Source organism: Nicotiana tabacum, chromosome 20 (assembly GCF_000715075.1).
Source record: "Nicotiana tabacum cultivar K326 chromosome 20, ASM71507v2, whole genome shotgun sequence".
NCBI classification, from domain to species: Eukaryota; Viridiplantae; Streptophyta; class Magnoliopsida; order Solanales; family Solanaceae; genus Nicotiana; species Nicotiana tabacum.
Window position 1 is genome coordinate 161,146,738 of NC_134099.1, and position 134,629 is coordinate 161,281,366.

At 38.7% G+C, this 134,629-nt stretch overlaps 3 protein-coding genes across 5 annotated transcripts; 1 reads left to right on the forward strand and 2 right to left on the reverse strand.

Annotated features, from left to right (window-relative positions):
* The first annotated feature begins 24,189 nt into the window (after nucleotides 1–24,189).
* LOC107792094 (transcription factor bHLH62-like) lies at nucleotides 24,190–28,303 on the forward strand. Its single transcript, XM_016614282.2, has 8 exons — nucleotides 24,190–25,128; nucleotides 25,630–25,821; nucleotides 26,144–26,209; nucleotides 26,311–26,379; nucleotides 26,749–26,820; nucleotides 26,907–27,074; nucleotides 27,167–27,245; nucleotides 27,852–28,303. The coding sequence occupies exons 1-8, from the start codon at nucleotides 24,487–24,489 to the stop codon at nucleotides 27,887–27,889; spliced, it is 1,326 nt and encodes a 441-aa protein (XP_016469768.1). The 5' UTR covers nucleotides 24,190–24,486; the 3' UTR covers nucleotides 27,890–28,303.
* A 6,578-nt stretch (nucleotides 28,304–34,881) lies between these two features.
* Nucleotides 34,882–46,282, reverse strand: LOC107802647 (kinesin-like protein KIN-12B). 2 transcript variants are annotated; one of them, XM_075241021.1, is made up of 17 exons: nucleotides 45,716–46,282; nucleotides 44,090–44,227; nucleotides 43,823–43,906; nucleotides 43,583–43,708; nucleotides 43,428–43,487; nucleotides 43,288–43,341; nucleotides 43,091–43,183; nucleotides 42,090–42,185; nucleotides 41,693–41,838; nucleotides 40,658–40,807; nucleotides 40,433–40,562; nucleotides 39,071–40,327; nucleotides 38,883–38,981; nucleotides 38,647–38,799; nucleotides 37,768–38,568; nucleotides 35,884–36,140; nucleotides 34,882–35,029 (listed from the first exon to the last, which is right to left on the reverse strand). In XM_075241021.1, exons 1-17 carry the CDS (start codon nucleotides 46,061–46,063, stop codon nucleotides 34,957–34,959), a joined length of 4,065 nt encoding a protein of 1,354 aa, XP_075097122.1. In that variant the 5' UTR covers nucleotides 46,064–46,282; the 3' UTR covers nucleotides 34,882–34,956. The 2 variants fall into 2 exon arrangements, with proteins under 2 accessions (XP_075097122.1, XP_075097123.1); XM_075241022.1 differs by lacking the exon at nucleotides 34,882–35,029 and having other exon boundaries at nucleotides 35,641–36,140.
* A 3,215-nt stretch (nucleotides 46,283–49,497) lies between these two features.
* LOC107802648 (cycloeucalenol cycloisomerase) lies at nucleotides 49,498–55,388 on the reverse strand. 2 transcript variants are annotated; one of them, XM_016626178.2, is made up of 9 exons: nucleotides 55,245–55,388; nucleotides 54,530–54,692; nucleotides 54,282–54,424; nucleotides 52,774–52,857; nucleotides 52,214–52,255; nucleotides 51,701–51,811; nucleotides 51,426–51,617; nucleotides 51,204–51,301; nucleotides 49,498–49,914 (listed from the first exon to the last, which is right to left on the reverse strand). In XM_016626178.2, exons 2-9 carry the CDS (start codon nucleotides 54,534–54,536, stop codon nucleotides 49,731–49,733), a joined length of 861 nt encoding a protein of 286 aa, XP_016481664.1. In that variant the 5' UTR covers nucleotides 54,537–54,692; nucleotides 55,245–55,388; the 3' UTR covers nucleotides 49,498–49,730. The 2 variants fall into 2 exon arrangements, with proteins under 2 accessions (XP_016481664.1, XP_016481666.1); XM_016626180.2 differs by having other exon boundaries at nucleotides 54,530–54,641; nucleotides 55,245–55,382.
* Nucleotides 55,389–134,629: the final 79,241 nt, after the last annotated feature.

Genomic DNA, 134,629 nt, shown 5'->3' on the forward strand with positions numbered 1-134,629 from the left:
AAAATATGTCGCATTTGCACTTAGGATTTAATTCCATAATTAGAAGTAATTAAGTTTGTTTTACAAGAAAGAAAAAAATCATAAAAATAACGTACGTTGCATTTTTAGCATTTAATGTCCAAATTGTGTGATTTTATCGTAATTATTATTTAATTGTGTGTTAATTGTTATTGGGAGTTAATTTGCGCTTTTATAAATTAATTTAGTTCTATATGATAATTTAAGGATTTTTAGAATTTAGTTTCAGTTTAAGAAAAATAAAAGAAGAAAAGAGAGCAAAAAATATAAAGAAAATCGGAATTGGGCCTCTTCTCCAATTTTGAACCTAGGCCCAAAACACCTATACACAACCTTCCCCTACGACCCGGTCCATTTCAAACCGGGTCGACCCAGTCCATAACCCAAAGACCCAACACCCCTATCTCCCTATCTTACATTTCACCAAAAAAAAAAACATAAACCTAAAACTAATCCCATCTGCCCCCTCTCTCTCGTCCTCACTCCATCGTCCCAAACACCCCAAACCTCAGCCAACCATGGCTGCCCCCCCCCACACCTCCATCACCTTCGACACAACCACCACCACCCCAGTCCAACGACGCCTCACCCTCACGCTACACACACAGAGCTTCATCCAAGCTCCTACAATGGCAAACCCTTCACCATCTTCTTCGAGCTCGAGTGCGAGCTCTCATGGCCGTTGCTTCTTCTTCGTCGTCGCCAAACGACCAGTAGCTCCCTCATCGCCGACCACCATAGCCCAGCAACCACCCCCGTCGTCGTCACGTTAGCTTCCTCCTGTAGCTTCCTCGTCTTCACGCGTCGTCGACCACTCGCCTCCAGCTCCATCGCATGCCGCCATTGCTGCATACCCAGCGACGCCAGGCCCAGCTTCAACCACCAACGACCCTCCCCGTCTGCCATTGACGAGCAACCATTGTTGCTGCGTTAACTATGGTTGCTGCCCTCGTCGAGCGTCCATGGCTGCTGCACCTTCTACTGCTTCGTCTGCTACGTCCGGTCAGCTCCACCAGTTCATTGACAAGCAGCGTTGCTACTGTCCCTTTCTTCTTCTTCGTCGACTGAACTCCATCACCACCGGAAAATGGCAACGGAAGTTTGTTTCATCAAGGGAGTTTGTTTAAAGCTCGAGGAGAGTTCGTTTGAGTTTGTCGACTGACTTTCAAGTTTATCGTTCCATTTGGTGTAACGTTCCTGTTGAGTCGAGATCCGTTAGGTCGTTGATAGTCTTGGTTCGAGTTTTTCCATTGCCGTTCGAGTTCGTCGCTGTGCATTTCCGGTTAGTTGGTTTAAGTTTCATTTTTGTCCGTATTTTGTTTGATATTCTCAGATTTGAAATCAGTATATGTTTGATTCTTTTCTTGTTCATTGTTTATCATTTCTTGATTATTTCTTTAGTTTGTTTTTATTCATTGTTCTTGTTTAGTTTTAATATAGGAATGTGTTAGATTTAATTTGGGTTCATTGTTTGTTTGAAGTTTGTTAGTTTTTCATCAAGTGATTTAATGTGAGTGTTTATGTGTTGGTCCTTTAGTTTTTGATTTAGTTTGAATCATTCTTTGTTATGATGTTGTTTGATTTAGTTTGAGTTCAACTGATATTGAGTTTAGTGATTTGAATCTGTTTAGTTATTCCATTTAAGTTTAATTCGAATTTGAATAAATTTGTTTGTTCTTGTTGTTGAATCTGAAAGTAGGTTTGTTGTTAAAAAGTATTGTTCAGTCAAAATAATTCCAGTTTTCTTTGTTGTTCATCATTTAGTTTGAATTTGTTCATAAAATTTTATTAGGAATTGGTTATAGCTGCTATATTTTGGTTAGAATTGATTAGGTGAATTGGTTATAGCTGACGGGGTAGATTGGTAAATTGCAGTATTTTCAGGGTTAAAATGATAATTTCAGTAAGGTCAGAGGGGTATTTTTGAATTAAAAATCTGAACAATTATTTATTTTGAGTGTTCTGTCCATTAAGATTAAATAATTTTTAATAATATTAAAATAGTACATGGTGGGGGAGAAGACATAATGTAGTGGGGGAATAATAATTGTTTAATGTAGGCATGGGGGACAAGATATAATGGAGGGGATAATGTATTTGTTTAATGTAGTGGGGGACAAAACATTAAGTAGCGGGATTAAAAGGATGATGGGTGGAAGATAGTGAGATTTAATTTTAAAAATGCTGAAAGTTGGTAATAAATAGAGGGGACTTGGACAGAATTTAAAAAAAAGGAAGAACTGAAAATAGAAAGAGAAAAATTCGAAAATATTAAAGGATTTTTAGGGATTCAAATTTGAAGAGAGTTTAAAAGAAAGAATTTTCTGAACATTAAGAGAGAATTAAGGGTTAAACATTAATTGGTCTTCAATTAAAAAAAAGTTCACTTTGTTATTGCCCATTGATTATTATTGGTGCTTTTTTGGATTTTCATGTGGTTTATTTCTCGAGTTTAATTGGTTATTTGCTACTACTTCACTGGTTATTGCTGGATTTTGTTCGGTTTTCAAATATGTCACTGGGTGTTCCGTTTGTTGGATATTGCTGGTTATTTGCTGATGTTGCTGTGTTACATACTATTTTGCTGATCCTATTCTTCCTTTCCCTGTATTCCAACACCATGTACACTACTCTGAATCATTTTGACATATGCATTGAAGCTGAAATGAAATGGCCAGAAGATTTATGCTTCTAATTATAGAATATTTGTATTTTTAGTTAGATATACATTATGTGTTGCATGTTATATGAATGGTAGAACTATGTATAATGTGAAGCGTTAAATTGCGAAACTATTGGATGGGTGTCGGTATGAACACCATAAGTATTTTTTAGCTTTTTGTTAATTTTTTAGTTTGAGATCGCATTCAAATCAAAATTGGTAAATAGTCAATATGGGAAACTGATTTAATTTTGGAGGGGGAAGGGTTAGTAAAAATCTAGATTTTAATTTGCAAAATTTGGAATAAAAGCAATTTGAGTTTTTTTAATCTTTGAATCTTGTTAATAACTAAGATCCGCAAATATTAGGCCAATAATTTCGTAGAATCAGCAGGCTTGATGCTTTTAATGTGTGACTCAACGTAGCAAGGTTAAGAACATTAATCCATTAGATGCGAGCTTGAGCAAGATGAATCAACGTTTAAGTTTAATAAACTATCTAATAAGCTTTAGTAATTATGGTTAAATCTAGTTTCAGATGGTTGTGAATAATTAATTCCAATAGTTTTTTTTATTTATAACAAAGCGAGCTTTTAATCTAGCTATAATTGATTTCTTTTGAATATTAGTTGGCGAATTTAGTATTTTATTCACAATTTTGATTTTTGTTTTTTTTAATAAAATTCCTTTCCATTAATATTTGTCTTAATCTGGCAAGTAGTATGTTACGTTTTTTCTTCTTTTTTTTTAAGCTCGTAATTAATTAGGATTTTCTTTCTTTATTTTAGAAGACTAATTTTAATAGAAAAAATGTAGTCATTTTAGGATTGTCCATTTAAAAAAAAAATGAGATGAGCTTCGCCTAGTAAAACGTATAGATTGTGGGGCCCTCACAAATGTATGTATTAATTACTTAGAACTCGGAATCGGTTGCTTAGCGAAATTCACGGTTTTTCTTTTCAAAAATAACCATGCGCTAGTCGTTTTAGGCACGCATTTTAATAATCATACCTTCTTAAACCCGGGTGTGCATTTCATGTGACCCAAATCCAAATCCCAAAACATTGAATAAAAATGTGTTCCGGATTGCGAGTGCATTTCATGTGACGCAACCCAAAGACATGTTTTTGAACGATGTTCACATTCTTAAAAAAAAATAATAATAAATAAAAATAAAAATAAAAAAAAATTAATAAAAATAAAAGCGGCTAAAAGTTAAAATTTGCACATAAGTTCATAATCGTATAAAAAACCCAGATATTTAAGCTAAATATGACAGTGGAGCGACCGTGCTAGAACCACGGAACTTGGGAATGCCTAACACCTTCTCCCAGGTTAACAGAATTCCTTATCCGGATTTCTGGTTCGCGGACTGTTAACAGAGTCATTCTTTTCCTCGATTCGGGATTAAATCGGTGACTTGGGACACCATAAATCTCTCAAGTGGCGACTCTGAATTAAATAAATAAATCCAGTTTCGATTGTCCTTTAATTGGAAAAATCCCCTCTGCGCCCTTGCGGCGCGGGCGAAAAAGGAGGTGTGACAATGATTGCCTTGCATTTGATATCATCTCCCTGATATTTTACAGCTTCAAGTTTCTAAAAGTGCTGGATTTGGAGTTTACTACTATTGCTTCTTTCCCAACTAATCTAGTTTACATGAGCTATTTTGCTGCACGAACTCAGAAGCCGTCAATTATATCATTCGTAACCAATTGTTGGAATCTTAAAACTCTGATTTTACACAGTTATGGAGCCTATATGATTTGAAAACTCTTTCGCTCCATTTTTTCTTGCGTCCAGGATGTTGATTTTGAGAAAAACACCTAATCTTCGGGAACTGAGATGCACATTCCAGGGTGAGGGTGAACTGAGATGCACATTCCAGGGTGAGGGTGAACTGAGATGCACATTCCAGGGTGAGGATGGGGGTGCTGGCAAATTTCAGTACTATGTATTGAATTTTCCAACAGACATTGAAACCCTGAAGATTTGCTGTCAGTTCACGTTTCTCACTGTAACCATCCCCTTTTGCATCTACGCACCAAATCGCGAAAACTTGACACTAAAATGGTTTTACCTGCGTCCTCAGCACTTATCAGTGATTGCTTTGCTTCAGAACCTTCAAGTACTCAAACTGAAAAGCATTAAATTTAGCAATAAGGAATAGGAAGTGAGCAATGGCGAGTTCCTTCAGCTCAAAATCTTGAAACTACAAGAAATAATTTGCTTTGAAGAATGGGTTGTCGCCGAAGATGCCTTTCCTAACCTTGAATGCTTGGTTTTGCATAATTGCGGATATCTTAAGGAGATCCCTTCTTGTTTCGGGGACATCTCTTCTCTAAAATCCATTGAGGTAGAGCATTGCGACAAATCTATTTTCGAATCAGCTAGGGAAGATTTATCAGAATTATGGCTTGGAGCTCTTCATTCACTAGAGAGAAGGATAACAATTCAGATTCAGGTACACTACTTAGAAAATTCAAGTCTTATTAAAACTCTGTTAAATCAATTCTCCATTTGTCTTGATGTGCCTTTTACTAAGTATTAAAGGTACAGGTTCTTAAACTAGAAGTGCTATCAATTAAAAATATGAACTTTGGCAATAAACTAAGGGCCCGTTTTGCCATAAAAAAGATTCCTTTTTTCCGAAATCTTTTTCACTTTTTTTCGAAATCAGTGTTTGGCCATGAAATTTTCGATTTTCACTTGAAGATGAATTTCAGAATATTTCGAAAATTTAAGTGGGCGTTTGGACATAAGAACCGTAAAATTGCAAAAAAAGTGAAAAAAAATTTCAAGTGAAAATGGTATTTGAAAATTAGAGTTGTGTTTGGACATGAATATAATTTTGGATTACTTTTGAAGTTTTGTGAGTGATCTGAGTGAAAATTTGGAAAAACGGCTTTTTGGAGTTTTTCAAATTTTCGAAAAATTCCAAAATTCATCTTCAAGTGAGAATTGAAAATTTTATGGCCAAACACTGATTTCGAAAAAAAAGTGAAAATTTTTCGGAAAAAAAAAGTGACAAAAATTCTTATGTCCAAACGGGCTCTAAAAACTCCAAAAAGATATTTTTCAAAATTTTCACTTCAGATCACTCACAAAAATTCAAAAACAACTCAAAATTATATTCATGTCCAAATACTACTTTAATTTTCAAATACCGTTGCATTTGGGGAAAAAGTTCATTTTTTCCCGAAATTTTACAATTCTTATGCCCAAACGCCCGCTAAAGATGGATAAATGCAAGAAAGCCTATAGTTTCTATCAATGTAAACAATTAATTAGTCAAACACCCTTATATCAAAATGAGATGGAGGGATTACTACTTTTCGAGCTATTAACTCATTGGAACTTCTTTTTACAGGGTTTGAAGAACTGAATCAGGAGCAATTTAGAAGATCAGTATCTATTTCTTTAATTAGCTTAACAAATTCTGTAAAGTTGTCCAATTAATTGTTGCTTTCATTGTAAAATACTTTTCATAGTTTAACTTTCAACAAATTGTTAATTCAATAATCACAATATATTTGTGAGTAATTTTTTTACTGCTATACAGCAACAACAACAACCTAGTATAATCCCACTAGTGGGGTCTGGAGAGGATAGTGTGTACGCAGACCTTACCCCTACCATGGGGTAGAGAGGTTGTTTCCAAATAGACCCTCGGCATCCTTCCCTCCAAGAACTCCCCACCTTGCTCTTGGAGTGACTCGAACTCACAACTTCTTGGTTGGAAGTGGAGGTTGCTTACCATCAGAGGACATATAGTGAAGTATTATTATAGAGGTGTTATTATAGAGGACATATATTATAATTTAACATAAAATCGATTCTGAAAAAAACTTGATTTTTATAGTGAACGATTGTTATATAGAGGTTTGATTGTACTAGTATATATCAAGTGCAAGTCATTAGATTTTGAGTTGTGTGAAGAATGGGGCAAAGCCCAACGTGGTGTCATTTCTACCTGCGGGGCAAGTGCACAGATAGCTATTTTCATGGATGCCATTTAGATATTAGCCATCGCGTATTTTGTCCTGAAATTTTAAACTAAAAATTTTAACTTCAGGGCAATTTAGGACATTTTTGTCCCGAAATTTAGAACTAAAAAACTTAAATTTAGGACGCACTAGCTAATTCTTAAATAGCTACATGTTAGATTGGCTACCTTGTGTCATTTCTACGTGCTACGTGCCATATAAGAGTCTCTCAAACAGAGTTGACAGAGTTGAATAATTCTCAAGCTGTATTACGTAAAAATTGCACGCGGCACCCTATTTGGTCGCCCCCATTTAACTTATACCCATTTTTTAAAAAGTTTTAACTTGTACCCACTTTTTAAACAATTTCAGCCCCCTTTCTCCTACTCCTTCTCCTCCTCAAAGTTATATCCGCCCTCAATCCTAATTCAAAGTTGAGAGATTTTTCATTGATTCAGGAATCACCCCTCCAAAGTTATTATCATTCAAACCTAATTCTTTAAGATTAGTGGCATTTGTTAAGGACGAGATATCCTCCGCTTAGGTCATCATATCCTCCGCTTCCTAGGAGGTTGTTGGATATGCTTAAATGATTAAGCTTATACAATTTCTCCAAATTAGGAACTTGACCTGTAAGGCTGTTGTTATCAACGAAAAGATACTCAAGATTTGATAAATTTGATAATGAAATAGGAAGTGGTCCTGAAAAAGAATTTTCAGATATGGCTATGTAGCACAAATTAGGAAGAGTGGTTCCCAAATATAGTGGAAGAGTCCCTTTGAATTTGTTCAGTTACAAACAAAAACTTCAGCTCTAGAGCTGAAGTTCGACAGTTACAAAACAAAAACTTCAGCTCTAAAGCTGAAGTTCGCCAGTTACAAAATAAAAACTTCAGCTCTAGAGCTGAAGTTCGCCAGTTACAAAAACAAAAACTTCAGCTCTAGAGCTGAAGTTCACCAGTTACAAAAACAAAAACATCAGCAATTACAAACAAAAACTTCAGCAAATAGAGAACAAAACTTTAGCTACTATGCTTAAGTTCAGCAATTACAAACAAAAACTTCAGCACACTTGCTACTTCAGTCCCGTCTACTAGAATGCTGAAGTTTTGTGTGATTGTCTTTGCTACTTCAGCCCCGTATGCTGAAGTTACGCGAAAAAGTGAGTATGCTTGCAATTTTTTTGCAAAACGGGCACAAGTTAAAACGTGACCCCAAAAGCGGATATAGATACAAATGCCCCTGTATTACATGTTTACTCTGGTTCTCAAAATTAGTGGCCAGAAAATTATACAAGGGGATTTAAAAAGAAGTAGAATGTCATAATTGAAATTTGAGCTAATGAGTTAAAGCAATTTTTGAATCCTGTTTACCACTTCACCAGAGTTTTTTTAGTAAAATAGAGTGGTACTAAATAACTAAATGCATACATCCAAAGATATCTAACACTATTTTCATTCAAAGTATAATTGAATTAAATGTCTTTTATTAGCATTAATATTATTGGATATTGGTTTAGGATTTATTTGAGTTACTAATATTTATGAACTATAAACCTTATTGGAGCATCTAAAAATTATTAGTCCAAGCTTGAAATAATACGTGAAAAGATAAAACTATGAAAAAACTTAAGAAATATTTATAAACTACACTATAATAAATATTTTTATGTATTAAATATATTTAAAACTTCTATACATATAATGTCGGGTTGGTTTGGTTTCGGTTTGACTTTTTTTAGTTAAAATCACACCAAACCAAATATGGTCGGGTTTTTTTCCAACATCAAACCAAATCAAACCAAACCATAGTCGGATTTTTTTTCTCGATTTGACTCTGATTATCGGGTTGGTGCGGTTTATCGGTTTCATTTGTACAGCCCTAAGTTTTGTTATACAAAATTGAAGGGGAAAAAATTAAAATTAACACTTAAAACAAACTTTGTCGATTTAATTTGTAGAACACAATTAATATAGTTTCGTAACATCAAATTTGGTTCGAGGAATTAATACCACTCATAAATAATACTATAGTTTAAGATAGCATTTGGACATAGATTTAATTGAAACTTGAAAAAAGAGTTTTTGAAGTTGTGTTGAAAAATATTTTTTGAAAGTTGAAGTTGTGTTTGGACATGTAAATTATTTGAAGAAAAGTTGATGTTTTGTGAGTGGAAGAAATATTTTCACCCAATCAGTTTTTGGGAATACGAAAATTTTTGAAATTTTTTTTTCCCAAAATATGATCATATTTCATAAACAAACAATATTTTTTTATTTTTTATTTTTAAATCTAAAGCCAAAATCTATGGTCAAACGGGAGCTAAACTTTAAGTTATCTTCATATCCTTTTCTTTTATTTTCTTACTTTTCCTGTTCTCTATTTAGGTTGCTTTTCTTAGGTAATAATTGATGCACGGGTTTGATTAAAATAAAAAACAATTTCAAGCGTAAAGTTGGGATGTTTGCCAGTTACTAAACCTAAATTTTTGAAAAAATCTCACTTTATACCCATTAATTTTAAACTATTTATCCTTTAATACTCAAGCTCAAACTATTTACTACTCCTACTCATGCGCCCCAAACTATTTACCCGCCTTTATTATGTTCCTCTTCTTCTTCCTCCTCATTTTACCTTCCTCCAATTATTTGCTCAACTCCCCAACCGTGTCAAAACCCCATTCCGAAAACATTAGTTCAACTTCTCGCCCACTTTCAACCCCCCTATGTCTCTATCTCTTTTTTCAATAGTATTTACTTTCAATTTATATGTTACAGTAAAGTTTTAAGGAAGAAAATAGTTTTTTTGAAGAGTTATTGTTTGATTCAATGTGGTGCTCTAAAATATTGCTTATAGTATCATCGAGTAAGCTTTCCAGATCTAAATTTTTGTGTGTATTTGAATATCCATCATTGTTGGACTTGAAGCTCAATTTTATTTTAGAAGATTTCTTGTTTGATTCAAAGTGGGTGCTGTTAAATATTGTTTATAGTATCTTCTGGAAGTTCATACTAAAATTTGATAGCATTTGGAGCTGATTTGAGGTGATTGAGATTGAAATTTTCAGTTGAAAATCGAAGAAGAACACAGCTACAGTATACCGCTATACTGCAAACACAGTTACCTAACAGTATATCGCTACAGTATACAACATACTGTAGGAGTATATAGTTATATTGCAACAGTATACTATTATAGTATACAATATATTGTTATAGCATACTATAATAATATGCAATATACTGTAACAATATGCTGTAATAATATACAATATACTATAATAGTATACTTATTACCCGTAAATTCACTTGCCTTTTTCCTTTTAATTTGCTTTAAGCTTTTACCCAGCGTGAGAGGCAAATTAAAAATGCAAAAGAAATAAAATAAAAATATTATAGTATGTTATATAAAAAAAAATAATAATATTATAGTATGATATATAATGTAACGGTATACTCTTACAATTAGATCCTTTTAGAATTTTTTGAAATTTTTATTGACAACTGATATTATTTCAGTTTAATAACTGAATTAATTTTTTTAACTCTTTGCGTACAATTGTATATCCGGTTGGTATAGCTATATACTATATTGGTATCATATGTTAGTTAATATTTTTTTGGTTGTATTAGCTACATTTAATTGGTACACAATTTATTTATTTTTTAATAATAATATAAAAAATAGAATAATAAAAAATAGTGAAAATAGTAAATAAAATTAGATTATGAAGAGAAAAGGAATATTAAAAAAAAAGTTAAATGAAATTAGAATAGGAAAAAAGAAAAAAATAAGAAGAAAACGAGAATAAAGAAAAGGAGGAAAAAAGAAGAAGCATAGAAATAAAAAAAGAATTGGAGAATAAAGAAAAAATTCCCTACAAAACCTAGCATGGATAGGAAATGTAATTAGTTTATGGGTAGAAAAACAAATGGGTAAACAAGGGTAAATAGTTTTGTTCTTGTGGGTAACTGTGTCAAAACTCCTAAATTTTCCATGTATTCGTATCAACTTGCTTAAAGTTAAACTCCCATGAATATTCACTATATACTGGAGCGTATGCAGAATTTTTTGTAAGCGATGTTGTATTTAAATAAATAATAAATAAGTATTATCTAATACTCCTATCATTTTCCCATAAGTTGAAAGTCTTGGCCCAATAATTTAATTGAATATTATTATAAAGGGAAGTGTATGTTCAAATTTCTTTTGCCTCAAATTTTTAACAAAAATACTCGTTGAAAGATAAAAATAAATAGAATGTTGAGGTCCAACCTTGAACCAAGGCCTTACAAGCCTAAATATGAGCTTGACCAATGGACCAAGAAGTACTCTTTGCAAGGAATAACCAGTATCATTATTAGATATTGCTTTATTTTACAGAATATTAGTATAAACATTTAATATTTTTGCGGGCGAAGCGGTGTCATGCATCCGCCCCTAACTACGTAGGTGTTTTTTTTTTCAAAAAGTTGTCTGTATAAATTTACTCACATTATGTGTCCCGAGTCAATATATAGATGAAAGGTTATATAGTAATGAGGACAGTATAAAACTAACTAATTTATGATGAATTTTACAATATTTAACTTAAAATTAAAGCGTAATCACCATTTGATTTTTTTTGGGGTCACTTTTTTTACCTAATCACTGCACCAAAAAATGAATCGAGTCAACGTAAAAAAGCAGCTCAGTGCACTAAGTTTTCGCTATACGTAGGGTCCGGGGAAGCCATGCATATAAAAAGCCATTAAATTGAAATTTTTTGAATTCTTTGTCATGCATGTTTGACTCAAACGATATTGGAACCTTTTTGAATAAATCAATTAAAGAGAATGAAGGGGTAAATCTTAGTTAAACATAATAAATTCTAGATCTGTAAACTAATTGGAAAAATAATGCATAAGATGAGATGAAGGTAACCAATCTTATTGATACTTTTCATTATGGCTCCTCTTAATCAATGGAGGAGAGACTTTTACATATTTTCTTGGAGATTGCCCTCTTTCTTCAACCCCCAGCCCCCTATATATAGTTATGGAATCTATGCTACTTATTTGGTTTGATACTCTTTCATACTACGTCCGCCTTTGTCTTCTCCTAGACGTCGTCTTTTCTGACTTGACGGGTATTATGAGTACGAGATTTAGAATAAAACATGTCGTCTTTCGCTGCCTCGCCGCTTGGACGGGATGTCGATCAGATCGACCGTAGCGGTCAGATTTCGATCAATATAGTTAGTCCCTCCTTCTGTCGGGGTCGTCCCCTATCGGGCCAGGCGGACGGATTATGATTACTACATATCTGAGAAATATGACTACCTACCCCTTGGGTATGATCCTTAGACTCGAACGAGGTGACAACACTCTTTTGATATCCTTGGACCGTTGCGGCTATTTCGGAATCGAAATGTCGTTTGAATTGAAACGTTGTTCGTGGCTGCCGCCATTATGACATATGTTCCCAGGAAATTGAAACGTTCGGTGCCCTATCAAATTCGGTTAGCGACTCTTGGGTTTCGTGTGCGGGGGATTTATGTCTCTTATAAATATAAGGAATATACATCATTCGATTGATACACTTCCTTACCCTTTGCTTGAAAGAACTTTGTGAATATACTTTCTTCCCGATATTTCAAATTTTTACTTGTCCCCAATTAACTGAAAACTTTCATCCTTCCTTTTCTTTATCTTTTTGCTTTACCAAATTGACACAATGGCTGGTGATTCTTCTCGCGCTGACCTCCCTGTCATAATTTCGGCGCCGGAAAATGATGTTCTAGCCACCAGAGGAGTAAAAGTGGTAGAGGATGAAGATGTACCGTCGATCGTCTAGATCTTTCCTCATCTCGGGAAAGCATGGACCGACTTCTGCAGTCCCGCCGGGGAGGAGCCGGAACCTGTTCCCTCTGTTATAAAAGAGGAGAAAATCGCAGAATTGAAAGTTAGGTGGGGAATTCCCTGTTACGATGAAATGCGGCCGGCGGTAAGGGACGACATAGTCCATTTTGACCACCCCGGGTACTGCGTGCTCTACGCCTACCCCTTTCTTATTGGGTACACGCTTCCTCTTCTTCTCCTGGTGGTACATTTCTGCCGCTTTTATGAGGTATGCCCCGCTCAACTTTTGTCGTACCTGTATAAATTGTTCCTTATGTTGATCAAGCTTGCGGAGCTCGCCGGTCGTGAGATCACTTTGGAGCACATACTCAATATCTTCTCCCCTCAGCTTATTCGCGGCACGAGCGGGGATCGAAGAGTCTGGTGTTGAAGATGGATGATAGGGCTAACCGTTGCTTCTACGAGAATTACTTTTATGTGCGGATCGAGCACCTTGTGACGGATCTTATGGGGTTCCCTGAGAAGTGAAACTTTGCGCGTAAGTTTTTATGTTTTTAGTCGGAGAGATGCCCGACCGTTTTTTGTTGTAGTATTAAACCCTATTATGTTTCCGTAGCTGCGAAACTGCCCCCTCCATCTGTCGAAGGTATCCGTGAGTGGGTGAGTTCCATCCTTCCTCAAATGGTAGGGGTCCGCACATGGTCGGTTTTTTATGAAAAATATGGACGTATGCCCTTATAGGTGAGATGTCGTTTCTGTTTGTTATTTTCCTCTCTTTTTACTTGGTTTCTTATGTGATGTTTGTCGATGTCAGGGAGAGTGCGGAGAGCGAGGGCTCCTCCATTAGCTTTTCATCAGCCTGCATCGCCCTGCTGCAGTGTTTGCTGACGATCTTCGTCGACGGCTACTTCAGTTGAGTCTACAGTTGTGGTTATACCTCCGGAGGCCACTCCTCAAACTCAGGCTCCGACCCGTGCCACTCATCTGACGGGTGAATCTCCCCATTCTAAAGAAGGAGAGGGGTCGTCCAAGAGGCGGCAAGTGGAGTTCGGGACAACACCTCCGACCGTAATACATCTGGAAGAAGACTCTCCCTTGACGGGATCTAGGGCGGGGGTTGATACCACTCCGCCTGTAGAGACGGAGCCATCCGTTGTATCTGCCCCATCGATGAAGATTCCTACCACTGTAGTTGATCAGCAGCCTGCCGTGATGGGGGGCCAGATTTTTTAGGCCGCCGCTGTGGTTTCGGACGGGCCTTCATCCTCCATACCTGGTCGTGCTTCCTCCTCGGCTGCTGAAAGAGGAAAGGGCGTCGTGGTCGATGACTATGAATCCGAGTCGGACCTCGATCCTGATGATGTTAGGATGTTTGAAGAGGGTCTTACCCACTCGGTGGTTCATGCGGGAGGCCCCGTATTCTTGAGATCTCATCGGATATTAATCTCCTGGGGGACACGGAGGATTTGATGCCGCAGTTCGATATTTTGTGCTCCGCTGCCGAGAACGAGGCTCTTCGAAATGTTCCTGATATCGACTTGATGCATAAAGTGGCCGCTATGGGCTTGAGCGTACATTTCACCTTTCTTTCATGTTTCTTTTATTTTTCGAGATAATATGATCTTGACGCGTCTTTTCGTTTTTCAGACGTACATGTTGGAGATTGAGAGCGCTCGTAGGGCTGACATTCAGCCTAAGATTTTCCTGAAGGCATTGGAGAAATATCGGCGCTATTGCAATAAGTGCCGTGAGATGCACGAGCGGTTGAGGGAGAATCCTTGTGCTCGATCCCTTGAAGAGGAATTCGAGAAGAGAGACCAGCAATTGATGGAAGCCATTCGCAAAAATAGTATGCTCGAGGAGCAACTTCGTGCGAAGGATGAAGAGCTTGAGTTAGGTAAGGGGGTAGTCGTAGAGTGTGACTATCTTCAGGGGAGACTGAGGTCAATGCAGTTCGAGATGGATCAGAACCTTATCCGAGTCGAGGCGATGAGCGCGGAGTCGATGGAAAAATTGGCTGAGTTAGAGAGAAAGGTTGTCAGGTTGGAGAGTATCGAAAGTGCCTGGTCTTCGGCAAGGGCGGCGGCCTTGGAAAACAATATATGCGTCCTCCAATCTGAGCAGGAATCGGAGAAGGCAACGACCACGCTAATGGAGGCGAGGCTTGAGGAACACATTGGTGAGATCGACCGAGAAGCATCGATCTTGGGAGATCGGGTTGCCGCTCTGGAGGCCGAAAATGTGTTGGCTCAAATTGAGTCTTCTTCCGCCGTTGTTCCCCGCCACTTGCACGAGCTTTGGGTTTATGCTGAAGCCCAGCAGGATATATATAAGAGTTTGTGGGAGGCAGGCAATATTACCGAGGTTGCATATGAAGGAGCACGAGCGAAGGCACGAGAGGCTCGTGTTAATAGTGGATATGACTCCGCGACGCCGGAAGCTGATGAGGGCGCGGATGGTGAGGGAAGACTTCCTAGAGATGGTGGTGAAGAGGGTGGCGATGATGGCGTCGAGTGAAAGAATTGTTGTTTTTGTCCATTTTCTGTCCCCTTTTTTGTTTGTTGTCGTTGTTTCTCTTCCTTTTTTTTGTTTGTTGTCGTTGTTTATCTTCTCTTTTTTTAGACTGTTGGTTCAAGCCGTATGTAATCTGCGACTGTTTGCGCAGTGACTTAGTATAAAGAGGAATTTTTTGTTGTTATATGCCCTATGTACTTTTTCTCCGTTTCTCTTTTCACGACTTCGATGTGAAGTAGATTGCCGCATGGCGAGTTCCCTACTCTTTGGGAATCTAGTGCCATTCGAATTGAATGGGGTCTTGATGTCGGCTTTCGCTGGTGGGACGGTATTTTCGAACGTGTGTCGAGATGCCATCCCATCATGGTCCGAATAATATCGAACTCTTTTTTTTTAACGACCTTAGTCGTAGGGATGTTACTTTCGGACTATCGAAGCATTATCCCGTCGTGAGTCCCAGTCTTTCTTTTCACTTTCTCTTTTATGATGGCCCTTGGCCTTAGGAATGTTTCGAATTTCCTCTTCGGGGATGGCTTTTGGCCTTAAGGGTGTGATTTCGAACATTTGTCAAAGTATTAGCACGTTGTTGTTCGATCGAGGTCGAACTCATCTCTTTTGGCGATGGCCCTTGGCCTTTTGGGTGTTATTTTGAACTTGTCGAAATATTAACCGTCGTCGTTCGATTGAGGTCGAACTCTTTTCTTTGGCGAAGGCCCTTGGCCTTTAGGGTGTTATTTCGAACTTGTCAAAATATTAACTATCGACGTTCGATTGAGGTCGAACTCTTTTCTTTGACGAAGGCCCTTGGCCTTTAGGGTGTTATTTCGAACTTGTCGAAATGTTAACCGTCGTTGTCCGATTGAGGTAGAACTCTTCTCTTTGGCGAAGGCCTTTGGCCTTTAAGGTGTTATTTCGAACTTGTCGAAATGTTAACCGTCGTCGTTCGATTGAGGTCGAACTCTTCTCTTTGGAGAAGGCCCTTGGCCTTAAAGGTGTTATTTCAAACTTTCGTCGAAATATTAACCCGTCGTTGTTCGAACGAGGTCGAACTCTTCTTTTTGGCGACGACCCTTGGCCTTTAGGGTGTTATTTCGAACTTGTCGAAATATTAACCGTCGTCATTCCCAGTTTTTTGGAGAATCAGGTATCCTCTAGGGGAGTCTTGGTTCGCTTAATTTTGTTCGCATTGGAGAGTGTAATATCAGAGAGTATGAAACGTTGTTGTTTTGCTCATGTCCGTTTCATGTATACATTGGAGTTTCCTTGTCTAATCTTTTCGCTTTCCGGTCTGGAGATGTCATTGGTGGGCGATATTTCGGCTGTTTTGTAGTAGTTTCACATTCTCCGGTTGAGGTATTTCTTTGCTCGCTCGCCTGCGCAGCGCTTCTGTTCCTATTTGAGCAAAGAGCAGAAGGTGAGTCAAAATGATATTTTCCTTACCCCGATCCGATGAGCCGCTGAATGAGGGTGGATTTATAACGTTGCTCGTTTTGCCTGGCGTTCAATGGTTGATAGGGCTATGGTTTCTAAATTCGGTGACCGTATTCATCTCTCTTTCTCCTTCTATGTTGTGCGTTTGCCCTGCGTGGGTTGGGCTTTGCCTTAGCGCTCTTTTCGGTGGGTAATCGTGTTTCCGATTCTTGATCTGGAATAGACTAGGAAATTTCACTAAGAAATCCCCACAGACGGCGCCAAATTGTTTGACTCAAAAGAAATTGGAACCTTTTTGAATAAATCAATTAAAGAGAATGAAGGGGTAAATCTTAGTTAAACATAATAAATTCCAGATCTGTAAACTAATTGAAAAAATAATGCATAAGATGAGATAAAGATAACCAATCTTATTGATACTTTTCATTGTGGCTCTTCTTAATCAATGGAGGAGAGACTTTTACATATTTTCTTGGAGATTGCCCTCTTCTTCTACCCCAGCCCCCCTATATAAAGTTATGGAATATTTGCTATGTACTTGGTTTGATGCTCTTTTATACTACGTCCGCATTTGTCGTCCCCTAAACGTCGTCTTTTCTGACTTGACGAGTATTATGAGTACGAGATTTAGAATAAAACATGTCTTCTTTCGCTGTCTTGCCGCTTGGACGGGATGTCGATCAGATCGACAGTAACGGTCAGATTTTGACCAATACAATGCATGTAAGGTGACATTATTATGTTAAGGAAAGTGACTATGACTTCAAAATTAAGATTTGTTTTAGTAATATTAATTTTTTATAATAACATATTGAAACTTATGAAAGTTTTGCTTTTTCCGATGTGTACTGCGAATATACGATCCTTTTAAAAGAATCTGCTTAAAATCCACAAAAGAGAAACTTTTCTGTCAAGTTTACTGCGTTCGAAGTAAACTGTTTTCTGGTCATATAATCTGAGTACTATTTATGTTTGTTTGTTTTTTAAAAAAAAAATTGACTTTAAGGTTTTTCATTAATTTGTTTATTTCCCTCTTGGTGTAGAAGCAAAAGAAGTCGGCAATTGATTACTGAAATGATATGCCTTAAAATAAATTTATTGCAATAAAAAATCTAATAACTTCTGACAGTCCTGTCTGAATTTGAATTAATTAAATCATTTAAACAAATCTATCTTCCTTTAATCATTAATTTATATTCAAAATGATTCCTTCCAAGCTTTGATTGAAGGTGACATCCTGGATGTTTAGTGGAAATTTTGTATATTGTCTTCGCTTTTATTGAATTATTTCAAAAGATTTTATCTTAGTTATCTTGTAGTATATTTTTTCTAAATTTTGTATTTTATATCGTATAGTAATTCCCAATTCTTCAAATTTAATTTACAGAGTTTGTACAAAATTGCATGAAATAAAACTTAAAATAACTAAATCATTTTCATACATTTATACGGCAAGGAAAAAAGAAAAAGAAAAACATAAAGGAAGAATTATACCTCAGGCATGTGGCCATTACTCTGTACAATTTCAAAATGAATAATTAAGAAAAATATATGCATATTTAATATAGCAATAATTGAGATAGAACGAGAAAAGGATCGATCGAGACATAACGACTCTATTGTTGTCTTCTACTCATATATTCTACAATTTTGTCTCCCCTTAGTAATTTCTTTTTCATTCAACAAAACACAACTAATTTTTCAAACTAAAAGATATGTTATTCAATTTAGTCCTTTTACTGCTTGGCGAACCAACTTTGAATAATGATTAACTACTCTCTGACACTATCATTTCATTGAGTATAGAGTGAGATGCAAAACTGAAAATATGGTAGTCCGGTGTACGAAGAATTCTATATTTATGCAGGGTTTGGGAAGGGTTGTATCCCAAGCAGTGGCGGAGCTATATTCATTAAGGGATGTCAATCGACACCCCTTCGCCAGAAAATTACATTGTATTGCTAGATAATTTTTTCTATTTTATGTATATATATTGTACGTTGAGGCCCCTAAACTTTTCAGTGTATCTATTTTTTAATATTTTGATATCCCTTAGTGAAAATTCAGGCTCCCCACTGATCCCAAGGGGTATGATGTAGGTAGCATATCTTAATGCAAGCATCAATTGCTGATTTTACGGTTCGAACCCGTGAGTCAAGAAAATAATTTTCCTGTTGTCCTAAAGCTCCCTACAGTGGAGCAGCAAAACTCAATTACGAAAATCCTGAATTATCAATTTATGTATATGCTTTTACTTCTTACAGTATAAATTTTGAAAACCAAGTAACAATTAATGACTACAAAATGGTGAGGAAAATGTATAATTATCTAAGGAGTTTTTGTTTATTTGTGATCTCCACTTTTCTCCATGTTACACTTGATTATTTAAATTAAACCACGCCGTTGTTTCTCCCTTTCTTTAATTAATTAAATAGATCCTTTTTAAAAGAAATAACCAGGAAAAATAGTTCCTTTTTTAACCTTTTAATCTGGCCATTAATCATTGATGGTATCCACCATAGACAAAACAGTGCCAGTGTAACAGGGTTGTTTGCCAGTATGTACTAACCACCACAATCCTATTTCGCAGAAACTCCACACCCAAAAGGAGTCCGGAACCCAATTGTGATTTTTATGGACAAGTGTGACATAAATATATGTAAAAAAAGTTACCATTCTATATATAACGCGGTATTATACCGCGCTATACTTTATAGTGCAATTTTAAAGCGCTATGCATGAAAATGCTAACATCAACTATAGCGCGGTTATTTACGGCGCTATACTTTAACGGCTAAAACACCATTAAAGTATAGCGCGGTATAAAGTACGTTATATATAGAATGATCACTCTTTTTTTACACATATTTATGTTATACTTGTCCAAAAAGACCATAATTAGGTTCGGGACTCCACCCAAAAGATCTCTTTTTATTTTTTATTGTTTCGCCTAGTAGTCAATAAAGTCAGACAAAATCATGGTGAAAATGGCACGAGTTAGCCAGTTTTCGATCTGGTAATTAAAAAATAGTCAGTGTGTGCAAAGTCATTGACAAATAGCCATTATTTTGTTGAAACATGGAAAGTGTCAGCATAATGTGCCAGATTATACAGCTCCTGCTTATAAACTTACAGTATAATATGTTGAACTCTAGCACATTATGAAATTTCAGCATATTATACTGAAATCTCATATGTAAAAAATTCGAACTCCTGCATATTATGCTGGAATTTTTCCGGATTCTTAAGGGTATTTTTGTTCAGATTATATCTTTACATGAAAAAGTTGCTAAATTTTAATTACTTTTGAAGCTATGACTATTTTTCAATTATCAGCTTTAAATATGACTACTTCTGATTTTTTCCCTTTTGAGGTTTCCGGTCAAATTTCAGTGACGTAAAAAATACTAGGCAATATTTACTCATTTATCCAAGCATTAATAGGCAGAGTTACCTGATAACTGTATTACTGAGAAATAACAAATATCTAATGACATTAACTGAAATACACACAAGCTAGTTCGAACATTACTGTCGTAAAGAAATAAAAAATAAAAAGGATGTTAACTCTGAGAATTAAAGAAGGCCTACTGCGAAGGAGTAAGGTGGGAATATCTACCTTAATCTTAGGTCTCGAGTTCGTCTAAAAATATAAAATATCTTATCATATTAGGGAGTGTTTCCCCTTTTTACTGGCCTTACTTATTGTGAATTTGAATTAACCAGTAAATTTCAAATACCAAAGGATTATATAAAATTAAAAAGAAGGGCCTAACATAGTATTGTTATTCTTATTAGTCAAATTATATGAACTTTTTTTTTTTGTCATCACTTCTAACAAACGAGACATCAACTAGTTTGACATTAAAGTTCCGACAATCTAAAGACACACCACCCTGCCACCCATAACCCCCGCACCGCCACCGGTTTTTACGGTGTTTTCTGGCTGAGATATTGTAGTATATATAGGCACGTTACATATGTATGTATATTTGCAAAACAATGAAGAAAAAAAATTAGAAATGTGTGGTCCACAAATAAATAAAGGCCGTTCCAGTTTATATGAATCTATTTCCTTTTTGGTCTGTTTCAAAAAGAATGACCACTTTCTAAATTTGGTAATAATTGAGCTTAAACTTACAATTCTACCCTTAATGAGAAGCTTTTATAACCGCAAAAATACTCTGAGCCCCTTTTTGTGACGACCCGGCCAGTCGTCTTAAGATTTACGCCCTGATCTCTTATTAACTGCTTTTTCCGGGTTTATTTCTGCTATTTGATTACCGAGATGTTCGATTTTGAGTTTCGGAGAGTTTTGAGACACTTAGTCCTTAAATGAGAGCTTAAGTGTTGGAAAGTTAGTTGTAGTTGGAACAGTATGAAGACGGCCTCGGAATGGAAATCTGATAGTTCTGTTAGCTCCGTTGGGTGATTTCGGTCTTAGGAGCGCGATCGGATTATGTTTTGGAGGTCCGTAGCTAATTTAGGCTTGGAATGCCAAAAGTTGAATTTTTAAAGTTTCCGGTCTGATAGTGAGATTTTGATCTGAGGGTCGGAATGGAATTCCGGAAGTTGGAGTAGCTTCGTAGTTTTGAGTGTGACGTGTGTGCAAAATTTTAGGTCATTCGGACGAGGTTTGGTAGACTTTTTGATCAAAAGTGTATTTTGAGAATTTTGGAGTTCTTAGGCTTAAATCCATGGTTAATTCGAGGTTTCGATGTTGTTTTAAGAGTTTTAAGGATTGGTACAAGTTTGGGTAGCGATTTGTGACTTGTTGGTGCCTTTGGTTGAGGTCCCGGAGGCCTCGGGATGCTTTCGGATGGTTGACAGAAAGATTTTGGAATTTAAGTTTCAGCTTCAGCTGCTGGTTCTGTCATAACCACACCTGCGGTTTGGGTTTCGCAGGTGCGGCACCGCAAAAGTGGTTAACAGACCGCAGAAGCGAAATTGAGGGAGGTCAACAGGTTCCGCAGATGTGGGAGATTTTTTGCAAAAGCGGAACCGCATCTACGAGTTGGAGACCGTAGAAGCGGTATTTGCTCATCTCTTCAGGAACCGTAGATGCGGGTAGTTCACCGCAGAAGCGGTACCGCACCTACGGAAGGGTAACCCCAGATGCGGAAATGGGTCTTTAAGTGAAAGTCGCAGATGCGACCTAGGCTCCGCAGAAGCGGGACCGCAGGACCGCAACTGCGAAAATTGCTGGGCAGAACATATAAATTTTTGCCTTCGCGAAATTTAGCCATTTTTCATCTTTTCAAAACGGGAAGAAGCTTGAGGAGCACTTTTCAAGAGGATTTTCAGAGGAGTTCATTGGGGGTAAGGTCTTTGGTCCCTAAACTCGTTATTGGAGTGATTTTTATCAATTTAAGCATGAAAAAAAATTAAGAAAAATCAGTGGTAATTGGGGGATTAGGGCTTGTATAATTGGAGACTTTTGAGTGATGATTTGAGGGACAAATTGAGGTTCAATTTTGGTACTCTTGATATGATTGAAACTCGTGAGAGTGCGAGGTTTCTGAAAATATAAATTTTACCCGATTCTGAGACGTGGGCCCGAGGGACGTTTTGGTCATTTTACATAATTTCGCGTATTAGCTTAGAACTTAATTGTAGAATCAGTTACTTGAAGTGTTATTTATATTATGCAATTAAATTGAATAGATTTGGGCCATTTGGAGTCGAGTACTCGTGGCAAGAGTGTGGTTTCGGGTTGATTTTTGAGCCGGTTCGAGGTAAGTGACTTGTCTAATCTTGTGTGAGGGATCCCCTTAAGATATGATATATTTGATAATTGAAATGCCTTGTACGTGAGGTGACGAGCGCGTACTTGAGCTAATTGTTGAAAATCCGATTTTTCCTTAAGTATTTCAATTGAGTTCTTTTTCCTGTTTTATTCTACTTGTGAATTTAGCATGTTGCTAGTTTAGAAAAGCATGTTTAGTTGACTTAATTGCCTATTTACTTAAACTGCCTTAATTGCATTACGTGAAGCATGTTAGACTAGAATTAACTATTTACTTGGTACGAAATTTAGTTTAATGGGTATTCTTGTATTGCTGCTGTGTGTTTTTACTTTGGGACTACGGGACGACATCCTGGGAGATCCCCTGTACGTATTTATGATCTGAACTGAGGTGCGGGATACCAAGAGATCCCTGACACGTATATTGAGGATACCAAGAGATCCTCGGGATACCAAGAGATCCTCGGGATACCAAGAGATCCTCGGGATACCGAGAGATCCCTAGCATATATTGAGGATACCAAGAGATCCTCGGGATACCAAGAAATCCCTAGCATATATTGAGGATACTAAGAGATCCCTGGTTATCATCCTTGTTATAAGTGGTACTTCCTTGTGGTTTGCCTTCATCTCTGTTACCGTTATTGTACTCTTATTATCCTGTGTAGATTCTTACTGTAGATTCTCAATTGTACTGATTATCTTATCCTGTCATCTTTATATTTATTTAATCTCAGTAGGGCTCTAACCTTCCTCGTCACTACTCAACTAAGGTTAGGCTTGGCACTTACTGGGTACCGTTGTGATGTACTCATGTCTCTTATGCACATGTTTTTCATGTGCAGATCCAGGTACCGCTACTCAGACCTATCATCCTTGAGGAGGCGACTGCTCTAGAGACTTCGAGGTACATCTGCCGCGTTCGCAGACCAAGAAGTCCCTTTCTATTCCTACTTTTAGTATTTAGCCCTTCTGTATTTTTTCGTTCTTATTAGACATTCTGAAGTTAGAGCTATGTAGTATTGATCATAGCTTGTGATTCGTGGGTTTTTGGGTCTTGGATTTATGTATTGGTATTGAAAGTTAAATATGGTGTGAGCCGAGCGGCACATTTAAACACTGTTACTACTTTATTTCTGTTTTAAATTATTTTATTTCCGCAAATTTTGATTTTTCTTCCGCGGATTAGGCTTACCTAGTCGTAGAGACTAGCTGGCGTCACAATGGTTCACGGAGGGCGAACCAGGGTCGTGACACTTTTTGACTTGTTTAGCACAAATTCCAAAAGTCTTTATTTTTTCTTAAATTCTGTGCCCAATCAAACAGGTTCAGATAAATTGGAACGGAGGAAGTAATGTTTATCATGGAGTTTCACATTATTTACATTCTAAGGTCACTACAATTATATTACACTCAGTGTGATCCCACGAGCAGAGTTTGGGCATGGTGGGAGTATATAAAGGTTTTACCCCTACCTCGTTTAAGATGGAAAGAATATTTCCGATAGACCCTTGGCTTAAGTAAAGTGTTGTCATAACATGTTTAAAAAATAAAATAAAAAGTAAAAAGACTAAGATTAAAATACTAACGAAAAGAAAAGTATCGACGGAAAAAATAATAAAGATAACCATAGCTAGAGAAACAACCTTCATAAAATTATAAAGTATTTTTACATGTCATTATATTTTTTTAAATAATGATTGTACAACTATTTTTACATGTCAATAGATAGAAGCTTAACTCATATAAAAGGACTGTTCGGTGCACTAAATTTTTGACATGCACAGGGTTCGGGGAAAGGCCGGGACATAAAGTTTTATTGTATGCGATGTTACCCTACATTTCTATAATATATTGTTTTCACGACTAGAACTCATGACCTCCCGAATACTTTTACCAATTACCTCGGCTACCCTTCCCGAGGTTAAACTCATAATTTCAAGAAATCATTCTTAATTAAAAAAAGGTCAAACAGACATTTCACTTTCTTTATCTTCTCATCTTGCTTCCTTTCCAGTTTCCTACATTTTTCTCTCTGCTTTCCTTTCCTTTCCCCTGATCATAACCATCTCAATTCCTCTTTATTTCAGTGAATTCAAATAGCAAAGTCATAATCACCTTTCTTTTTTGGTTCTGATTTCAGCCTCTCTTCTTTCCTTTTCTTCTTACCTTATTTCTTCCAAATTTAGTACTACACTAAATTCTTTCGTAGTCTTCATTTTCCCATTACGTTTTCTGGGGTTCTGTTTTCTTGGTTTTTCACTGAATTTTAGTATCTCACATGTATTAAATGGACGAGAAAAACATGTTCTTGAATAATGTCAACACAATGAATGAGTTGAATTCTTTTTACAATCCCAGTTGGGAAAATGATCCTTTTGAATCTACATTAAGTTCAATTGTGTCTTCTCCTGTTACATCTAATATCATGCCTAGTAATAGTAGTGGTAACAATTTTGTGTTGAGAGAGTTAATTGGTAAACTGGGAAATATTTGTAATTCTGGTGAAATTTCACCAAACTCTTATGTTAATAGTACTAATAATTCTTGTTATACTACTCCATTGAATTCTCCTCCAAGACTCAATCTTTCCAATTTTGATCATCAAATCAATGGGAATTTGCAACTTCTTGGTGTAAATCATATGTCAAATAGTACTAATTTGGCACATTTTTCTGTTGATTCTGAGTTTGTTAATAGAAATGTTCCAAATTTGGAAAGTGGGAAACTTTCAAGAGTTTCAAGTAGTAAGTGTATTAATGTTTCTGGATCTCAATTGGGTGTTCAAGAATTCAAAGAATCTGAATTTGGAGAGTCAATGGAGAATTCTTCAGTATCTGAACAAATCCCACTTGGAAATGATGCCAATTCCAAGAAGAGGAAATCAGTTCCAAAGAAGAAAGCTAAAGAAACCAATGCCAAGAATGTCAATGTGATTAACTCTATCTTTTTCTCTAAGTTCTTGGATTTGCAATTCCTAATTTAATTTGATTTAAGTTATATGCATTGACATTGACAGTTTAAAATTTTTTTACACTATCACTGAATTTTAACTTGTGATAGCGGATTAATTATCATTTTTATCGAGTTACTGATTAATGCTTGTCGTAGAGATTTACCTGTAATTATAGGTTACGTGATTATATATAAACATTTTTCTGAACGGTTAGTGCATAGAACTTAAACTCTTTGTGATCTATAATTGGGCAGTCCGGTGCAGTAAGCTCCCGCTATGTGCGGGGTCCAGGGAAGTGCCGGACCACAAGGGTCTATCGTACACGGCCTTACCTTGCATTTCTGCAAGAGGTTTTTTCCACGGCTCAAGCCCGTAACCTCCTGGTCACATAGCAGGAACTTTACCAGTTACGCCAAAGCTCCTTCTTTGTGATACATAATTGAAAAACTGAAATAGATGTTACTTAATTCTATGCAGGTTTCAACAGAAATATTGGAATCAAGTGCCAAAAGAAGCAAGTCTGATGAAAAAAATGGAAGTGATACCGATGTTGCAGAAGCAAAAGAACAAAATAAAGACAATCAAAAGACTACAGAGCCACCAAAGGATTATATTCATGTTAGAGCCAGAAGGGGTCAGGCCACAGATGCACATAGTCTAGCTGAAAGGGTATTTTAAATTTCTTAATTTCTTAGTTTATTTTATTGTATTAAGCTGAGGATCTTTCGGAAATAGCATCTCTACCTTCACAGGGTAAGGGTAAGGACTGCGTACATGCTACCCTCCCCAGATCCCACTTGTGGGAATATACTGGGTATGTTGTTGTTTTTGTTTCAAATAACAAAAACAGCAAATCCTGTGGGGTCTGGGTAGGGTAAGATGTACGCAACCTTAACCCTATCCTGTGAAAGACCCTCGGCTTCAATTGTTTGTGTATTTCTAGTTAGAATGTTTCTTCTTCTTTTTTTAACTCATTTTTCTGATTGGACAGGTGAGAAGAGAGAAAATTGGTGAAAGAATGAAGTTTCTACAAGATCTTGTACCTGGCTGCAACAAAGTAATTGCTTATGAGAATACTTCTTTACTTGTTTTAATAATTTTAAGAGAAAAATATGCAGAATCCTAATATGGAAAGTTTATTGTTTTTTCTCTTAATAGGTGACTGGAAAAGCTGTGATGCTTGATGAGATCATTAACTATGTGCAATCCCTTCAGTGTCAAGTTGAGGTAATTTTCTTAAGTGGCCTTTGTTTTAGAGTTTTCAAAAACCGATTTCGCAAGCTCAGAATTGTTTGAATTATTTCTTGAGCCAAGAGCCTATCGGAAACAGTCTTTCTACTTTCATAAGGTTGGGATAAAGTCTGCGTACACACTACCGTCCCCAGACCCTACTTGTGAAACTATATTGGGATTGTTGTTGTTGTTGTTGTTTTTTCGACCAAAAAAATTAACTTTTTGCAAAGATTTTCAAGCTTAATTTTTCAAATCTTTCAAAAATTAGTCATAAATTGCAATACATATATTCCAAATGATGGGGAGTAAAACATTAGCATTTAGCAAGATGGCTGAATTGTATATTTGTATATTTTGATGTAGTTCCTCTCAATGAAGTTATCTAATATGAATCCAAGAATGGACTTCAACGCGGAATCTCTTCTCTCCAAGAATGTAAGTCATTCAAATTACTCATAGTATTGTTCATGAGTTTTTGACCTCTTAGGTATAATTGTTCATATATTTTGTGTCAACTTCAGATGTTTCAATCCGCTGAATCGTTACATCATAACATGCATCCATCAGAAAACTCAGCAGCATTTCCATATGAATTCCAATCTCAGCAATGTTCAAATGGCTATATGGCTAGAAATGTAAACATCATGCAATTGCCTCATATGGAAGAGTTTGTTGAACAAACTCCTCAGGTAATCAAGAATTGGGGCTAGGAACTGTAATAATGTTGTAGAATTTATTATTCCAGTTTTTCACTTAACATGGGAAATTTTAACTTTTTTAGGTTCCAACATTCTTTGAGGATGATCTCCATAGTGTTATCCAGATGGGTTTTGGCCAAATTCAGGGACAGAACCTTCCTGGTTAGTATACTCTTACGGATTTTAACTTATATATACTGACCGCATAAAAATATGTTATACTAATCGTCATAGTAGGTTAGTGTCATCTCCAGACTCATTAGCATTGTTGTCATAATCATTATCATCTTCCTGACCCTATGTATCTGCCAGATCCTGATTAAATATATCGTCTTCGGGCAATTGAGTAAGGACAGGACCAGGGCGGATTTAGGGGGCGGAAGGGGGTTCACCCGAACCCCCTTCGCCGAAAATTACACTATACATATAAGGAAAAATCCGATTTGTACCTCTATATTTTATATTTTGAATCCCTGTAACATAGCCCAAAAGTATAGCTCAGTGGTCAAGGAGGTTCAAAATCTTTTGTAAGGTGCAGGTTCAATTCCCATTGGACACAGTCTCTTTTAATTTCTTAACTTTTTTTTTTAACCTTCTTGATGAAAATCCTGTCTCCGCCACTGCAGGGAAGGGTCGCACCTCATGGGGTGTGCTGTAAATAACCTGCGCTAATACAAGCAGTAGTGGCTGATAAAGATTTACATGTAATTAGTTAACTGATAAGTGACATAATTGTGTAAATCTAATACTTTGCTTTGTTGAATGTAGGCAATATATCCTCAGCACAAATGAAGGTTGAGCTATGAGCCTATGACCAAAGTCTAGAATTGTTCATTCATTTGAGGCCTCAAATGAGAGATGCTTCTGCACATAAACAGACAATTTGCAGTTTTTTCCAAAGCAATTCTTTGATTCAAGAAGAAGGAAAAAAGAAGACAAAAAAGGAAAGAGATAGAGATCACTTCTCTCTTCCAATTCTTGATTTATTCAATGATTACTTTGGCTAATCATGATGATTATCAATTTTTTTTCCCATATGGGATTATTTTTATTAAATTGGAGAGACTATATCACACACCAAATGGGGTGTGATAAATCCAATTCACTTGTAAATTATTTTATAGTAGCTATAGTAAGAAAGTGTATTTGAGGGGTCAAATAGTTCAATGTAACCTATTGGTTTAACCTTGAGTTTCCATCAACCATAGTTCCTTCCATTCTGATATTTTTTTTAATCACTAATTTATTGAGACTTTATGATATTGAATTTTCTCTTTATTTTCTGTGGCACATATGTACATTTATTTCTATACACATAAATTATGTGTACTATATATTGAGTTCATTATCGATCATCTAAAAGGACATAGGTCCACTTAATCCAAGCAACACTTGGTTTTTCACTTTTTTTTACATCCGTTAAATCTTATATGTTGGTCTCATATTTTCGTTCTTAATCAGAGGTCTGGAATTCGAGTCTTAGATATGAAACAAATCATAGTAGAGAGGTCTCGAATTGGAGTCTTAGATATGAAACAAATCATAGTAGGGAGCTCTTTGTTTTTTAATGGGCCTTACGAGGTGCGAATTCGAGTTATTCGGGATCCAACACTGAACACCGAATGGAAAATCAAACAAATCTCATATTTTCTAATATATATTGTAGTAGAAATGATTCTGGCACAAAAGAGAGATAGAGAAAGCCATGAATAAACATTGGATCTTCTTAAATATAAAGTCAACTAGATAGGTGAAAAAAAGTTGTTAAATCACTCTAATAATGTCAAACATGTAAAAATCAAGGGGAAAAACTACTCACTCCGTTCCACAATAAGTGATCAATTTGTTTTGGGCACACCATTAAGGAAATACTAAATTCTAGATAAAAATAATTAGTGTAACTAAACTACCCTTTATTAAATGTTGTAGCATAGTTATAGTAGCACTTACTTCTTCTCTTCTCAAATGTGAGGAGTAAATGATGATACTTATATAAGGGTAATTTTGAAAAAATAAATTAAATTTTTTTTTATTATATAAATGGACAATTATTTTGGACCAAAATAAAAAGGTAAATTGGTCACTCGTGAAAAGATGCTTAATCATGGCATACCGTGATTAACTCCGGACATAACGAACAATTAATTAGGGTCCACAAATAAGAGAAATATTGATGGATTTTGCCCTATATGTTCCTTTGAAAGGTTAAAAGTTAACTCGGTTGGATGGTGGGGGTTTGAGAACCAATTGTAGATATTTATATCAATCATATATATTTATTATGGTTAAGTAATTGAATAACGTGATAATATATATTTTATCCGTCTTAATTTGTTTTAATCTTTTTGGAATACGAGAGCCATTGACTAATTTTTTGTGTGAATTTGAACATAAATTTCTGTAAGTTTTTATCTCTTAATACGATATTTTTTGTCGGATGTAAACACATGATACGAGTAAGTTTTTATCAGTCCAAGAGAACCCGGGTAACTAATTATGTTGGAACATTTTATTCTTTATGTTCTTCATATGTTTGGATCATATGCTATAATGCATTAAGCTAATGCTTTTATTACTTTAGGGGTTGGTGGGTTACTTAACATCTTCATCATGTCAGAGCAATCTGCAGTTCTTAATACTGTACTATGCGCTTTAATCATTGTACAAGTTATGGCATTATGATAATATGATATTACTTCACTTTGAATTTTTGAGCTGGCGCGCGGGGGGGGGGGGGTGTTCCAATTAACACCAAATTTATAACTATCTACTACTAAGTCTAACACTTCATTTAATTCTATATTTTTAGGGCTTGCCTAGATTATCCACATGATTCAAAGATATAAAATAACATCCAATAAAATATGATAAGTGTTAAATACATGTGGGAAATAGGCAAAATACATAAGTTACCCCCTAAACTATGCACCAAATTCCTATTACACACTTTCGGAGCACGAAAATTATCTTACACACTCAACCTTTTCAGAGTGTGTCTAATACACACCTCTTTTTTCTTGACCAGTTTAGAAAAAATATGTGTAATGTCACGCACCAATAGGATGATGATACGCGTCATTATTATTTTTTTAAAAAAAATTATATTTAAAATTACTTTTATACCCCCAATTTAAAGAATCCTCCAACATCTCCGTCTTCTTTTGCCTTCCGCTACCGTTGACACCACCGGAAAAAGCCATTGTCGTCGCTTCTTAACCTTCACGCAAATTCAGTTTTTATAACAAACCCAAGACCAAGAATGGAAGAGATGAAACTAAAATTGTAACTCCTCTGTTCCGCATTTTCTTTCTCCATTTTCAGGTCTCGTAACACAACCAAACAAAGCAAATCAAAGTCAGATTTTCGTTTTCATAAATTAAACAACTTCAGTGCGAATAAAATCTCAAATCTTTCTTTATATGGCGAAATTGAGTTGGGGATTTTATAATTTCAGTCGTTCTCATGAAATACAAAAAATTGTTATGTAAAGATTAAATGTTTATATGGGTTTTAATGATTGAAAATGAAGCACGAAAAGTTTGGAAGGGCAATTTAAAGAAAAATTACAGTACCTTTATTAAATTCTTTAACATGAGTTTTAGTGGGTTTTGTAAATTGCAGAGGAAGAACTAAATAGGAGGGGAGTTTGGGGAAGACCGGAGGGGGGGGGGTTGTTGTTAGACCCCTAACAAAGCTGATCGGCAAGCGGCACGGCAGTGGCGAGGATTTTGGCATGATGGCCTTTCCATTGGCCTATGTGCGGGGGAAAATCAACATGCAAGACAATGTGGGGGTGTTGTCGATGGCAACAAACTATTGCTAAGGCAAGTGGGACGGACTACACTTGTATTTGAGGGTTAAGGTGTGACGGACTACACCAAAACAAGAGTAGGCTGCGTACAAGCAAGGCCAAGACCTTGACGGAACTAGGCGGGCTGGATGGGAGCTTGACAAGGCAAAACGGGAAAGACCTCGGCGCTAAAGTGAGGCAGCTTAGTGCCAAGGCAGTGGTATTGGCAATGTGATGTTGCCATGGCTTAGGTGAGCGGGTTGGCACCTAAGTTACTTGTGGGCAAACGACTTGGCAAAGGGAAGGACATCAAGGCTTGGTGACTTGATGCTAAAATCAGCATTGACAATGGGCAGACTTGATCAAGTAGGGGCGACTTGACAAGAACAAGCTACTGTGGCAGCGGATAGGCGTGCGACTAAGTCAGGGGTGACGAGCTGTGGCGATGGCATTGAGCGGGAGCAGTGTCAAAGGCTAAGGCTGGGCGCAAAGCCAGCCTTGGGTGTACAACAGCTGGCCAAGAAACGCGCACATAGAGTGGTTTTCAAGTGTGATGTGCACATGCCATGCAGTTGGCGGTTACAACTGCCTTTGTCCAAGAGTTGCTGATTATAGGCTAAGTCTATGCACGTTTTTGGAGCATGTTCTATCATGTTCCACACGTTTTGATCATGGGGATCATGTCCTATCAGTTGGGGGATGTCAACTGAACATAGGAAACATTTTTGGGCTGACTACACTATATATATGTGTGGTAGTAGCCTTAAAAACGGGCTAAGTACCTAGGGAGGAAAATGGTCTGAAAGATAGGCATAGAGTTGTCTATTTTATGGCTTGAGCATGGCAAAATATGTGTCATTGCCTTGCCAAACGAGTGACAGCACGAGCGGCCTTAGGCGGGGGTCCTTTATAGGGCAGATTCGTGCATTTGTCGCCATTTTGTGAGTTGGTGCCTGCCAAGGGTGGCAGCACCTTGCCAAACTCGAGAATTTCCTTTGTAATTGTTATATTATAAAAGGTTGGGAAAGGGTTCCCGTAAATCTGTGTGCCTTCATTTATTTCATGTTGCCTTAAATTTATTCTAAGTGTTAAACCTCGAAAGCGAAAGAAAATCGGGTAAGACTGAGGTCAAGTGGGGACTTGACTGCCACACAGCGGGCAACATTTTCGGCGGACTGAAAGCGCCCCTGTGACAGTTGTCCTGGTAGGTCGGGGAAGACCGAGATAAAAGGGTAGCTTGGCAGCTTTTTGAATTTGATAAAAATGGAAATAAGGAAAATATTACTACTATTATTTGGCATGTGGCACTAAAATATGGATTTCAAAAGATCTTTACAAATTTTACATGCTCGATTTTTCTTGTTAAGCACACGCGAGCCACGTAACAAAAGAGGTGTGTATTAAAAGGTTGAGTGTGTAAGATAATTTTCGTGTCCAAAAAGTGTGTAATAGGGATTTGGTGAATAGTTTAGGGGTAACTTATGTATGCCTTTTATCATACCTTCCATTCACTTTATATCTTTTTCTTTCAACTTAAACAGCAAATTTTCTCGGATTTGGTTTGCTATGACACTTGATTTGACATGTGAGAAAAAACATAGGTATAATGTGATGGTTGAAATTCTTTCGCACTCAGTCAAAAAATTTGACTTCGAACGTGGAAATAAAATCTCCTAGTAAAGAGGTTTTTTCCCTTCTAATAAATTTACTTTACACGAATTTGAATTAGTCGAATCAGGAGTTCGAATATCAAATGCCTATAGTTAGGAAAATAGAGGTGAAACAGGCTGTGAAATTGAATAGCCAGCCCATCATTTTGATTTCACCAACTAAATCTTTTACTTTCAAGCATTAATATCATTATCAATATTCTTTTTTATCTCTAAGCAATATCTCAAGATTTTAGCTGTCTCAAGGTGGTGGATGGGATTTGATAATACTATAGTAGTTTAGATATTGTCAAAGAAAAATATAAACATGCTACAAACTTATTTTAAGATCATATCTTATTCTGACAAGATAAAAACTTTTTCAACAATATATCCTTGTAGAGATTTAGTCATGTAAATTAATGTATTTATTTGTCTTGCTCATCCTATAGAGTAAAAGAATGATGATTTTTAGAACTTTAACTGGCCCCACTTTGATACGTAAAGCAAAGTGTATAGAATATTTTTTATTTTTTATTTTTAATGGAAGTCAGAAATAAGCCAAAAATTTGCATCCATAGAAAGATAGTCTCTTTTTTTAAGTCCAGTTACTTTCAGAGATTTGTTTCTCTATCAACAACCAAATATACTATACTATCAATTATGGACCAGAAAGGGAAAAAGGCTTCGCCCATGTTACTATTCCAATGCCTTTTCCTATTCAAAGTGGTTGGTTTGATCTAGATGTCATTTTCAATACAAATATGACTTGAGCAGTATAATAATTGATAATCTTACTATAGGGTGGTGATATTTGGGATTAGTTGGGAAGGCAGTATTTTCGTTAAGATGGTTCAAAAAAAAGTTTAAAATTAAAAAAGATTACAGCTAATGGAATTGAATCAACGACCTCACAAAGGCTTTGAATTCACTTGACCACTAAACTATATTTTTGGGTTTTAGTCAAAACACAATATATAAATGTATAAAATAGATTTTGCCTTTAGTGTAATTTTTCAGCGCGAATCCCCTTCCGCCCCTAGTTAAGATCCTTTAAGGATTTGATGCTAGGAATTGAGAACCTTTCGGTAAGAGCACTTTAGCTCCTTTAGAGGACCTACTTCGCGTGAATTCGGATTAGTCAGGCCAATAGACTTTAAATACTAGACGATTAAACCGGAAAAGAAGAATTGAGACTTTGCAAGCCCATAACATGTCGATAGCCTATTTGGCCAAGTTTCTTTTGGGTCAAAAGTGTTTCTTTTCTCAAAAAATACTTTTCTCTAGAGTTAAGGTGTTTGACCAAACTTTTAGAAGGAAAAAAGTAATTTTGAGTAAAGTAGAAGCAGTTTTTTAGAAGCAGAAAAAAATAGCCTCCCCAAAGTACTTTTTTGAAAAATACTTTTGAGAAAAATACACTTATAGAAATATTTCTTAAAAATTTAACCAAATATTAATCGCTGCTCAAAAGTGATTTCAAGTTAGTTAATTAAATACAAATTATTTCTCACCAAATAATTTTTTTTAAAATGCAGTTTTGAGAAAAGCACTTCTCAACATAAATTGATTAAAGAAGTTTTACCAAACAAGATATAAGATTCAGCGCAAATGGCTGCTATCCAACAGCGTTAGATACTTGGATCATCCCAATATCCACAACTTAGTAAATTCTGGCAACTTGAATTACTATTGCATAAAAGACTAACTGAGAACAGAGAAACAAAGAAATTATGGGTTCCACATTTTATTCTATGGCTAGGGCTAGAGCCTACTTGGTATATTTTATATCTACATATTTGAGTGAAAAAGAAGTGCCACTTAAGAAAAGGAACAAAATGGTCCACAAGTAGAAAGAGTTAGATGTCAAAGAAGACAATCCCATAAGCTACTTGTTTTATGGTCTTCATAACATGATAGACTAAAATATCAGCACAAGTTCAGGCGTTTCCTATGGACTGTCCCTTCTTGGATATATAAAAAGGCAGCATCATGCACTAAGCTCTCGCTATGCGCGGGGTTCGTGTAAGGGCCGAACCACAAGGTATGCAGTCCGCAACTTTATCTTCCATTTCTGCAAGAGGCTGTTTTCGCAGCTCGAACTCGTGACCTCCTGATCAGATGACAGCAACTTTACCAATTATATATATATAATTTCTGTACAATAGTGCAAAAGAATTTTTATATTACCAAGTCATATAAGAGATTCAAGTAAGTTGCCTATCATAAATGGAATTAATTACTTGGAAAATAAGGCGAGTAAGTTGCTCAAATAGGTGAAATTACTCTTCATGGTATAGAAGTTATTTATATTGTCAGTGTACATAATTTAAATATATGTTATAACTATTCTACATAAATTTACTAGTTTGAGCCACTTGAAGATTGCCCCCTATCCACTTGACATGCAAACCAAGCAAATAAATGATCCAAGCTACTAATACACATAAATGTTCATTCTTGGGATCTCTCCACATTCCATATTTGTCTCTGCTGCAGTATGTCCCACCCTATCCAAATAACGCATTCAGTCAAATTCTAAACATAACTCGAAAAAAATAATCATTATCACATAAATTTTGGAAAACAATCCCCAAAAGAAAAATCATTATCACCACATATTATCTTCTTTCACAGCTATATCAACATATGGTTTTCACTCTTATGCAGAATTATGGCGTCAACAACAACAACAACAATAACAAATCCAGTATAATTCCACAAGTAGGGTCTGGGAGGATAGTGTGTACGTAATCTTACTCCTACCTTGCGAAGGTAGAGACAAGTTTCCGATAGACCCTTGGCTCAATCAAAAGAAAATAAGATAATAAGATAACAATAGCAAGATAATAAGGTAATAAAAGCAACGGAAATACCAGGTAGTAATAAAAATCTAAGGATAAGAAAATACGAGAACAATACTAAAATTACTGGTATGGCAAAGAGATACGCTCGACTATCTATTAACCTTCTATCCTAATTCTCGCACTCCGCGCCTTTTTTTATAGCCAACAAAGAAACATAAGAAAAATTGTTTGATTCTTGATTTTGTAGATGAGCCATCCTAACTGTTCACTTTACTTGACACACTACGAGAGGGTACAAAGAATGAATCCTCGAATACAATTGAAAACTGGTTTGTAATTGAATGAAATGAGAGAATTCATATCTATGAAGCAGGCAAAATGGATACAAGAGCTTGATAGATTCAAGCTGTTATTTTTCACAATTGGTTTAGACAATCACTATCATTAATTTTGAAGGAAAAATACAACAGCTTCCCAAACTATACATTATACTATTATCAATGCATACAACAACAATTTATGACGCGTTTCCTTTCTATACATTGCACCTATCATACCCGGAGAACCAAGAAGAGGGGTCACCAAATTTTGGTAAGTCCTCCTCTTTGGTATTGTAGAATGGCTCGAACTCTTCTCTCCATCGCTGATCACCTGTCTCGGGGTCATCATATACGGGTTCTGATGTATCTTTAGGTAAATGAGGTTCTTCTGGTAACTGATTCAAATTGGTGATCTCTTTCTCATGTTTTTTCTTCAGTTTATCAATCTGTTTGTAAGCTTCATTAGCTTCTTGCTCCGCATAAATGGCTCGTTTCTGCATATTTCAGAAACTTGTTAGGATATTTTGGAAAGAAAGTATATATACAAGCAAAAGTGACCAGTGGACGTACACAGACAGAATGGGAAAAATAATATACTTGGAAGGCACATATAACAAGATACATTGTCCCAGTTTCCTTGTGTATGGGGATAAACAGCAAGGTCTTACTACCTAGGCAAGTCATATTTCTGCTAGGTTATTTTGCCCAATCATCACGAAGAGGTCTCTTAATTCTTGGAGATCTTTTTGAACGATTTAAGATTAGTAATCTACAGGAATCTTATTAAGAGACACAGAGAAATGTCAGGGCAAGACGGTATTATTGATGTGTGGACACATAGCCAAGTATCTGCATTCAGCTACCTTTATAGATAGAACTCTTCACATTGTTTACCTGAAAGGACGTCCCGTAAATAAGATAACTTCGTTTGTAATATGATCGGAATGTTTTAGTTATCATATATGGAGACTTAATTTAAGAAATAAACAAAGAAAGAAAACTCTTTAACAGATTTCTACAATATACTTCCAGAGTCATGCAGCATCAGAATATTGGATTCCCTAAAACCAGGCAAAATATTCCTTCTAGATTATACCAGAGATCTTTAATATCAGTCAATCATCTACACCTCAATCCCAAACAAAGTTGAGTGTGCTATTTGAATCCTCCAAAACCATTCAAACTCCATTCAGACCCAACTAAGTCCAATATATTCTAGTTTGCCTATGAATAATTTGTTTTTAAAGCAAATTAGGAGTTCCTCAAAACTGGAAATTCTCTAGATCACACACCCTTCTTTTATAACGGTGGTGTTTAGGCCAGCTTGCACACCTCGATCATTCAATCAGTAACCTGTTACCTCCCACTAGCACATGTATCATAAAACTCTGCTTAACAAGGTTTAGGCAGGTGGGAAGAAATCAATTTATGTTTTTTATCTCTACTGGGATTTAAATCGTGATTTCCAAGGTATTGACTCACTTCATTGACCATTACGCCACACCCTTTGGGTGCCTCTAGATTACACACTTGTCCCTACACCAGCATACAAGTTCTAGGCCAGACAAAAAGACTCTTGCTAACATGAAACTGTAACAATAATGATATAAGCTTTAACCCCAATTAGAGAGTATTGATTATATGTATCAGTTCCTTCGATTGTGTTATGTTCTCAGCAAAACCTGTATTGATTCCAAGGTATTGTAGGGGTGGTTGTTGTTTAGCTTCCTTCCATGTTATACAAAGATATTAACTTTAGCTACTATATAGTTTTAGGAAGATCAAAGCAATAGAAGACTGTAACCAGATAACTAAAAATACCCAGTTATACGTGATTAAAGAATTATAAACATATTTCTTCATAATCTTACCAAACGAGTTCATACTATTGATATCGAATAATATAAAATTAGTTTTTTTTTTTAAAAAAAAAAAAGAAGATAAAACTCAAAATGAACCTGTAAATTACTTGGAAATCTTGACGTCTAAAAACAGTCAACATGAAACTCATGTTATCCCTACACCGCATACAATCAACAGAACTACTCAAGAAAACAAAAAGAACATATGTACTGCTAGAATAAAAATAGTAAGAAGAAAACAATGGATTCCAAGACTCACCTCTGCAGCTGCAATAGCTTCTTCTGCTTCTTTAAGCCGTGCTAGCAATTCACCAGCTGCTTGTACAGCTTCAGCAGTATCCCTGAGTTGGTTCTGGAGCTCCTTGTTTTCATCCCTAAAGTAGCACCTTTCCTTTTCCCTCTCCACTTTCAGAGCTGAAAGTTCTGCAGCAAGAGCATTTATGAATTTAGATTCAGCACCTCTAACTCCTGCTTTTGTGGCTGCTTTTTTAACATCTTCTATGCCAACTTGGACCTTCCTATGTCTCGCAAGGAGTTGAATATGTCTCTCCTCAAGTTCAGCGTACTGTTCAATCATGCGTGCATGGCCCTGCATGGCCCTCTGCATTGCTTCTTTCAGCTCTTCCGAGCATTTCGTTTCCAGATCTAGTTCTTGTTTTCGTTTTTCAGACAATGTGCGGCTAGCTTGTAGGTCTAACCTCAACTCTTCTACCAAAGAAATCCACTTACTCTCTGTTTCAGTCCACTGAATTCTCTCCCTTTCAAGTCTCTGTTCAGAACTCTCCTCATCTGACTCTGGAATCGTGGATAAAGTTGGAGGCACACTGGGTTCACATGGATAAGTTAATTGTAGAAGAGAATTTCCTTTCCTGGATGACTTTGGTGAAGAGTCCACGTAAAACTGTAGCTGGCTCCTCAAATCCTGAATCTCCTCCAGCAAAACATCCCTCTCACCTAATTTAAAGAAATTACGATACCGCTCCAGCTCCTCTTGAACTCTTCTTAGTTCAAGTCTGGCACTTAAAACTTCAGGATGATTCTCATACTTTGCCTTCAGAAGCTGCAGCAAATGAGAAATGAAACATGTTTAGGGGAAACAAAAAGATTTCAGAAGACAAATTTCAGGTCAGATGCATGCCTTATGCTCGTGAATCAGCGCCAACAACTCATCCTCCATGAACTCCTCCTTTGGTAAAATTCCATCCATATAACTCTCAAGGAGAATGATCTTATCTTCACGTGTTTGGCTAATTATAGCGTTGCATTCTCGTTCATGTTTGTATTGCTGGATCTGCCATTGGTTGCAAAGCAGGTCAAAGGGATGAAGAAATAATGAAAATTGGCAGGTTCCGTGATTGAACAAATCAAACATACCAATCGATTGAGTTGCATGATCTCAGAAGTTTGCTTGGCACATATATCTTCAAGGGCCATCTCTCTCCGTATAGCTCCAGCCAAGACCTTTTCTACTGCCTGTAAAAAGTTAGAATCATTGCACAGGCATAAGAATCATGCAAGATTAAAAGAACCAAAAACTCTGGTTTAAAAAGCTTCAAACTTACTTTAGGAACTTGAATCTGTAAGTTTTCACAGGACTGTGATCCAGTTTCAGATACCAACTGTGATCCATTAACAGGTACCAACTGCAAATTTGAGCCATCATCAGCATCTTTAAGCTCTTGTAGCGAATTTCTTGCCTTACATTTACTACACAAAAATGTTAAACCTCTTTCAAATGATTCATCATCTTCGATAACAGTTTGAACTCCAACATCTATTTTAGCAACTGGTATAATTGCACTAATTTCAGAAGGCTTGCAAGAAAATCTGACCGAGGAGCGCCTCAAAGATGTACTTTGTCTATGAGTACTAATAATTTCAAGTCCCCGCTGAAGACTAGCCGCCAAATGCTCAGTTGATGTGAAACAACTTTTGTGTCTTTGACTTGTTAGAGAATTCAAACAAATACTGTTTGATGGCTTTGTGAAGGACAAGTTCGGGTTATCCATTTTATCTCCAAGATCCTTTTCTGAAGCACTCAGCATTGAAGTCTTAAAACTTTTTCTACTGCTATTAGCTCTTGGTGAAACACTTGGAGTGGGAGAGTCTAAAATAGGTGACACATCACATGGAACTATACTGAGGTTAGTGCAGGTTGTATTGCCCTCCAAGCATTTAGAAGAGTTCTCTGGAGTCCGTTCAGAATATTGCTCTGATGGAGAGTCCTCTACCACTTCCCTTCGCCCTTGATTTAGCATATCGCTGGCAGAAGACAGAAGATACTCATCTTCAGTTGGCTTCATAGAAGAATCATTACCTAGCTTTTTCACTAATGAACGATCCAAATCAGCCTCAACAGTTTCTCCTATGCTACCTTTGCAAAACGACTCGTCCACAATTAAACTCTTCTTGGTGCTCTGAAGTCCATCAACAGTATCATTTTCATGCTCGACAACTGCGTCAGATACCTCTTCCTCCATGGTAACATCCATATACTCGGAGCCTTGCTCCCTGTTGCAGTCATTCTCATTTTCCCCATGCTGTACTGCAGAATCAAGTAGTGATGAACCTTTTGAAAAAGTCTTTCGCAGGATTCCAAGCATACTATTCTCTTTGCTGCCTCCGGACAAGAGACCTAACAGTTCGGCTTCGTCCACAATTTCCATTTCTGTATCACCGTCACCATCAATAGGTAGTGTCACTGGATGGTTAAGACTGAATTTTAATTGATTTAAGCTTCTGCGAACACTCCATCCTGATGAATAATTTCCATTTTGATCTGCTTGATATCCATTTGCCTTCATTCTTAGCAGTTCCTCCTAGTTAGAGTAAAGGAAAAAAGAGGCATTCAACCAGTTGTCATAATTGAGAGATGCACCTTAAGTTCAAGATGCATCAGTCACAGGTAGAGGAACAGAGTTTACCCGTAGCTGACGTATAACTTCTCTCAAAGCATTTACATCATCTTGCATTTCTTCATTGACTACCGCCTTATTCTTGATTGCCTTTGCACGTTGGGCAAATCTCAGGGTACTGAAAGTCTCACTCTTACAACTGCATTACCGAAAAGAACTAAGAGCTCTAGATATAATGAAGATAAACAGAGTGGAAAGCAAAAATCGCACTGAAATGTGGGGCTGTGAATCTACCTTTGGGATGGAGAAACGGCACAGATCATTGCAAGCTTTGCGTTCCCGCCGAGAGATTCCTGTAGCAAAAATGTCAACTTGGAATCTCTATAGGGTATGTGCCTATGCTTGCCCGTTTGAGAAACTTCTGCAAGAATGTTTATTAAGTTCCTGTAAATTTCAAAAAGTAGTGGGATCAATAGCATATACAAAACATTCTAGCTAATAGTGAAAAATATGAGTCTTTAGTAAGTCCCTGAAAGGTACGTAACCCCGGCAATAAAGGGCATATAGCATTAACCACTATATTCTAAGACCTCTACTTGGATATATTGAATCTAAGATGCCAAACATTTACTCCTATATATCATTGCTAGTCTCATAACCGTTTTACAAAACTTGTCTTTCACTTTGATACGTATCCTATCGCGTAACACTTCTGTATCATTCCTCCAATTTATCCATTCTATTACATCTTTATCTATCATGGCATACTCCTGAAAGACAGCCTAGATATCTTAACTGTCAGCACTTCCACCTAAACGGTACCTATGAGAAAATAAGAAATGAGAGAAGAATATTGATTACTTGGTGATTTCAAGAATACAAGACATGCTTATTTATAGGTAACCACATACACAAATGATGTACGTCAAATTTGAAAGATGAGACTATCTAACCGAAGAACTTAAAGCTTCATCTATTCTAACTCAATAACTGACATTTTAATACTCACTTAACACTCTAACACGCTTCTCTGCTTATTTGAAAATATAGAAAGTAAATAGTCAACGAAATCTCGCCATAAAAGTTTCAATGCAGGAACTGACCAGAATAACCGATAACGTCCGGAAAGATCAGTTACTGGGTATCAGTTAAGGAAAGTAAGAAATCTTGTTTCATCTTAGAGTGGACTCAATTCTATTCATCTTCAATCCAATGGTTATAGGAAAGTACGCAATTCCTAGTCACATACATTAACAATGAGTTGCAACCTCCTTGACAGCTAAACCAAGAATAGCTCTTTTTCGCAAAATGATAAAGAAACAAACGTACCCCAACTGTGAAAGTGATCTGTTGATGTTCCCTGCTTCCTTCAGGCGCTCACCTGCTGCACCAGTTAGCTTTTGCCTTTCTGATCCAGCAAGATCAACAAGATTTATTCTACTCCTCTTTAGGTGGCTTAAACCATCTGCCAAGCTCTGAAATTGAAAGTTTAGAATAGCCAAACAAGAGAATTTTCAGATCTCAATAATAACCAAATAATTTATTATGCTAGCATCTTGCATGCACACTGAGTACATGCAAATTATAACTGCTATTAGAACAGCATAATAACGGATAACAGACAATGCCTAACTTGGCATACCACAATTGTGGTATCATGAATTTAGATAACCTGGCATTTAAAAGAATTCAGATTATTGTCAGAAAGGACATAAGATTGTATCACCTTGCATCGTGATTCAACAACACAGGTGAATACACTGTGAGAACGTGAACTCTCAGCATTTATACTAGTAGCACCAGTTCTCCTGTTTGACAGTCCCTGTAATAATTGAGAAAGTTCCATAAGCTTTTCTGAGTGTACCAGTCCATTTTACCGTAAAAACTCCAGAAGACCAAGTAAAAGAATTAGAAAAAACTACTAACAATAACTTATGACACTGATCTAAGATTAACTTGCTAAATGATAGACTCCATTTGAGAATGGATGCAAGTCGATACCTAATGATTATCTTCCAATTAAGTACCAGCCAGGATACAAATAAGAAAACACGAATAAAAATTTGTATATACCCCACGCCCTCCCTATTTAAACGAATTATGATTTATGGGAAACAGTCTCTCTGTCCTTCTAGGATAGGGGTAAGGCTGCGTAAATCTCACCCTTCCCAGACCCCACCTGTGGGAAGTTACTGGGCTTGTTGCTGTTGTTGTTATGGGAAAGAGCACAGCGGAGACCCCAGTGATAAAATTCTTTTTGACAAGTACCTCAGTGATGAAAATTAAGAAAAGACAAAAATAAGCTGCAGCATAATGATCTGGAAAGGCAAGGCATTAGCATTAGGACACCAAAACTTCTGTCCTTCCATCTTTCAGAAAATCAAAATAATGAGCAAACCAGGGGACAAAACAAAAGAAAAGTTCCAAATGTGATTCGAAAATTAAGATTGAGCTTCCTTGTCAGATACTTTGATATTTGCAGTAAATAAGTAAGTGCTTAGCAAGAAAGGCAGTCGAACTTAATCATTTATGTTACTGCACATTCTGCACCTAAGTAAGTTTTGGTTTATTATCCATTTCACATTACCGTCTAATTGATTTACCTACTGCACAGATTCTCCTGGCTAACTGTTTTCCTTTTACTGGTCTATTCTATCTGGCAAACCTAGTCATGCCTGCATTACTCTGTCTAATAAAGTGTAATAAAAAGATATAAGCAGTCTGAACCTTCATCAAAAGCTTTGTCACATCCTTCATGGTGGAAACACATTCCTCAGTCAAATTTTCCACATAAACACCTGTTCTTACATCTTCCCTAATCTGAAAGGAGAAGCCAAATTGCAAATATTTTAACAAATAAATAGAAGTCAGGATACAGATAACGGTTACAACACTCATCTTCTATGTTTTATTTCCTTTTTTACCTGGAGGTTTCTTTGACTAGGATCCAACAAATCAGTGATTTGCTCATTGTATATCTGTACATAATTAATGTTAAACATTAAACAACTGCAAGTATAGTCTTTGTTTCACCATGAAAACGGCCAGGGCCAGTCAAATTAACCTCAAGAAAAGAACATTGACACTGATACACGAGCTGCTTGTCGGCATGCTTGGTTTGTTCCTGAAAAGAAAATGCATACATTATGGAATTGATTTTATACAACATATCAAATCCAGGACATTGAGAATTGGAAGATCACAGAGACAACATATCACCTCCTTAATACGTTCAAATAGCTGCTGAAAAACGCGTGGGGCTAAGCCCTGTTGATCATTGGTTAAATTTTCTTCCAACAAGGCGTTGGCTGGTCCCCAAATTGTATATGTCTTTCCGCTACCAGTCTGATTGAAGTCAATCACATTAAAATGTTATTGTGTCATGTCAGCACGAGAAAGAACATTTGGAGTTGTGCAGGCATATTTAACATGTAGCAGGATGTAGTAGGCTAACACTACCTGTCCATAAGCAAATACTGAGCTGTTAAACCCAGCAAGACAATTTTCAACCAGAGGAGCTCCCAGATGCTGGTATATATCAAGCTGAAAGAACAATAAGAAAGAAGGGTCAAGTGCATGTCACTTTCATTATTCTCCTTTTGGTATACTTTTTATATTGAAGCAAAGAACAATAAAAAGGAAGAATCAACCATAGTTATCAGATTAGAATATACTCAATACAGCTATTTCCTCCTAAAGCCTAGCTAACAGGCTATTACTTTTTACCTGTGTTGATTGAGTATCTGCAATAGAGTCAAATGTAAATGTATGCCCAGCTATTGATAAAGAATCATTAGCGACTTTCTGGACGACAACTTCCCCTTCTTCCTCATCCTTGGTTGGCGGCCTCATCCTCACTATGACCTGATTTAAACAAGAAAAGTTGAAGGAATCAATACAGGACCTACCAGTACTAGGCACTTAGGCAACGCCTGTTTGAACCAATCAAACAGAAGGCAGAGTGCCAGTCAAAAGAAAGTGGATCAAATATCATTTGGAAGAAACAGCAAGTCAGTATTGATAACAGTAAACCAAGTCACACTCAGCATTTTAAAAAAGTAAAACCAATGCATATAAATGTATGCTCCCAATATCCGATTAATGAAAACTAGAAACTAGAAAACCATTAAGGCATTTTTTTATAACTGTGATATATCACACAACAGTTTGCGCGTACTTTGACTAATTCCACGGGATACCTGCTACCTCCAACCAGCAACAGGTACCAAATAATTTTGTCCACCTAGTCTTGACCATTAGGCCACACCCTTGGGTGCAGCATACTTCATCTTATATCCCGTGGGGATAGAGTCAAAGTTGCTTGGACACAGGTGCGGGTGTCCGATGCGGGTGCGGATCTAGAGGTTGGATCCTTCGAGATGTAAATTCTGAGATTCGGGGATATGGATCCTAGTACAGATACGGGTGCGGAGATCCGGCTAAAATAATTCAAAAAAATAAAAATATAAAAATACCTTTAAATTATGAGAAATTTTATGAAATACTTACGTATAGCTTGTAAAGTGTGTATTTCTTTTTTTATTCTCAAGTTGTAGATATGACAAGAGGGGTTGCTCTCATGGTAAGCAACCTCCACTTCCTACCAAGAGGTTGTGAGTTCGAGTCTCCCCAAGAGCAAGGTGGGAAGTTCTTGGAGGAGAAGGATGTCGGGGGTCTATTTGGAAACAGCCTCTCTACCCCAGGATAGGGGTAAGGTCTGCGTACACCCTACCCTCCCCAGAACCCACTAAGTGGGATTATAGTGGGTTGTTGTTGTCTCAAGTTGTAGATAAGTAAATGATTGATTTCCTAGATAAAGTATGTTATTTTCTTCAAATTTACTCTAGTTTTGGTTCTGATTTCGGGATTCAAATTGTATCTCGTCTCGAATTTTTCCGTCGACGTGGTCAAAGTACCCAAAATTGTTTGACTAGATCCAGTACGGATCCCATACCCACACCCATACTAGTGTTGTGTCCACACGGGTGCGGCACCTAAACTGTCGTGTAAGAGCAACTTAGGATAGAGTTGATGGTATGGGTTCGGCAGAACCCAATAACTTTGGCCCAAACCCTGTATTTGTCTTAAAAATTTATTTAATATGTACAAATTATTAATTCAGAAACTCAAAAGTGTTAGAATCCATAATTCATAAACTTTAAATCGTGGATCCGCCTCTGCAGTTATATCTCCAACATCAAAACAACGACTTAAACAATAGCTAACCTTAAATCCTAAACAAGTTGAGATCGGCTATAGGAACCTTCTATATCAACTCTGCTATTTTTGGACCTGTTTAATTCAATCTCAAAAAAAGGAGCAAATAGTAAGGTAATTTCTCCCGAAAATTACCTTGACCCCAGAGTCAGAAGATCCAGCGTTGCCATTCTCAGTACCAACGGACTCCAAATTGAGCTTCCGTTTCAAATGATTGGAGTTAGGCGGCGGACGGGGAGGTAGAGGACTCTTGATCTTCAATCCAACGGCCGGGGACAAGTTTGGATCGGACAGGTGATTCATCGGAGGAGCATTTTCTTTAGATGATTTGTTATGCTTTCTGTTACTGTTGCTACTAGGGTTGATAGGTGATGTTGTGAACTTCTGCTTTAAAGAGCTAGGATTTGGAGATGATGGCATTGTAGCTGCGGCCTCGTGATTCTCCCTTAAGATTGTGTTTCTCTGTTGCGTAAAGTGCTTCATTTTTTATTTTTTTTGAAACGGAGAAGGTGAAGATGAAGAAGAAAAGGGGATTAGGGTTTTGAGGGAGAAGAAGTAGCCGTTGGGACGTTGGGTATTTGATGAATTTGAATTGAAATGAGAGGGGAAATGGAGGGTGTAAAGGTATAGAAGAGAGAGTGGGGTAATGATTTGTCTTCTTTTACGGTAAGCTGACTTTACGTATGATTCATCTCAACCTTAGTTCACATGTGGGCTGTGGCACGTGGCTTTATTACCGATTTGTTAACTTCATCGAATCGTACTTGTTTAGTTTTGGAGTAACGATAAAATTGTCTCCTTGTAACCTATAACATATAGTTTACGGGTTCGATGTATGGAAGCAATCACTAACCCTTGCAATAAAATAGACCGTCCAAATCACACGCTTCGGGTGTGACTCTTCTCGGACCTTGCGTGAATGCAAAATGTTTTATGCGCCGGATTGCCATTTTTAAGTTCTTCTTCACCTATTTGATGTGGGATTGAGCGTCATATCTTCACCCACTCGAATGATAGTGCTTTCTCTATTATCTGATTGTCTGATTACAAAACTAATTTGAATAAGATGAGGCTAAACCCAATACACTTTACGAAAAACTTATAACTTTTAAGATCGAGTTAGGTTCAAAATTTGCCTGGATCTCGATTTAACAAATCGTGACCATATTTTTTTCTTTATTTTTTCTCATTACATATGGGATGTGGGGAGGAAAAGGGAAAAGGATAATGGAAATTGAACTCACCTTATTATGTGGAAAACTTTCACGATATCACTAAACAATTGACTAGAGGTGTACAAAGGAAATCGATAAACCGCACCAATTCGATAATTCGAGTCAAACCGAGAAAAAAAATCGGACTATGGTTTGGTTTGATTTGGTTTGGTGTTGGAAAAAATACCCGACCATAATTGATTTGATTTGGTTTTAACTAAAGAAAGTCAAACCGAAACCAAACCAACCCGGAATTACATATATAGAAATTTTATATATATAAATATACTTATTGTGATGTAATTTATAAATATTCCTTAAAAAGTTTCACAATTTTATCTTTTAAGTCTTATTTCAAGGTTGGACTTAGAACTTTTGAATATTCCAATAAGTTTTATAGCCATTAATATTAGTAAATTAAATAATGTTAACAAAAGCCCAAACCAAAATCAAATCAATATTAATGCTAACAAAAGACATTCAATTCAATATTACGAAAGGGAATGTATTGAATATCTATTTTTTATTTTGCAATAATTTAGATAAAAATGCATAACCTATTTTTATTTTTTTAGCGTTTAGTCATGTAAATAATACTCCCTTATTAGTCTACTTATTTTAGTATGACTTAGTACTTTTAGATTATGTTTATTGTTATTATGGCTTTTTAATTAGCAATATTTATATTACATAATTTATTATCTTTATTGTTGAATATTTTAGGATAATGCCATGGACACATCTCATATTTTGTATTATTTTCTAGGAAAATACTTTATATAGTTGTATCTTACTAGGATTAAAGAAATATTTTGAGCACAAGTTATATGTTTTGTTCTACAAAGATTTTACCGGAAAAAAAAACCCGAGAAAAATTGGAAAACCTGAAAATCCAAGAAAACCTGAGAAAAACCGAGATTAAAAAACCCGAGTTTTACTGGTTTGATTTGGTCTTTAGATTTAATAACCGGACACAATTAATTTGGTTTGGTAATTATAAAATCCGAACCAATCCGACCTATGTACACCCCTACAATTGACGGTTCTTTATGCATAACCTCAACAGAACGTATAATCTAAACAATTCTTTAATCATTAGTACTTAATATGACACAAGAGGTAAGAGTATACCACATTGTAGGATCCGGACCCGAAATGATTAGTAATTGTTAATACTGTATAGATCAAAATAATGGCCGAAAAATAGGTGGACATAGTTTGGGCAAACCCAAAATCCAAACCGAAAACTGAATTGTTTGGATTTTTGGTTTGGATTTCGGATTTAAATTTTAAATTTTTTGGATTTCGGATTGGATGTTGGATTTGTTTTTTAGATTTTGAATATCCAAAAATCCAAATTTTTTATAATTTAGATTTAGTCTATTTTTCATATGCCAATAATAACAATTCCAATATCCTAACCTTTAGATATAATCTCATATATTCAATACTAATTACTAAGTTACTATCAGAATACTTTCTATTTGGACATGATTCTACTATTGCTACTTCTTATCAGCCTTACTAATGTCTTTGTTGTATTTCCTTGATTTCATTATTTGAATGCTTTATTTGGATGATCGCAGTGAAAATGAAGAATGTTTTAGGCAATTTAACATGAATACTTCATTTGGATGTTCATTATTGTAGAAAGAAGAAACATCTCAATTTATAAGCTCAAAACCGAAAATCCAAAATAGCCAAACCGATTAGTCGAATCCAAACTAAAAAAATCTGATCCAATCCGAGTTTTTTTGCATTGGATTTGGATTGTCATCTCTTCAATCCGAAAATCGAAAATCTAAACCGAAATTTTCATATCTAATCCGAATTGCCCGAACGCCCACCCCCCTCTCTCTTTCTCTCTCTCTCTCTCTATATATATATATATATATTGTATGTTATATACAAATTTTATACAATTTTTCTACTACTAAATATAAATAGTTTCTGGCGCGGACTAAAAATAAAAAAGCTCTTTTTAAAAATGACTTTGTTCTGGATCTGAAAATGAGGAAGAAGAAAAAAAAGACAGATCAGATTTATGAAAATGCATATGGATCTTGAAATGGGTCAAGAACAGTCAAAGCCACAGCTCACATGGCTTGTTTCTTTTTTATTCTCATCTTGAAATGGTAGTACTACTATTTATGTTTAAAAAAAAAGTAGGCAGGTGCACAAAACATCTCGCATTAATGCAAGGTTCGAGAAAAAATTGTACCCTAAGAGATATAATATAAACAATCTATTCTAATGCAAGCATTAGTGGGTGCTTCCATTGCTCGAACCCGTGACCTATAGGTTACAAAAATATTTTAAATTAAGAGTTTCTGTAAAACCATTTTGAAAGTAGTATGAAGCTATGACACAATATTAAGCCTTAATAATCAACATGGTTGGTGAAAACTTCCGCTAATATCACTACAACAACATATCTAGTATTATCCCACACCGTGGGGTTTGAGAAGGGTAGTGTGTAAGCAGATCTTACACCTACCTTGTGAGGATAAAAAGGATATTTTCAATAGACCCCGGGCTCAGGACTAATACCACTAATCACTACTTTTTTTCCTTTTTTTGGCAGGATTGGTTTTTTCTCCATACAATTTTAGAGGGGCTCAAATTGCTAACATGAGAATGTAACCAACTCATCCACTTTTACTATCCCTATTTTTCTTCTTTCTTATCAACCAATTCAGAATATTGGCACCAAGAAATCTGAAACTGCTTTTACTGGCTAACTTGCTTTCCAGTTTCTCAGAAACTAATAAAACATAGTGTTCAAGAAGAGTACAAGTGAACATCATTCTGAAGTTGTCTAAAGTTGGTAAGAGTACAACAAGGGCCTAAACTGATCCACTCAACATCATTTCAAGAGACCTAAACTTCTGATTTTGCAGAAGCTGTTGAGTTCACACGCCGCAATTGAAACTCCTTCAAGATGTCACTGAAAACCATGGGAGTCCTGATTGAAGGCATTGTTTGGTTTCTGCCATTGGAACAATGGGACCTAGAAAAAGGCGCCATAAGTCGAGTAAAATTGTGACGAGCATTGCAGCACCCAAAGCATCAATGGACACTCTTGGCAAGTCCCACGAATCACCAGGTTTCTCATCAACCCTGTGCATTTAAGCAAACAACCATCAACAGAATTCACAAATGATAGTTACAAAGCATATAGTAGTTAAAATGCAGGAGTCCTGGACCATAATGATTAACGACAGTGGTGTAATACAGGGGCGGACGCACGTGGTGACAAGCGCTGAACCCGCTTCATCAAAAAATAATACTGTATATATGTATAATTTATGATTAAAGCTGCGTAAATTTTGTATAAATATTTTATTTGAACCCACCTGACAACTATTATTTTACGACTAAAGTTATATACTTCTAAGATTAAACCCGCTTGCACAAAATCCTGGGTCTGCCACTGGTGTAATATGATACATATTTAAAGTTAATCCATATATGGTTAGAAGAGTGTTTGTGTTGCCTATGGTTCTAGAAAACCACTTTTAAAAGCAAAGCTTAAAAACTTCCAAGATTTTACTTTAGTGGAAGTGTAGAGTTTCTTTTTTCAATAAATAGTTATAGAATTTTACCAACTCTAAACAAGTATGAAATTTCACATTTCTGTTTGTCCAACATTGTAAATTCTAAAAGCGCCTCAGACGGTTAATAAAAACAAGTTAGAGCACTTCCACTTGGAGCATACCTTCTATCTCAAAAACTATAGTATACCAAATCTCACTGTCAGCTGTCAAATTTTACACTAGAAATCATGCTGAAATATTCATGAATGGCCCCTCTAGAAAAGATTGAAAAGAGCTACTAGCGCCGCTAAAATAAAGATCAGATGACTTTAGAAATCCCTTTAAACACTTGCAACAACATCAATCAACTCAATAATGCACTCATCTGTTTCGTCCTCAAATTGCAAGATCAGTTGGCCAAGAAAATCTTTGAAGCCGTTACAGAAATTGAGAGTCAGATTATGAGCATCTAACTGCTTAACAAAACCTGAGGCAAGCTTAACTTGAGAGCGGATGTTCCTTTCAGCAAATGACATTATTACCTTTTTTATCTGAAACCTTTTCAAAATAAATATCGTAGAACTGAATTTTGCTTGCTCCAGCATTATACACCTTGAGGTGATTCTATCGAATATTACAACGTATGTTAAACTTAGCTAGTCCGCGGACTGAATTCATCCACCTTGTGTTGCTCATAATCCTTTCGACATATTTGTCCTCATTTTCCACTCTAGTTTAGAACTGGTTAGACTATTGCACTTAAACGATAAAAATGTATAGAAGTTTAAAAGACATTGTAATTATACCGTAAATAAACGACATCTGCACTAGGGGAATTTCAGAGGCAGGAATTGCAGGGAAAGAAGTTCTTACCTGAAAAACATCGGATAGCTTACAATGAAGTAGATCGCGTAAAACAACGAGCCAACTTTATACATAATAGCTCGGTCCACGAAGTCATAGTACGGAAACTGCAGAGGTCAGAAACAAACAAGTGATGTTTTAAACCTTATTTATATATCACAAAGGCATCTGATAAGGCTGCTATATACCCTTACATAAGATATTTCTGGACTCACAAAATTGACCACTTACATTGGAAATAGCTAAGGTTTCCAAATAAGCTATAAAATAAGCATATGCTAGAATCCATCCTGCCCTGAAAGCCCACTGAATATTCTCGGGCAAATCAGCAATAGCATGCTGTAGCCTGCGAAGGGTCATGTTTGCCGAGACATGGTAAAACAGGAAGCAAACATGTGCTAAAAGGAAAGTTGTATGGGGTACCTGCACAGAGTTACACGATAAAGCTTTTAGAAGATGAAAAATCCAAGTAAAGGATGGGGCAAAATTCCGAACAGGTGGCTTACATTATTCATCTTCCAAGACGGAAATGTATAAGAAGCACCCAAAACTGTGAAGAAATAGTGGGTCCAAAAGTAGTTCCCAACATAAGTGAAAATTGCTATCCAGAGATTAGCCTGGAATAACAGCAAATCAATAGTCAGTAGTCCATACAAGAACCAAAAGAGAGGATCGTAAAATCACGAAATAAGTAGCAAGGAAATTTCTTGTCTATGCCGCATTAGTCAACTAAAGAATCCGAAATAAATTAACCTGTGCCAATTTTAGTGATTGTCTTTTAGCACCAATGCTGAGTGTCATAAATCAAGAAAGACAACCCAATTTCACAACAAGCTATGGCCACAAAAAAATGATCTCTTGTCTTTTTCTTTCACTAATATTTATCTTTTTTCTCCACGAGAATTTTTCCAAACCGAGTCATGAAAATTGAATCTAGAAACCAATCATAATAGAGGCTTATAGTTGAGTCCTTAAAATTGCAAAAAAGAAATTGATATTTCTTCCTCAAGAACACTTGCCTTTACCCAATAACGATCCTTCCAAGGAATGCTCCTGTCAGCCTGCAAAAGTTACACATAATAATAAGCCTTCATCTGACTAGTTTTTCGAACAAATACTATAAAGCTCATCTTTTTAACTATGTTGATTTAACTAGTTATGTATATCATCAAGAATAAACAAGAAGAAGTTGCACTGAAGAGCTTGGCGAATTACTGGAAAAGGCTCATCATTCAAATGCAACAGTTTGCACATGATAATATGGACTCATAATAAGTCATTTTATCTCTTACATTTAACACAAAAATTATGAGTAACTTATCTCCTTTTTTATCAAAAATGAGCAATTTGTCTCCTTCATTAAGCACAGATCCATAATGACCTAATTAAGTACAGTTTGATACGAGAAAAGGTGACAAAACGATAAAGATGTAGTAATTTGATAAGAAATATTGGTTGAAAAACTCAAGTTGCAGCTGATTTGAATAAATAACAACTGGAAATTTTTACAGGTCTAGTTATTGTATTGTTGATTCACCAACAGAGCATCGGTAGTAGGAAAAATGAGACAGAAATTCACCTTTCCAACAAATATCACGGGTACAAAGAAAGCAGGAAGTGCAGAAATAAGCCCCAGCAAGAGGTACTCCCACTCTGTAAAATTCTGTCACAATAAGCCACTTAGTAAGTTACAAATACTTGATTTTATAACGGGAAGCGGATTGTAAGTTACAATTACTAAGCATGCAGTATCTTAGCAAGAGAAAACACGAAAATTCACTATAAAATACACATACACAGAGAGAGAGTAGCACAACAACTAGTAAACCATCAGATATAACTTTTAAGCCAAGTAGCCACGGGAGTGAGTAGGACTAATCATATTAGTAAAACAACGATTTAAACTTTTAAAGAAAACTTTTGCATCATTCAGCAGCAGAAGCTTAACTAGAAGAAGGATAGTTCATCAGAAGAGACTGGGAAGCCATTTAAGCAACAGTAAGGAGTTGGTCTGTAACACACACTCTCTCACCGCCCGCCAATTAACAAAGCCTATCAAATAGGAGAATGAGTCGCTCTTTTCTTGAAAAGTATCGACTATAACTATAGCGGTATCAACAGACACAATTAGGACATGCTGACCTCTACACAGGGGCTTGTTTCCCAACATGAAAATATGGTGCCTAATAAAATAGGAAGTCGTCGGGGTGCCTAGAAGATAAGGATAACGCATTGGTTCTTACAGCATTCCCCACAAGCAAACAAGAAACGAAGTCTTTACTATCTTTAATTACATCTGAAGTTTCAACATCTCAAGATGCCTCATAGAAATTTATAAGGTTTGACTAACTTTCATCACAAGTTGAATCCTGCAAAATTTATGGCTGCTCACTAAATTTTGCACATTGCTCGTTCCTTCTGTAGGCCATATGACAATCTATCAACTGTGTCTCAATTCCAATCAAGTTGGGTTGGCAGTATGCATCCTCAATACACTCAAATCTTTTTTTTTTCTTTTTGTTGATAAAATCCATACACTCCAATCTAACTGGCTAATTTCATTCCAATAGGCAATAGTAATAGGGAAACTTTACTTCCCTTTATGCAACCCTTTTCTCTGAATTCCCTACTCTCCTTTCCCTGATAGGGAAGACAATTTTTACAAAAATCAACAAGGACTGAACAAGCACATTTCGAAGTCACAGTTTAAACAGACAAATAAAATCTACAACCTTCGGAAACTCGCAAAGTTTCTAAGCATTTTTTAAGATGCAAGTAAATAAATAAAAGTGCTTCCTCTCGAAAGCTTAAGTTTTTAGATGAGACAGTCCACTGTATTCAATGGCATTCTCATCTAAGGTGGATTCATGATTTAAACTTGAGGGGTTCAACATTTTAAAATTCTGAGCACTAAAATTACGGGTTTCAAAATGTAATACATTGGTTAAATTTAGAGAGTTTTCGCACATGCGCACACACACATATAATATATACTATGTATCTACATTTTGTGTCAAGAATACTGGGTTCGGTTGAACCTGTAGCTAATAAGTTACATCCATCACTGATTGCACACATGTTACACACCTCGTAGAGCTTATACGGGACGACAACACCAAGGCACAGGGTGAGCCAAAAGGGAGTGTAGAGCAGAAAGAATACTTCACCCCATCTCTTGCTAGGGTTTTGAGCTAACCACAGACTGGAAGTTGAACTAGTCACTTTACTACCTGGAGAAAATCCATTATTACATCAGAAACAATAAAAAAAATTAAAAAAAAAAACTTTCAAACCAAAATAACTAAATCCCAAGTAGGTAAAATCCCAAAACTTACCTTCCATTTATTTCCACAGCTTAATTGTCAAAAAGAGCTTCCTCCTCACTCAAAATTTGAACTTGGCGAAAACCCAAAATTTATTAGCTGTGTCACAAACTAGAACTTGCCCCTAAACTCATAAACAACAATATGGCAAATCAAATTGTGAATAACCTAAAACCTGCACACACAAATAAAAAACAAATTAAGAAATAATCACAACCCACATTCCAAAATTTAATCTTTAATAATAACCTCCAAGAATGAAAACAAATGTTGACCTACCAATTAAATAAACATTTTACAGTGAGTTAAAAGTAGGATTTTTTTTCCCAAAAGATTTTATTTTAAAAAAAAAGGAGCTTACTCCTCACTCAAAATTTGAACTTGGAGAAAATCCAATATTATTTAGCTTTATCACAAACTAAAACTTGCCCTTAAACTCTAAAATAACTATATTGCAAATCCAAATGTGAATAACCTAAAACCTGGAAAACTATACAAATTAAAGAAATCATCACTACCCACATTCCAAACTATAATCGTTATATAAAACCTCCTAGAATGATAAAACCAATGTTGACCGACCAATTAAATACACAATTTATACTTAGTTAAAAGTAAGATTTTTAAAATACAGCAATCATAAATTCAATTCACGAAAAAAGAACATTAACTTTTTTGCATTTAGCATCAAAAAGTAGAAAAAGAGCAAAAATAGAAGAGAATGTACCTAAAAAGAGGCCACTGATCTGTGATGAAGAAGAGATTAAGAAGAAGACTGAAAAGAATAATATAACAGAAAAAAGGGGCAATCTTTTTTTTAATCTATATTTTTGGACGTGCTCTTTTGTGTTTTGCTCAGTGTAACTCTGTAAAGACAGCTCAGTTTATGATTAAAGAAAGGAAACTAGTGGATCTACAGTAGGTTGGGCATAGCATTGCAAACCCGAAATTCAAATCGAAATTAGAAATTCGGATATTTAAAATTTAATTTTTAAAATTTTTGGATATTGAGTTTGGTATTTCGAATTTTTAAATATCCAAAATTCTTATACTTTATATTTAGTCTATTATACGTATCTCAATAGTAATAAATTCAATATCCTATCTATTAGATATTATTGTATATATTCAATATTAATTAAGTTATTGTGAAAATACTTTCTATTTGGACATGTTTACTATTTCGCATTTTTTATCGGCCATATTAATGTCTCTACTGTATCTTTTTGATAATAATTGCATTACTTGAGTGTTTCATTTGGATAATTATGGCGAGAATGAGTAACTTTTCATGCAATTTAACATGAGTACTAATTTGGATATTTATTTTTGTAAAAAGAAGAAACTTTTCAACTTACAAGCTCAAACCAAAAATCCAAAATATCCAAACCGATTAATCCAAAATCGAACTTAAAAAATATGATCCAATCCGAACATACTTTTGTTATATCTTCAATCCGAAAACCGAAAATCCAAACCGAAATTTTCATATGCAATCCGAACTACCCGAACACCCACCCCTAATCTACACAAGGGAAAAAAAGGTTTAAATACATTATAATTTTTACACAGTCAGATCATCTTTACTAATACCAAATGTAACAGATAACTAATTTTATTTTCAAAGTTAGAAATCTCTTTTTTTAAGGGAATTTACCGTGGATATTCTTTAGGTGATAGAAATTTACCGCAGGTGTAAAAAATATTCTTTGCATTAACAAGTGTATCAATATAGATAGATAAATTAGAATAAATTACACTACCATCAGAATGTCAGTTTAGTGTTTTCGAAGAATTAACTTAAATAATCGTTTATCCAAACGCTTAAATTTAAAATAGCCGGCGAATATATATATATACTCTTTTCGTTCACTTTTAGTTGTCCATTATACTAGAATATATTTTTATTTTTATTTATCCACTATATTAAATCCAGAGAAAGACAATCATTTTTCTCTGTTTTACCCTTATTATTAATTATTCATTCCCCAAATCATTTTTCATAACTTTTGAAAATACTATCATTATTATGAGTAAAATTGTAAAATATATATGTTTTATTTATTATTTCTTAAAGGGCGTGAAAAATTCAAAGTGGATAACTAAAAGCGAATGGAAGGAGTGTGTATATATATATAATCGTGTGTGTGTGTATATATATATATAATTATTGTATAATTTATATATACTTGCTAAAAAATAAACAGAGAATTAGACCAGTTAATCAAAGTAGTTCTTTTAATTTTGGGATTTAACGGAATGATAGCAATGGCACAAAATAATTCTCAAATTAAGCTAAACCATACCATATAGTGACATCTGAAAATGAATTCTTCCCCAAATGATTTTCACTTCTCAGTGGCACCATGAGTTAGGTCTCCATTTAATGCACGGCTATAGATTTTATTGGTTCAATTCATCCTAACCAATCATTGGAAGGACCTTCAAAATCATAAATTTTGAGAAACCGCTATTATTTAGTGGCTATTAATTTTCAGTAGCTACCTTATATATAATTACTTTCTATAGTTACTATTCATTTATTACGGTAGTATATTCGCGTTGTTGTATTCATGAATATAACAACAAAAAGCACCTAAAAATCAGTGTAGTCTAGTTGTACGGGCATGTATTCACATGTATTCGCACCATGTATTCATGAATACAGTAGCAAAAACGCCTAAAATCAGGCAATCTAGCTGTATGCGCATGTATTCGCGCTGGTGTATTCATGAATACAACAGTTAAAAGCGCCTAAAACTAGGGCAGTCCAGCTGTACGTGCATGTATTCACATGTATTCGCACCATGTATTCATGAATACAACAGCAAAAAGCGCCTAAAATCAGGGCAGCCCAGCTGTACGCGCATGTATTCACATGTATTCGCACCATGTATTCATGAATGCAGTAGCAAAAACACCTAAAATCAGGCAGTCCAGCTGTATGCGCATGTATTCGCGCTGCTGTATTCATGAATACAACAGTTAAAAGCGCCTAAAACTAGGGCAGTCCAGCTGCACGTGCATGTATTCACATGTATTCGCACCATGTATTCATGAATACAGTAACGACAATCACCTTAAAAATAGATATGTCCAGCTGTCTAAGAGAGAGGAAAAACATAAATAGCGTATTTCATGCCTCAATGGTAGTATATACTATAAATACTTATTTTGCTATAAAATAAAAAGCAGTTATAGAAAATAATATTTTGAAATAATTTTGATTTATAATAAAGAAGGTGTATACCTTCGCTATAGGAGGTAAAATTCCCATCAATAAAGTCAGTGCTATTTAAAAATTGGCCAATTTTTTAAAAATATTTAAGTTTTAGCCTGAAGATGGCAACTTCAAACAAACACTGCTGCTTTACGAAGATGGTGCTTTAGATAAATATGTAATTTGGTTTTACTTTCTTCTCTCTCTTTTTTTTTTTTTTTTTTTGGATTATGATTGCTTAAGTCTCATGTTTGAAGAAAAGATATGGGTGGGTTATAAGGTGGATAAGCAATTGAAACTACTCGTTTTGATGCAAATCGAATTACTGAAGTTCAAACTTTAAACTTAAAATTTCAACTTCATTCTATAGTGGCTAAACATTAAATGCATTGTAAATTTCAACTTTCTTTAAATAGCAGTATTCCAGGTGGCTATTTGTGCCCTTACCCCCTTTAAAATCAGAGTGGTTGTAATTTTAATGTTTCGGCCTATGGACCAGTCCAACCAAGATAATGAGGCCAATAATTAAATAAAGTTAGAACCCAAATGATTAATGGGCTAGGAAGATTTTTATCTTCCTATACACTATTTGAAGTAAAAATTGCAGGATAGTGATTTTTATAGTCTTCTTCTTCAGTCCTCTCGTCGTATGTTAAGCTAACGTGCGCCGATCTCGGTTATGGCTGGAAAGAAGGCTCGAGGTAGACCTAAGAAGCAACACATTAAGGTAGATGACAAAATTCCGAAGCTAAATACTATAGGAAGGAACTCATCAGTGGTTATGGAGTCCATTTCTGGAGCTTCAAAGATGCAAACTAGATATGTTAATCTCGCACAGATCCATCATGGAGATGCCTCAGGATCAACTAGTCAACGACAGAAAAAGGCAAATCAAAGCCCAATCCCCATGCATGTCGACCTAAGGGGTAGTGTCACACCTCCCTCTACTCGAGCCACTACTGTTCCATTGAAGAGCAAGGAACGGGAAGTTGTATCTCAAGCTCCTCTACCAGTAGCAGCCACTATTCCATTACCGGAGGTACCTAAGGAGTCTATTTGAGCCGGAGTACTAACAGGTAACAGATCTGCTGCTAATGGTATGACATTGAGCTACATAACTCCTAAAAATGTAGAAGGAAACCTAGTGGCTAAGCTTGAAAAAGTAGAAATTGAGAAGGAAAACTTGAAATGGAAGAGTGCCTTAATAGTATATGTGAGCACGTGATTTTTGCCCTATGAGAATTACTCCCAGACATTCAAAATAAAACAATTTTCCTTTGTGTGCAATTTTGAGAATTTTCGTGGCATTTTTGGTTAATTATTTGTATTTGTCTGTGCGTGTTTATTTTGTTTTAATTAATGAAAAATACAAAAATTACATGTTTCATGTGCATTTAGGATCTAATTTTTACAGATAGGATTAATTAAGTAACTCGTTTTACGAAAATGAAAAAAATCACAAAAAATAATGTACTTTGCATTTTTTAGCATTTGATGTCGAATTGTGTGATTTTATTGTTAATTGGTATTTAATTATAAGTGATAAATGTTATTAGAAGATAATTAGTATTTTTAATTTGGGTTTGTAATTTAATCTAAAATTTTAGTTAGGAAATAAGAAAAAAAAAAGAAACAAATAAGAAAGATGGGAAGTGAAATTCAGACCAGGCCCATGCCAAAATGACCAAATCCAGCCCAAAACAACTCCATACCCGGCCCAAATCGTCAAAATCTCACAGACATGCAAAACGACGTAGTATGGTGATGGAACTACGTCGTTTCAACGTCAATCGATCCCAGCCGTCTATCTAGCCCTCATCCAACGGACACAACTCAGTACCCATATCCAAAAGCCAAACCCGACCCGTTTACCAGAGATTGATCCGGTCTCAAAAGTGTCTAAACGACACCATTTCGTTAAGTGAGTTGATCTGAGCCGTTGATCTTAATTGATCCAACAGCTGGGATTCAACCTCTTGCCCAGTATATAAATGATCCAAACGAACCCCACCCCCTTAGAGCCCCCACCCCACTCTCGTCTCTAGAAACTCAGAGACAGCCCTGTCTCTCACCACCTTGCACCGCCGCCCTCCGCCCACCGGAAATCGCCTCACGGCGGTTCCGGTGGCCCAAATCGTCTCAAAGTTACACCCTAGCCTCCCTTCCACCTCCTCATTCCAATTCCACACTCCATTAACCTCGAATCATCCTATAACTTCTCGAATCTTCGATGGAAGATCCCCGTCCCAAACCCTAGCCTGTCCGCTTAACCCCAAAATCACACTCAATAATCCCCTTGACCTCCTCGTTGCTAATCCCTAACCAAATTGGCTCGAATCCGAGTAAAATTCGTCGAATGGCGAATCTAGGGTTCAACGGTTCGAGACTGTTTCGAAGCTGTCAGGGTTGAATGGGTTCTGGTTAGTATTATAAGCCTATTTCTGACGAAATAGACGTATAATGCTAACTGGAACTCAAGTTCGAAAGGGCATGTTGGTGGGATCCGAGAAAAAAATAGTAAGTTCTTCTTAGCTTCTTCTTTTCCTTTTTCTATATGTTTATTTGTCTGTGTTAAGTTGTAATTAGTCGCTTCTTTAGGTTTTCAGTTTAAGTTAATTCTTAATCCAGTAAATATTCCGCCTCTTTTTCTGATTCTGGTCATATTAAATACTCCAATGTTCGTTTGAGTAGTTCAATCGATTATTCGTTTGCCTAAATTAGGTTCGTTGCAATTCGTCTTTGTCCGTTATTTTCTCCCTTCTCCATCAGACCATTTACTTAGTCCAGTTTTCTTCTGTCAATTAATAACATATATTATAAATAGTTTCGTCGATTAATTCATTCTTGTTTGTAGACCAGTAGTTTTCGTCAAATGGTTTGATGTCGAGTGTTGTAGGTACTGATCCTTAGACACTTAGCTTCAGGGCTCATTGTCAATATACTGACAGTGATCCTTCATCTTGTATAGATTTGACTTAGAATTGTGTTAGCTTAATCCCTGTATCAACGTGATTTTGATTCAGTTTCAGCTTCAGCTTCAATGATTCTGTTGAGTTCTGTGTGGTGTTAATATGATTTTGATTTAAATTCAGTCCATTTGTTCCAATTAGAATTTAGCTTTAGTCATTCAGTTGTTAGGCATTTGATAGGTTGGATTGGTTATAGCTGAGATGTTTAGAGTTTAAATTCATTTCATTTAGATAATTGAATTAGGAATCAGTGTAGTTAATGGTTAGTTGAATTGGTCATAACTGGGGTAGGATAGGAATTCCAGGTAACTCAGGGGGTAATTGGGAAGTTTGAAATTAGAAAATGGCTTAGTTGAATATTCTATTAGGAAGTACTAATGGACCATTAAATTATTCTATTTGCTTAATTATAGTGGGGAACAAGACATGATGGTATGGGGAGGCTTAAAAGGAATTGATTAAAATATGTTGCCCATACCTGCTAGAACTTTAAATAAAGGAAAGACAAGGGTTAATGGGAACAAAAACATACTCTAGTGGAGTTCTAAAGGATATCATGGGCAGAATTAGTTTCTTAATTCTGCCTGAGTGCTCTTACGAGCTGGCAGGGTCAGTGTTTGGGTATAAATGGAGGGACTTAGGACAGAGTTAAAAAAAATTGGAAAAAAGAAGAAAAAAAGGAGAGTTGGAGAGCTTAGGAGATTGAAAGAAGAACATTCTGAGAACTCTAAGGAGTAACACTGTTCCATTGAGTGATTGGTGATTTCTAAAGTTTCCTTAAGGCTGAAACAATTTCTGGTTAGCTGATAGTTGAAATAAGTTGAAGTCAAGTCAGGTTAAGGTCTTTTTTGTTCATTTGTTTGAATTTAAAGTGTTTTCCTGGGCTGGTATTTCACTTTTATGGGTTGGAAATTGATTGAAAACTGCTGCTGATCACTGCGCTTGCTACTGTCTTGCTGCTGCTGTTTTCTTCTTAAACTGCAAGCTCATTTGTCCTTATTTTGATTGCTGTAATCAGGTACACATTCGAAATTCTGATGTAATTATAAGCTTGAACATGGAATAAATTGCACACTTGCTTGGTTCTGAGAACTGCTGCTGGCTGTTGGATTTAAATGGATGTTAGAACTGTTAAGCATAATTGAGCAGTGATTTGTTGTATATAAACTTTGGATTTATTTTTATTCATGGACTGTTAGCTGATTCAAGGTCTTCTGATGCGAATTTTGTAGTCATTATATGATAATTAGATCCGATTTAAACTTCCAGTTGATATTATTGAATGTTAATTGATACTACTGAAAATCGATTTGAGCCCAGTCATGATTTAATGTTGAGGTCAGCTCAGATGTGATAATAGTTTAACTGGACTAGGTCGGTAATATGGCTATCCACCGTTTTAACATATACATGAGAATAAGTGTCCTGGACTTAGTTAATGTGTGTATTTGAATTGTTATCGTTGAATTAACGTTAGGATTTATGAGTATTCAGATTCATGGAATTGGTTCATTGAGTTTAGTAGTTTGCTTTAGTTAATAACCTCCCGTAATTTGATCAACACCTTCAAATAAATACCTTCAGTTATTTGCATGCCTGAGTATGAAGCTACAATCAAAACAATCAATACTAGCTTGAATTAAGTGAATAAACTTGAGACAACTCAGGAGTAATTGCTCAATTCGAATTGTTGCGTCTGGGCTTTTGACTCAATATAGTTTTCAGTCTTTGAATGAGCAGCCCAGGCCCATCTCTGATGGCCGTGTATATTTGGGTCCAGGCTGAAATCAGCGCATAGCCCATCATTGGCGTGGGCCTGAGCGTAACACTCTCTTCGTTGGGCTTGCCTTAGAGCCCGATGGCTTTGGTGCAGATTTATTATGTGGTTTGCCTCAATCCAACAACAAATTGATTAGGACCTTTCTTTTATCGGTAGAGACAATAAAGGTAGAAAATCATAGTCTCTTTAGGATTGGCCTTTAAATAAAATGAGATGAGCCTCGCCGAATAAAAATGCAAAATTGCGGGGCCCTCAATAGATATTTGTATTAAAATACTTAGATTTCGGGACGGGCTGTTCAGTGAATTTCACGGCCTTCCCCAAAATAATAACGCGTTAGTTTCTTTAGGCGCGTATTTTAATAACATTACCTCCTTAAGCTCGGGTGCGCATTTATGTGACCCAAATCCAAATCCCAACGATGTTAAAGTATGTCCAAAAACTACGGGTGCATTCATGTGACGTGGTTCAAGACTTGTTTTAATGACGTTGCAATTTTCTTTAAAAATGAATAAAAGCGGTTAAGGTTAAAATTTGCACATAGGTTCATAATTGTAAAAATCAGATAATTTAAGCCAAATATAGCAGTTGAGCGACCGTTCTAGAACCACAGAACTCGGGAATGCCTAACACCTTCTCCTGGGTTAACAGAATTCCTTACTTAGATTTCTGGTTCGCGGACTGTAATACAGAATCAATCTTTTCCTCGATTCGGGATTCAACCGGTGACTTGGGCCACCATAAATCTTCCAAGTGGGGACTCTAAATCTTTAATAATAAATCTCGTTTCGATTGTCCTTTATTTGGAAAAACTCCCTTATGCCCTTGCGGGTGTAGGAAAAAAGGAGGTGTGATAGCTCTGGCGACTTTGCTAGGGACGAAGAACCGAGAACTTTTGGTTCAGGGTTTAGAATTCGAGCTTATAATAATTGTTATATCTAGCTTTGTTTATTATATGATTTTATTACATGTTTGGGCCTAATGTGCTAAAATGTTGTTTTTACCGCTTTGATATTATCTGAACTGTATACATAAACTGCTACGAAACCCCTCTCTTCTCCCTCCTGAGGAGTGCACACTGGTTGTGACTTCTTTCTGTTAGTGTCAAATCCCAAATAGAACGAGGTTCGGACAAGTTGCAAAGTCGGATGATCTTTTGGTTACCGGTACGCAGCCCCCCTCTGCTCGAGTTGTCCGCTCGGGTAAGCCAGGTCTAGAACAAATACACCTAGGTTTTTAAACCTAGTATAACAGTACCGCATGTCGGATCCCTAGTAGGAACGTTTGTTTGCATCATGTGCATTTTGACTTTGGAGACTCAACACAGGGGTTGGGTCTGTCTAGGACAGGTGCACTCGAAATAAAAAGACCATCATGATACATCTTACTTGCTATTTGCGCATTTATTTGCTTCGAATTTGCATGTTGACCGGTTTTGAAATGAAAGGAGAGAATTTGGGAAAGAAATAGCAGTGTAAAGGGTTAAGAGAGTAAATCACATGTTTAAAGAAAAACCAGTGTCCAAATAGCGCTGAAACTCTGCCGAATTTTTGAAAAAAGAGAAAACGAATTAAAAATAAGAAAGGAGTTTTGTTTTCGAAAATAGTTCGTTTTATTTTCCCGAACTACGCCAGTTTGATTCTCACAGGGTTATGTAGGCAACCCCCATCGGGTCCAACTTCCTTTTTGCAAAAATAATCCAAAAGAACAAAAAATTTACTTTTTATTTGAAAATAGTTAGGGTGATTCCATTCTTGTCAGAAATAGCCGAATGACCCTAAAAGGGCACCGGAAGACTGTTTTTGCAAAAACAGCTGCCTATGGTCATTTTTTCAAGGTTTTCACCGATTAGCCAACACAGCCTTAAAATCTTCGTCTCCGAGGTGCTGAAAGGCCGTATTTGCAAAACCGGATTTTATTTTGGTCAATTTTGTCTTCGAGTCAAATGAGTCTTGATTTTTGCTTAATCACCCTAATAATTGTGCAGAATGAGCACGAGTCCAAGTTTGCCGATAATAGTTATGAACAAGATCCCTTTGGAGTTGCGTATGTGGTGGGAAGATCTGGGCAAGTCAGAGCAAGATAAGGTCAATCTACATTTGGGGGGTCTCACCGGGTTATTAAAGATCAGACCTAGAGGAGACATCATAAAGGCTTTGGTTACGTTTTGGTACCCGGCCCATAACGTATTTCACTTCTCAGATTTTGAACTCACCCCAACCTTGGAAGAGATAACAGGTTATATGAAAAGTACTGCAGGTTTGAGGCATAAGTATCTGATCCCTCCAAGGGCCGTTAACTCTCACAAATTCATAGATTTGCTAAAGAGAAACAAGGTAATCCCATATTCCGAGTTGGAAGGGGTTTTTTCCACTCTACGATTCATACACCAGAAGTATGGGCATATAGGAGGGTTCAATGATCCGGAAAACGGGGTTTGCAGTAAAGGGAACCGAACAAAATGGGACGAGCATAGGCGTTTCGCTTTCATGGTAACATTCTTAGGCCTTGTGGTGTTTCCCCGAAAAGACGGGAATATCGATTTGCGGGTGGCTGGAGTCGTCAAGGTCCTGGTTACCAATGCTAAGAGCACTTTCGCCCCTATGATAGTGTCTGAGATATACCGAGCTCTCACAGCTTGTAAAGCTAGGGCAGACTTCTTCGAGGGATGCAATTTGCTACTACAAATGTGGATGATCGAGAACTTGTGCCACCACCCTCAGTATATGAGTTATGGATCCGCAGAGAAAAGCTGCATTGAAAAATTCAACACAAGGGTTTCAGGGTTCAAGTTACCGAAGGGGTTTGGAGAATGGATAGCCCGCCTTCGCGCCATCACTACGGGATAAATAGAATGGACACTAGGTTGGCTTCCTGCTGAAGAAATTGTGTATATACCCGCCACGGGTCCTTACTTCCTCCTAATGGGTCTTCGAGGTATTCAGCCTTACGCTCCCTACTGAGTGATGAGACAATTAGGAAGGTGTCAGGTGATACATCCAGATGAAGATCTCAGTATCCACGCGGTTGAGATTAGCTCCGACAGCCAATTTCACGAAGAAACGGTTCGTTATATTTGGAATGAGTGCCAATATTTGACGGCAAGCACCCGAGTGCGGAACCTATCTAAAGGAGAGGTCTCACCCGCCTACCTTGCCTGGTATAGAAAGAAGAACACTGCAAGGGCCGAATCAGAAAGACCGACCAAAAAATCGCACATTCAAGAATTCGTCGAGGCATCGCAAGAACCATGGGCTTGGTTGGACAAAGAAAACGAGTACAGGGCCACGATAGGAAAACTGGAGAAGCAAGTCAAAGACCTTCAATTCGAGAATAGCTTACAAGCATCGGCGGATGAGGGTGAAAAGAAAAGGCTAGCAAAAGAAAATGAGGCCCTTCGAGCTCAAATTTAGAAACTGAAAGTAGCAGCAGAAAATCCAGTCCGAAGTAACAGAGATGAAAAGCTCGTAGCTAACCTAATGCAGAAAGTGAGTAACTATAGTTTTTATTTGAACAAAGCAGAAAGTGAACTAGCCGGGGCTTAAAAACAATTGGCTAAAAATGCAGATGAACGGGTATGCCTGGTTAAGCAGTTGAGAGAAAGGTACGACGATGAGGTCGCGAGGTTGAAGAAAAGGGTCATCGCCACAGAAACAAAATGATCAAGCGGGCAAACGACTTCAAGGTTGAAAGGGAACAATGTTACACGACATTGGCACAATTAGAAATAGACTTGCAACAACTTCAGAAACAAAACTATGCATCCAAGCAAACTTTGGAGGCCAGGTCCTAGCAGATTGGGCGTTTGTTACAAGAAAAAAGGCATCATAAGAGAGAGAATTAGAAACATCGCTGACCACATCGTTATGAAGTGCCACATTTGTGAGTATATGACTCGCACTACATTCTTTGCAGCGGTGATGACCTTTGTTAAACAAATACTGTACAGCTTGGACTGACGTCAAAGGGATCTTGCACATAGGCCCGTGGCGAGACCGAATGATGTCCCACGGACACCAGGAGCATTTATGTACTCATGATTTTCAGTTTGAGTCTGTATTTCCTTTTCTGTTAGAGTCAATAAGGCATGTTGGGTTTATATTTTCTCTCTGTTTGAGTCTGTGTTTCTTTAAAGTATGATAGCTTAATTTCAGAGTCTGTATTTTGTCTTTGCATCAGAGTCTGTTGGTCTTTTGAAATTTGTTAGTATTGAGTCTTTGTGATCGAAGCATCTGTTTTTATAAAAGCTAAAAATCCCAAAAATATTTTAATCACTTTCACACTTATTTGATAGAACTACGCACGGTCTGATTCATGCGGGGACATGATACGTAGGCAATCTCTATAAGATTCGACCACCACTAAAAAGAAAAAGGGGAAATAAAGAAGAATAGAATAAAAGAAGCTTAAAAGAAGGGGCACAATTATGAGGGGCCGGGATGACGCACGCAACCGAAGCAAATGCATGATAGAAAATGGTTAATTGCCTAGGTGCATTGCATCCCAACATGTAATTACATATATGTTAAACTCTAAGAACTAACAAGTTTGTTGTTTTTCAGAGAGTTCAAGTAGTTTGTTTATTTAGAGGATACTGGCACATTATCATTACCAAACCAGATCAAAGGGACCAATACCAGAAATCATATCTATCCTGGAGGTCGACACTAGTGTTAAGGTAGAGGAGTTGGACGTCAATAAAATGAAAGACGAGATGTTCAAGCTTAAGCAACATATGACAGAAATGTACCAGGCCTGGTCCCAAGGGCAATTACCACCATCTTACCCAGCCAAGCCGGCTTTTACCCCGCCATTAGCTCAGTCTCAGGATCATCCCGCCACCAATCCAGGTTTTCCCATTTATCAACAATACCATGGCACTACTTCTCATATGCCGCAAGCTCCACCACCAAAATCGATTCCATGCCCTCCTCCGCCAGTCACCCCTGTCTTTGTGGCATCTACACCAGCTGCACTCCATAGATCCCTGAGTGACCCCGTGTTCTAAGCTCAAGACAACCAGTATTATCCCCCGGAACCCACCTTCAAAGCTCCCGAAACCTACCCCTACGATCCACGTTCTGATCTCCCGAGAGAAGCTGAGAGACCAGCCAAAAATCCCGAACATGAGAAGATGTTCAGAAAAATAAAAAGCATAGAACAATCCTTCAGGGATATGAGAGGGCTAGGAGGTCAGGTAAGCGTGGCTTACAAAGACATGTGTTTATTCCCAAATGTACAACTTCCGGCAGGGTTCAAAATGCCCAAATTCGACTTGTACAACGGACACGGTGAGCTAGTGGCTCATTTGAGAGGTTTTTGCAGTAAGATGAGGGGAGCCGGAGGAAAGGATGAATTGCTAATGGCTTACTTCAGTCAGAGTTTGAGCGGAGCAGCATTGGAGTGGTACACCCGCCAAGATCACGGAAGATGGTACACATGGGATGATCTGGCACAAGCATTCGCTTGTCACTTTCAGTATAATCTTGAGATCATTCCAGACCGACTATCTTTGACTAAACTAGAGAAGAAGCACAGTGAAAGGTTTAGAGAATATGGTTTCCGATGGAGGGAGCAAGCAGCAAGGGTAGATCCCCCAATGAAAGAGAGCGAGATGGTTGATTACTTTTTGCAGGCTTCGGAGCCAACTTACTTTGGGCATTTGGTGTCCGCAATTGGCAAGTCTTTTAATGAGGTTGTAAAAATGGGAGGCATGGTCGAGGAGGGGCTTAAGTCCAACAAAATCATGAGTTATTCAGCGATCAAGGCAACCACTCAGGCCATTCAAAGCGACACTGGGGGTGTACTTGGGAAGAAGAAGAAAGAAGATGTCACGACTGTTGAATCCGGTGCCTGGTTCGGATCTAGAGGCCCGTCACCCTACTATAGCCAACCACGAACCTACCACCAAAATTACCCCCACACTCCATATAGCCCTCCACAACATTACTACCCACCACCAGATCCCTATTTTTCTGTCTATCATGCACAAACCTATACCCAAACTCCGACACACGCACAATGGCATGCGCCGGATCCACCAAATCCATACCCAGCTCCATAAAATACATATCCACCCCCAAGAGCCTACAGAAATCCCCCCGAAACGGGTTTCCGACCAAACCAAGCCTTCAAGAATGAGAGGTTACAGAAGCAAAAGACTTTTACTCCACTGGGGGAATCATATACCAGTCTTTTCTACAGGTTGAGGCAGTTGGGCATGCTGTATCCAATTGAGCCTAAAATGCCTAATCCTTCTCCTAGAAATCTTGACCACTCGATGAGTTGTGAGTACTGTTTAGGAACCCCTGGGCATGATACAGAGAAGTGTTGGAAACTGAAAACAGTTGTGCAGGAGCTTATTGATACTCATCGGATCGAGGTTCAGGCCCCAGAAGCACCAAATAACAATCAGAATCCACTGCTAGCTCACCATGAGACCCATATGATTGAGTTGATACACAAAGGAGGGGATCCCAAGAAGCCCTCACAGATGGTAATGATGGTCCGTTCCAGTGAAACCAGCTCAAAGGAAAAGGTAACTAGTGAGAAATCAATGGTCTAGGACAATAAGCCAGCTGTGGTAGCCGAGAAAGGGTCGTCAATCATTGTTGTAGTGAAACCCGAGAAAGCTAAAGTGGTAGTGTCGGGGGTCGCAAGTAAACCTGTTGTGGTCGTGAAGGGTGCTCGCACAGAGCCTGTTATTATAAAACCAGTAACTCAGCTTCCAGTGATCAACAGCAAGGCTGTTCCTTAGAATTATGAACGGGTGACAGTGATTTACAAGGGGAAAGAAATCAAGGAGGAAGTCTGTGAAGCACAAGGTTTGACTCGCTCAGGAAAGTGTTTTACTCCCGAGGAGTTAAGAAGAACTAAAGATGATCCAACACCGGTGAAGAAAGCTATAACTAAAGAAGAGGCAGAGGAATTTTTGAGGAAAATGAAAGTGCATGACTATTCTGTTGTAGAGCAGTTGAGGAAAACGCTCGCTCAGATCCATTGCTCTCATTGCTAATCCATTCAGATGAGCACCGCCGATCATTGATGAAAATTCTGAATGAGGCCCATGTTCCCGACAAGATCTCGGTGAACCATCTGGAAAAGATAGCCAGCAAGATTTTTGAAGTAAACAGTGTCACTTTTTCTGATGATGAATTGCCCATAGAGGGTACTGAGCACAACAAAGCCCTTTACCTGACAGTAAAATGTGAGGATTCCGTAGTTACCCGGGTATTGGTTGACAATGGTTCAAGTGCGAACATCTGTCCACTCTACACTCTAAGCAAGCTGAAAGTAGAAGAGGAGAGGATCTATAAGAACAGTATCTGTGTGTGAGGATTTGACGTGGAGGCAAAGACTCAGTCGGGGACATAATGTTGGAGCTGACTATAGGTCCAGTAGAATTCACAATGGAATTCCAAGGGCTGGATATAGCTGTTTCCTACAATTTGCTATTAGGACGACCATGGATCCACGCCGCTAAAGCAGTACCATCAACACTTCATCAGATGGTCAAGTTCGAATGGGACAGAAAGGAAAGTGCATGGCGAAGATAATTTCTGCGCTCACAGCAACACTATTGTGTCATTCATTGAGGTGGAAGATGGCAAGGGACCATGGGTCTACCAAGTTTCTGACACAATGTCAGTCGAGAAAGTTCCAGAGGGGAAGTGTATCCCAAATCCGAAGATAACCGCCGCATCAGTCATAGTAGCATATGAAATATTGAAGAATGGTTTTATACCAGGAAAGGGTTTGGGGTCAGATCTGCAAGGCATCATACATCCCGTGTCTCTTCCTGAAAACTTGGGAACATTTGGTCTGGGATTCAAGCCCATAGCCGCAGACATAAAAAGAGTCAGGAAATTGAAACAGAGGACATGGGTCCTTCCAAAGCCGGTCCCATGTCTTTCCAGATCATTTGTCAAGTCCGATACGAGGAGTCGCCTAGTGACAGCAATTCCTAGTTCTGTGATTGATACAGACAAGGAGTTAATGGAAAGATTTGAGAAGTTGTTCGACAGTGTGAACATGGTGGAAATTGGAGAAAGTTCCAGCAACGCGGAAGTGCAATTTGTCGGACCAACAACAAAGCTTAATAATTGGAAGGCTACTCCTCTCCCTACTCAGAAGGAGTCTTGGTAGTTTGCTTTGATTTTCCTTTAAGTTTGTATGGATTATTCCAGGGTTGTAATCCGGATTTCATTTTTTTTAGTCTGTTTGAGTGTGCAAACCTTGTTATCTTTTATCATTCAATAAAATACAATTTCCCTTTCTTCATCATTCCTGATGGTTTTCCTTGTTGTTTTCCTTTATTTTCTATACAGTTCTTTTTACGCTGGTTCTAATGACGTGGTATGCATAAGGAATCCTCAGCCCAGTCTTAAAAATCAATCTAATTCCGAAATGTTAGTTTAAGAAGTAGATTGTGATTACGAATCAGAATACGATGATGAGGATGAAGCCTTCGAAGAAATTAGTAAGGAGTTAATTCACTTCAAAGAAAAACCCAAACCCAACCTGAATGACACAGAAACCGTCAATTTAGGGGACACAGACAATGTCCGAGAAACTAAAATAAGTGTCCACCTCGAGCCGAAAATCCAGGAGGAGTTAATCAAAACACTCATTGAGTACAAAGATGTTTTTGCGTGGTAATATGACGACATACCGGGTTTAAGCACTGATTTAGTGGTCCATAAATTGCCCACCGATCCAGCATTCCCTCCCGTCAAGCAAAAGTTGAGGAAATTCAAAACTGATATGAGTGTGAAGATTAAAGAAGAAGTTACCAAGCAGTTGGATGCAAAGGTTATTCGGGTCACTCGATATCCTGTTTGGTTGGCTAATGTCATGCGTGTACCGAAGAAGGATGGCTAGATCAGAGTATGCGTCAATTACCGCAATCTCAACAAAGCAAGTCCGAAGGATAACTTCCCACTACCCAATATCCACATTTTGATTGATAATTGTGCCAAGCGTGAGATTGGATCTTTTGTGGATTGTTATACCGGGTATCATCAGATTCTAATGGATGAAGAAGATGCAGAAAAGACGACATTCATCACACCTTGGGGAACTTATTGCTACTGGGTAATGCATTGGTTTGAAGAATGCTGGGGCAACTTATATGAGGGCAATGACTACTGTGTTTCACGATATGATACACAAGGAGATTGAGGTATACGTAGATGATGTGATCATAAAATCAAAGCATCAGACCGACCACGTCGAGGATTTGAGGAAATTCTTCCAGAGGCTTCGCAGGTACAACCTCAAGCTTAACCCCGCCAAGTGTGCATTTGGTGTTCCATCCGGAAAACTATTGGGATTCATAGTCAGTTGGCGAGGCATCGAGTTGGACCCATCGAAAATCAAAGCCATACAAGAATTGCCCCCTCCGAGGAACAAGACTGAAGTGATGAGTTTGTTAGGAAGGTTGAACTATATCAGCAGATTTATTGCTCAGCTCACGACAACTTGTGAGCCTATTTTCAAGTTGCTGAAGAAGGACGTTGCGATCAAGTGGACTGATGAGTGTCAAGAAGCATTCGACGAGATAAAGGGATACTTGTCTAACCCGCCTGTGCTGGTACCACCAGAACCAGGGAGATCTTTGATTCTTTACTTGACTGTCCTAGAAAATTCATTTGGTTGTGTACTGGGGCAGCATGATGTCACCGGAAGGAAAGAACAAGTCATCTACTATCTTAGCAAGAAGTTCACATCTTATGAGGTTAAGTACACTCACCTGGAAAGGACATGTTGCGCCCTAACTTGGGTGGCATAGAAATTGAAACATTATTTGTCATCCTACACTACTTACCTCATTTCACGCTTGGAACCATTGAAGTATATCTTTCAAAAGCCTATGCTGACAGGAAGACTGGTGAAGTGGCAGATTTTGCTCACAGAGTTTGACATAATCTATGTGACTCGGACTGCAATGAAAGCCCAAGCATTGGCCGATCATTTGGCCGAAAACCCGTCGATGAAGAGTATGAGCCACTGAGGACTTATTTTCCTGATGAAGAGGTGATGCATATTGACGAGCTAGAACAAGCCAAAAAACTAGGTTGGAAACTTTTCTTCGATGGGGCTGCTAACATGAAAGGAGTGGGGATAGGAGTCGTGCTTATTTCTGAAATGGGGCATCACTATCCCGTTACAGCTCGGCTTTGATTCCATTGCACCAACAATATGGTTGAGTATGAAGCATGCATTTTGGGTTAATGCTAGCTGCAGAAATGGATGTCCAGGAAGTCTTGGTCTTGGGAGACTCGGATCTTCTGGTACACCAAATTCAAAGAGAATGGGAAACACGAGATTTGAAGCTCATACCGTACCGACAATGTTTACATGATCTTTGTCAACGGTTTTGATCAGTGGAGTTTAGGCATATTCCGAGGGTCCATAATGAGGTCGCATATGCTTTGGCTACCCTGGCATCAATGTTGAACCATTCGGACAAAGCTTATGTCGATCCTCTGCATATTCAAGTACGAGATCAGCATGCTTACTGCAACATGATTGAAGAAGAACTTGATGGCGAACCGTGGTTTCATGATATCCAGGAGTACATCAGAATGGGGATATATCCAGTGCAAGCCACGGGGGATCAGAAGAGAACAATTCGACGGCTGGAAAGTGGAATGCAGAGTTTTAATGATTTATAAAATGCAGAACTTTAAAACATAGCAATTCCTATAGGCATGATCTATAGATGAGATGCAGAATTTTATAAATGATAACCCCTATAGGCATGATATCTACCCATTGCATGCATAGTTTCTACTCTTTTCCACTAGCCGACCCCAAATATTTATTACAAGATTATTACAAACCAGGATTGATAAAAAAAAATTACATCAGAAAACTAAAAGTCCCAACCAAGGAGAGCCTGATTCATACTTCTGTCTGAAGCATGAAGTAAACCAACTCCAAAGATCAAGTTCCAAAGCCTTTCTCTTATTTGGGATGTGTCAAAGTTCCCAAGAGTCTCAAAGGGGCTCCGGGCAATGCTTACACCCCAAATATATTTCAGAATCAAGGACATAGTGCAGTGTGGAAGGGCCAGCCCTCAAATGTCCAAGTTTAGAGGGAACTCCAGGTCTCAAAGCAAGGCTCATAGGAGGGGGGGAACTTATAGTCTAAGAGTAGGTGCAAGTGCAGGGGAGGGGAGTGATAAGCTGGTGGTCATGCCAAGCAACTTGAAGTACTGGCACACCCCTGACCAACTTGTCATTTCAAGTTGAGGAGTTAGGGCATATTGAAATCCAGGCTCAGGCCTGGGCAGCCATTTAAGAGGCTACCAGATCATGAGCCTTAACTCAGCATACATAGGGGGTAAGGGTAGGGGATTCATAACAGAAACAGTAGACAAAGGAAAAGTGGGCAAAGGACATGATCAGCAATAAAACATATTGACACCCTTTACTTGGGGTTAAAATTCCGTTCATGGACAACAACTCATGTTGCCATGCCCTGAATCCCCATTTACAAACACATAGAGGGTAAAGGTATAGGGATCAAGCATTCGCAAGAAAGTAAAGCAAACAGCAGCATATGAACATGTCAAACTTTGCAGGTAATAGGCATAGATGTAAAGGTTCTAAGTAAACACATTAGGATGATTGCTAGGAACTGAATCAAGACATACCAGTAAAAGAGCAAGAGCAGGATGCAAAGACAAAGTAGTAGTAGTATATTAGCCTTGACTTTCAGCCAGATAATAATAAGCAGGAGCAGAGTACAGCAGTAGAGAAGAGAGCAAGAGGGAATGCAGGTTTTGAAAGTAGTAGTAGTGTGTAAGAATATGCAATTCGAAGTGTGTTGTAAAAAGTATTGAATTGTCCGTCTCCAAAAGTGCAGAAGGGTAGTCCCTTTTATAGTGCAGAGAAGAAAGTAAGAAAGGTAAGAAAATAGTTTACAATCAGTCACATAGAATTTCCCTTCAGCTAAGGGATTTGATTTCAAATGGGTAAAAGGTAATTAAGGAAAGAATTTGATCAGAATCTTTTCCAAAGTAGTACAAGAAGGGAAAATACATAGGAACTATTTAAGGAAAGAGTTTGATAGCAACACGGTTTGTGCAAATAAGGAAATGCAATCAATCAACAGTCAGTAGAATCAGAAATTGAGTTTTGGTATGAATGAACCCAACCAGAAAAGGTGAAGAAAGGTTTAATCAAAGAGAATCAGTAACAATCAATCAAACCCTATTAGAGGATTTCAGAATCAATCAATTAGTAGTTGGCAAAACCCATTTTGAAGAAAGAATTCCTCATATATAAAGCACACGAACTGTCATGCTAATTAGAAAGAATCTAGTATAGAAAAGTTCAGAGTTATAAACAAAGAGGCTCAAATTCAGTACATAGACTCAAGCTTAGTTTGAGAGAATCCAGGGTTCCATAATAGAACCCTAGTCCGAGCACGAGATTAAATTCGCCGAAAACCCCAAATCCTAGGGTTTTCGACTCGAATCAGATGTAGAGACAAGAAGACAAATAACTGAAACAGGCTCAGAGGTCTCTTTTAGAGACTCATGAGAAAACAAACAGGTAAAATAGCAGGTTCGAAACAAACATAGTGAAAAAGCTGATTTGAAGCATAAAGAACATGTTTTAAGAAAAGCTTGGAACTTAAACAAGTTCAGAAGACAAAGAGGTAGTGTAAACTTAAGGAAACAGTAGATGAAACATGTTTAGAAAGAACAAAGTCCAGAAGAAGGCAAATAAGAACTAAGAGCTTAGTAGAAAATACAGTAAAAGAACACATGGGTAAATGAACACATAAGATAAACGTGTGAAAGCATGATATAGAAACCAGTAGAAGAAAGAACGGAGCACAATAGAAGAACATACAAAATAAGGCAAACATAAAGATACGGGAGAAGAACATGCTAGGTAGAAAAGAGAACATACAAACATAGCATAGACAGATTCACACAAAAAAAAGAAGAAGAAGAGTCAGAAAACATTTTAAGATTTTTTCAGAAACCCTAAATCGAAGAGAAACAAATTTTGAAAGAAAAGATTGGGGAAAACGTTTCAAAACTCTAGTAGAACATAGATGTAGCATAGATATAAGAAAACAAACAGGGAAAGAACCTCGAATAGCTTAGGGTTTTGGAGAAACCCTAGAAATGAGAAAGGCTTGGAAGAAAGTCCGATCTAAGTCGGATGAGGTTAGAAATAGGCTTAGAAGAACAAGAGCCACCGGAGCAACGTCGGAGATGGCCGAAATCTTTGAATCGGTGAAGGTATGAGTGAAGACCTTCGAGGTGTGGTCTCGATCCTTCGAGCATCAGGCATGCAAGAGCTGGAGGAGGTAAGTATAGGTCGTCCATGGCCTGAGAGGCCATGGATTCCGGTGAGTCGGAGGTTGAAGATGGGATGAGAGAGGCTAGAGTTTCAGGAACCTTCGAGAGAGTTTGAGAGATAGAGAGATGAGGAGTCTTGAAAGAATGAGACGAGTGAAGGGGGTAGGTGAGGGTTTAATTATGGAAAGGGGGATCTCGGCCGTTGATTTTATTTGATCAATGGCTCAGATTAATTCGGAACTGGGCCGGGTTAATTTAAGGATTGGGATGGGGCGTATTTGGTTGGGTCTTGGGTTAAATGGGTTGGGGTTGAATTGAGGCTAAAATTGAAATCCGAATGGGCTATAATTGCAATGAAATGAGGCTAAATGTTAAATAACCAGTTTTCCCTTTTTATTTTATATAAAATAGTTAAAACGATTTTAAAAGCAAATTAAAAGTATTGACCCAATTAATAATATATAAATATCAATTTAAAAATATTGGAACCAATTTTACAATTATAAAATGCTATTAATCTTAAAGTTGGCTATAATTGCAATTATATGCAATTTAGCTTCTAAATACCAAATAAATTTGTAAAAATATACAAAATTATATTAACTATATTTTGGTATAAATATGAGAATAAAATAAATTATTCACCAAAACTGATGATTTTGGGAATAATTATGGATTTTGCACTGCTAAAATAGACAATAAATTGATTTCAAAAATCTTAATAATTAGGGAAAAAATACCAAAACTCTTGGGCATACTTATATGTGCATGTACATGTTATTTTGAAAGTATTTTGTATCAAAATACATAGGGAAAAATTGGGTATCAACAGCTGCCCCTCTTTACCCGGGAAAGATGAAAGAGTTGTCGGGTAAAGATAAGATGACCAATTTTGACCGAAAGTGGCGATTTGAAAGGAGTTTTGACCGAGCTCTGGTTCCAGTGCTGCCTACATATCCCTGGTCTCACAGGAATCAGGCCATATGTAGTTCAGGATCCATTGACGGAATATGCCGATGGAGATTTTCGAAAGGAATGGACGCGATGTTTATGTTGCGAAAGGTGGTTGAAATCTAATATATTGCGGGAACCGGAGTAGGATCGCTCCTTCTGAAACGGCTGTTGATAGTCAGTGTACCTGCAAGTGAGCAATACAAACATATATCGTGCATAAACTTAAACGTGATGCAAGTTCCCGTTGGGCCATGAATGCTGTCTTCGGACGGGTAGGATGATGTCCTCGGACCATGATGTACTGGGGGGCCACGAAGCATATGATAAAGGATTCGCAGGCTATGAAATGACGTTCTCGGGCTATGAGAATGATGCCTCTGAACTATGATGCCTTTGAATAATGATATGCAAAAGATAAAATGGGGTCCTCAGGCCATGGCATGGCGTTCTCGGGCTATGCAAATGGTGCCTCTGAACAATGACGCCTTTGGACAATTTGGCGATCTTTCATCCCATGAAATGCAGAAGGTGGCGATCTTTCAGCCCATGAAATGTAGGATTCGGTGATATTTCAGCCGATGCAATTTTTAAATAAAAGGTGGCGATATTTCAGCCATGTGAGCAAGATAAGGCGACGATCTTTCAGCCGATGCAGGATGGAGACAAAGCTTAGTCTCGGAAGGCAGAAAGGTAGCCTTATGCAAAATGCAGAAAAATGCAGGATGGAGACAATGCTTAGTCTCGGAAGGCAGAAATGTTGCCTTATGCAAAATGCAAATGGAGACAGAGCTTAGTCTCGAAAGGCAGAAAGGTAGCCTTATGCGATGCAGATGGAGGAAGAGCTTTACCTCAGAAGGCAGAAAGGTAGCCTTATGCAATGCACAGAAATGCAGATGGAGGTAGAGCTTAACCTCGGAAGGTAGAAAGGTAGCCTTATGCAAAATGCAAATGGAGACAGAGCTTAGTCTCGAAAGGCAGAAAGATAGCCTTATGTGATGCAGATGGAGGTAGAGCTTAACCTTGGAAGGCAGAAAGGTAGCCTTATGCAATGCAGAGAAATGCAGATGGAGGTAGAGCTTAACCTCGGAAGGCAGAAAGGTAGCCTTATGCAGAATGCAAATGGAGGTAGAGCTTAACCTCAAAAGGCAGAAAGGTAGCCTTATGCAGAATGCAGATGAAGGTAGAGCTTAACCTCGGAAGGTAGAAAGGTAGCCTTATGCAAAATGCAGGATGGAGACAATGCTTAGTCTCGGAAGGCAAAAAGGTAGCCTTATGCAAAATGCAAATGGAGACAGAGCTTAGTCTCGAAAGGCAGAAAGGTAGCCTTATGCGATGCAGATGGAGGTAGAGCTTAACTTCGGAAGGCAAAAAGGTAGCCTTATGCAATGCAGAGAAATGCAGATGGAGGTAGAGCTTAACCTCGGAAGGCAGAAAGGTAGCCTTATGCAGAATGCAGATAAATGCAGATGAAGGTAGAGCTTAACCTCGGAAGGCAGAAAGGTAGCCTTATGCAGTGCAAGAATGTAAAAGGACGATTAGTAGTAAGATCTCTTAGCTGATTACGACAATATGATTGCTGGGGAAATTGTATACGGATAGCAATTACGGATAAGTGATGATTCTGAGAAGTTGTATTCTTGAGAGTGCATAAATACACCTAATGATATTGCGAATTGAGTGCCTGCATCCAAAGAAATATCGTGAGTTCTGTAAGGGGAAAGGTTAGTTCGTTTTCACCGGGCTCTTGACGTTGTGTGTTATTGGGGTAGCGTCACTAAACAACAACAATTCGGATAATAGTTATACATGCTTTAGTAAATATAGCGTAAGTATATGATCGAAAATAGCTTTCTTTAGATGAACCAATGAATGCGACGTGGTTCAAGACATTGCAACCTCTTTTTCTCCGAAATTTTGAGGGTCCTCCTCAAAATTCTGCCCCAGTTTGCTGAGCGGACATTTTTGACGGCTGTGCTAAATGACTAAAAAACATCTTTGGAATTATGAGGGTCCTCCTCAAAATTCTGCCCCAGTTTACTGGGCTGGCGCTTCTAGCGATGCATGAACTAAAATTAACTTCGGAATTTTGAGGGTCCTCCTCAAAATTCTGCCCCAGTTCCAATAGCGGGGAAAAATGGAATTTTTATTAAATTATGACCGAACCCATAGGGCTGCCTACGTATCCCCTCTTAAACGGGAATCAGGTCAGGCGTAGTTCAAATTACATCATAGAGGGAATCATAAGTGGTTACACATAATATCGTTTTACTGCATCTGAATTGATTGGCTTCGGCCAAACTTCCTCATCCATCCATATCTGATGATACCCAGCGAAACAATCAACAAAAGACTGCAACTCATGCTTGGCGCAGTTGTCGATAAGAATGTGTATGTTAGGCAAGGGGAAGTCGTCTTTGGGACTGGCCCGATTGAGATCCCGGTAGTCAACACAAACTCTAACTTTCATATCCTTTTTTGGCACTGGCACGATGTTGGCTAACCATGTCGGATACTCTACTACCCTGAGAACCTTGACTTTGACTTGCTTGGTAACCTCTTCTTTGATTTTCAAACTCATGTCGGGTTTGAATTTCCTGAGCTTCTGCTTTACCGGCGGGCATGTTGGATCTGTTGGCAGTTTGTGAGCTACAATGGATGTGCTGAGACCAGTCATATCATCATATGACCAGGCGAATATGTCTTCATATTCCTTTAGGAACTCCGTGTACTCTTTCTTTTCTGATGGTGACAGGTGAATCCTGATGCGTGTTTCTTTGACATTCCCTGTATCTCCCAGATTAAAGACCTCAGTTTCGTCCGAGTTAGACTTAGGCCAATTTTCAAAATTCTCAACTCCTCTGACGACCTCTTCTAGTATATCATCCTCTTCTGAGTCCGTATCCGTTTGTTGCGTCGTCTCGTTGCAAGTCACAATCGTTGGTTCATCGTCAAGGAAAGTAATAGTAATGTTGTGTAAAATAAAGTGAATTATAGAAAAATAATAAGAGCGAGATATATAATAAACTGAAATGCTTCGATTAAATTCGTAATTGTTTTGAGTATCAGAGCTCGTTTCAAAATTAAAGACAATGCAGAAATAAAATCAACTAGTAAAAAGTAAAGTGTGATGCATGGTGCTTTTGTTTAGCCTTGCTACCCCGAAGCTTTCTAGGCCCTGGTGGTTCTGATTGACCAATTGATGAGGCGCTCTCCTCGGTTCACAACTTGTATAGAAGGGCCTTCCTCCACTTTCTCCTCAAAAATAACACAGCAGTCCATATCATCATCCTCCAGGAACAGATTCTTCACGGCTGTCAATGCTTCATCTTCCTCCGACCCATACATAATATCTGCCAGCTAGAAAGTCTGCTCTAGGTGAGGTATCGGATGCTCCAGTGGGTAGTAGGGACCGCGCCATGGTGGCGACCAGTGATTGAACTCCTCCAAAGTGTACTCATACCCCAAACCAAATGTAGTTCCATATTTCTTCAGCTTGATGGGTTTGGCGATTCCCTGGAGGTTTTTGCCGAGTCCCTTTCCAGGTTCGTACCCACACCAATTCAAGATACTTTCAATCTTGTTATCCCACAATTTATCTTTGTCTACAGCGTTGACCCTTTAAATGTGGTGGTATGTTTCTCCGCCTATTCTCCTTCTGTCTCCAACCATCGGGATGGTCTGGCGACTATATATGGGGTTACTACCATCGCCATGAATGATCACCTCTTGGTGATTCCATTCGAACTTCACTGCCTGATGCAGGGTCGATGCTACAACTCCAGCGGCATGGATCCATGGTCGTCCCAACAGCAAATTGTAGGATGTTGGGACATCTATCACTTGAAAGTCAACGTCGAACCAGGTTGGCCCTATTTGCAAGCATAGGTTGATCTCTCCGATAGTAGACCTTTGGGACCCATAGAAGGCTTTGACATTGATGGCCCCCTCTTTGATCTCGTGCAGGCTCTTTCCCAATGTTCTGAGAGTTATCAACGGACAGATGTTGAGGCTGGAACCTCCATCGATCAAGACTCTAGTGACAAAGTAATCCTCGCATTGCACGGTGACGTGTAGGGCCATGTTGTGACTCAGCCCTTCCGGTGGCAGTTCATCTTCGTGGAAGGTGATTTTGTGGCTTTCCAGTATTTGTCCTACCATATTTGCCATTTCGCCCCCAGTTATGTTGTTGGGCACATAAGCTTCGCTCAATATCTTCATCAAGGCATTTTTGTGTGTGTCAGAGCTCTATAGAAGAGCTAGGATGGAGATCTGTGCTGGTGTTTTGTTCAACTGTTCAACGACCGAATACTCATTAGCTTGTATTTTCCTCCAAAGATCATTGGGACCAGTTTCAGTAGTCTGTCCCGAGGCTTGCTTACCGGACTCAGCTAGGTGCTCTGGAGTGTAAACCCTGCCTGTTCTGGTCATACCCTGTGCAGCAATTGCTTCTCCCGTCTTGATATTTCCTTTCCTCCTTGCTTCAGCTGTGTAATCCCATGGTATGGCATTTGAGTGGAACGGTGTTATGTCTGACATTGCTATAGGGATGGGTACCCTTGGTGGTAACACAACAACTTCAAAGAGTACATGTGCCTTTGGAGCCCCAAACTCACCCTCAATTGGCCCGTCCACCTTCGAAGAAAAAGGTGCTTCAAATTCGAGAGGCATAGACATGTTTACTTCATCGCCCCTGAGGGGCTGGTTCTGCACAATAATCGGGTTAAGTGTGACTGCTGGTTTCTTTGGCTCATCATCCTCAGCAATCAGTCCTATCGATCCCGTGGGGTCCAGTCATCTTCGATCTCGATCATGTGAATGTCTCCACCTTTGTGGTCAAGCAGAGGGTTGTTGCGGACATTAGGAGCATGCTCATTTGCTACGATAACCTTATTGTCGATCAGAGTTTGAATCTTGTCTTTCAATGAGCGACACTCGTCAATGGTATGTCCCTTCATGCCGGAGTGGTATGCACATGTCTTATTAGGGTTGACCCACTGGGAAGGATTTTCTAGAGTTATGGCAGGTATAGGGGAGACGTAACCAGCAGCTTTAAATCTCTCATACAGCTGGTCAATTGGCTCAGCGATGGCTGTATATTGTCTCGGAGGTCTGCGGCCAAAATTTGGTTTGGGTCTAGGGGAATTTTGGCGAGTGGGAGGTGATTGGTAGTGAGAGGGTTGGGCATTATAAGCTTGGTAAACAGGTGCAGGTTGAGAGTATCTGGGTGAAGTGGGTTGATATGTGGGAGGTGGAGATGATTGGTAAACGGGTGGTGGATTTTGGTAAGAGGGTGCGGGTGCTTGGTAATTCGGGATAGGCTGATATGTAAGTGGAGGTGACGGGTAAGTGTGGTATTTTAGTGGTGATTTGGCTCCCTGTGCGACCATCACGGCATTGACATCCTTCTTCTTGGACATGCCACCGGACTGTAAAGCCTTGTTGGTGGCCTGCAATGCTTCAAGATTAGTAACCATACCATTCTTAATGCCTTCCTCAATTCTTTCTCCCAGCTTGATGATATCGGAGAATTTCTGGCCCTCGATCAGCATCAACCTCTCATAATATTGTGGGTCCTGAGCCCGGACGAAGAATATGTTCATTTGTTCCTCTTCTAGGGCCGGCCTGACCTTAGCAGCCTCTGATCTCCAACGAGTAGCATACCCGCGGAATGTCTCGATAGGCTTCTTCTTCAAATTCTAGATGTAGAATACATCCGGTGCATTCTCTGTATTGAATCGGAACCTATCCATGAAATCCGATGCCATACCTACCCAGCTTGTCCATTTCTTGGGGTCCTAACTGATGTACCAGGATAAAGCATCCCCCTTCAGGCTTCTCATGAAGAGTTTCATACGGATTTTTTGATTCCTTCCAACTCCGACCAACTTATCACAATATGTCCTCAAATGGACTCTAGGATCTCCCGTGCCATCGAACATTTCGAACTTGGGAGGTTTGTATCCCTCCGGAAGTTCAACATCTGGCTGAATGCAAAGGTCCTTATAATTCAGCCCCTCTATGCCTTTGTTTCCTTCTATGCCCTGGACTCGGCTGGTCAACTTCTTGAGTTCTACTGCCAAGTTTCTGATAAGAGAGTCCTTGTCATCAGACTCAGGTGCACTTGAGATTGGTTGAGTGTGGTGGGGTATGGTATATACGTAGATGGGAGTGTTGTGGGGGTGGTCGTTTGTGGTGTTAAGTGGTTCAGGATTGAGTAGTGGAATGTGGCATGTGTTGCAGTGTTGAGCATGAGTGGGTTGCATCTGTGGTTGCGGGGTGTTCTGTAGAGGTGCGGGATTTTGAGCATTTGAAAAGTTGACATCAGGAGCGGTGAGAGTGAATGATAAATTTGCCAAGTTCCGAACTTGATCCAGTTCTTCTTGGAACTTCAACAGTTTCTGCTCAAGTTGGGCAGCAGTTTCCTTAGCAACCGGGGTACCCTGAGGAATCTCAATTCTTTCAATTTCCTTTCTGGCGCTTGAATCTCCCATTCTACCTTTGTTCTTGTTCCGGATAGGACTCGGAGGAGGAGGAGGTGGAGGTCCCTTGGATCTCGTACTGTATGATGATGGTGCCAGAATGCACGAACTAACCTTTGAGGAGGGGAATAAAAATAAAGAAAAACAAAAAAGGTAACAAGTTAGTGCGGGTTATGAGAAGGAAATGTTGCAATATTTAAGCACATTGTGTAAGAATATAAATCGCATCCTAATTTGGGTGCCTCGTTGTGACCGAGGTAGGCCTAGCGACAAATTAATTTGGAGAACTCATAATGCTAAATGCCTCATTTTATTGATAAAAATAAGACGACTCCAAAACGATGCTAAGTAACAGAAAATAAAATGTCACTAGTGGCCATCGGCCTTATTACACTATTAAAAGCAAAATAAAAGACTCCTAACTACTTGGTCCCAGAAGGACCTTCCCCAGATTTGGTATCTTTATCCCCCTCGAACAGCTTCACTAGCTCGCACAGTCCTAAGAGCAGATAAGCTTGGGCCAAATGTCCGCATGCATTCCCTTCAGCGTTTCGACAATCTTCAATCCTCTTGAGGAACTTTCCTTCTAGCTCCACTAGACCCCGCTCCAAATACCCTAGTCGCTTGTTGGCGCTGACAGCCATATCCTTCCATTCCTCGATCAATTTCTGATGGGCTTCTTGTATTTCCCGATGCTCACTTTCACACTCTCGAATTCTCTTGTGAAAGTTGATTGTACTTAACCAGTGCTTCAACTTTCTCGTCGATGATTCTGTGTCCGTGAATGAACCCGGGATGAACCATACCATTGTGATTATCTTCCAACCAACCCGAATAGTGCGGCACACAACCAACGTGATACCTGTCTGGCTCAATAGATTCTTTCCCCAAAACGAGCTTGCAATGCCACATGTGTTGAGCTTGGCATTTGTAAGGGCTATCATCGTCTTGGAAATCAGCCCTAAAGTGATTTGTCGACCCTTGGTATGATTTGCTTCCCTCCAGCATGCCTCATGGCTCGGAGGGGAACGTAGGGATACATTCCTCTTAGACCAATGAGTATGAGAAATGGTGCATCTCGGGATCGAACAATGAATTCTTCCGTAGGGAACCATTCGACCATCCACTATACCTGGTCTTCTTTTAGATTCTCAAATAGCTCCACCTATCTTCCAGTGTCTTCTGGCTGAGCGAACATGTTAGGCATATAATTCATGCGCCTTGGCTGGTGGAAGGCAATGTGATCATCCCAGTCTCTACATAAGATCTCTTGTCGGTATTCTCCTTTCTGGAGGTGCTCCATGAGCCAGAGCTGAAGTAATAAATTGCATCCCTCAAAATGACTGGCTTTTCGCTGATAGTTGTCCAGAGCCCGGTATATCTCAGCAACAATCATGGGCACTATACTGAAAGGCTGTCCGCCAATTCCTTCCATCAGAGTCTTAGTTACCATGGCCAGTCTGGTGTGGATCCTAGCCTTCTTCATAGGGAACGCTATCATCCCCAAGAAACAAAACATGAATACGAAGACCCTTCTGTGAATATGCCACAGTGAGGTGAGGAAAATTCATCTGAGTAGGTGCGGTATGACTTGCTATGGCCGTACCTCTCGTACAGATAGTCGAATGGGATGTAGGAGTCTTTCAAACAGGTCAAGTCTGGGTTCTTCTTAAGTCCCATCATCTTAAGGAAACCCCTACCCTTGCGATTCTCTGGCATAAGCAAACCCAGAGTCTCCCAAGGAATACCAGCTAAGCCTCCTATTTCTTCGATCAAAGGAGTCATTTCAAGGTCCCCGAAGCGGAACACGGACCTGTCACTATCCTAGAACAGAGTTGTAGCCTCTATGATTTTGTTGTCAGGCTGGTTTTCTAGAAGAGAAGGCAGATTCCCTAAGTATTTGCGGATAAGTGTCTGATCACTGGAGTGGAGATCTCCCCACCAATTCAGCACCTTGGATGAATGTTGGTTACCATGCCAAATCTGGGGACTTCGTGCCTCATTTTCTGCAAAACAAAGTATTAGACCCCTACCCCGCCAGACTCGACTATTTAAACCAATAATTAGCATAAAAATCATTTAGTTCTCCAAATAAATGTACAAAACGTGTAGGTGTTCGTTTGGGTTTCAGGGAAACCCGATGGACTTTGGACAAGGCTATCTTAATGAGTCATTATGTGGACAACATAACTGACTCGTCTAGGTTTGACCATGATGCATGCACAATTAGACAGAGTAAGGTTTCTATCGGGGTATTAGACAGGTACCCTTGAGCGGACAACTCAAGAGGGAAAGGCACGGAACCGTCGACTGCACCGCTGATTGACTGGTTTTACCGCAAATACGCCTTTGCCGAATTTAAAGGGTGATAATATTGGAAGAGTGCAACCGCTCATTATAAGCGTTGCTATGGTGTTCCTTTGGCACGAGTGAAGTATGATGTTGAAGATGCAGTTTACAAGAATGAAACAAGTTGACATATATTTTCACGTTCATAAGATAAACTATTACAATAATTGTAGTAATTACAACAGTATTGAAATAAAGCAGTAAAGGAAAGCAGTTAAAGGAAAGAAAAGACTTGAAGAGCCAAGTCAGTTTCGTAGTGAAAGAACAAAAAATAGTAAATAAAGCAATTAATGAGATAGTAAAGTCACAAGCAACATGCAATGGTAAAAGCCTAAAGAATATCCCCAGCAGAGTCGCCATGCTGTCGACACCCCTTTTTCTAATGCGTGGAGTCGAAATCGGGTATACGACATTGGGATGACAACTTTATTCCCTTTCGAGAATTGGGTTTTGGAATTTTGAAGAGTCGCCACCTAATGATTATACTGCATTAGGACACTTTAAGAAAGGTTTGAGTTGGAAAACCATAGTTCGGGTAAGGGCTAGAAATTATCTCGAGGGGAAGGTGTTAGGCACCCCTCAAGATCCACTAGTGTGGTTCCCGACCATGTTACAATTGTGACTTTACAAATAAACAATCAAGGCTCAAATAAGGACTTGCATACAACATTGCAATTAGGTTGAAAACTTTTGAAGGTAAGTAGAGAGGGCAGAATTTTATAAAAAATAAAAAAAAGATTTGAATAGTTTTACAAGAAAATATGAAATCAAATAAAGGGAGGGGGTCCTAGGTTTGTGATTAATATGGATCACTTCGATGCAATATCCAGTAATCACTCCTCAGAAGAGGGGTCGCAGCGCATCGGTCATCATATCCATATTCTACCCTTCCCACCCCATTAAGGTATTAAAGCGCGGAATGGTATCGTTACTTATTGCATGTTATTACCCGTCCCAATCCTATCAATCTCGGAGGCATTGAGACTACTAATCCTGAAGGGGAGGGAGTTGGGGCTTTTATGGTTTTAAAAGGATAAAATTCTAGGGCGACAAACAAAACACATAAAGCAGATATGGGAAAACACATAACAGTTGAAAGGCTCAAATAAACCTCCTCAAGTCAGAAAAGCATAGAGTTTAGCATGTCTTACATGTACTGATTAGGTATGAATTAAACTTAAAAAAATGCGTGAGGCAGACTGATTTATTACATACTTCAGATAAGAAATCTGAATCAGACCTGCCTGCTGGTTGGAATTGTCAAAGACTGATGTACTTATGTTTTTTACCCTAAAGCTTGCCTAGGTGAAACCTATAGGCATGATATCTAATAATGCAAAGTATACTGATTTTAAGGAAAAGCTTCACTGATTTTAGAAAAAAAAGGATCTGCAGATTTTAAGACGGGTTTTAGATTCAAAACGAGGCTGATTCAATTAACTAATCCTATAGGCATGGTTTCTAAGTGTCATTGATCTTAAACAATTGCAAGAATCCTATAGACATGATATCTAGGCGTTACTGATTTTAAACGTTTATAGAAGTGCAGAAGTCCTATAGGCCTGGTGTCTAAAATACTGATTGTTATTTAAACTTATATACACGTTTGCCTAATGATAGATGCATATGCAGAATACAGAAAGTCCTATAAACATGATGTCTATATGAAGATGCAGAATTTTAGAATCGACTTACAGGAAATTGTAGAAAACCCTATAAACATGATATCTATATGAGAATGCAGAAAATCTTATGGACATGGTATCTATGTTAGAATGCAGAGTTTTAATGATTTATAAAATGCAGAACTTTAAAACATAGCAATTCTTATAGGCATGATCTATAGATGAGATGCAGAATTTTATAAATGATAACCCCTATAGACATGATATCTACCCCTTGCATGCATAGTTCCCCACCCTTTTTCACTAGCCGACCCCAAATATTTATTACAAGATTATTACAAACCAGGATTGATAAAAGAAAAATAAAATAAAATTACATCAGAAAACTAAAAGTCCCAACCAAGGAGAGCCTGATTCATACTTCTGTCTCAAGCATGAAGTAAACCAACTCCAAAGAACAAGTTCAAAAGCCTTTCTCTTATTTGGGATGTGTCAAAGTTCCCAAGAGTCTCAAAGGGGCTCCGGGCAATGCTTACACCCCAAATATATTTCAAAATCAAGGACACAGGGGAAAATGAACACATAAAATAAACGTGTGAAAGCATGATATTGAAACCAGTAGAAGAAAGAACGGAGCACAATAGAAGAACATGAAAAATAAGGCAAACATAAAGATACAGGAGAAGAACATGCTAGGTAGAAAAGAGAAAATACAAACATAACATAGACAGATTCACAAAAAAAAAAAGAAGAGTCAGAAAACATTTTAAGATTTTTTCAGAAACCTAAATCGAAGAGAAACAAATTTTGAAAGAAAAGATTGGGGAAAACGTTTCAAAACTCCAGTAGAACATAGATGTAGCATAGATATAAGAAAACAAACAGGGAAAGAACCTCGAATAGCTTAGGGTTTCGGAGAAACCCTAGAAATGAGAAAGGCTTGGAAGAAAGTCCGATCTAAGTCGGATGAGGTCATAAACAGGCTCAGAAGAACAAGAGCCACCGGAGCAAGGTCGGAGATGGCTAGAATCTTCGAATCGGTGAAGGTATGAGTGAAGACCTTCGAGGTCTGGCCTCGATCCTTCGAGCATCAGGCATGCAAGAGCCGGAGGAGGTGAGTATAGGTCGTCCATGGCCTGAGAGGCCATGGATTCCGGTGAGTTGGAGGTTGAAGATGGGATGAGAGAGGCTAGAGTTTCAGGAACCTTCGAGAGAGTTTGAGAGATAGAGAGATGAGGAGTCTCGAAAGAATGAGACGGGGGAAAGGGGGTAGGTGAGGGTTTAATTATGGAAAGGGGGATCTGGGCCGTTGATTTTATTTGATCAATGGCTCAGATTAATTCGGAACTGGGCCGGGTTAATTTAAGGATTGGGTTGGGGCGGATTTGGTTGGGTCTTGGGTTAATTGGGTTGGGGTTAAATTGAGGCTAAAATTGAAATTCGAATGGGCTATAATTGCAATGAAATGAGGCTAAATGTTAAATAGCCAGTTTTCCCTTTTTATTTTATATAAAATAGTTAAAACGATTTTAAAAGCAAATTAAAAGTACTGACCCAATTAATAATATATAAATATCAATTTAAAAATTATGGAACCAATTTTACAATTATAAAATGCTATTAATCTTAAAGTAGGCTATAATTGCAATTACATGCAATTTAGCTTCTAAAATACCAAATAAATTTGTAAAAATATACAAAAATTATATTAACTATATTGTGGTATAAATATGGGAATAAAATAAATTATTCACCAAAACTGATGATTTTGGGAATAATTATGGATTTTGCACTGCTAAAATAGACAATAAATTGATTTCAAAACTTAAAAATTAGGGACAAAATACCAAAACTCTTGGGGCATGCTTATATGTGCATGTACATGCTATTTTAAAAGTATTTTGTATAAAAATACATAGGAAAAAATTGGGTATCAACAGTGGTTATATTAGGTATATACAATTGGGTATAGCACATTGAGAGAATAAGACTGAAAATGTGTGGTAATATCAAGGAACTAACTAAAGCTTTAGGTCAAAGGAATCCCTTAAACAAAGGTTCGTGGTTAAAGAAATGGCTCGGGTAGCACCCCGCGCGTTCAAGGTTTAAGTTAACTTGCACCTGTGGGATAAGACTAAGAGTGTCTAATATGCAAAGAATAGTGTATTATGAGGTATTATAATATAACACAGGTCACATGTTAAGTTTTGGAGTCAATTAAGTTGCGAAATAAAGATCGGCAAAGGTTCTCGTAAACTTCTCTAATAATTTTTCTAAACTTTGGGTCAAATGTATCAGATCATTTCTCCTAATATATAATGAGTTATAGGACCCACAACCTATCAAATTGAAGGTCTACAAGTCTAGTTCACAAAAAAAACCTCACATCAAACAGACATTGGAATAAAAAGTTATGACTGTTTTACCCCGGACTGTCCAGGCTAAAACCGGGTCGCGAACCGAGTCGGGTCAAACAAGTGGTATAAGTCGGCAAGTCAGACTTGTAAGACCCCAAAACATTTCATTTTCGTCCCAAAACAGTGAGGGAGCTGAATAGAGGGTTCCATGGTGTTCTTGAGTGATTAAGGTACGTTTTTAATGATTTCTACCGTTAAAGTTTGTCCCCGTGCCTAGAAACTCAATCTCTACGCTTTGCAATCGTTTCCCCCTTCTATTAGCTGTGTTTGGAGTTATATTTGGAAGATAGGAATTTGTTGTTCTTGATGGTTCTTCAGGCTTTATATTTGGTTTTCCAAGGTAATCATCTTGGGACTCTTTTATGATCGTTTTTACAAAGTTCTACGGACGTTTCGTCAAGCTAGGGCCATATGGAAAATCTGCCGATTTAAACTCAATTCTGAACTTTTTATAGGTGTGTATAAGCTGCATATATATAGTGTTTGCAAAGCTTAGGACGTAAGGAACAACTTTCGTGAAGGAACTACAGGCATTCGGACGTTCGTTGGGAAGGTATGTTAAGGCTTAGCTCCGTCCTTCCTTTTTGCACGAATTCTTGGAAATTCCTAAGACGTCAAATGTGATATTTTACTATTCTATTGCTAGAAAGACCTTCTGTGAAAGGCATTGGGATCGCAGCTGAAGTATTTTCATGATGCGATTAGGTTGATATTCCACTCGTTCAGTTAATTAGGGTATTCGACATCTATATATGTCATTTTGCCGGTTTTCTTATCCATATGTCTATATATATATGTCATTTTGCCGGTTTTCTTATCCATATGTCTATATATATATGTATTCTTATTCGTCTTTGGGTTGTGTGACTAAACAAAATAAAGGCATGTAGTATTTACGATCAGTCCTTCTTCCTTGTTAAGTATATTTTAAAATCTCTAAAGTGACACATCGATTTCCAAAAATCTCAATTATAAATTTTACGTTTAAACTATTAAAACACTTTGATTTTTGATATACTTTCCTTTACTAATTATCAAGAAATCAGGTATAAGGACTAAGTGAAGCACCTTAAACTTTTTATGAACATCTTCAGAGTTAAGTTATCTTTATAAAAGTCGAGTTAAGTTTTCAAGCTTATTTATTCAAAGAAAACATATGAGGTTTCACGAGACAATTGTATGCGATACGAAGGTGATTATGAGATCACGAGGATAAGAGTACCTATGAGCCAAGATTGGCTAAGTTCTTGTTATGGCCTAATATGTGCATTCAAAGTTCATATCATACATGGCATATTATGCATGGACTTTGAGCTATAATCGGAGGTAAGGGGCCTATTTGCCCGAAAAACTATATATATTGTACATATGGCAACAGGTTGGCAATATGATACCGGTTAGCTACCGGCAGAGACCGCCATTGCTAGCATTTGGTTGGTTATGTTATGCATTTGCATCAATATATATGTATTCACAACATACGCTTACACGAGCATACCATGCATAATTGGTTACTATGAGGTCAGATGTCGGTCATGGAGGCTAAAAGAGTTTCAGTGTCAGGTGGTTTCATTATTTTTTTTTACATCAGCTATGTATGATTCTACTTTCTGCCTTACATACCAGTACATTTTTATTCGTACTGATGTCCCGTTGCCTGGGGACATTGCATTTTTGTTTCGTGCGTACAGGTCCAGGTAGGGACTCTGATCGACCACTCCGCTAGGATTTCGGGGTTCAGCTGTGAGTTGGTAAGCTCCACCTCTTCTTGGAGCTTTCATAGGATGGTTACTTTTGTGTACAGTTTGGGTATAGTCGGGGCCTTGTTCCGACAGTGCTTATGACACTCTTAGAGGCTATTGTGGACACAGTATTCTGGGTTTCTCTTTGTAGCTTTCAGTCTCCAACCCATAGGCTTGGCATGTATATATATGTGTGTAGGCATGTATGTCTCCAATTGTGGCCTCGTCGGCCAGCTAGTACTTTATTATTTTGGCTCATCTACCTTTGTTTATATGGCTTATTGTTATTCAGGTCATGACCTTAATAGTCCAGGCTTAGTATTTCAGATGTTGTGTTACCCGATCTGTTGGGCCCCCAGTTTAGTTAGCTAGTATGTTTAGTGGCTAACTCGATCGAATACAATATCGAGTGCCAGTCGTGCCTCCCCTAGTTTGGGGTGTGACAAACTTGGTATCAGAGCAGGTTATGTCCCAGGGAGTCCACAAGTCGTGTCTAGTAGAGTCTTGGTTATGGATGTGTTGTGCACCACACTTATAATCAGGAGGCTATGAAGCATTTAGGAATGGTTATGTTTTTTTCAATTAATACATCGTGCTATAGAGCGAAGTTATAAGAACATATGAAATCTAAATCGTGCTTTGTGTTTCTTATCTTACAGGCTACCTATGCTCAGGAGATGGCACAGCGAGAGATAGGTATGAATCCGGGGGAAGGTACTAGTCGTTCCCCACCGGGTCAGAGAGATAGATTTCCCTTAGAGGCGCACAGTGAGTCTCCAATACCCCTAATCTTAGCTTCCCCGGCACTTGTTGGAGCCCAGGGAGATGCAGTAGCCCTAGCCTCACCAGTTATATTAGTAACTGAGCCAGCTAGAGACACAGGACCTTTAGCACCTGTTGTTCCGCCATCAGAGACTGGGGAGCAGAGGATGAGGGAGGCAGTTCAGTTACTGACTAGGATGGTTTCTATTCATGAGCGACAGCTAGATTCGGGAGCAGATTCCCGGAGAGATCGGACAGGAAGCTCGACGGTATGAGAGTTTCTTCACTTGTCCCCTCCATTATTTACAGGATCCAGTTCCACTGAAGATCCCCAGGACTTTATAGACCAAATGTATAGAGTATTGAGGGTGATGCATGCCTCCATCACCGAGGCTGTGGAGTTGGCTTCTTTTCGACTACGTGATGTAGCCGTCCTATGGTATGAGGCATGGGAGAGATCTAAAGGACTTGATGCTCCGCCAGCAGAGTGGGAGGACTTCTCTGAGGATTTTTTAGCCCATTATTTTCCACGGGAGGTTTGGGAGGCCCGTCTTGACCAGTTTCTTAACCTGAAGCAGGGGGATATGAGTGTGAGGGATTATAGCCATAAGTTTAATTCTTTGGCGAGGTATGCACCAGATATTGTACGTACCATGAGGGCTAGAGTTCATCATTATGTGGATGGTTTGGGGGATCATCTGATTAGAGACTGTAGGGTAGCATCCCTATCGGATGATGTAGATATTTCCCGCATACAGGCTTTCGCTCAGACTACAGAGGACCTTTCCCATCGGATTCGTGATACTCGCAGGTATAGGGAACAGAGTAATAGGGCTCATACTATGGGGTCTTATAGGGATCCACGGGGTGATTTTAAGCCCCCACTCCATCGATATCCACCTCGATCATTAGGTAGTTTCACACCACAGATGCTGGGCCAGCGGTTTGATCGTTATATTCAGTCAGGACCGAGGCAAAGCTCAGGCCAGCCTGAGAGCCGTCGACAGGAGCGTTCCGCACAAATGAGACAACTTATTCCTCCATGTACTAAGTGCGGTAAGCTACACACTGGGCAATGTAGACAGGGTTCGAGTGCATGTTATCATTGTGGGCAGACATGACATTTTATTAGCCGGTTCCCGGTGTTAGGCAGAGGTGTACCAGCTCAGCCTTCAAGATCCACAGTAGCCTCTTCACCCTCAGTCCGTGCTCCCCGACCAGGTCCACAGTCTACTCAGGGACGTGGTAGGGGGAGAGGTGGAGGAGACACCTCAAGTTCTAGTGGTGGCCAGAATCGCTTTTATGCACTCACAGGCCGACAGGATTTAGAGGCATCCCCAGATGTTGTCACAGGTATATTTACAATACATTCTCATGCCATTTATGCATTGATAGATCTCGGCTCTACATTTTCATATATTACTCCATTTATTGCTGGTAAGCTTGACATGAGATCTGAGTTGTTGCCATAGCCAGTTGAGGTATCTACGCCAGTTGGCGACTCTATTATTGCTAATCATGTCTATCGAGGTTGTACAGTGTTAATTAATGACCGTCCAACTTCTGTTGATTTAGTGGAATTGGTTATGCTAGGCTTCGATGTCATTATGGGTATGGATTGGTTGGCAGTTTGTTATGCTAATATTGATTGTCGTGCAAAGTTGGTCCGATTTCATTTTCCGGGTGAGCCTGTCCTTGAATGGAAAGGTAATGCAGCCACGCCCAAGGGTAAGTTTACTTCATACCTTAGGGCTCGGAAGTTTATTGCTAAAGGTTGTATATACCATCTGGTTCATGTCAGGGATATAGATAAGGAGCCAGCGACTCTTCAATCGATTTCTATTGTGAATGAATTCCCGATGGTATTCCCTGACGAGCTTCTAGGAATTCCCCCCGAAAGGGAAATTGATTTCGCGATAGATTTGCTTCCTGATACGCAACCTATATCCATTCCTCCCTAAAGAATGGCTCCTGCAGAGCTAAGGGAATTGAAGGAACAACTGAAGGACTTGCTCGGTAAAGGCTTTATTAGGCCAAGTACATCCCCATGGGGGTGCTCCGGTGCTCTTTGTTCGAAAGAAAGATGGGTCCTTGCGGATGTGCATTGACTACAGGCAACTAAATAAAGTCACTATCAAGAATAAGTATCCTCTTCCACGGATTGATGACTTGTTCGACCAGTTACAAGGTGCCAAATGCTTTTCGAAGATCGACTTGCGATCCGGTTATCATCAGCTACGAGTCAGGGATATTGATATCCCAAAAACATCATTTAGGACGAGGTATGGCCATTTCGAATTCTTTGTCATGTCTTTTGGGCTTACAAATGCCCTAGCAGCCTTTATGGATCTTATGAACTGGGTATTTAAACCATTCTTGGATGAATTTGTGATTGTGTTTATTGATGATATCTTGATATATTCACGAACGGAAGCCGAGCATGTGGATCACTTGCGAGCTGTATTGCGGACTCTCCAGGACTACAGGTTATATGCTAAATTCTCTAAATGTGAATTTTGGCTAACTTCTATAGCTTTTCTTAGTCATGTTATTACCAGTGATGGTATCAAGGTTGATGGTCAAAAGATTGAAGCTGTGATGACTTGACCGAGGCCCTTGAATCCGACAGAGGTTTGTAGCTTTTTAGGCTTGGCAGGGTATTACCGAAGGTTTGTGGAAGGATTTTCCTCTATTTCTGCACCATTGATGAAGCTCACACATAAGGGAGCTAAGTTTCAGTGGACTGGGGCATGTGAAAAAAGTTTTCAGGAGCTAAAGAAAAGGCTTACGACGGCACCTGTCTTAACTCTTCCGGATGGCACCGAGGGTTATGTTGTCTATTGTGATGCTTCGAGAATTGGCCTAGGTTGTGTTCTTATGCAGCATAGTAAGGTCATCGCGTACGCCTCAAGACAGTTGCGGAAACATTAACAGAACTATCCTACGCACGATCTTGAGTTAGCCGCAATTGTCTTCGCCCTAAAGATTTGGCGGCATTATCTATATGGGGTTCATATTGATGTTTTCACCGACCACCAAAGCCTTCAGTATTTATTTAAACAGAGGGAGTTGAACCTACGACAAAGAAGATGGCTATAATTACTAAAGGACTATGATGCTGATATTTTATATCATCCCGACAAAGCTAATATTGTTGCTGATGCCCTTAGCCGGAAGTCCATGGGCAGTCTAAGCCATATTGAAGCTGATAAGGTCAAGATGACCAAATATCTATGCCAGCTAGCTAGTTTGCAGGTGCGTTTGGTAGATGCAGAGGGTGGACGCATTCTCGTTCAGAATACGGCAAAATCTTCTTTTGTTACTGAAGTGAAAGAGCGACAACACGAGGATCCTAAGCTTATAAAACTGAGGGAAAGTATTCCACAACAGCAACAACCTTTATTTGAGCTAACTGGAGATGGAGTCCTTAGATACCAGGGCCGCTTATGTGTACCGATCGTCGGAGAGCTCCGCGCCAAGATTCTTTCGGAGGCCCATTATTCTAGATATGCAGTTCACCTCGGAGCGACAAAGATGTATCGGGACCTTTGACAGATCTATTGGTGGAATGGAATGAAAAAGGATATCGCGGAGATGGTAGCCCAATGTCCTAACTGCCAGCAAGTTAAAGTCGAACATCAGAGGCCTGGAGGCCTAACTCAGTGTATTGAACTTCCATTATGGAAATGGGACATGATAAATATGGACTTCATCACCGGTTTGCCTCGCACTCCATGGAGGTATGATTCTATTTGGGTAATTATTGATAGGCTTATAAAATCTGCTCATTTTCTGCTAGTCAGGACGACATATTCAGCCGAGGATTATGCCAAGCTTTTCATTCGGGAGATTGTGCACCTTCACGGGGTACCATTATCTATTATCTCTGATCGAGGGGCTCAATTTACAGTACATTTTTGGAAATCTTTTCAGAAGGGTCTAGGTACGCATGTAAATCTTAGCACAGCTTTTCATCCGCAAACTGATGGACAGGCAGAGCGTACTATTCAAATAGTTGAGGATATGTTACGTGCTTATGTGCTAGATTTTAAAGGAAGTTGGGATGATCATATACCTCTTATTGAGTTCGCTTATAATAACAGCTTCCAAGCTAGTATTCAGATGGCCCCTTATGAAGCACTATACAGGCGGAAGTGTAGGTCAACGATCGGTTGGTTCGAGGTCGGGGAAGTAGAGTTGCTAGGTCCTAATTTAGTCCAGCAAGCAATTGAAAAGGTAAAATACTTATTAGAAACCAGTTGCGTACAACACAAAGTTGGCAGAAGTCTTATGCAGATGTTCGACGACGAGACTTAGAGTTTGATGTAGAAGATTGGGTTTTCCTGAAAGTATCGCCTATGAAGGGCGTCACGCGATTTGGAAAGAAGGGGAAGCTCAACCCTAGGTATGTTGGACCGTATAAGATTATTCGAAGGATTGGTAGGGTGGCGTACGAGCTTGATTTGCCTTCAGAATTGGGAGCAGTCCATCCTGTGTTTCATGTATCTATGTTGCGGAAGTGCATTGGAGATCCTTCACGTATTACGCCCATTGATGATATTTGCATTGCTGAAGATTTATCTTACGCAAAGGTACCAGTAGCTATTTTAGATCGGCAGGTAAGAAAGCTTCGAACTAAAGAAGTGGCTTCCGTGAAAGTGTTATGGCGAAATAACAACATCGAGGAAATGACCTGGGAAGCTGAGGAGGAAATAAGGAAGAAGTACCCCTACCTATTTACGACTTAAGGTGAGTCGCATTTAAATAATGGCAATTATTTCTTTACAATACTTAATTGGATTTTTAAATGACAAGAAAGTGCAATTTAAATTTCTTATTGCGAGATAGCTATACGAAGCCTAGTAGTTGGAATCTTCAGAATTTGATTTATGCTTTGCAAATGTAACAAATATAGCCTCGCAAATAACGTATTAGCGGGAAAAAAATGAAACCAAGGAATTGATTTGACCCATTCACAGACGAATGTTCTTAAGGGGGGGGGACTGTGAGACCCCATGTGTTTTTTTCTCTTCTCTTACGTAATATATGTAACGTGGCATGGTTATATTAGGTATATACGATTAGGTATAGCACATTGAGAGAATAAGACTGAAAATGTGTGGTAATATCAAGGAACTAACTAAAGCCTTAGGTCAAAGGAATCCCTTAAACAAAGGTTCGTGGTTAAAGAAATGGCTCCGGTAGCACCCCGCGCGTTCGGAAGGTTTAAGACTTGCACATGTGGGATAAGACTAAGAATGTCTAATATGATAAAAATAGTGTATTATGAGGTATTATAATATCACACGGGTCACATGTTAAGTTTTTGAGTCAATCAAGTTGCGAAATAAAGGTCGGCAAAGGTTATCGTAAATTTCTCTAATAATTTTTCTAAACTTTGGGTCAAATGTATCAGATCATTTCTCTTAATATATAATGAGTTATGGGACCCACAACCTATCATATTGAAGGTCTACAAGTCTAGTTCGCAACTAAAAAAAACTCACATCAAACGGACATAGGAGTAAAATGTTATGACTGTTTTATCCCGGACTGTCCAGGCTGAAACCAGGCCGCGAACCGAGTCGGGTCAAACAAGTGGTATAAGTCGGCAAATCTGACTTGTAAGACCCCAAAACATTTCATTTTCATCCCAAAACAGTGAGGTAGCTGAATAGAGGATTCCATGGTGTTCTTGAGTGATTAAGGTACATTTTTAATGATTTCTACCATTAAAGTTTGTCCCCGTGCCTAGAAACTCAATCTCTACGCTTTGCAATCGTTACCCCCTTCTATTAGTTGTGTTTGGAGCTATTTTTGGAAGATAGGAATTTGTTGTTCTTGATGGTTCTTCAGGCTTTATAATTGGTTTTCCAAGGTAATCATCTTGGGACTCTTTTATGATCGTTTTTACAAAGTTCTACGGACGTTTCGTCAAGTTAGGGCCATATGGAAAATCTGCCGATTTAAACTCAATTATGAACTTTTTATAGGTGTGTATAAGCTGCATATATATAGTGTTTGCGAAGCTTAGGACGTAAGGAACAACTTTCGTGAAGGAACTACAGGCATTCGGACGTTCGTTGGGAAGGTATGTTAAGGCTAAGCTCCGTCCTTCCTTTTTGCACGAATTCTTGGAAATTCCTAAGACGTAAAATGTGATATTTTACTATTCTATTGCTAGAAAGACCTTCTGTGAAAGGCATTGGGATCGCAGCTGAAGTATTTTCATGATGCGATTAGGTTGATATTCCACTCGTTCAGTTAATTAGGGTATTCGACATCTATATATGTCATTTTGCCGGTTTTCTTATCCATATGTCTATATATATATGTATTCTTATTCGTCTTTGGGTTGTGTGACTAAACAAAATAAAGGCATGTAGTATTTACGATCAGTCCTTCTTCCTTGTTAAGTATATTTTAAAATCTCTAAAGTGACACATCGATTTCCAAAAATCTCAATTATAAATTTTACGTTTAAACTATTAAAACACTTGATTTTTGATATACTTTCCTTTACTAATTATCAAGAAATCAGGTATAAGGACTAAGTGAAGCACCTTAAGCTTTTTATGAACATCTTCAGAGTTAAGTTATCTTTATAAAAGTCGAGTTAAGTTTCAAGTTTATTTATTCAAAGAAAACATATGAGGTTCCACGAGACAATTGTATGCGATACGAAGGTGATTATGAGATCATGAGGATAAGAGTACCTATGAGCCAAGATTGGCTAAGTTCTTGTTATGGCCTATTATGTGCATTCAAAGTTCATATCATACATGTCATATTATGCATGGACTTTGAGCTATAATCGGAGGTAAGAGGCCTATTTGCCCGAAAAACTATATATATTGTACAGATGGCCACAGGTTGGCAATATGATACCGGTTAGCTACCGAGAGAGACCGCCATTGCTAGCATTTGGTTGAGTATGTCATGCATTTGCATCAATATATATGTATTCACGACATACGCTTAAACGAGCATACCATGCATAATTGATTACTATGAGGTCGGATGTCGGTCATGGAGGCTATAAGAGTTTTAGTGTCAGGTGGGTTCACTATTATTTTTTTTACATCAGCTATGTATGATTCTGTTTTCTGCCTTATATACCCGTACATTTTTATTCGTACTGATGTCCCGTTGCATGGGGACACTGCATTTTTGTTTCGTGCGTGCAAGTACATGTAGGGACTCTGATCGACCCCTCCGCTATGATTTCGGGGTTCAGCTGTGAGTCGGTAAGCTCCACCTCTTCCTGGAGCTTTCATTGGATGGTTACTTTTGTGTACAGTTTGGGTATAGTCGGGGCCTTGTTCCGACAGTGTTCATGACACTCTTAGAGGCTATTGTGGACACAGTATTTTGGGTTTCTTTTTGTAGCTTTCAGTCTCCAGCCCATAGGGTTGGCATGTATATATATGTGTGTAGGCATGTATGTCTCCAATCGCGACCTCATCGGCCAGCTAGTACTTTATTATTTTGGCTCGTCTACCTTTGTTTATGTGGCTTATTGTTATTCAGGTCATGACCTTAATAGTCCAGGCTTAGTAATTCAGATGTTGTGCTGCCCGATCTGTTGGGCCCCCAGTTTAGTTAGCTAGTATGTTTAGTGGCTAACTTGATCGAATACAATATCGAGTGTCAGTCATGCCTCCCCTAGTTTAGGGCGTGACAGCTCGACTCGTATTTTATCCCAACTCGACAACCTTCAACGAAACTCATTTTCTTTAATTCGTTTAACCTTTCCTTCATGACACTTACTTATTGCTTGTTATAAGTAGCATAAATATGCTAACCTACAGATAATCTCATCTCTGAGTCTATGTTAATTAACTGAAGACGAAACTTTAACGTACGAAAAACGCGAGATGTAACATCATCCCCCCTTAGAAACATTCGTCCTCGAATGTCTACTCTTAGATACTTTGGGAATTTTTTTGCCGGAGTCTCTTTCATATATTAGACTAAAACCAACCTATACGCAGCCAGAAAACATACTATACATGCCACACATGGACACTGTCTATAAATAGCAAAACTTGGCTCCACACAACTGCTCATTATAAATTCCGAGAGTTAAAAATAAGAGCTTGCTTGATGACCTACTGGCCTAAATAGAGGTGTGCTGAGGTATCCTACCTCGAGCCATATCTTCAGTTTGAACTAGGTGGGGGTATTTAGACTTCATTTCTTCCTCTGCTTCCCACATTATCTCTTCCACCTTTTTTCTTCTCCATAAAACCTTTACGGATGCTATCTCCTTACTTCGTAGCTTGCAGACTTGTCGGTCTAGGATGGCAACCAGAATTTCCTCGTATGACAAGTCCTCTGTAATCTGTACATTATCCGTGGGCACCACTCGGGTAAGATAGATACGTGAAATACCGGATGGACAAACTCCAATTTTGAGGGCAATTCTAACTCATACTACTTGGCCCAGTCTCCGAATGATCCTATAAGGCCCAATATACCGTGGGCTAAGCTTTCCTTTCTTACCAAATCTCATTACACCTTTTATAGGTGACACCTTTGAGAATACCCAGTCATTAACCCCAAACTCTAAATCTCGTTGCCGCACGTCAGAATATGACTTTTGATGACTCTGAGCTGTCAACAGTCGCTCCCGGATAAGCTTTACTTTTTCTATGGCCTGCTGAGCCAGGTCTGGCCCATGTAACCCAGATTTTCCAACATCAAACCACCCTCTAGGAGATCTGCACCAGCGCGCATACAAAGCCTCGTACGGAGCCATATGGATACTGGAGTGGTAAATGTTATTATACGTAAACTCGATAAGAAGTAGATGTTCATCCAAACTTCTTTTAAAATCTATCACACATGCTCGTAACATATCCTCAAGCATCTGAATTGTGCGCTCGGCTTGTCCATCAGTTTGTGGATGAAAAGCTGTGCTGAGGTTCACCTGAGTTCCTAGAACTTTCTGAAATGACCTCCAAAAATGTGCGGTAAACTGGGCCCCACGGCCAGATATAATAGATATTGGCACTCCGTGTAGTCGCACTACCTCTTTAATATATAACTTTGCATAATCTTCTGCTATATATGTATATCTGACCTGAAGGAAATGAGCTGATTTCGTGAGCCTATTGACTATCACCCATATGGAATCGAACTTACTATGAGAACGAGGTAAACCCGTGATAAAGTCCATGTTTATCGCCTCCCATTTCCATGTCGGGATCTCTATAGTCTACATTAGCCCTCCGGGCTTCTGGTGCTTTATCTTCACTTGCTGGCAACTAGGACACTGAGCGACATACACTACCAAACAATTAAGAATTTCCTTTGCTAGAATCTGTATTGAAGTAAATGTACCAATCCCTTACCAATCAAGGTACCAATTATGGACGATTCAGGTGCTATATTTGAGCAGGTTGTTGAATATGATTGGAAATTAGAGTTCTATGAAAGGTGTCTTAAAATTGGACATGACTGTGCAAAAACTCCCAAAGAGGGAGTTAAATAAGATAAACAACCCAGGAAAAAAATACCATCACCAGTGAAGCAGATATGGAAAACTAAATAAGCAACAGTGGCTTATACTTCAGAGGTAAGTCAGAAACAGGTGGAATAATTAAGCAAGGAGGTAGAGTGTACTTCTGAGCAGCCTGAGAATCTGGAGGACAAGCAGCTATCAAAGGAAGGCCCAGAAAGACAATTAGAAAAAGGGAAGATTGCAGTTGAGATCAATGGGGTTCCAATGACCTATGCTAAAGCAATACTATCTCCTGGGAAACAAGGGCCACAACAACAAACAAGTTTAGCTGTGATGGCTAACTTGAAACCACCTGGCACATGTGGTCAAGCTCGTTATACTTGATGTCTTCAATGGTGTGGAACATAAAGGGTACCAACAAGTGATACAAACAGAAAGAGTTGTGTACCTATATAAAAGAGAATAATATAAAGTTATTTGGTTTAGTAGAAACTAGAGTTAAGAAGGATAAGACTAACCATATAACTCATCTAGTGGCACCAGGATGGCAAATGGGGTACAATTATGATCATGCACTTAATGGGAGGATTTGAATGTTATGGGATCCGAACTTTTATGACATAACAATGCTATATCAATCTGCTCAAATAATGCACTGTAGTATAGTTGGCAGAAAGAATCCAATGAACTGCTTCATGACAGTAGTCTATGGATTCAACACCATTCATAAGAGGAAACCATTGTGGCAACTGTTACAAGTCTTAGCACCACAAAGCACTAAACCATGGATCATATGGGGAGACTTCAACTCAGTTTTGACAATGCAAGATAGGCTTTATGGTAATCTAGTCACAAGCAATGAATGCAAGATTTTTCAGACTGTATGCATGTGTTAAACTTGAATAAGTTACCTTGAAAAAGGGATTTCTACACTTGGTCAAACAAGCAACAAGGTGCTGATTGAGTCTATAGCAAAATTGATAAAGCTATAGGAAATGATGATTGTATGCAAACATATGGGCACATGGAAGTAGAATACAGACTACCATTTATTTCAGATCATGATCTGATGGTAATAACAATGAGGAGAGTAGAACTAAGTGGTAAGATTCCATTTAGATTCTTCAATGTATGGGTAGACCTACCAAACTTCCTGGCATTGGTAAAAGAAATATGGAAAGAACATCATAATTCAAATCCTATGAAGAATGTCTGGTACAAGCTGAACGCTCTAAGGCCATTACTGAAGCAATTAAATAACACAGAGTTTAGAGGTATCAAAGAAAGACTGGAGCAAATTATAAATAAGTTGCAGGGGATACAAGATCAAATATTTAGTTGCTACTTAGATGAACTAGTTGCTGAAGAGAAACAACTCATAGAGAATCTGGAAAAATGGTCATTAATAGAAGAAAGCATCCTTCAACAGGGAGCTCAAGCTAAATGGATAAGACTAGGAGATGCAAACTCCAAGTATTTTTCAGCGATTATGAAGGAAAGAGACAAAGAAAAGTCATCATAGAACTTGTCAATGCTTTTGAAGATAGACTAACAGACCATCACCAGATCCAAGAAGAGATCATTACCTTTTTTAAATCCCTGATGGGATAAGTTACAACCCAATTACCTGCACTAAACAAATAGGTGATAAAACATAGACCAATGCTCAATCATATGCAGCAGATCAGTCTTTATGCTGAAGTTACAAAACAAGAAATATATGAAGGGTTGTGTGCTATTGGAGATGATAAAGCACCAGTGGTAGATGGACATAATGCATTATTCTTCAAATCTATTTGGCCTCTTATAAACTTAGAAATTTGTCAAGTAATTAAGGAATTCTTTCAAATAGGGAAGTTATACAGAACAATCAACTACGCAACATCACAATACTTCTTAAAGTTCCTAACCCTTCAAGCATCAAAGAATACAGACCAATAGCTTGTTGCATAGTACTATATAAACTCATTGCCAAGGTATTGGCCAACAGAATTCAAAAAGTTATTGCTTCAATAATTTCAGATGCACAAGCAGGGTTTATCCTAGGTAGAAAAGGGGCTGATAATGTCTTGATTGCTCATGAGTTGGTCAAGGCTTATTTAAGGAAGAACATTTCACCAAGATGTCCCATCAAGGTGGATATCTAAAAGGCTTATGATACAGTGTATTAGAGGTATTTATAGCAAATGCTAGAAGGTTTGGGCTTCTCAAACAAATTCACTAAGTGGATTATGGAATGTGTGACAATTGTTAACTATACTATACTCATCAACGGAGAAACAACTAAATCATTTGATGCAGCTAGAGGGTTGAGGCAAGGGGATCCAATGTCCCCCCTTTTGTTTGCTATAGCAATGGAGTACTTGAGCATAAATTTAAAGACTTTGAAGCAGGAAAAGGCATTCCATTATCATCCCATGTGTTCAAGGCTAGATTTAACTCATTTGAGTTTTACGGATGATCTCTTACTATTTGTAAGAGGAGATGCAACATCTATAGCACTACTACATGACAGATTCAACATTTTCTCAGCAGCATCAAGTCTTAAAGCTAACCTAGCCAAAAGCTCGATTTACTATGGGGGAGTCAGCCTACAAGTCAAGCATGACATACAACAACACCTAGGTTATAGCCAAGGATCCCTCCCTTTCAGATATCTAGGTATACGACTTGACACAAAGAAATACCCTATAATGCAATGGCAGCCACTCATTTACAAAATAGTGGCTAGGATATCCTCTTGGACAGCAAAAAAGCTCTCATATGCAGGCAAGATCCAATTGGTGCAACATGTAATATTTGGTATTCAAGCTTATAGGGCACACATCTTCATCATACCAGCTGAAATTATCAAAGCAATAGAGGCCTACTACAGAAGCTACGTGTGGTCGGGGGAGAATATAATCACTAAAAGAGCTTTAGCATCATGGAACAGAATATGTGTACCTAGAGCAACAGAGGGACTTAACTTGATCAACTTGGCATTATGGAATAAGGCAGCAATCACAAAAAAATGTTGGAAATTGGAAAACAAGAAAGATAAGCTTTGTATTAAATGGATCCATAGCTACTACATTAAAGATCAAATCTTTACCATCATGTAAACACCAAAACATGCATCTTGGATGGTAAGGAAAATATTTGAAGTAAGGGATAATCTAGATGGCATCAGCAATAGCCAAGCTTTCCAAAGGAATATAATCAAGCATGTATACTTGCAACTGTTAGGAGAGCTGCCTAAAGTCCCATGGAAAGGATTAATGTATCATAATCAAGCACGACCAAAAGCAATCTTCACAATGTGGCTACAAATTCAGGGAAGACTACTTACTGCTGACAAATTGAAGAACTGGGAATACATGCTGCTTTTGCAATCAAGCACCAGAAATAAGGGATCACATCTTTGAAAAAGGTGCATATAGTAGAAATATATGGTCCAGACTCATGCAATGGTGTCACGACCCTAAACCTAGACTCGGTCGTGATGGCGCCTCTCATAAAGACAAGGCCAGCCAATTATCCCCAATTCGATGTTAAATAGTTAAAAGGAAAGAAAGTAGTCTAAAACACGAGTTAATAATACTAAGTAGCAGATAATATCATCAGAATGCGGAAGAACACCCATACACAGTCCTAACCGAGGTGTCACTAGTCATAAGCATCTATAAGTCATAATACAACTCCGCTAAGTCTATAAACTAGTACAACTGTCTGAAAGAGATAGAGATGATAAAGAAGGAGAAACACGGGACTGCGGATGCCAGACAACTACCTCGTGAACTCCGAATGTCTACCTGAAGCTGGAAGGATCAGCACTCAGGAGCGGGACCAGCTACGCCTGAATCTGCACACAGGGGTGTAGGGAGTAAAGTGAGTACTCCAACTCAGTGAGTAACAAATGTAAATAAAGACTGAAAGCGAGAAAACACGTAAGGCACAAGGCATTCTATTATGAAGCAGTAAAACCATTTGAAATCAGTAAACCAGTGAAAAGATAAGTAAAATTCTTTTTTTCAACAAGTAAACAGGTAATCGACAAGTAGATTAAGGAAGAATAAACACATAGAAGTTCGCCCCTCGGGCACTGTATCAACAAAACCGCCCCTCGGGCAATATCTCAGAACAATACCAGCCCCTCGGGCTCAATCTCACATCACAATGGGTACTCGCACTCATTGGGGGTGTGCAGACTCCTGGAGGGGCCCCTTACGGCTCAGGCGCAATAACAAGCCATCTTGTGGCATCAAACTAGGCTCTCGGCCTCATATCAATCAAGCCACCTCATGGTGTATATATCTCAGACCCTCGGCCTCAAATTAATATCAGTGTTTCCTCACAACATACATCGGCCTTACTCAGTCAAAAATCCTCACAAGCCACTCGGGCGATAGTAAAATAGTGTTTCTCAGCCCAAACATCATTTAAAATATCATTTAAATATTAAACTGAGTAAACATGGCTGAGTATGAAAACAGTGGAAAATAACATGACTGAATTCAAGTATAAAGTCAAAATAGTGAGGAAATATCAATAAAAATCCTCGAAGGGTTCAAATACTTGGCACGAAGCCCAGATATGGCATTCAGCCTAAATAATGATGATAGCAAATAGATTTCAGTCAAATACGCGGTAAAATCATCAATCGGGACGGACCAAGTCACAATTCCCAGTAGTGCATGACCCCACGCTCGTCATCAAGCATGTGACTCACCTCAATATAGCACTACGATGTGCAATCCGGGGTTTCAAACCCTCAGAACATCATTTACAATCATTACTCACCTCGAACCGGTCAAATCTCTAGCTCGCGACGCCTTTTCCCCTCGAATCGACCTCCACTCACGTCGAATCTATCCAAAATCAGAACTAGGACGCCAAAATATGCTAAGGGAACGAAGCCCAAGCGAAAACAATCAATAAAGGACACAAATCCCGAAATTACCAAAACCCGACCCTCGGACCCACATCTCGGAATTCGATAATTTTCATATCAACTGAATCCTTATCTCCCCACGAGTCTATACATATCAAGAATAATGAAATCGGAGTCCAAATGACCCCTCAAATCCCCATTTAAATGTCTCTTAAACTCAAGCCATAATCCCCAATTTTTCTTCCTTAATCTCCACTAAAACCATGATTAAACAATGGAAAAATGATCTTAAGCCCAAGTAATTAAGCGTAGGGAACTTACCCAACTGATATCCTTTGATTTCTCTTGAAATCCTATGTCGTAGCCCCTTTCCCGTCCTCAAAAATGATAAACTTAGCAAAATTTCGCGAAGAAGACAATATATACCCTTTGGTCCAGGGATTTTCGCATCTACGACCAGTCTACCGCTTTTGCGGTACCGCATTTGCGGTCATTTAGCCGTTTCTGCGGTTTTTCATTAACTCAGCCCCGACCGCATCTGTGATGCATCAGCCGCACCTGCGCCATCGCAGGTGCGGTCCATTAACCGCTTCTGCAGTTTCCTGCCTCTACAACTCAAATCCGTTTCTGCATATTCCTTCCCCGCATCTACGAGATTGCACCTGCGGTCTCCGATCTACAGGTGCGGAAATACCAGAAGCAGAAAATTTCTGCAGCTTCAACAACATCTTAACTCCCCGTCAACCATCCGAAATCACCCCGAGGCCCCCGGGACCTCAACCAAAAACACCAACATATCTCAAAACCTTATTCAAACTCGTACCAATCTTCAAAACACCTCAAACAACATCAAATCAACCAAAACACATCGGATTTAAGCCGAAGTTTCTAAAATCTTCCAAATTCCGCTTTTGATTAACAACCCAACCAAACTACGTCCGAATGACTTGAAATTTTGCATATGCATCCCAAATGACACAATGGAACTAAACTCTCGGAATTCCATTCCGATCCCTATATCAAAATCTCGCCTACCAACGGAAATCGCCAAAATATCAACTTCGCCAATTCAAGCCTAAATTTACTCTGAACCTCTAAAACTCATTCCGATCACGCTCCTAAGTCATAAATCACCTCCCAAAGCTAACCGAACCCTCAGAACTCACATCCGAGCCCTCTAACACATAAGTCAACATCCGATTGACATTTCCAACTTAAACTTCCTTAAAAGAGACTAAATGTCTCAAACCTTACCAAAATCATTCCGGATTCGATCTGACAAATCCGATACCACAAAACACAGATAACAAGGCATAAAGAAGCAAAAATGGGGGAAACGGAGCGGTAACTCATGAGACGACTGGCCGGGTTGTCACATCCTCCCCAACTTAAACAAACGTTCGTCCTCGAACGAGTCAAGAAACATACCTGAAGCCTCAAATAGGTGAGGATATCTGCTCTGCATCTCCCCCTCGGTCTCCCAGGTAGCCTCCTCCACGGGCCGACCTTTCCACTGCACTTTCACTGAAGCTATATCCTTTGACCTCAACTTCCGAACCTGATGACCCAAAATAGCTACTGGCTCCACATCATAGGTCAAATCATCATCCAACTGAACCGTGCTGAAATCCAGAGCATGAGACGGATCCCCAATATACTTCCGGAGCATAGAAACATGAAATACCGGATGCACACTCGACAAGCTGGGTGGCAAAGAAAGCTCATAAGCTACCTCCTCAATCCTCCGAAGCACCTCAAAAGGCCCAATAAATTGCGAACTCAATTTCCCTTTCTTCCCAAATCTCATAACACCCTTCATGGGCGAAACCTTCAATAGAACCTTTTCGCCAACCATGTAGGACACATCTCGAACCTTCCTGTTACCATAGCTCTTTTGCCTCTACTGCATTGTACGAAGCCTCTCCTGGATCACCTTTACCTTCTCCAAAGCATCCTGTACCAAATCAGTCCCCAATAGCCTAGCCTCACCGGGCTCGAACCAACCAACTGAATATCTACACCGCCTCCCATAGAAAGCCTCATATGGAGCCATCTGAATACTCGACTGGTAGTTTTTGTTATAAGCAAACTCTGCGAGCGATAGAAACGGATACCATGACCCTCGAAAATAAATGACACAAGCACGCAACATGTCCTCCAATATCTGAATCGTGCACTCAGACTGCCTATCCGTTTGAGGATGAAAAGCTGTGCTCAACTCAACCTGAGTACCCAACTCTCGCTGCACAGACCTCCAAAACTACATTGTAAACTGAGTGCCCCTATCCGAACTGATGGAAACTGGGACACCATGCAAACGAACAATCTCCCGGATATATATCTCTACAAACCGCTCTGAAGAATAGGTAGTACACACAGGAATAAAGTGCACGGAATTGGTCAACCGATCCGCAATTACCCAAATAGCATCGAACTTTCTCAAAGTTCGTGGAAGTCCAACAATAAAGTCCATAGTGATCCTCTCCCACTTCCACTCGGGAATATCCACCAGCTAAAGCAAGCCACCCTGTCTCTGATGCTCATACTTCACCTACTGACAATTGAGACACCGAGGTACAAATACCACAATGCCTTTCTTCATTCTTCTCCATCAATAGTGTTGCCTCAAATCCTGATACATCTTCGCGGCACCCGGATGGATGGAATATCGTGAGCTATGGGCCTCATCCAGAATCAACTCCCAAAGCCCATCCACATTGGGCACACAAATCCGGCCCTGCATCCTCAACACCCCATCATCACCAATTGTCACATCTCTGGCATCATCATGCTGAACTCTGTCCTTAAGGACAAGCAAATGCGGATCATCATACTGGCGCTCTCTGATGCGATCGAATAAGGAAGACTGAGAAACCACACAAGCCAATACCCGACTGGGCTCCAAAATACCCAACCTCACGAACCGATTGGCCAAGGCCTAAACATCAACTGCAAGAGGTCTCTCCCCAACTGGAATATATACCAAGCTCCCCATACTTACTGCCTTTCGGCTCAAAGCATTGGCCACCACATTGGCCTTTCCTGGATGGTACAATATAGTGATATCATAATTCTTAAGCAACTCCAACCATCTCCGTTGCCTAAAATTAAGATCCTTTTGTTTGAACAAATATTGAAGACTGCGATGATCAGTGAACACCTCACAAGATACGCCATATAAGTAGCGCCTCCAAAATTTCAATGCTTGAACTATGGCAGCCAACTCCAAATCATGAACGGGGTAGTTCTTCTCATGGGGCTTCAACTGTCGAGAAGCATAAGCAATAACTCTACCCTCCTGCATCAACATACAACCAATCCCAACTCTCGAAGCATCACAATATACGGTATATGAACCTGAAGCTGATGGAAAAACCAACACTGGAGTCGTGGTCAAAGCTGTCTTGAGCTTCTGAAAGCTCTCCTCACACTCGTCCGACCATACAAATGAAGCACCCTTCTGAGTCAACTTGGTCAAGGATGATGCGATAGATGAGAATCCCTAAACGAACCGGGGATAATAGCCTGCTAAACCAAGAAAGCTGTGAATCTCTATGGCTGAGGACGGTTTGGGCCAACTCTAAACCGCCTCTATCTTCTTCGGATCAACCTGAATACACTCGCTGGACATCACGTGCCCCAACAAAGCCACTGAACTAAGCCAAAACTCATATTTGGAGAACTTTGCATAAAGCTTCCCCTCTCTCAATCTCTGCAACACAACTCTCAAATGCTTCGCGTGCTCCTCTTGACTACGCGAGTACACTAGAATATCATCAATGAAGACTATGACAAACGAGTCGAGATAAGGCCGGAACACGCTATTCATCAAATGCATGCACGCTGCTGGGGCATTGGTCAGCCCAAAAGACATCACCAAGAACTCATAATGACCATATCGGGTCCTGAAAGCTGTCTTAAGAATATCCTAGTCCCTGATCTTCAACTGGTGATAACCTGAATGGAGATCAATCTTGGAGAACACCGTCGCTCCCTAAAGTTGGTCGAATAAATCATCAATGCGAGGAAAAGGATACTTGTTCTTAATTATTACCTTGTTCAATTGCCTATAATAAATACACATCCTCATAGTGTCATCCTTCTTCTTCACAAATAGAACCGGCGCACCCCAAGGTGACACACTAGGCCGAATGAACCCCTTATCAAAGAGTTCCTGAAGCTGCTCCTTTGGCTCCTTCAACTCCGCTGGTGCCATACAATACGGCAGAATAGAAATGGGCTGAGTGCCCGGCACCAGGTCAATACCAAAATCGATATCCCTGTCCGGTGGCATGCCCGACAGGTCTGTAGGAAACACATCGGGAAAATCCCTCACAACTGGAATAGAATCAATATTGGGAGTCTCAGCTCCGACATCCCTCACAAAGGCTAGATACGAAAGACAACCCTTCCCAACCATACACTGGGCTTTCAAGAAAGAGATCACTCTACTAGGAACATAATAAGTCACACCTCGCTACTCGATCCGTGGTACACCTGGTATAGCCAATGTAACTGTCTCAGCATGACAATCCAGAATAGCACAAAATGGAGATAACCAATCCATGCCCAAAATGACATCGAAATCCACCAGATGGCATGATGAATCAACTCAGAGAACCTCAACTCATACTGCGACATGGTCATCTCCCCCTGACGCAACCACTCAAACTGCATACGCAGCTCTTCTCTGCGAGACTGCGGCACATACTTCTCTAGAAAGAGAATGAAAAACTGCTACCATGAAAGGGGTACTGCACCAATAGGCCTACGCCTCTGAAAATCCTTCCACTAAGTGTAAGCAGCTCCTGAAAACTGATAAGTAGTAAAAGTGACCCGGCTGGTCTCCAGGATACCTGTTGTACGAAGTATCCTGTGACACTTGTCCAAAAAGCCCTGGGCATCCTCGCCCTCTGAGCCACTAAAGGTCGGAGGCTGAAGTCTACCAAATCTCTCCAACCTACGCTGTGCATCCTCCGGCATGGCAGGAACTACATAGTCCCGAGCAGCTGCAATCGACTGGGCTGGATGTGCCCCCGGCGTCTGGAGTCCCTGCACGACATGCTCAGGTGTGCGAGCGGCAGGAGTCTGATTGCCTCCCTGGCCTGAGAAGTAGCTGCGGCTGTAGTGGCTGAAACCGCCTAAGCTAGGCTAGTGCAAATTGATAAGATCTGAGCCAAGGCCTCCTGAAGACCCGGGATCACGATGGGCACAGCTGGTGCTGCTGGAGCATCCATAGCTGGGACTTGGTCATGATCTGGGGCAGCTGGTGGATCTACAGGTGCTGCCCTCGCTGCTCTGCCTCTACCGCGACCACGACTGCGTCTTCGGCCTCTGGTGGCCATAGTTGGTGGCACTAGTGGCAGTCCATCCTGACCGGTAGCGCGTGTTCTCACCATCTGTGAGAGAATAGAATAACAGAAGTTTAGTCCTCGGATCAACAAGTTCGTACGACAAGAATTTAAGAATATGAAGTTTTTCCTAATGGTTCTGCAACCTCTCGAGGATAAATTCAGACATCTCCATACTGATCCGTGAGACTGTACTAAACTTGCTTATGACTCGTGAGACCTATGTAACCTAGGCTCTGATACCAACTTATCACGACCCTAAACCCGGACCCGATCGTGATGGCGCTTCTCATAAAGACAAGGCCAGCCAACTATCATCAATTCGATGTTAAACAGTTAAACAGAAAGAAAGCAGTCTAAAACATGAGTTAATAATACTAAGTAGCAGATAATATCATTATAATGCGGAAGAACACCCATACACAGCCCTAACCAGGGTGTCACTAGTCATGAGCATTTATAAGTCATAATACAACTCCGCTAAGTCTATAAACTAGTACAACTGTCTGAAAGAGATAGAGATGATAAAGAAGGAGAAACACAGGACTATGGACGCCAGCAGCTACCTCGTGAACTCCGAATGTCCGCTTGAAGCTGGAAGGATCATCACTCGGTAGCGGGACCAGCTACGCTTGATCTGTAATACAAGGGTGCAGGGAGTAAAGTAAGTACTCCAACTCAGTGAGTAACAAATGTAAATAAAGACTAAAAGCGATAATACATATAAGGCACAAGGCATTCTATTATGAAACAACAAAACCATTTGAAATCAGTAAACCAATGAAAAGATAAGTAAAATTCTTTTTTGCAACAAGTAAAAGGTACTTGACAGGCAGATTAAGGAAGAATAAACACATAGAAGTTTGCCCCTCGGGCACTGTATCAACAAAACTGCCTTCAGGCAACATCTCAGAACAATACCAGCCCCTCGGGCTCAATCTTATATCACAATGGGTACTCGCGCTCACTGGGGGTGTGCAGACTCCTAGAGGGGCCCCTTACAGCCCAAGCGCAATAACAAGCCATCTCGTGGCATAAAACTAGGCTCTCGACCTCATATCAATCAAGTCACCTCGTGGAGTACATATCTCAGGCCCTCGGCCTCAAATCAATATCAGTGTTTCCTCACAACATAGGCCCTCGACCTTACTCAGTCAAAAATCCTCACAAGCCACTCGGGCGATTGTAAAATAGTGTTTCTCAGCCCAAAAATCATTTAAAGTATCATTTAAGTATTAAAACTGAGTAAACATGGCTGAGTATGAAAACAGTGGAAAATAATATGACTGGGTTCAAGTATAAAGTCAAAACAGTGAGGAAATATCAATAAAAATCCTCGAAGGGTTCAAATAGTTGACACGAAGCCTAGATATGGCATTCAGCCCAAATAATGATGATAGCAAATAGATTTCAGTCAAATACGCGGTAAAATCATCAATCGGGACGGACCAAGTCATAATCCCCAGTAGTGCACGACCCCACGCTCGTCATCAAGCTTGTGCATCACCTCAATATAGCACTACGATGTGCAATCCGGAGTTTCAAACCCTTAGAACATCATTTACAATCATTACTCACCTCGAACCGGTCAAATCTCTAGCTCACGGCGCCTTTGCCCCTTGAATCGGCCTCCATTCGCATGGAATCTATCCAATATCAGAACAAAGACATCAAAATATGCTAAAGGAACGAAGCCCAAGCGAAAACAATCAATAAACGGCACAAATCCTGAAATTACCAAAACCCAACCCCCGGGCCCACATCTCAGAATTCGATAATTTTCACATCAACGGAATCCTTATCTCCCCAAGAGTCTATACATATCAAGAATAATGAAATCGGAGTCCAAATGACCCATCAAATCCCCATTTAAAGACCTCTTAAACTCAAGCCCTAATCCCCAATTTTCTTCCTTAATCTCCACTAAAACCATGATTAAACAATGGAAAATGATCTTAAACCCAAGTAATAAAGCATAGGGAACTTACCCAACTGATATCCTTTGATTATTCTTGAAATCCTATGCCTTAGCCTCTTTCCCGTCTTCAAAAATGATAAACTTAGCAAAATTTCGTGAATAAGACAATATATACCCTCTGGTCCAGGGATTTTTCGCATCTGCGACCAGTCTACCGCTTCTGTGGTACCGCATTTGCGGTCATTTAGCCGCTTCTGGTTTTTCATTAACTCAGCCCCGACCGCATCTGCAATGCATCAGCCGCACATGCGTCATCGCAGGTGTTGTCCATTAACTGCTTCTGCGGTTTCCTGCCTCTCCAGCTCAAATCCGCTTCTGCGGATTCCTACCCCGCATTTGCGAGATCGCACCTGCGGTCTCTGATCCGCAGGTGCGGAAATACCAGAAGCAGAAATTTTTTGCAGCTTCAACAACATCTCAACTCCCCGTCAACCATCCGAAATCACCCCGAGGCTCCCGGGACCTCAACCAAAAACACCAACATATCCCAAAACCTTATTCAAACTCGTGCCAATCTTCAAAACACCTCAAACAACATCAAATCAACCAAAATACATCGGATTCAAGCCTATGTTTTCAAAATCTTCCAAAATCCGCTTTTGATCAACAACCCAACCAAGCCACGTCCGAATGACCTGAAATTTTGCACACACTTCCTAAATGACACAACGAAACTACTGAAACTCTCAGAATTCCATTCCGACCCATATACCAAAATCTCTCCTACCAACCGGAAATCGCCAAAATATCAACTTTGCCAATTCAAGCCTAAATCTACTCTGAACCTCCAAAACTCATTCCGATCACGCTCATAAGTCATAAATCACCTCCCGAAGCTAACTGAACCCTCGGAACTCACATCCGAGCCCTCTAACACATAAGTTAATATCCGGTTGACTTTTTCAACTTAAACTTCCTTAACAGAGACTAAGTGTCTCAAACCTTACCAAAATCATTCTGGATTCGATCCGACCAACCCCATACCACAAAACACGAATAACAAGACATAAAGAAGCAGAAATGGGGGAAATAGAGCGGTAACTCATGAGACAACTGGCCGGATCATCACAAATGATTACAGGTACAACAATCATTTACAACATCATGGTCTGAATGGTAGAACTGGATTGTAAAGAAAATAAAGGGGCGATCTCAACTGGCCAGGATACTCAAACTAGTATTTGCAGAATATACACACACAGTGTGGATTGGGAGAAATACAAGGATATTTGATAAGAAAGCAATAACATGAGATGTCCTTGCAAGGAGAGTAGTCTATATGCGCAATATTAGAGCTGATGGTTATACTCGTGTCCTTTTAACAAAATGTAAATACTAAGTAGTTAGCTTGAGAGAGAAATATATAAAGGAGATTAGGAGGTAAGGAAGATATAGAGTGAGATATTTTTTTCCAGTATGGAAGTAGGTCGTGGTGATCTACTGCTTTGTAAATATTTACATTGGCAGTTAATACAAAGATTTTAATTACCAAAAAAAAGAAGTAAAAATTTCATGGGGGGCCCTATTTGGTCGCCCCCTTTTAACTTATACCCGTTTTGTTTTTTTCATTTGCATCCATACCCATTTTTTTTTGTTAAAATCATTTTAAAAAGATGATTTTGCCCTTCTTTAATAAAAGGCTATTGACAAACTGCAGGACAAAAACATAAGCATGTTTAGGCTGAAGTTTTAGCAAATAAACTAAAAAACTTCAGCTTGTTTAGACTGAAGTTTGGATAAAACTCAGGACAAAACTGTGGACTGCGTTACAAAACTTTAGCATGTTTTGGTATGAAGTTTTAGCAAATGAACTAAATAACTTCAGCATGCATTAGCAAAAACTCTTTAGAAAATTACATATTGCAAGACAAAAACTTAAGCATGTGTAGTCTGAAGTTTTAGCAAATGAACTAAAAAACTAAAAAACTTAAGCATGTTTAGTCTGAAGTTTTAGGAAATGAACTAAATAACTTCAGCATGCTTTGTCTGAAGTTTTAGCAAATGACCTAAATAACTTCAGCATGCATTAGCAAAAACTCATTAGAAAACTACATACTGCAAGACAAAAATTTAAGCATGTTTATTCTGGACTTTTAGCAAATGAACTAAAAACTTAAGCATGTTTAGTCTGAAGTTTTAGAAAATGAACTAAAAAAACTTAAGCATGTTTAGTATGAAATTTTAGCAAATGAACTAAAAACTTAAGCATGTTTAATATGAAATTTTAGCAAATGAACTAAATAACTTCAGCATGTTTAGTCTGAAGTTGGGAATAAAACTAATGACAAAACTATAGACTGCAGGATATATAACTTCAGCATGCATTAGCATGAAGTTTAGCTTCAATGTGAAACAACTTCATGCTATATTAGCATGAAATTTTAGCTTCAACATGAAACAACTTCATGCTACATTAGCCTGAAGTTTTAGCTTCAACATGAAACAACTTCATGCAAGTGTGATTCTAAAGATGAATCTGGATAAGTTTCTAATTTTTTATAAAGCTACTGAGAGGAGAAGAGGAGATTTTTTTCCACAAATGAGGTTGCAGATCACGCGATTAATGCGTGATGCAGGTTTTATATCTTTTGTCGGGAGTGTAATTGTCATTATTATTATGGATTTTTTGTCAGTTGGCTATCAAATCAATAATTTTTTAAAATAGGGTACAAATTAAAAGGTGGCACAAATATAGGGTACGATTGCAACCCTCATGCCTTCCCCCCATTTGAAACCTTATTACCCTCTCTACTCAAGTTTCAATTTAATTATATGGTCATATACAATTTACCAATTATATACAAATAGGTTTTAAATGAGTATCCCTTTATACTAGGAATTGAATAAGGAATATCAGTTATTTGCTTATCCCTTTATACTTGCTCTCTCTCTCTCTGTCTCTGTCTCTCTACTCTCCTTCTTTGTTTTTTTCCCTAATTTTTCTTCATTTGATGTTCTCTATTTTTTTTTATGATTTCTTGTTATATAGAGTTTTAATGGAATTCATCATGGATTTCAATCGTTTTAACTTAGCAATTTCCTTTCTTGTTGCACAATTGATGTTCAAATTAAAATTGTCAATCATTAAATTTTGAAGTTGTTTGACTTTCCAACATTGACATCCATTAAAAAGATTTGAAGCTTTGAAATCGAATTTGGATTTTCAAAAATCATTATTTGTTTGGATTGAGTGTTGTTGCAAACAATTGAAAATATTTTTTGAAGTTTATATCTCAATTTTGAGGGTGTTTTGGTGAAGATTAGAATAATAATAATAATAATAATAATAATAATAATAATAATAATAATAATAATAATAATAATAATAATAATAATAATAATAATAAGAAGAAGAAGAAGAAGAAGAAGAAGAAGAAGAAGAAGAAGAAGAAGAAGAAGAAGAAGAAGAACACATGACATAGAATATACTTATGAAATTGTAGTAAAGTTGTAGTATAATTGTATATAAATTGTATTCTGTTATAGTTATATATTTTTTTTTATTTGAATGTTGTATGAAAGTTGAAAAATAGTTGTTTAATGTATGAATCATTATATAAAATTTGTATTTAAGTTATCAATACTATCTTTTTACATAAAGTTGTTGATATGTATCAAAATTGTATTAAGAGATCAAGTTTTGATTGGAATTTTACAGAGGAAGAAGCACATACCAGAGATAAAATATATACAAATCAGATACAAAGTACATACAATAGACATATTGTATAAACATTTTATTTAAGGTGTATGATATTGTAGTTGTATTTTAATGTATGAAAGTTGTAGATAACTTATAAATAAGTTATATAATATATAATTAGTTGTATGAATTTGTTTTTACTATGTTTGTTGTTGTAGATATTCAAATTTGCATTAAATTTGTACGATTGTTTTTTTAAAATTTGTATGTTAATGTACCTTATTGGTTCGTAATATCACCTGGAGGAAGTTAGAAGAGATTCATATCAGATTGGATTTGGCGAAATACGTAAACATTATCTATGTTCAGAGAATATCTCATTCCTGGAATTTGCTCTCACTTCTCATAAATGATATGGTCTCTAGCTGAATATAGTTAGTTGTGCCTTCCTGTCCAAAGCATCAATTAATTTACCTAGAGGTGAAAATTCACTATTTTCATTGATATGACATTAGTTCAGTTAAATTAGGTTTCCTAAAGATGAATCATATTATTTCTTTAATCACAAAACAAAAGATATGAATTTTATTATTCAATAAACCAAAAAATATTCATCCTGCAAAAAATTTCATTTCAGCTATAAGAAATTTGCAGGCAGGTAAATATAAGGTACAGACTGTTGGGAGTATCTTTGGTCCCAATATTCTGGAGAGAAGATGGGGAAGAGGAGAGAAAAAAAAGTGTAACTAAATCCTTTGATTGATGACATTAATAGAGGATTGTGGGTTTTTTAAGATGGAATGTATATAATATAAAATTAGAACTATTTTAATAAATAAATTTTAAATATTATATAAAAACGAAAAAATCCCTTAAATAAAGTTAGAACCCAAATGATAAATGGGCTAGAAAAGGAACAACCCAACCCACCTAACTGGCATGGTTGGATTATATTTATTATATAAAGAATAATAATGTATGAATTGTAATAATGATGAATAATACAAGAAATATCATGTAGGAATTACCTGCTATAAGGGTATGGTTTTTATATACTTTATTTTTCATATTGCTCATACACATTCTTATCTTTGTTTATATTTTATTTCTCATAAAAAAATACTCTTCGGTTCTTACATGATCCTCCAAAATGATTGATCACTTTCTATAGTTACATAAATGTTGACATGTTTAAGTTTTTAAACTATGTGTCATCATGTTCATATAAAATGAAATAGAAAGAGCACATAACTTTTACATAAATAAATATGAATGTATTTCTAAAACTACCAATATCAAATGCCACGAGCATACTGTGAGTATGTGATTTTTACTTCACAACAATTACTCCAAAATAGTTTTCCGTTACATGCAATTTTTGATAATCGTTTGTGGTATTTTATTAATTAGTTGCATTTAGTAATTAATTTTGCATTTTTAGAATTAATTAGTCATATAAAAGAAAAATAAAAAAAAAATACCCTTAGGATTTAATTTTATAATTTGTAGGTTAAAACTTAAATCATAATTTATTTGGCAATAATCGGAAAATCATAAAAAATAGGCATTGTGTATTTTTTGTTTGTTTTTTGTGTTTAATTGTGATTTTTGTACTTAGCCTAATATTATTTAAGTTAATAAGTTAGAATAGGATTTTAGGTTTTTAAATTTCGAAATTTAGTTTGAAAAAGAAAGAAAACAAATTAAAAGAAGAGAAGGAAATCGGACCAGGCCCAATAATCATCAGCCCAATTCAAACATCCCTTTACCCGGTCCAATTGGCCCAAGCCTCACAGGCGTCCCAAACGACGTCGTTCCGTCATGCCCCATCCCGACTGTTGATCTCACTTGATCAACGGTCCAGATCATCCAACCCTCACCCACATCCATTTATCCGACCCTGACCCGTTACTAAACCGGACCGCCCCACTATGTGTTTTAAATCAGAGCCGTTGGATCCTATCATCCAACGGCCCAGATTAAGAGGTCAATTCTTAATGTGTCAAAGACCCCCCAAACCCCTTTTACCCGTTTCATTTCCCAAACACTACCACCCCTTCGTCTCTGAAAGAGACGAACCAAACGACCCCAAGAACCCTAGCGCCGCCTTTCCACCCCCTCACCATAAACCCGGCGACAACAACGCCGGTGACCACCAAAAAGACACCCCTGAGCCATCTCCCCATCCACAACACGAATCCATGAATCATTTGCCTAGAATCACCCCGCATCTTCTCGAATCTTCAATCGAAGTTTCGAGCTGACCGTGAAACCACCCCAATCCACCCCTAATTAACACCACACAACCACTAGGCTTCCCTCATCCCTAAACCATCAACAGATTCCCTCGAATCCCGTTGGATCTCTTCGAATCTTCAATCAAAGATCTCCCCTCCAAGCCCTAGCTGTCCCCTTGACCCCAGACTAGCACCCAATAATCCCCTTTACCTCCTCGTCCTTAGTCCCTAACCAAATTGGCTCGAACATGAGTAAAAACCGTCGAATGACGGATCTAGGGTTTCAACGTTTCACGACGTGTCAAAGCTTCAGGGTCGACTGGTTTCTATTCAGTATTGTAGGGCTATTTCTCACGAAATAGACGTATGATACTGACTAGGACTCAAGTTCGAAAGGGCATACCGTTGGAATCCGAGAAAAGAACAGTAAGTTCTTCTTAATTCTTTTGTTTCCTTCTATAGTTTTGTTTGTCTCGTTTTATATTGCATCTTTGTTTTGATTTGTTTCTGGGCATTTGTTCAGTACTTCTTTCCTTCTCATCAGACCGTTTATTGGGTCCAGTTTTCTCTAATTGTTTGTTTACATGTTGTAAACTGTTTGGTCAAGTTATTAGTTAGTTATATGTGAGTCAGTTTAACCTGATAGTTAGTTTTAATCCTAGCTTTGATTTCATAGTCCATTTCAGTAGGTTTCTTTTGTTGTTTTGTTTTAAATAATGTATGGCATTGGTTCAGGTTGTCCCCTATATGTGATGTGTGACTTCTTTGTTTTTTGATATTCACCAATCTTCGTTAAGTTCAGTATATTCGCAGAATTTCCTTCACTCTATTTAGATTAATTAGGAATTATGAATTAATCATTCCCATAATGTGCAATTGGTGATTGGAAGTTTGATCTGGATAGTTTATTAGGCTTGTGTTCTGATTCATGGTAATGATGTTATTGGGTTTTCTGTTAAGCATCGATGCATTTTGATTTCAGTTTTAGTTTCAGCTTCAATGTTCTGCTAAGCTCTTTTGTTTGTTGATGTGATTTTGGTTTGAAGTTTCAATCCAAAATTTAGGGTTTTGAATTGGTTATAGCTGCAGTTTTAATATAGTTTCAGAGTTTAGTTTGGGATTTGAAAATCTAAAAAAAAGGTTTTTTTTAGAGTGAGTGGACTGCCAGTTGAGTATGTAGTGAACCATTAAGTTAATGAATAATTTAATCAAAAGAGGGGATCTATAGTGCAAATACATTCTGGCTGACATCTTTAATGGTGGGAAGTCAGATGCAAGATGACTTAAAATAATATAAAGCTAAGAATGCACATGGAAATAAGTAGTGAAACCTGTTGTGCAGTAGGATAGGCATTATTTTTGAACTTCAGGAGATTTTTAATAAAGAAAACCCATGCCTAGACAACCAAAAAGGTGGAAAGGACAGATTAGAAAATGTTAAGTCTGGGCAGCCTGCTTATTTTGAAAAAAAAGGGCTATAAAATCAAAGAGAGGAATAGAGAACTGGGGGCTGGACTGAAAATTAAGAGGAAAAAGGTTCAGACTGAAATTTTTTTGGAGGGGTCGAAAACACAAAGAATATCTAGTGATTCTAATCAGTCTGTTGAGAGTTTGAGTTTGAAATTTGTTTCTTTGAAATCAAATTCAGGGATCAAACTAAAAAGGGTTTATTCTTAGACACATAAGAGTTCACTTTCAGTTTTTTTTGGGTTAAGTGTATGAGATTGCTGCTTGTTTTCAACTGGGATCCATTTGGTTGATGTTCATTTGATTTTGGGTTTATTGAGTAGTGTTGTTCGATTTTCAAAACACTCTTGGTTTCTATATGTGTTTCTGGATTCAAGCTTGACATAATTTGGGGTTGTTGAGTTCAATCTGCTGCTGTTAATCTTGCCTGCCTCGACTGATTCTTTTTCTTCATTGTAATCTCGAATCCAGGTACACTCTTGTCTCCATTTGAATGTGGCATCTTGGTTCAAGTGTATAAATGCTCCAGAAAGTCAATGACAAAGAACTTTTGTTAATCTGAACCTATTAAGAATTATTGTAGTTTTAATACTCCATTTAGATTACTTATGTTGTCAAGAACTATATTGAACTACTAGATTGATTTTGGTTGTTTTTGGCCGATTTTGGGTTAAGTTAACAATTAGCTTGGTTTAGTTTTCGCATTGATAGTGTAATGCATGATTTTAGTAGGTTCCTGGGTGTATTCGAATGAACTGTATGAGATTGTATTTGGACTGAAAAAATGGATTTCGAGTTAGCTAGATCATGTGAATTATTGGATTGTTAAGTATTAGATCCTCTTTTGTAGTTCGTCATTAAACGATTGTATGGTTAGTAATAAATTAGCAGGCAGTTAGAACAGCGTGAAGTAATTGATTATGTTATCATACGTCAAGCCCAAGTTAAGTATTAGACTAGTAAGTTTAGTTCGAGCTAGTATCAAACTAGTTAGCCTGTGCTGAGTAATCAATCTCCAGTAGGAATAAATAAATACACATCATTATTCCATGCGTTCAATTATCAAGTGCATATTGCAATAGCGTGAAATAACTGAGCATGCCGTCATTTTTTTATTTTTATTTGAAATCTGTTTAGTAAGAATCAAGGATCAGTAGCTAATTAAAAGCTTTGAAGTGGGCCTATTAAATACCTTTCTCGTTTTGGGCAAATTTTAAGGCCCGCGCTCGAACAGTTTTTCGTTAATGGATCGTTGTTTCAATTCATATTCTTCGGGCTTACTTTTGAGCCTAATGACACATTTATTTTAAAACTATTGCTTGGCCCGTATTAGACCTGAAACATTTTAATTAGGATATTTTCTTTTTTAGAGACAAAACAAAAAAACGATTTGCCCTTTTTTAAAATAAAATGAGTCGAGCTTCGCCCAAAAAATGCACAAACTGCGGGGCCCTCATCAATGTATATATTAAAAACACCTAGAAATTGGGATGGGCCGTTTAGCGAATTTAACGGTCTTCCTCAAAGATAATAACGCGCTAGACTCTTTAGGCGCGATTTTAATTAAATCACATTCTTAAAATCGGGTGCGCATTTATGTGACCCAAATCCAAATCTCAATGGAGTCGGAATGTATTAATAACCACGGGTGCATTGATTGCGACGTGGTTCGAGATGCATTTTCACGACGTTGCAATTCTATGAAGAAAAAAAAATAATAAAAGCGGTTTAAACTTAATAAAAGCACACAAGTTATAACATGTTTTAAAAATCAGATACTCAACCATTATAACAATTTAAGCGACCGTGCTAGAACCACGGGATCCGTGGGTGCCTAACACCTTCCCTCGGGTCAACAGAATTCCTTACTTAGAATTTCTGGTTCGCAGACTTCATTTGGAAAGTCGAAAAATTTCCTCGATTTGGGATTCAAGATAAACCGGTGACTTGGGACACCAAAAAGCCAAACCTTTCCCAAGTGGCGACTCTGAAATAAATAAATTATCCCATTTTCGAATAATGTCACTTAAAATGGAAAAACTCCCTCACGCATTTATCCTTCGGGGTAGGCGCGCAAAAAGGAGGCGTGACAGCTCTGGCGACTCTGCTGGGGAACCAAACCCAGAACTTCGATTCAGGGTTCAAGATTTCGAGCTTAGAATAACTGTTGTAGTTGGCTTGTTTTATCTGATTTTTACATGTTGAGCCTAATGTGCTAAATGTCGCTTTTACTGCTTTGATATTGTTGGATTGTATATAAATTGCTACGAAACCCTCCTCTCTCTGAGTCTTCTAAATCATCTGGGAAGTGTGCACTTCGTGTGACTTCTTTTCTGTTAGAGTCTTATCCCAATTTTAGAACGAGGTTCAGACAAGTTGAAAAGCCGGTGAAGCTTCTGTATTCCCGGTACGCTGCCCCCCCTCGGCTCGAGCTGTCCGCTCGGGTAAGCTAGGTCTAGAACAATAAACCCAGGTTTTTAAACCTAGTATAACAAGCTTCATGCCGGATCCCTAGTAGGAACGTTTGTTTACATCATGTGCATTTGACCTTGGAGACTCAACACAGGGGTTGGATCTGTCTAGGACAAGTGTACCCAAATGAAAAAAACCATTCTGATGCATCTTACGTGCTACTTACGCATCTGTTTGTTTCGGCTTGCATGTTGACCGGCTTTTAGAACAGAGGAAGAAAATAAAAAAAAAATCAAAAATAAATAAATAAATAATAATAATATAAGAGTGAGAGGTAGGTCTTTAGAAAATTCCGAAATCTCCAAATGAGCCAAATTTTTTTTTAACTGCCATGTTCTGTCAAAACTGGCGAACTACGCGGGTCTGATTCTCACCGGATGTGAGATACGTAGGCAAATCTCATCGGTTCCGGCCCATAATTTCCAAAAAAAATCTAAAAATATTTTCCTTTACTTCCTCTCTAGAAAAGTCTTTTTTTTAAAACCCCAATTTTCAAAAAATCCAAAAAAATATATTTTCCATTACTTGCTTCTTTAGAAACTAATTGTTTTTTTTTTCTAAAAAAAATATATACAAAAATATTTTCTTTTACTGCTTCTTCAGACCCTAATTGTTTTTTTAAAATATACATATACAAAAATATTTTCTTTTTAATTTCTTCCGAAAATCCAAAAATATTTTAATTCTTCTTTCAAAATTGAAAAAAAAATTAAATTCAAAAAAAAATGTGTCCTTTTTAGAAGCATTTCCTTCATAAGAGAGGTCCAACTTCATTTTTGTAAAAATAGCCCAAAAAGAACAAAAAAATTTGTTTTGATTGTAAATAAGAAGGTGATGTCATTCTTGTCTAAAATAGTTGAATGTCCCCAAAAGGACGCTGGAAGGCCGTTTTTGCAAGAACAACCACCTTTAGTAGTTTTTTTTAGGTTTTGGTTGTTTAGCAAACACAGCCTTAAAATCTTCTTCCCCAAAGTGCTGAAAGGTTGTATTTGCAAAGCTGGATTTTTTATGAAAATTTTTAAAAAAATAAATAGTGATAACCTTTTCTTGAGTCAAAATGAGTCATAACCTTTTAAATTAAATCACCCTAATAAATGTGCAAGATGAGCACATATGAAAACGAATATTTCGCAGCTCTTGAGGAGATCCCCTTACAGCTCCACATGTGGTGGAATGACCTAGGGAAAGGTAGCCGAGGAACTGTGATAAAAGTTTTGGGTGGTCTCGTCGGACTTTTTAACATCAAGCCGAGATTGGACGTGATTGAAGCCCTGATACCTTTTTGGGATCCGACTCTGAATGTGTTTCGCTTCTCTGATTTTGAGCTCACACCCACACTAGAGGAACTTGTGGGTTACGCCGGCCTTAGCGGAAACCTTAGAAGTCGGTACCCGGTATCGCCGAGACCAGTAACTCCTCACAAGTTTCTGGACATGTTGAGTATTAGCCGGGATATTCAAGATGGGAATTTATCTGGAGGGTTTTGCACTTTCCAGTTCCTGTACCAACGCTATGGCAATCCCCAAGGTTTCGAAGCACAGAATACTGGCCTGACCCATGCCAGAAATAAAGATAAATGGGAAGCAAGGCGGGGTTTGGTTTTTATAGTAGCATTCTTGGGTGTTGTAATATGTACGTGAAAAGACGGCAACATAGAATTGGGCCTCATGGGAATGGTTGATGTCGCAATCAAGAAAGCTAATGGCACATTAGTTCCCCTGATCTTATCCGAGATTTACCGAGCTTTGACCATCTGTCGAGAAGGGGGAAAATTCTTCCAAGACTGCAACTTACTACTACAACTGTGGATACTGGAACATCTCTACCACCGTGTCGGGTATATGAGCAACGACATGACCAGTTTGGATTGCATCGAAGAATTTGAAAGCCGAGTGGCGGGGGTTGAATTTCCATAGGGTACTGAAGCTTGGCTTGCCCGTTTGAGTTCTTTAACGTCGGATAAAATTGAGTGGACGTTTGGATGGCTCCCTGCCACCGAAGTCATATACATGTCAGCTAAAGTATGCTACTTTCTCCTAATGGGCATCCGGAGCATTCAGCCATATGCTCCTCACAGGGTTTTGCGCCAACTAGGAAGATTTCAAACTGTCCCCCATGACGAAGATTTGAGTGTACATGTCATCGAATTGGGCCTAAAGGCTATATTTCCAGAAGGAAGAGTTCGCCAAGTTTGGAATGAGTGCAGATTTCTCGAACCTAAGACTATGGTGCGGAATCTAGCTAGAGGTGAGGTGGACCCCAATTATATGGTTTGGTTTGGCAAAAGATTTCAAATTCCTCGAGAGCCCGAGAGACCTGCTAAGAGACCTCATGTCCAACAATTCACTAACGACTCGCAGAAGCAGTGGGGCTGGTTGGCAAAAGAAGAAAGCTATAGGGATAAGATAAGTAAATTAGAGGGACAAATCAGGTACCTCAAATTTGGCCACAGTATCCAAGCTGCCGCAGATGAAGGGGAAAAGAAAAAGCTAAATCAGGAAAACGAAGCTCTCAAGGCTCAAATCCATAAAATGAGAATGGCTGCTAGAAACTCGGAAAGAAGCCGGGCAGATGAAAGGCTTATAAGCGGTCTGAGAAGGAAAGTACTTGAGTATCAAGATGACCTAGAAAAATCCGAGGCTAGTCTAGCAAAAGTACGAGCACAATTGGCAGAGAATGCAGAAGGGCGGACAGAGTTTGCGCGACAAATGAAAATAAAATATGAGGGGACAATCGCCAACTTAAAGAGAAAGCTAATCACCCTTGAAAATGAGGCGGACAAACAGGCAAGGAATTTTAAAGCCGATAGGGAACATTGTTATGCTTTAGAAGCCCGGAGTCAGCAAATCGAGCGTTTATTTCAGGAAAAGGGTATTGTCTGAGAAAGGGTTAGGGCCATTGCCGACTACATCGTCACGAAATGTCACGCATGTGAGGATATGACTCAGACCACTTTCTTCGCTGCTGCAATGACATTTGTCAGCCAGATAATGAATGATTTGAAGCGGCTTTAAGGGGATCTTGCACGTAGGCCCGTGAGACCGAATGATGTCCCACGGGCCCCAAGAGTCGAAACATTGATGTATTCATGATTTTTCACTTATTGAGTCTGTATTTTGGAAATTATTTTTTTAGTATGTTGGTAGTTTTAAAATTCCAAGAAAATGAGTAGTTTGAAGTCTTTTGTAATAGAGAGTTTAGGAGATTTTATTAATGAAAATTTGAAAATTCCCAAAAATTGTTTATTTATTTTTCGCACTTGTTTTTCTTGAACTACGTAATGATCTGATTCACGCGGCGTCGTGATACGTAGGCAATCCTCATCGGATCCGGTCACGTTTTTATAAATAACTCAAATAAGAGAGGAAAGAAAATAGTGGAAAAGGGGAATAAAGGAGAAGTACAAAAGCCAAATAATAATAATAATAATAATAAAGCAGAGCCGGGATGAAACATGCAGCCGTTGCGAAACATGTAGAAACACATTTAACTGTATAGGTGCATCACACCCCAACATGCGATTTCCTATGTGTTAATTGTTTCAAACTAACTGGTTTGTTTGTCCAATCCAGAGGTTCTATAGAAAGGTGGTTGGTTTTGTGGTAGTCTGGCTTCACATTCATACTTCACAAGGTCAAAAGGAAGCGTTGAAATGTCTTCGGAAATTCCTCTGCCAACAGTTCCTATTCCAGAGGATAGTCCGCTCTCGGCCATCCCAACTTCTGAGTCAGCGACGGTTGAGGAAAATAGAATTCTGTGTCTCCGTGTGATGGAAATGTGGGACGCCTGGGCCAATGGGAAAGAACCGCCAAGTGCGATCCCTGGATTCCCTGAGCTTTTTCCCAGGGCAAGTAAGACCTCCAACATCCCCATAAGCTATCTAAATACCCCACTGGGATATCCTACCATTTTAGCCCACTTTGCTGGAACACCTTCTGAGTCTCGCCCCCAGGTGTTAGCTTCAAGTGCGGCTTCAAACATATTCACCGCACCACCTTGTTCAGCTACGGCACAACCTGCTTTACCCAGGCCTAACTTTGATTCATCTTCCTTCACATTTCAAGCATCATCTTTCCCAGTGGAACCTCCTCAGTTTACTACTTATACTCAACCACCCCAACTTGAGTTCACTGCGGGGCAAGGAAAGACCACCAAAACTCCTGAGCAAGAAGAGATTGTGAGGAAGATGAGGAGTATGGAACAGAGTCTCAAAAGCATACAAGGCTTGAGTGGACAGAAAAGTGTATCCTATGCCGACTTATGCATGTTCCCTCATGTGCACCTACCATTGGGATTCAAAACCCCAAAATTTGAGAAGTACGATGGGCATGGTGATCCTATTACACATCTCAAGAGATATTGCAATCAGCTGCGAGGAGCCGGTGGAAAGGAAGAACTACTCATGGCCTATTTCGGAGAAAGTCTGGTTGGCATCGCATCTGAGTGGTACATGGACCAGGATATATCCTGCTGGTACATCTGGGATGATCTTGCTAGAGATTTCGTCAGGCAATTCCAGTACACCATTGATATTGCTCCAGATAGGAACTCATTGACAAACTTGAAAAAGAAATCCTCAGAAAGCTTCCGAGAGTACGCTGTTAAATGGCGTGAGCAGGCATCCAGAGTAAAACCTCCGATGGATGAGGTTGAAATGGTCAAAGTTTTCCTTCAAGCTCAGGAAGCTGACTACTTCCAGAATATGATGTCCGCATTGGGTAAACCGTTCGCTGAAGCTATCAAGATTGGGGAAATGGTTGAAAATGGGCTAAAAGCGGGTCGAATTCTAAGCCAATCCGCTATCAGAGCTACCTCCCAAGCCATTCAGGGTGGGTCTGGAGGAATAGCAAAGGGAAAGAAAAGGGAGGAAACATTCATGGTAGTGTCGGATGCAAGGAGAAATTGTACCCCCAGATCCCTTTTTTCAGAAAGGACCCCGCAGCACCATTACCCTCACCAAGATTTGGCCTATACTCCTCAGCCATACTCGGTCATGAATGCTCAGCCTTATGTCCGGCCACAACAACAAGCCAACAGAAATCAAGCTCCATTTCCTAGAAACCAACATCCTTACCAAGACCGCTACAACCCCCGTCCTCCATAAATAATTTCCACCCTCATGAACCGCCCAAGAGGCCAAATTTCACACCAATTGGCGAAACCTACTCCAGCCTGTTACCAAAGCTTGTTCAAATGGGTCTGCTACAGCCTGTTCCTCAAACCAGACAAAACCCAACGTCACCCGCTTACAGAGCCGGTACCCGATGCACTTATCACTCAGGGGCAGAAGGGCATGACACGGATGATTTCTGGACTCTAAAGAGAGCCGCGGAGAACTTGATAGAACAAAGAAAGATAGTGTTAAGGGATGAAGATGTTCCCAATGTGACCAACAACCCACTGCCAGCCCACAACAACGGGCTGTTAATTGGAATGATTTGTAAGGATAAGGAATTCGACCCAGCATTGAAGGTCATCATTGCCATTGCTGACAAAGAAAAGAAACCAAAAGCTGCCTTGAAGCAAGATAAAAGGGGAAGAAAAGAAAGAAACCACCCCTCCAAAGGCAGAGAAGAAAATTGAAGTTGAGACCGGGGCAACGCCTCCCAAAGATGTTGTTCTCTACGTCCCTCAAAGCCGTAAAGAAAAGCAAATGACATTGAGTCCTCCCAGGAGATTAGAGCTGAACAAAACAACCCAGATGTATGTGCCCAAAGGGGTTTATGTGATGCGGGGGCCAATTAAACCATCGAGGCTGAATGAGCCCGTGGTTATTGGACGCGCGCCACAGAAGCCCATGAAAGATCCTACTATTGTGCCTTGGAACTACAACAAAACGGTGGTGACCTATAAAGGCAAAGAAATCCCAGGAGAAGTTCAAGGAAATAACCCTGTTGGAAAGTATTCCAATTTGGAAAAGGTGAACAACGCTACTAGAAAGCGCTTCCCACTTAAGAAGCCCGTGAGTGCCGAAGAAGCGAAGGTTTTCTTCCAAAACATGAAAATGGCAGATTATGAGGTGATTGACCAACTTCGAAAATTTCCCGAACAAGTCTCCTTGTTGGCCCTGTTGATGAATTCCGCCGAACATCAGAAGGTATTGATCAAGACCCTTAACGAAGCATATGTGCCTGTTGACATTTCTGTAGAGCAGTTGGAGAGAATGGCAGAAAGATTTTTCACAATCAACCAGATCACTTTCAGCAAGAATGATTTACCCTCAGAAGGGGCCGCACATAACAAAGCCTTGCACCTAACAGTCAAATGCAAAGGGCACTACGTGAAAAGGGTGATGTTGGACGGAGGCTCGGGAGTATACATTTGCCCACTTTCAACTCTACAACGCATGGAAATTGGGACCGAAATAATCCGACCCAACAATGTCTGTGTACGTGCCTTCGATGGCATCAAAAGGGACACAATTGGAGAGATCGATCTAATTCTGACCATCGGCCTAGTAGACTTTGAAGTAACCTTCCAGGTTCTAGACATGGACACATCCTACAACTTTCTTTTGGGGAGGCCATGGATTCATGCAGCAGGGGTTGTACCCTCCACTCTTCATCAGATGGTGAAGTTCGAGCATAAGGACCAAGAGATCGTGGTCCATAGAGAAGATGAGCAATCGATTTATCGGGACCCATCAGTCCCATGTCTTGAAGCAAGAGAGGGGAATGAGCACATATTTTATCAGGATTTTGAAATTGTGGTTTCAGACCAGTACAAAGAAGGAAAACCTTGCCCCCAACCTTTCCTTTCCAATGCATCAATCATGGTGGCCAAAGAAATGATCCGACATGGCTTCAAACTGGGGAAGGGACTTGGGAAATCATTGCAAGGGATAGTTGAACTTATCACCCTGCCCACCAATGAAAAGTTCTTCGGGGTAGGCTTCCAACTCACTCCAGCTGATATAAGATGGGCAAATGATAGAAAGAATGATGGTTGGGTTTTGCCTCAGCCGGTTCCGCATCTTTACAGAACATTTGTCAAGCCAAAATACCAGAAGAAAGAAGAAGATGAGGCCTTTACTGCCGAAGAGATTGAAGAGATCTATGGGGCAATGAGGAAGATACTATATGAAACCCACATGGTCCAGCCAGGGGAGGGCTCAAGCACCGCTGAGGTGCTGTATATGGGACCCAATGCCAAGCTGCAGAATTGGAAGGCTACGCCATTCCCAATCAGGTGGGAGTCCCGGTAGACCTGTCCTGCCACTTTTTCTAAATCACGAGTTATTTTCAGGGTGTAACTCAGATATTTTTCTTTTAGTTTCCTGTCTTTTAAATGCTAATATGAACCCTGCTATCTTCAAATTCAATGAAATGAAATTAATATTTCATCATTCATCTCTTCATTCTTTCTGATTTTGTTACTTTTCCTTATTTCTTCTTTCAGTTATAATAATGCGGCTTTAAATAACATGACATGCTTGCGGACTTCATGCCCAGATCCAAACACGCTATCTAATTGTGAAATAATGAACCAAGAACCGGAATATGATGAAGACGAGGCTTTTAAGGAAATAAATCGAGAATTGGAACAATTTGAGAATAAACCTAAGCCAAACTTAAATGAAACCGAGTCAGTTAATTTGGGTAGCTCTGAAGAGGTCAAAGAAACCAAGATAAATATTCATACAGATGAGAGAACCAGGGACGCATTGATCCAACTTTTGTTTGAATTCAAAGATGTGTTTGCTTGGTCATACGATGACATGCCAGGATTAAGTGTCGATCTAGTGGTCCTTAAATTGCCAACCTACCCCGATTATTTCCCTATCCAACAAAAACAGAGGAAGTTCAAGTTCGATATCAGTGACAAGATTAAAGAAGAAGTCATAAAACAGTTAAAGGCGGGAGTGGTCCGAGTGGTCCGATACACCACATGGCTGGCTAATATAGTTCCTGTGCCAAAGAAAGATGGGAAAGTTCGGGTGTGCGTTGACTACCGAGATCTTAACAAAGCAAGCCCCAAGGACAATTTCCCTTTGCCAAACATCCACATCCTTGTTGATAACTGCGCCAAACATGAAATACAGTCTTTTGTGGATTGTTACGCAGGATACCACCAGGTGTTGATGGATGAAGAAGATGCAGAAAAGACAGCTTTCACCACACCTTGGGGCACTTACTGTTATAGAGTCATGCCATTTGGTCTGAAGAATGCCGGGGCAACCCATATGAGGGCCATGACTGCCATTTTTCATGATATGATGCACCAAGAGATAGAGGTGTATGTGGACGATGTAATCATCAAATTTAAAACCCAGGACAACCACGTTCGGGACTTGAGAAAATTCTTTGAGCGGCTGCGCAAATATGATTTGAAACTGAACCCAGCCAAATGTGCATTTGGAGTACCATCCGGCAAACTCTTGGGATTCACAGTCAGTCGGAGGGGCATCGAGTTAGATCCAACAAAGATAAAGTCTATTCGGGATTTGCCTCCTCCAAGAACCAAGAAAGATGTTATGAGTTTTTTGGGAAGATTGAATTACATCAGTCGCTTCATCGCTCAGTTGACCTCCACGTGCGAACCCATATTAAAGTTGTTAAAGAAATATGCGGCAATCAAATGGACAGTTGAATGTCAAGAAGCTTTTGATAAAATCAAGGAATATCTGTCGAATCCGCTAGTCTTGGTCCCACCTGAGCTAGGGAGGCCTCTATTCTTGTACTTGACCGTCTTGGAAAATTCTTTTGGTTGTGTCCTCGGGCAACATGACGTGACCGGAAAGAAGGAGCAGGCCATTTACTATCTGAGCAAGAAGTTTACTAGTTATGAAGCCAAGTACACTTTATTGGAAAGAACTTGTTGTGCTTTGACATGGGTCACTCAGAAGCTGAGGCACTATTTGCAAGCTTACACCACCTACCTCATAACCAGGTTGGATCCTTTAAAGTACATATTTCAGAAACCAATGCCCACTGGGAGATTAGCGAAGTGGCAGATCTTGCTCACGGAGTTTGACATAGTCTATGTCACTCGCACGGCAATGAAAGCCCAGGCGTTAGCAGATCTTTTGGCTGAGAACCCGATTGATGATGAGTACCAACCTTTGAGAACTTACTTCCCAGATGAAGAAGTAAATTCAGTTGAGGCAATATCTGAAGACACTCATGCTTGGAAAATGTTCTTTGATTGGGAGGTAAACACAAAAGGTGTTTGAATTGGGGCAATTTTGATCTCACTCACTGGTCAACACTATCCAGCCACAGCTCGGCTTTGGTTCTTCTGTACAAACAACACCGCCGAGTATGAAGCTTGCATTATGGGTATAAACATGGCAATCGACCAAAATGTCAAAGAGTTGTTAATCATGGGAGACTCAGATCTAATTATCCGGCAAGCCCAAGGAGAATGGGAAACCTGAGATGTTAAGCTTATCCCTTACAAAAAGCATGTGGAAGACCTCAACAAGCGATTCAAGTCAATAGAGTTCAGGTACATTCCTCGTTGTCACAACGAATTAGCCGACGCACTAGCTACTTTGGCCTCAATACTGCCGTATCCAGGCAATGCTCACGTAGATCCCTTGGAAATTCAAATTCAGGAAAGGCATGGTTATTGTAATACAATTGAAGCAACACAAAATACCCAACCATGGTACCATGACATCAGAAAGTTTCTGAAAACTCAAGAGTACCCCGAGCAAGCCAGTGGAGACCAAAAAAGAACCATTAGACGGCGCGCGAGTGGTTTCTTCTTGAGTGGGAATGTCTTGTACAAGAGAACCCCGGACCTCAATTTGTTAAGATGTGTTGACACAGAAGAGGCTGGAAGAATCATGTATGAGGTACACGCGGGAGTATGCGGGCCCCACATGAATGGGTATGTTTTAGCAAAGAAAATCCTTCGAGCGGGTTATTACTGGATGACCATGGAAAAGGACTATTTTAGTTTCGTTCGGAAGTGTCATCAGTGTCAGGTGCACGGTGATTTGATTCATGCACCTCCCACAGAACTGCATCCCATGTCTACACCTTGGCCATTTGTTGCCTGGGGCATGGACGTCATTGGGCCAATCGAGCCAAAAGCCTCAAATGGACACCGATTCATATTAGTTGCCATTGACTACTTTACAAAATGGGTTGAAGCAATCACTCTCAAGTCTGTCACCAAGAAAGCTGTGGTAGATTTCGTGCACTCCAATCTTATTTGCCGTTTTGGCATTCCTGCAACTATTATCACAGACAATGCTACAAACTTGAATAGTCATTTGATGGGGGAGATATGTGAGCAATTCAAGATAATGCACCGGAACTCTACTCCTTATCGGCCTAAAGGTAATGGCGCCGTTGAAGCAACAAATAAAACATCAAAAAGATTTTGAGAAAGATGATTCAAAATTCCAGGCAGTGGCATGAAAAGTTGTCGTTTGCATTGTTGGGATATCGCACTACTATGCGCACATCAATTGGAGCCACCCTGTATCTTTTGGTTTATGGCACGGAAGCCGTAATACCCGCCGAGGTCGAAATCCCCTCTCTCCGAATCATTGTTGAAGCCGAAATTGAAGACAGTGAGTGGGTTAAAACCCGCCTGGAACAATTAACCTTGATCGATGAAAAATGAATGGCTGCGGTCTGCCACGGGCAGTTGTACCAACAAAGAATGGCTCGTGCCTATAACAAGAAAGTGCGACCTAGAAATTTTGAAGTGGGGCAACTAGTTTTAAGGCGTATTCTTCCCCATCACCAGGAAGCAAAAGGAAAATTCGCTCCTAATTGGAAGGGCCCATACGTCGTCATAAAGATATTACCGAGAGGAGCATTGTATCTGGGCGATATCGAAGGAAAGGATCCTGAAGCAGCTGTAAATGCGGATGCAGTCAAAAGGTACTATGTTTAGTCTTTCTGTAACAACAACATTGTCCGATTGGGAGGACGAAGGCTTTTATTCTCGCTACCCAAACACTATCTACCCTTTTTGCAAACCCATTTGTGTCGGTTACTCTTCTTTGATTGCCCTCTTTGGAACTTGAAAGTGTTTATTGAAAAA

What these genes read in the sequence shown, in the direction of transcription:
- LOC107802647 (XM_075241021.1), bottom strand. Translation starts at nt 46,063, where the DNA reads ATGAAGCACTTTACGCAACAGAGAAACACAATCTTAAGGGAGAATCAC. An exon ending in CAGATACTCAATCAACACAG is followed by an intron (nt 43,907 to 44,089) that starts GTAAAAAGTAAT and finishes TTGTTCTTTCAG; the next exon opens with CTTGATATATACCAGCATCT. An exon ending in AAGCTATTGCAGCTGCAGAG is followed by an intron (nt 36,141 to 37,767) that starts GTGAGTCTTGGA and finishes TGAAATATGCAG; the next exon opens with AAACGAGCCATTTATGCGGA.
- LOC107792094 (XM_016614282.2), top strand. Translation starts at nt 24,487, where the DNA reads ATGGACGAGAAAAACATGTTCTTGAATAATGTCAACACAATGAATGAG. An exon ending in AATCTCTTCTCTCCAAGAAT is followed by an intron (nt 26,821 to 26,906) that starts GTAAGTCATTCA and finishes TGTCAACTTCAG; the next exon opens with ATGTTTCAATCCGCTGAATC. An exon ending in TTGTTGAACAAACTCCTCAG is followed by an intron (nt 27,075 to 27,166) that starts GTAATCAAGAAT and finishes TAACTTTTTTAG; the next exon opens with GTTCCAACATTCTTTGAGGA.
- LOC107802648 (XM_016626178.2), bottom strand. An exon ending in AGGATCGTTATTGGGTAAAG is followed by an intron (nt 51,812 to 52,213) that starts GCAAGTGTTCTT and finishes CTGTTATTCCAG; the next exon opens with GCTAATCTCTGGATAGCAAT. An exon ending in AGCTATCCGATGTTTTTCAG is followed by an intron (nt 49,915 to 51,203) that starts GTAAGAACTTCT and finishes TTAAATGCACAG; the next exon opens with GGTTGATGAGAAACCTGGTG.